Raw genomic sequence first — 144179 nt, 5'->3', positions numbered from 1 at the left:
AGTTTTGAGCCAAAAAACCAGTAAATTTTATTGAAATCAACAAAAATCCGTACATCAACCAACCTGTTCTACTGGGAAGGTTGGATCATACATTTATAAGCATGTTTTACTGATCAACTACCTATAGGATAGTTATAATTGGTTCAAACTCCTTCATTAGCAATATGCAACTTTTAAGCAAAAATTGCTTAGCAACTTTCTATTGCATTTGCAATTTTTATTGAAATTGACTACCTAGGACCTCTAAACTATTTTAGGACCCTTATTAACCTCATCTAAGGTGTTTCCACCTATTACCTAATTACTTAATGCCCTATAGGCCTTGGGGAATGATGGTTTATAGAATTACCAAATGAGCCTCAAGCCTTTACAAATGGGCTTATAATATCATGAAATTATTCCTAACATCCTAAAACCTTATTGTCTTGCTCATAAATCCTTTAGGAAGGTGGTGAAGTGCAGGATCCTTGTGGAATGCCCCATAATGACCTTGAGTACCCTACACCAAAAATGACCATATGAAATATTTTGATATGTTTTAGTACTTTGAAAAGGGTGTCCAGAAATGTAATTATCCTGTCAAGTTCTTTGGATAAAGTTTAAGTTATTTAGACTTTTGTGTTGCTGGAGGGTTACTAATTTGTCAATTAGGTCTCTTAAGACACCTTGGAAGAATTAGGCGTTGGGAGTTGGGTCTATCCAAGTGGATGGTCAAATCCAATTGAATACACATTATATAACTCATAAAAGTATTATTTAACCCTTGGTTAAGACCTTTGCATATTTGGAGTTATTTTCAGTCATATGGAGTTTGTAGGTGTTTTTGGCAACTTGGATAACTTGCTTGCTTGAAGAAGTTTGGAAGTGGAGTCAGTCTTGTGGATCCAAAGGTGTGGAGTTCAATGGGTTAAGCCTTTTGAATGATTGTCCTTTGATAAAAGATTGAGTGGGTTGGGTCATTGTTTTAGTTACACTTGAGGAAGATATAAGGGCATTATTTCAAAGCAAAGGGATAGTTAGTTGTTTCTACATCAAATCATTTGTTGACCACTAACCTCTGCATCACTTAAGGTTCCATATCTACTTATAATTGAACAAACTATATCATTCGCTCTCTACATGAACTGTACTAATTCTTCATTTGTAGGTCACTAAAGAAGAGGTCTAATAAAGTCGAAGCACCAGTGATAAAGGGTGAGACACCAAAATCATCTGTGAAATGGTATTATCAATTCACATCCTCAATGTTTATTAGTGCTTTTTTTTCAAGTACCATTGTGTGTTAATCGTATATAGTTACAAATATAGTAAGAAGGAAAACAAGTCTCGATCTGATGATAATGGGGCAGTAACAGATATAGTTCCCTCTAAGGATAATGTTGTTTAGCCAATGTATAAGTTGAGAGAACCAAAAGACTATTTAGGTCTACTAAAAACAAATGGAACTTTTGATATTTTAGGATAAAAAATGTTTATTGATGGATTTGACAAGAAGAAGTATACAGACAATAAATTTACTCTTCCATAAAATGATTCCTATGTTAACAACTTTTACTGTATTTCTTGATTTTGTTCCATCATTTAATGTGATTGTAATATTGATTTGTAACTAATGGAGGACAAAGCAAAAAGAGTAAACAAGTTGCATCTGTGAACACGCCTACAAATGGAAGTGGAAGAAAATCTAAGGGAGCTAAGGAAGTAAAAACTGTAATAGATCAGGACCAAATAGGGATATCATTAGATATAGGTGCAAGGAGTTCAAATGATGAACCTTTGGTATGTAAACTCCAAAATACAGTTTTTGGCTTTAAACTAAACTTGAATATGCATTTGACTTATTTATCCTGAAAATGCAGAATGCATGGAGATCATGTGCATGCACTGATTAGTAGACTTTGGGAGTCAAGCTTCACTTCAAAAATATATGAAGAGCATGCATAGGTATTAGAAACTTCTCAAATTTCTTAACATACCCATCATCTTTAAAAATAGTTTCTACAAAGACAATACAAGGCATTTCACAAGACATTGTAGTGATCCTTCATAGCACTACCTTCCTAAGTGGCTCATGATGGAGGTTATAATGTTTTAGAATGTTAGCACTAGTTTCAAGTTGATATCAACCCATTTGTAAAGGCTTGAGAATCATTGGTGTTTCTATAAACCTTGAGTCCTTAAGACCTATGGGGCATTTAGTATCTAGGGAAATAGGTAGAAATACCTTCAATAAGGATAATTTAGGTCCTAGGTTCCTTTGTATAAACTAGTCTTTTTAATAGGTTAATAAGTCAATTTAAATGATTTGGTAAAGTTTCATCACTTAGCAATTTAAAAAATTCAAAAGTTACAAAGTTATAAATTTGAATTTTCCAATTATAATGGTCATGGACATTTAGGAGGGAATTAGTTTCTTTATTGTTTTAAGCCAAATTAAACCATCCAACCAATTTGGATTGGTTGGGGTAGTCGATAGGAGTTTATTAAATGTTTCACAAATCCATTGTACGGGCAGAGAATCCATGGTAGGGACTGCTACAGCAAATTGAATAAAAAAAAATTGATTTCTTGCAAAGTTAAAGGGTTTTTTGGTATGATTCAAAGTTCTTATTGATTGGATTGCATTGGAAAATATGTTGATAATTCATATTTCATCTCTTTGAATTCTTGCATGTTCTAAAAACCCTACTACAGTCACTGTTAATCATTTTGGTACAGTTTAGTCTTTGGAAAATCTGATTTTAAGACAGTTTTGTGTAGATTTCACACTATGAATGTCATTATATGAATGTAGCACTCTGATTCTCATAGAATGACATCTTATTGACATACATAATATCAATCTAAAATGTATAGTATCTTACTAATCTTGGAAATGCAAGTTTGATTAATTTATGTGGTGATCACCATAAAGAAGACTAAGAAACTAAGTGAATTTGGAGGATAGGCTGAAGGCTAGGGAGTTTTGGCCAAAAAAGGGCACTATTTTATGATGGAATTTGTATAGACATGTTGTATACAAGGTGTTCCAACCTTTATTTGTTGCAGGAAATGTTGGGAAGCGTGACATTGAGGAAGCCAAAAATTTAAGGGTTTCGAGGGCACAATTTGGGGCTTTGGTACCTAGAAACCTCTTGGAGTCAAATTGACTTTATAGTACTTTGATTTGAACCTATTTATGACACAATACAAAGATTTGGAACCTGGGAGTTAGAATGGTTAGCCCTTCCTTTGTAAATGCATGAGAACTAAGCCTTAAAAATCTAAGAAACAGTGAAAATAGTCATATACCTTCTAAAGAAACCTACCCTATACTTTTGGTATGTTAAGGTACTCCATAAAGGGTACTCAAATATATAATTTTTTTGCCTAGTTTTTTGGAAAAATCTGAAGAAAAATCCTTGTGAGTGTTGTTGTAGGGCTACAAGGCATGCTATTAGGCCTAGTTTGAGGAATATTGAAGTTTGGGTGTTTAAACCATTAAAGAAAGCCTGAAACATGTTCAAGTAACTTGGATTGCATATTTTAGGGCTATCTGATCACATCATAAGACTTTTTGGTGGATAATTTACCATTTCACTTATTGAAGGCACTTTTTGTCACTAGATTCAATTGTGCATTTGGTTGTAGATTGATCCAAAGGGCTTCTAATAAAGGCATACTCTACCTTGCAAGTGGACTCCACTCTACATGCCCAACCCTCAAACCTAGGGTTCTCAACAGACTTAGATCAATTACAACTTCTTAGGGACTCCCCTTCTCCAATAGGCCTAAAAAGGAAAAATCTCCCTAGATGGGTTTAGAACTCAACTTTCCTGATAGAAAAGGTTTCTATGGACCTAATCTCTCAAAAAAACCCAACTTTAAATTTTTCAAACCCCCAACAACTAATTTGCATAATTGTTACCAATATTTTTAATAGGGCTAATCCTAGCTTTCTCGGTCAAACTCCCAGACTTTGCAAAGGGACACACTATCTTTTCACCTATTTAGACACCCTTTAACCACCTCTTAGAGATTCCAAAAGATCAAACTCTGACTCTATTCCAGCACCAACTAACACCCACTTTGAGTCATTGACCTAATTGGTCAAATTAGGCTGGGTTACAAAGGAAGTATGAGTAAATGGGTTCACAAACCTGACTCCACCCCTTGGAACTCTTCTTCACATCCAATTAATCCTCCTACACCCTTCACCTGGGTCAAATCAATCAATTTGGAAGCCTGAACCTTCTTTCTTCTTCAAATCTAGACTAGACATATAGCAATGTTCAGTCTAGGGCTTGCTGGTAAAAATAGGTAACCTACACCTACAATTCTAAATCTTTGCCATCTTGAAGTACCCTCTCCTAACCTGCATTCCCTAAAGTGGCATTGAAATCCCATGGTGGAATTGCAAGTTAGGAGGCCATCTTGAAGAAACCCTCAAATTTAGGGTAAATCTAACCAACCTCTAAAAAAATTGATGTAACTTTTGTTGTAGATAAGATAAAGACTTCAAACCAAATTCAATGGAACACTAACTCAATCCTCTATCCAACCATACCAAACTTTCACTCCTAGCAATCCATATAGGCCGTACAAAATTGAAACAACAGAGAAAAAGGTAGAAATTTTGAGTTATATTCGATGTTTGTTGCTCATTGGTCAAGCTGATCACATATAAGTACATATATCTTGTATGGTTGGATAGCTTTGTGAATCTTCTTCCTGTTGCACTTGGAATGAGGTTCTAATTCACTCTACAACTCAAGATATTCCCATTTTACTAACTATTGTCCCCATTTTGTGCCATTACCTAGGGTTTCATCTATTTTCCCTCATACCTGGAGATTTCACCATGGGTAATTAACGACCCTTGGTGGAATCCAAGTTAGGACAGTGTTTTTCATGTTTCTTTTGGTTTTAGGTCAAAAGAATGAGGCTGGAGAGAAAAACTTGATGCCTTAAGCATGCAAGATTCATGTGCATGCTAGAAATTCGTACCAACATCTTCCATAACTGGCTACAGAGAAGGTTTTTGTAGGAGTTGATAAAATCCAACTCCATAGTCACCAAGAACACCTGCAGTGCAAATAGCTTGCCGAAGAGAAACCTAAGAAGCAAGAGCATGAAGGAAACAAAGCAAGAGAAAATATTTCACAATAGGAAAATGAAATTGCTATGTGAATGGATGAATTTACAATGAGAGAGAGATCGCTTATAAAGGCCTCAAGGAAGCTTGTAGAACAAGTTGGAAGGAGGCAGAAGATAAGGTTGACAACTAAGCGCTCTTCCACAAAAAAGTGGAACATGCTAGAAGGGAACAAACTCTCGTGTTGTCAACAACTAACCACTACAACTATTAAATACTAAATATTAAATAAATGCATTAACCTAAGTAAGCTTAAGTAATAGAATAAATAATTAATTATTAATTATTTACTCTAACATTTTTGAGGCTTGAAAATTGGTGTGTGATCATCTTACATGATCCCCCTCATGTTCCAATTTCTACATTGAATTTTTGCTCAAGGAGTAGGGTACTTTCTTTGTTAATGGATGCCTAATTGCCTACAGTCCTAAGTGAGCCTTAAAAAACTCAGTTGTTGCATACTTCTCTTGAGATCCCAAGGCTTTGGTATGTTGTATAAAACCCAAAAGGGTATCCAAATCAGTGATTCTTTTCTTTGGATTGTGAGGAGATGTTTGTGATTTTCCATGTTCAAGGCTACAAGCCTAGTCTTGAGTTTGTAAAGCAACTAGCCAATGAACATTGCATAGTTTGAATCTAATGTTGGATTCATGTTAGTTTGGACCTAAATAGACCCTTTCCATAGTTGGAAGTCACCCCTAGTCCTTATTTGTATTCGTGGGGTTTTGTGTTAAATAAGCCTTGTGATGCCCTTAAGAGCAACTAGTGATTAGTTGTCTTTGTGATAGGTTTTCCTTGTGATTGGGGATTCCTAGGAGTGGTTGGGTTGTGATAACCATACCATATTATCAAGCACTTGTGATAGGTGTTTTGGGGTTGATTGGATTAACAACGACACTCATTGTTCCTTAACCTTCAATGAAGAGGATCTAGGAACCTTGTCCATTCTCACTACCCATTACATTGCATCAAAGTGGTATCAGAGCCATGTCTCTTACTAAAAAGGAAGAAATACCTTTAAGGAGGAGAATTCTAAGGCTGTAGACCTTGATCCATTTGTGATGATGTAAAAAGAGAAAAAATACATAAAAATGTTGTCCTCTTGCATTTTTCTACACATTTTTCCATAAAATCAAAAAATAAATTGAAGATTATGATACCCATTTTGCTCCTCTATAACATATCAAAAGATGAGGTATGGTTGTTTTAGACCAAGTCTCTGCTATTACACTATGGGCCACTTTTTAGGCATAAAAATGAGCAATATAGGTCATTTTTCAAGGAAAAAAAGATTTTTATGTTTCTTAGAAGGTTATAAAGGTCCTTAGGGTCATTAGGTTAAGTTTTAGGTGTCTAGGAGTTAAGATGTCAAAAATTGCAAAAAATTGCAAAAGTTGTCAAAGCAAAATTGCAAAAATGCTGACAACTTTGCAGGAGTTTGGGAATTGGTGAAGGGCTAAGCATTTTGAAATAAGCTATTTTACTATTTTCGAACCTTTTCCAAGTCATAAAATTGGAATCAAGTGAAAAATGTAAAAATTACACTTTTTGTGCAAAGTTGCATTGTTGAAAGTTGTAAAAGTTGTTTAAATTTGTAACTTAGTGGAAAAAGGGTCGTGGTATTGAACTGTATGTTTCGTTAGCTCTAGGTCACTGGGAAAACCCTATCCCCAACCTCATCTCATCTCGTTTAGTGCTCGAACATTCTCGAGCACGCCAAACCGGAACACTCCTAAGGGTCACTAAATGCCATAGGGTTGTGATCTTTGACAAGGCATATCTCAGAGCTCGTGCAAGGTATGGATGCATTTCTAGTTCATATAGGACTCTATTGTAGAGATCTACAGTAAATTCTCTCTGTTTTTGGATATCATACTCCATTTTGATTTTGCGATGCCATCTCAGGTGATGTTGAAACTTGTAGTGTTAGCTAGTACAAAGTTGTCAACTGCCAAATCTCTCTCATCTTTCGTTGTGGGATCTAACTATCTACTCCGTTAGCTCTGGGTGGTCGGGTAAACCCTATCCCCAACCTCATCCCTTCTCATTTAGTGCTCAAACACTCGGGCATGCCTAACCAAAATGTCCCTAAGGGTCGCTAAATGCCATAGGGCTGGGATCTTTGATAGGGCATATCTTGGAGCTTGTGCGAGGTATGGATGTGATTCCAATTCCTATAGGACTGTGTTGTGGAGACCTATAATAATATTTTTTCTCTTTTTAGAGATCATACTTTGTTTTGATTTTGCAATGCCATCTTGGGTGATGTTGAAACTTGTAGTGTTGGCCAGTACAAAGTTGCCAACTGCCAAATCTCTCTCACCTTTCGTCGTGGGATCAAATTGTCTACTCCGTTAGCTCTGGGTGGTTGGGTAAACCCTATCCCCAACCTTGTCCTATCTTGTTCATCTCTCGAACATTCTCGGGCATGCCGAACTTGAACATCCCTAAGGGTCACTAAATTCCATAGAGCTGGGATCTTTGACGGGGCATATCTTGAAGCTCATGTAAGGTATGGATGCAATTCTAGTTCCTATAGGACTATGTTATGGAGACCTACAATAACCTCTCCCACTTTTTAGAGATCATACTCTGTTTTGATTTTGCGACACCATCTCGAGTGATGCTGAAACTTGTAGTGTTGGCTAGTACAAAGTTGCGAACTGCCAAATCTCTCTCACCATTTGTCGTGGGATCAAATTGTCTACTCTATTAGCTCCAAGTGGCTAGGTAAACCCTATCCCCAACCTTCTCCCATCCCATTCAACGCTTGAACATTCTCGAGCACATCAAACAAGAATGTCCCTAAGGGTCACTAAATGCCATAGAGTTGTGATCTTTGACAGGGCATATCTCAGAGCTCGTGTGAGGTATGGATGTGATTCTAGTTCCTATATAACTGTGTTGTAGAGACCTACACTAACCACTCTCACTTTTTGGATATATTACTTTGTTTTGATTTTGTGATGCCATCTTAGGTGATGCTAAAACTTGTAGTGTTGGCTAGTACAAAGTTGTCAACTACCAAATATCTCTCACCTTTCCTCTTGGGATCAAACTGTTTGTTCTGTTAGCTTTGGGTGGCTAGTTAAACACTAGCCCCAACCTCTTCCCAAAATGTCCCTAACAAAGATAATGACACATTAAAGGGCTTACAAGAGTTCATAAGTTTCTATTTATCTCCCCCACATTGAAAATATCATGGAGAAAAAATGGTGTGATGTGTACAAGGAAAGATTATAAAGGGCTCATAACTTTTCCTCCTCGTCATAACTCACGATCTTAAGGGTTTATTAGAGGTAGGCTTAATATGGCACATATTATAATGTGCCACAGGTTTATAAGATTTTGTCAAAACAATCAAAAGAATCATAGAGATCACTATTTTTCATCATTATGAGGGTTTACGAAGGAATAATCAATGCATCACTATTTTGCATCACTATATAGACAATGTTAATGATAATCAATGCATAAGGTAAGGGCATTACAAAGGAATCAGATCAAAGGAAAATATTCAAGGCAACAATAGTGAGTGTGATGAACAACTTTTTAAACCTTTGTAGTAGTTAGATCTTTGCTCCATTAATGTTTCATTAAATCTTGAGAATCCTATTACGTACACCCTATTTTTCAAAGTGCTAAGATCAACATAAGTGTAGCATTAAAAATATTCATCCAATTTTGGGGTGGAAGTTGGGGAATTTTGTGGGAGCATGTTTGTCCAATTCTCATTAAAAAAATGTGATGTCGTCTTTTCCACTCACATTAGGGCTAAAGGTGGGTTGTATTTAGCATAAGTGAAACACCAAGATAGTCTAGATTCAAAGAACTAGGAACTAGTTGCATCATAATTGTCTCAACATGATGCCATAAAAGTATTCCTCTTCAAAGTTCTTCTCGTCCTTAATTGCAACAAGTCTGAGTCCAAAAGTTACTATGGGATGGATCATATTGTTGTTTTTGGGATAATATTTTGATATGCCCAAACATAATGAATGAATGATAATAGCTCTTTGCATTTAGATAGGGAATTAGAAGTTAAATTTCTTTGTCTTGCCTTTAAGTAGTTCAAAATTGATTTCATTCGTTTCTATTGATTTTGTAGCACATTTGAATTGTGGTTAACTTTTTCAAAGGTAATTCTTACCATTTGGAAACACATATAAATACTTTACAATTCTTTAAAAAATGATTAAAAACTTTGGATGACTAGGTACTATATAAATTTTATATATTAGTTTGTTAACAACAAGGAATTATTTTCTTTAATGTTTCATCCTAAGAAGTTGTTTTAGAAATCACATATTGTTGAATTGATTGCTTTATTATTTGTTTCAATGGCAATAATGTACAAAAAGTTAGTATCAATACTAAATAGAATAAAACTAAAACAAATACTTGTGTGTAATTTTAATCATTTTATAATCATATGAAAGTGTTACTTATATATATCTGGTTGGTCAAATTCATTTGGACTGGTTAATGGATTCATGTCGAGCTTCCAATTGTTGACTGATAGCCATTAAATGAGACCAAGCTAGTTAAAAGTTTGTTGGAGATACTTTTGGAGGACTTTATGACATTATTGACACTCCCATCCCCAACTCATAAATAAGGAAAAATATGGAAAAGATGACATGATCTTGGGTTGAAGTAAAATCTCAAGAAGTGATGCACTTAATGAGCCATAAGAAACCTACATGTACATTACCCAACTTATAATGAATGGTTGGATATAAAGGCTCCATATGCTGGCCCAAAAATGGAAGCCAAGGATGTAATCGTGCATGTATTGGCATAGTCTCCCTGCGAGGATCCCAAGTATTTACTATTGTTATTAATTTGGGCATCACTATATGATCCAGAATGTTATGAAGTATTGAATCATGTAGTAACTTCTCCTATGTCTCTAGAAAATGTAGCATAGGTTCAGGGTCCCTTGGCTCCCAGGAATTTGTAGCAGCTATTCTCAATACTATAAGATTAACTTCAATGAAGAGTTGAGTGTAAGGAGTTGAAGAAGCAAGTTCTGCTTCTGTGTAAATGCCAAAATTACGAGCCTCGTTCCCTTGCATAAGCATTTTCCACAATGACATTACCTCTAAACCATGAAAAGGATGTTGAAGTGGTTCCCAACCTTGAAACACTCTTATACACAATGCCAGAGCTAAACATTATGCATAATAGAGAACATCTTATCTAGTACAGTACAAGATTGAGTAATTCTATGGTGCAAGAGCACCCCATCAAACCAAGGAGTCATAAGGTCTTATCCCATCAAAATGAATAGTTTTAAGGTCTTCTAGGCCTTTTCAAACTTTTTTTTAGCATGTTTGGTTGTTTTTAGGCTTTCTTGCATTCAAACCCTATTGTGTGAAACCTTGAACAACTTTGGTATTTCTATAAACCAATTGATTCATGAGGTCATAGGGGTCTAGTAGTCTCCTAGGGTCTTGTTAGAAGTCATAGGAGGTGTTAGGATCTTTAGAAGTCTTTATAAAGTCATAAAAAGCAAAATAAGTTGCATAACTAGGGTAATAATGCAACATTTATGCAATAATATGGATTTTTGTTTGTAATGGCTCCCTCCAATGGTCACAACCTTTGAAAATCAGTTGGGCTAGTTGGAGGAAGGTCTTCATAAGCCCTTATAGGTGGGTGGAAGACATAGATTGTACTTTTTCTTTGAAATCAATAAAGAAACCATCATTTTTCCTGCAAAAAGACTTCTTTTTTCGTGCATTGTACAGACTATACGGATCAGGGGGCCTGGAGAGTTAATTTTTATTGAATTTTACAAAGTCACCTTTCTAATGAGCCTACTCTAAGCCCTTGATTCGCTAGGAGGTTGGAGATATAAGGTTTTTTGTGAAAGTTGCTTTCAAACCCTAACCACCTAGGGTTTCGAAAAAGAATGTTGATTTCTCCCATTTCCACCATTGGAAAATTCTAATTTTTTGTGGAATGGGAGGTTGTCAAATGTACATTAACATTTTGGTGGTTTCTAGGCTAGAGTAGATGGTGGTTGTATGGAATTTGCACAAATGAGTTGGCATTACCATGTGACAACTCTGTTGCATTATGGAATTTGCTAATTTGCATGCCTCAGGGTTTGAACCAGTAAGTGAAACTTTGGAATCTGCCTTCCCTTGTCCTAAACTAATTGTTGGATGCATTGGTTTGGTCTTTCTCACTAGATTTTTGGTACTTCCTTTGTTAAGGTGACCTAATTGAGGCAATTAAGCCTATATAATAGTCCAGTTTTGGAAGGCTTGTAAATGGCTTCAGCACTTTCCCTTTTGGGGATATAAAAAACTCAATAAAGGGTACTTGGAATGCTAATTAGTTCCTGAGGTCTTTTGGAAGATATGGTACTTGTCGCCTAATTTGTCTTTGGAAGGGCTAATAGCTTAGATGTTGCATTACGAGGACAGAGTTATGAAATTTGTGTTTGGGTTGTTGTTTGGCCATGGTTCCTTGGTTTTAGTGTTGGGATGAACCCCTTAACATGCTGATCAACCTTATTTGTGAGAATCCATCATTCATGGGTGTGAAGCCAAGTTTGCTAGTGTAAAGTTGTATGGATTAATGATGATCCCTTAGTGTTATTATTGTGTCAAGGTGTAGAAGTTTGGGTGTATAATTTGTCTTGTTGGATTGACATCAGCATTGTGCTTATTGTTCCCTAACCTTTGCATCATTCTACCTATAAAATTATATCTTCTATAAGGTACAACATTAACCAATTGTGCATATAAGGAAATATATGCATTGGAATACATGTGAGTGCCCATTACAATTGGTATTCTATGATGGCAGATCTAACATATGGAATTAATGAAACCTTGAGAATCCTATTAGGCTCTGCATCATAACTAAACCTTGGAATTAATGTAATGTATTGTTTTCAGTTTCAGATTTGTTATATGTTTGTAATAATAATTTATGATAAATGTTTAGATGCATAACATAGAAGGCATGCTTTAAACATGAACAAGAAGATCATAAATCAATATGACAATGTCATAGATTGCAAATGACAAATTTTTGGCTTTAACACTAATAAAGTTTATTGCTGATCAATATTGTATCAAAAATTCAAACTGATTAGGTATTGAATTAAGCTTGATAAACAAATGATAGAGAAGGAAAACTTTTAACATGAACAAGATCATAAATCATATGATGGTGACATATTGGAAATGATAAACTTATGCTTAAACAGTGATAAATTTTATTGTTAATCAATATTCTATCAAAGTTTCAAATTGATTAGGTATTGAATTTTATGTCATACATGAACATATCTAATTTAATGTCACACACAAACATATCTAATTTAATGTCATACATGACCAAACATATAATATAAAATGATAACCAATAATGTCATGTACATTAGCAAACACATAATATAATATGATAACCAATAATGTCATACATGAACAAACATATCATATATTAACCAATAATGTCATAAGTCTAATAATGACATGCATCAAATAAATGTCATACATCAACTATAAAATGTCATATATACATTAAATGTATATTGAATATGTCCACTGACATAAAATCCAACATTTATGTCTGTTGATGCCTATACATGTACATGTCTATCAACTATATCTTCTCCTTCCTATGAGGGGAAGGAAACAAATCTCTAGAGGCCTTTGGTCGTCATGTGGAGGGAAATGGTGGCGGTGATGGGGTCCTCCTCACATGCTCGCTTGTCCTCTTGTTGAGGCTTTTCTCTAACTCGAGCCGATACAAACAAAGTAGATAGGAATCAATAATTATTATACATTGAAATAAAATATATGTACACACAAAATTAATTATTTTCTTATTTCCATCATATAGTCACTCTGCAAGTACACCTCAAAGGCTCGTGGACGATCAGGTGTGACAAGACCCTACAACAATCGAATCAATATAATCACTTATAAATAACATTAGAAAATTTGATACAAACTATTATAAACAACTAAAACCAAGAAAATTCCTTCATACCTCAGTCAATGGCTGTGAACTAGCCATAACTACAACCACTCCACGATCGACAGATTGTCGGAGATGAGGAGGAGTCTCCTATGTCAAGATTTGCATGTCATACAATACACATTAAATGTAACATGAAACATGAAACAAATATAATAAAATGAATTAAATTAACTTGAAACAAATGTACCTCTACAAAGCTCGTGTTGCATCTAGGCTCGGAGTCTGTAGTGAATATCAACAATCCTGCAGAGAACTGATGCACATGCATAATTTTTTTTGTCAATCCTTCATTTGATTACTTAATAAATATATGTATTCATTTAAATGATTAAATCAATACATACCTCTGGACTCATCAAGGGGACGAAAAATGGGGCTGGGGATCGCTACTAGGCCCACCAACACTTTGACCCTGAATTTTGAACAATGTCAATACATGCTAATTAATTAGTCATTCACTATACATATGAAATGTGATCAAATTAGTTTATTATAATTGTAATTTACCTATGTTTCAATGCCAAATGTCTCATTCAGGAACTGATCAATCACTAGTCCATCATCCGCACCATCTTCAACATGATTGCCAAATGTGTATAAGGATCTGCATGATGTGCACATGTGACCCGCAACATGCAGAAGGCTCCTCCTCAACTAATGGACTCATGCAATGAATGAGGGTCTGTGTTAAAGCTCTAATAATCCCTAGAGCATTGGCCTCTACATGTTCCTTCACAACTAAAGGAATAGTCACATGCTCACCTTGTGGCTTGACCACAGGTGCCCTAACTACATTAGGGTCACGACGTGCCCTTGGCCTCTCAAATGATGACCCTCCACCTCTACCCTAAGAGTCTAATATATCAAAATAATTGGGGATCTCCCCAAGGACAAACTCACAATACAATTTCCTTAAGAAATACATGGGGACCTTATGATTATTGCAAGGAAGGGCATCAAAAACCCTCCACCATCTATCCCAAAAATTATTTCTAATAGCATCGTGTATGCACCAATGGATCGGGAATCGTTTAGTACCCTCTCTAATAGTATTTTGTTCACCAAGTTTTCTAAATAATGCACATATTCTACCTTTTGGTATATCTTTTTTTTAAACCTCTTGATATGATAATTTTTTTGCATAATATCTTTTTTGTTCTTCCCTCTTAACCTACCAAACATCTAGCTGACCACTAATAGAAGCTATGTGGGTCTTAATGGATTCGAGGGACGATGTGAATTGAGCTCTCATTAGATTGGTTTGTCCACATTGTTTCAACCAACCAATGAGTCCTTCTAATTTAGTTTTGCCTTTTTCTATTTCATTTATTATATTTTCTTGTGTGCCAGGAGGAGTTCTTGCAATTGATTCAGGCTACGAAATTTGTTGTTCTTCTTGTGGAGGGTTTTGGTTTTGATTTTCTTGAGGGTTTTTGTTTTAATGTTGTTGAGGGTTTTGACCTTCTTGGGGATTTGTTAGTTCATTATTGACATTTCGTGATAAGAAATCAATTGAAATCTAAATAAATAAATAAATTTAAAGAAAAATTGTAAAAAAACTTACAAAACAATATAAAAAACATATCAAACAATGCAAAAATAAATTTAGATAACATACGACATGCTCGTGATCTTGAACTTCGATGGTGAGGAGGCATATTGGCAAGGTGGATGGTGAAAAACTTGATTTGTTGCAATTTGCATATGCGCTACAGCGAGGAGAAGTAGGAAAAATGAGTGAAAATGAATGGGTTGCGGGTATGCAGCCCATTTATGATATTTTTTCTTTTTACAAAGCACGTATGTGCTATGGCTCAGGTTACCTAAGCCATAGTGCGTGCGTGCTATAACGCATATGCGCTATTGAAAATTGAAAAAAAAAAAAAAAAAAAAAAAACAATGTGTCACCTTTTTGGCACCACAACTCAAAGTGGTGCACTTACCCAAAAGTAAGACTAGAAAAGGTTGGCCAACACAAAATTGGCTTTGGTGGCTATATGAATCTTCAGTCTCAACTTGTAAGTAGTAGCAATGGAATTTCATATAATTATTTTTATATAATGTTGCAAACAATTTTGTTTAATCATTTGAACCATACATACAAAACTGACGATATTAAGCAAAAAATACAGGGCACAGAATTCAATGTAGAGCTGACAGATGAAGATAAAAAAATTCTTTGAAGGAAGGCTATAAAGTCATGGTTGCATGGCTACACCAAGAATCTGAAAGCCATACCCAAGAATTTGGTGCACCAAATGAGACACAGATAAATTGGTCAAATGAAAAGTAAATCAAATTGAATAGTTGAGAAATTTCTTTTTTGGTGTAAATTTTGAACATAAATTGACTACATAACAATGCAAATAACATTTCACTATAGCCTTCATATCCTATCATACAACCTGCACGTGATGAAGGCCATGATGTGCATCATAGTGTTGGAGGTATTAATTTGCTATTGGAAATTAATTACACAATTATGAATGCAATTTAACATCTTCAATTGCAATTTGACGTGTAACCTTTTTTTGAATATTTTAAAGCATGTTGAACATCATGGTGAAGGAGTGGAGCATGTTCCAACTGTTCAACATGTTGATGTGGCAGTGAATCAAAATGTTAATGTACATGATATGGCATTGTCAGGTAAGAAAAATGTGTGTTATGTTGTACTAGTTAATTAAATACTTGTAAAAGTTAAAAAAGAAAAGAAAAAGAGTATGCCAATTTAATCCATTTACTTGTTCTTGTAACAAAGCCCCCTTTAGTGCAGCAACCTCTTGCTCCTCAAAATAGGAGGCATCATAATTTGACATTGTGTGTGCCACAAGAGGAGGAAAATGAGGCAGATATTGATGCTCCTATCAACCTTTACCTTAAGAGAGCTAATAAAAACAAAAAGAAGATTTTTTTTTTTTTAAATGCTCTTTGATAAACCTTGTTTGATAAACTTTGTTGGATAATGAAAGAATGTTGTTTTAAGTGATTATCTATGAATGTTGTGTATTACTATTAATTTTTATTTCATGTTAATGAATATTGTTATGTATTAATGAAGTTTTGATTAGTATTGTGTATTAATGAATTTTATATCATATTAATGAATGTTATGTGACTATATTGATTGAATCTTATAGTTCACAAATGGATGAATGAATGAATGAAGTATGTAATTAGATGATAATGGGTAATTTAGTTTGATGTTAGGGAGAGGGGGGATAAGGCCAGATGAGCTTCCACCTTCATGTGGTTGGCCTTGTTAAGTAGAGAATATTAAAGTATTCTCGAAACCAAGTAAAACTCAAACTAACATACCAAGGATATCTTCCTAACTAGCTAATAGTTTCTTTTCTTTGAGATAGAGTTTCGAGTCCATTCCTTTATCAGTCACAACCCTTTTAGGCTCCTGAATTTCCTAATCTATTCTTTCTTTTTCTTCAAAACTATTACTAAAGTAGAAATTTATTGTTGATCATCTTTAGCTTAGTTACCAAGCAATATAATATATTTTGATCTCGATACCTCTGCTTCCTTCAATTACTGTTCTATTGTATTCATTAGTTTTACATCCCTCGCCCACATTTTTTCATACTTGAAAGCACATTGTTTTGGGAGTGAATCCTCAATGATATTTAGCTAAACTACAAAGCAATTTGAACTAGAATGAGAGAGGATATGGGTTGAGACAGTATATTGAAATCAATTGTTATTGAGATTCTTTGGTGATTCTCCACTATTTTTCTCTAGGATTCATTATAGCATTGAATTCACCAGGTCTATAATATAAATCTACTCGTCACATATAAAGTGTGACACAACTGATGGTTCTAAGTCATTATTAGGGAAAATAATGTAATGTTGCTATAACTTGATTCAAAATGTCACACTCCATGCATATGCTATAAATATTAGATGGTTCAGAATAAGTGGTTACACCCAAAACTTATAGCAAGTGTGAGTTAACAAAGACTAACTACTGTAAAACTGTCCTCATCAAATTCACATTACTTAGACTACGCATACTAACATCCTTGAGGTCTGATAATATATGTCAATAACTTTGTGGATTTAACTACGTGAACAATTTAAGTATCAAAATTTTGCATCATTGATGTAACAACAAGGCTTGCTTCCTTACTTCCTAGTTCCTTCTAAGTGCTTACTAGATCAATTCTATGAACTTCATGGTAATTCTTGGCTCACCAACTTAGGATCAATCCAAGATCCTTTTCTTTCACCTTGCTACACCAATAGGAACAAGAAAAACACAAAAAATTGTTCCTCATATGTGCACTTCCCACTATGAAGTTGTTCGCTAGCTCTTGCTTCACTAGGCACTGATGAAGTCTAGGCTTTGCTTGAGGGTTTTGAGGCTTCCAAATTCATCATTAGGACCACATAAACATGTTTGGACCATCACATAAACCTTGCACAAATTTTCTTCCAACTTTATGGCCAATCTTACATATTATTGTTGGTATTCTTTCTCAAACAGGGCTAGAACAAGGTCATCTTTCTTTCCAAGCTATTCCTTGGTCTTTGAAGACTTTTCCAAGCTTTATAAGATGTAAGTTGACAGGTCCAACCAAAGTACCAATCACCATGAAGAGATCTTGTAAGAAAAATCAACCAAGATGAATAATGTTGTTGTTATACCAAAAAAATGAGAGTTACAAAAGAGAATTTTGAGCATTTCCACAATAAAAATCTTAAGTATCCCATAAACCAAAATGAGATATGGATACTCTTTACCAATAAAATAAATATTTAAGTGATTTCAATATTTCAAACCCTTTACATAGCCCAAATCAATTAGGCCCAATTTCATGAGGGTTTCTAAGCAATTTAGCCCGATTTGGAATAAAACAAGCACAACTTGTTTCCAAGGTCACTCCAACTCTTCAAATTACACAAGGAGAAATATTAAATGATTCCCTAATGATTTAAATCATTTTTGTGAGGAAAATAATCACTCAAACCCCTTCTTGCTTCTATTTACCAGTACAAAATCACAAGTCAAGGCTAGATTTCTTGACTAGGGCTTGCACAAATAATTGTTTGCCACCATTACCCAGAGCTCTAATTTTGGTATTCTATATTAAATTTAATGAACACTCTTTCCCCATACTTTCATGAATTTTCAACCGTGAGAAAGAGAGTTTCAATCCATTTTTACAAAACTGGTTGTTATAAACAAGAAAACTAGTAAAGAACCAAAAATCAATGTATAGCAGTAATAAAACTCAAAATTGATGACTTGAAAACCCAGGAAGAACTGAAATAAATGTAACTAACTATTATAATCAATAAAAACTCCAACTCAGTCCATTTACACAGTGAAATTGCTCTATTTCTAACAGGTTGCAATTACATTTCAATGCCAAATCAGTGCCAAAAATCTTCTAACCCTTGAAATTGATCAACAATGGACTTATATACGTGTTACCAGCCCTTTTTTCCATTTAAAACCTATTAACTAACTCCCATAGAAAATTTTCACATTGAGCAAGAAAAGTTGCAAAATTGCAACTTTGCAACTTTTTTCAACTTTTTAGCAATTTTTGCAAAATCTTGCAATTCCAATAAGTTGGGATCACCAAACTTGGTCAAGGGAATGACTAGGTTGATTGAGACATTAAAAAAAAAAATTGACCCTTGGTCAACCCTTCTACCCATGTTGGTCAACCAAACCCCTGTTTTGCAACTTGGAGCCATACTAGCAACTTAGAAGCAAGATTTAACTTGACAACCTATCTATCCTCACCCAAGGACCTAATAGGTCCTATTATTCATCTAGTGATGTGGCTAGGATCAATACAAGCCAAAAATGTAATAAAGAAACCCCAGACCCAAACTAGCTTGTCTAGGTGCTCCAACGACTCTTGCAACAATCATGTTCTATGATCTATCATCACATGCATACAAAGATTATGGAGTATCTTTGTTCCTCTTTTTATACTTTTATGGCCATATATAGTTTGTTTTTAGGATCAAATAGCCTTTTGTTTTTAGAAATGTTTGTTAGGCATAAAATATGTTATATATTGCGTTGGATAATTATCTCTCGAATGTTGTAATCTATTGGTGATTTATTCTTGATTCTTTCTCATATGTTAATTATTTTTTCAGCAACAGCTTGGAAAAAACACTCAATATTCATGTGCACAATATTATTCAAAACCAACACAAGGTTATATTCCATCACATCAAACACAACAACAACAATCGAGGAAGGTTTATGTTTGATCATTATTAAGAGCTAAGAAGTTGTCTACTCTATTGAGTAGCATCTAATCTAGGGACAAGAATCACGTGTGGATCTCTCTTTGTTGTTTTGTAGTATTCTCAAAGTGCTGAGTATTACCAACAACAACCTCCACAACAAGAAATGGTATGCCAATGCATCAAACCTATTGATTTGGTTTCACTATATTTTCATTTGTGCCATGTATGTGTACCACTTAATAGTAGTTTCTCTATATGTCCAACTATGTGATGTTTGTGTATTAATAATTAGTATATGAAAACATCCTGAAAAAAGAAAAAAAATGTACCTTCTTGTTCTCAAGAATGATTATAATTTTTAACAATGAGTGTTCTTTGGTAATAGGTATTGGCAGTTAAGGTTTGACCATTCTTTCACTTATCATGTTATTATAGAAACTTATAGATCTTGTGGTGTTGCTATGATATTTAACTCAAAAGGTTCCAATCACTCTTAATATGACTGACCTAGTAGGCATTACCTTGACTTATTAGACAACCTTCCATATGTGTCATTTCTACTTGAAATATTCAATCTAAAACCTTTTCTCTTCATTTTTTGTTATCCATATTAGCCTTGGATTTTACTGTCATTTCATCATGCGAAAGGTTAATATCTATAGATAATTATGGAGATGAAATATTTATTGTATGAATGTAATTTTCCTTTATAATGCTCTATAATCACCTAAAAAACATAGTGTATAGAATTTAAAACCAAATCTTAGTTCTTTTATTCAAATAAGATTAGATGTGTGTTGAAATGCATGGTTGACCTTGTTCAACATGCTTTGCTTTCCTGTATAATGCTCATATTCATATTTAATGTGGTCGTGTTGGCATCCTTGTTATCCATGACTTGATAATTAACAAAAATTGGGGTCTCATAATTGTTTCATCCATGCATTTTATTATATAACTGGGATGGCTAGATATAAAGCTTTTGCTAATGCCTACCATCCAAGAAAAGGTGCTTTTGTATGTAGCATTTTGTAATTGTCCTCTATTGACAAACAAGCTCAAAACAAAGCCTCAGTCCTTGTTGGTTGCCATTGCTAAGTTCACAATGTATCCCTTGTTAAAGCTATTTAGCTATTACGTTTTCTCATAGGAATAATTGGCAACTCTAGTGTCATCTCACTTTAAATCAATTGAAATCCTTTCTTCAAAGTGACAAATATTACATATGGTGTCATCAACATACTAAAAGCATACGTTTCATTTATTGATATGGCTTCATATTTGACCATAGTCCTAAAATCCATGATTTTAATTATTGCAGGGGCTTCCCAGCTTCTCATCAAGCTTTCCAGAAAAAATATCTTAATGAGGGCTCTTGACATTTGATGATTAATTTTGGTATCCTGCTGTAAAAAGTTGTAGTTCTTGGGTGTTTAAATTAAATTTCTAGGGAATGAGTTATGAATCCAATTTGATTAAGTTGATTTGTAAACTTACTAGATTCTTGGCATGAATCAATGTAAATTAGAGATGAGTTTGACATAAATTAGTGAGGAAGTCTAGCATGGCTTTTTCAAAATTCAATTTAAAGTTATATTAGTAATTTCAAAGACTTGGAACTTCTAGATGAGAAGGTGCATATCTAATATACAAAATTGGAAATGAAAGTACAAGAAGTTGTCTCGAAAAACTAGGGCATAACAAGCCAAATATGAACAAATGTATAAACCATAAAATTGTGTCCTGTAACTCTTATGCACAAAAAAGATATGATGTGTTAAGTGAGACATGATAACAAGACTCGACAATCAAGGATACAATTTGATGTTGAAAAGTATGACCGAGAAAAACTATAAAGGGATTAGAGAGATTTTTAGATTTGAAACAAAATTACGAAGAAAAAATTATCTACAGAGGGATTAGTGGTAGAGGCATAGAGAATCTAGTATGAGAGAGATGCTAAGAAAAAATTATCTATTAGAGCCAGATATTGTTAATGAAAATGAAGTGTACATCAAAAATGTCATGAAGGAGACACCATCATATTTGACAATATAGCACTGAAATCTTAGTTAAGTAGAGCACTTGCCAAGTCAACATCAGAAGTGAACTGAAATATAAAGATCAAACAACTGTACACCCAACAATCTCAAAGAAGAAGACAAGCCTCTAGACAGTTCATTAAATAATTGATAGATTGGCTTCCATTAACAAAGAAGAAGACATACCTCTAGACAGTTCATCAAATATTGTTTATTAATAATTTGTGATATTAACAAAAACTAGGGTATCCCTGTGAGCACAAGAAAAGCACCATACAAGGTATTTATTCCTATAATGAATTTAAACCGCATACTTTGTTTATAAGTATGCAAATTTTTTATTTCCATTTATGTTGTAAGATTGTATCTATTTATGTATTCTAGATGTGAAGATGTTAAATTGGTCTCTTTCACAATTTGGGATGATACTTGATGTTGATAATGTTGAATCAAATGAAACTTAGTGCTTATGATTCTAAAAATTGGGGATTTAGCTACACTACCATCCATCTTTTGCATGTTGTTAAATGAAAGAATCTCTTGTTGATGCATTTGGTTTGGTTTTGAAAAACTGGTTATATAGCTACACTTACATTATTCAATATTGAATCAAATGAAATTAGTGAGAATGCACTAATACATTTGGTCTAAATCATCCTAGTCTACACTTTTTAAAGAACTAATTAATCTTGGAATATTTGAACGTGGCTTTTCATTCATGGCAAAAGTCTGCAATAGGTAATTTATCAAAAGATGGAAACCAAATTTTAATACCATTCCATCATTCTAAAATGGTACCATTCCATCATTCTAAAATGGGCCAATCTAGCTTTTTAATATCTTGCAAAAGAGGTGCAATCAAATGGAGAACAAATTGTTAGTGGTCACCACCTGAGGTATAGAAATATAATTGTATAACATGTCATAACTTGTATAATTCTAATGAGAAAGTTGTAAACTTTGAACCTTGCAGGCACTCAATTTTTATCCAATATTAATAGCGAACTATTGTTGATTTGATTTGTGTATTAGACCTTCATTTATACATCTTTGAACCTGATTAAGGTAAGGGAAAAAAAGAAGATTTTGGGGTTGTAGCTAAGATCAATTAAGGATTATATGGATATCCTATTACATGATCATATGATGGGCATGAACAAACCTAGGCCTACTTATTATTTATGATCATAGTATAGTCTATTAGTCTGCCTTGCATTGTATACATTACCATAGTCATAATTATATCAAATATTTTTAAGTAGCATAACTCCATATTTAGCTAAAGCTCATGATGAGTATTCCATACATAAAAATCTCCTTTCATAAAAATTATCACCAAGAAAGTCACATGTTCTACTTCTACTACTGTTGCATATTGCCCATCATCCAAAGCACAAACATCTCAAGGCTACTTGTAAGCATCTTGCATCATGTTGACCTTTCGATTTAATAGTTAAGTGTAATATTATTTTCTAGGCATTGATACTAATAGTCATGACTCACAGGTAGGGATAAGTATTAAGGTTGTAAAATAAAAGTGATAAAAGACAAGTGAAGCACTGTTGTAGCAAACTTTCCAACCTCCTTTGGTCAGTTTCAATGGCCATTACTATTATAGTAGACTTTCCATGCATCTAGATTCTATATGAAAACCTTCACCTTGAACTTCATCTTTCCCACAAAAATAAAACTATCATGTCAAGGCATTTGGTGTTGTTGTGTTTTACATAAAGAGCTCATGTATTGATTTGGTTGGAAAAGAAACTTTATAATGCTAATTGTATCAACATGTCTAATCTGGTGTTGGGCATATCTTGGTATAATGATATTTATGCATCAAACCTAAAAATGAGAATTTCTACATAGGAAAAAAATCATGATAGACCTTGTAATAATAGAAATTATATACTTCCAAATATATCAAAAATTGTAAAAGCTTATTAAACTTTTAGTCCCTTCTTAACTTGCCCATTACAGGGTTATCATATGAGGTGGGCAAGGGAAGCTTCTGGTGCAAGTAATGGAGGCATAGGCCCCTTGATATGGAGAATGCCCTTGCACTTTCTAGGGCCAATCTCAAAAGGTGCCTCTTCTTGTGCCCATCTATGGTCACTGCTATGTCCCTTCTTCTATAGTACACCCACTTTCGTTGTTTGGATTTTTCTCTTACGCTTGATGAGATAATCTTTACTTGATTGCCATATTTATGTTTATTATTAGTTCTTTGATAATAAAGGGGGTTTGAAATTGCTTCTCTATAAAATAAAGTTGAACTTCTATCTCTGCGAGTAGCAATCCTCCTTTATTGACTCTTAGAGGATTTAGTTCAATAAATTTTCCATGTAATAATGATGATTTAAAATAGATAATAAGATATGAGATATGATCTTGAATGTGTAATCATCCTTCATTTAGTCTTTATACATTTACAACCTCAATACTCTTATTCAATCCTGCCAATGAGTAGATTGTCTTCCTATATATACTAATGATTATCCCTGGTAATTGTATCATGTGTTTTGATATGTAAAATCCCTGATCATTGGTTGCATCCTCTAAATTGTTGATTTATCTCATTCTTTTTTCCCATTGTGGAATATTTCCCTCTTTGATGATCATCAAGTTTTATTATATTTTAATAGTCCCATATTTCTTCCACACCATATTTGACAATAACTAGTACTATATCTGTATAGGGTTTTGTTAAAAATAAAATATCTTCCTTTGTTATCATATTGCTGCAAACTGTATCTTATTCTAGATGACCTTGGTTTGAGTCTTCGCAGTACATCTAATCTGATTCATATGACTGGTTGACTTCTTTTTTATATATGTCATCTCTATTGTTCGGTAATACTCGTTAGTAGTTGAAGGAGGTGGATAGAGTGGATCAAAGACAAACATGAATGCAATGATAAACATTCAAATCAATAAGCAAAACACAAAGACATCAAGTTGTGCTACAACACTTCATACTCATTAACATATCTGAAATCTATTACAAATCCATAGAATGCTACAAGTCCTTAGAATGCTACAGCATTCCATCCACTCATGATTCACAATGAGAAACCCAAAATGGGCTCTACTGATCCACCATGATCAGATAAACATCTGATACTCAAATCTTTACATAATACCTCTATTTATAGAGGTCTGAGAACTCTCTAGAATATCAAACACATGTATTGCATGACATATAATATTAATATATATCAATTAATATATGCAACTACTGATAGTTGAAGACTAATTCTGAAATGACCTTGGGTGGATGTATGCGGCTGTTTGTCTGCTTTTAATGTGGACGGTGCTGAGTGTGGGTTGGACAGTGGACGGTTAACCAACCATAAGGTTGCCGACAGTTGATAGAAATTAATCCCTCCAACACTCCCCCTTAATTTCTGTCACTAATGCTACTGCATTTATATTGTTTTCCCTCATCATAATCACTTTGGGTTTTACGGCTTACCCCTAACCAATGCAATTCTGAAGTGGTTTCAAGCTCACCACGAACTTCTCAAACATTACACATATGGTTTCAAGATCACCATAAACTTTGCATTCAAATGATTTACAAACCAAGCATTCATTGGTTTTACTGACCATGAATCATCACTACAGGGAAACTATCATCACTTTGGGCCTTTTTTTTTTTGTATTTGCATCAAACTAAATATTGAGTCCATATAAAAAGAAATCCATCTACCAAGATACATGGGTGCCCAATCGCTGTACTCGCCAGTTCTATAGGAATCTTTTTCAAATACATGGTTCATCAATATGTCAAACCAAAAAACCTTTAGGGTGTCGGGCACAACCGATAATGCACCCCATACATTCACATAGCCCATTAAAAAATCATCACTAATTCAATTTTAATCACTTAGTTGGGGGATATCAATGCAACCAACTTCTGTTACATGACAACTATCAAGAACATCGTATCTTTCATAATTAGACAGACAAATTTTCACTTTCAATCTCAACACTTTTATCCAATCAGCACACACACAGACCTTAGAATTACTTTGAATCATGACAACTAGCTCACTACCAATCCAACCTACTTTCACTTACTACAACCACAACTAAGTTCAATAACTATTCTATAACATCAAACACACGTACTTAAACACAAAGACATAATAAACATTTCCATGATCAATATCTTCCATGCCTTGTGTATGCATTCTCTGGCACTCCCGCTTGCACAGAGATGCTCCACATGCTTCTAATTTATGACTTTGGCTTCCTTCTTTTTGTGACTTCTCTGTTTCTCATAGCAATCTCTTGATTTGTTCTTCCCTTTCTTCTTATAGAAGATAACTTCAAATGCCATTGCCTGTTGGGCTACGATGTCACAACCTTAATGACAAATATTCAATGGCTGAAACTTTTCATTTGCCAAAAAACACTTCAAGATCATCGACCTCTCCATGATCTCCAAGATCATCTCCCATTAGCTCTGATACCACTTGAAGGAGGTGGATAGAGTGGATCAAAGACAAACATGAATGCAATGATAAACATTCAAATCAATAAGCAAAACACAAAGACATCAAGTTGTGCTACAACACTTCATACTCATTAACATATCTGAAATCTATTACAAATCCATAGAATGCTACAGCATTCCATCCACTCATGATTCACAATGAGAAACCCAAAATGGGCTCTACTGATCCACCATGATCAGATAAACATCTGATACTCAAATCTTTACATAATACCTCTATTTATAGAGGTCTGAGAACTCTCTAGAATATCAAACACATGTATTGCATGACATATAATATTAATATATATCAATTAATATATGCAACTACTGATAGTTGAAGACTAATTCTGAAATGACCTTGGGTGGATGTATGCGACTGTTTGTCTGCTTTTAATGTGGACGGTGCTGAGTGTGGGTTGGACAGTGGACGGTTAACCAACCATAAGGTTGCCGACAGTTGATAGAAATTAATCCCTCCAACACTCCCCCTTAATTTCTGTCACTAATGCTACTGCATTTATATTGTTTTCCCTCATCATAATCACTTTGGGTTTTACGGCTTACCCCTAACCAATGCAATTCTGAAGTGGTTTCAAGCTCACCACGAACTTCTCAAACATTACACAAATGGTTTCAAGATCACCATAAACTTTGCATTCAAATGATTTACAAACCAAGCATTCATTGGTTTTACTAACCATGAATCATCACTACAGGGAAACTATCATCACTTTGGGCCTTTTTTTTTTTGTATTTGCATCAAACTAAATATTGAGTCCATATAAAAAGAAATCCATCTACCAAGATACATGGGTGCCCAATCGCTGTACTCGCCAGTTCTATAGGAATCTTTTTCAAATACATGGTTCATCAATATGTCAAACCAAAAAACCTTTAGGGTGTCGGACACAACCGATAATGCACCCCATACATTCACATAGCCCATTAAAAAATCATCACTAATTCAATTTTAATCACTTAGTTGGGGGATATCAATGCAACCAACTTCTGTTACATGACAACTATCAAGAACATCGTATCTTTCATAATTAGACAGACAAATTTTCACTTTCAATCTCAACACTTTTATCCAATCAGCACACACACAGACCTTAGAATTACTTTGAATCATGACAACTAGCTCACCACCAATCCAACCTACTTTCACTTACTACAACCACAACTAAGTTCAATAACTATTCTATAACATCAAACACACGTACTTAAACACAAAGACATAATAAACATTTCCATGATCAATATCTTCCATGCCTTGTGTATGCATTCTCTGGCACTCCCGCTTGCACAGAGATGCTCCACATGCTTCTAATTTATGACTTTGGCTTCCTTCTTTTCGTGACTTCTCTGTTTCTCATAGCAATCTCTTGATTTGTTCTTCCCTTTCTTCTTATAGAAGATAACTTCAAATGCCATTGCCTGTTGGGCTACGATGTCACAACCTTAATGACAAATATTCAATGGCTGAAACTTTTCATTTGCCAAAAAACACTTCAAGATCATCGACCTCTCCATGATCTCCAAGATCATCTCCCATTAGCTCTGATACCACTTGAAGGAGGTGGATAGAGTGGATCAAAGACAAACATGAATGCAATGATAAACATTCAAATCAATAAGCAAAACACAAAGACATCAAGTTGTGCTACAACACTTCATACTCATTAACATATCTGAAATCTATTACAAATCCATAGAATGCTACAGCATTCCATCCACTCATGATTCACAATGAGAAACCCAAAATGGGCTCTACTGATCCACCATGATCAGATAAACATCTGATACTCAAATCTTTACATAATACCTCTATTTATAGAGGTCTGAGAACTCTCTAGAATATCAAACACATGTATTGCATGACATATAATATTAATATATATCAATTAATATATGCAACTACTGATAGTTGAAGACTAATTCTGAAATGACCTTGGGTGGATGTATGCGGCTGTTTGTCTGCTTTTAATGTGGACGGTGCTGAGTGTGGGTTGGACAGTGGACGGTTAACCAACCATAAGGTTGCCGACAGTTGATAGAAATTAATCCCTCCAACAGTAGTCCCACCGATCTCCCCATACTCTCATTGTAGTATTCAATTTGGATATCTGATGTTCATGAATTATGGTGTCATGCTGAATGGGCCTCTAATTCATATTTGCTACAAGTTATATCGTCAACTATCAAATGGCTATGATTACCTCTAAGATATATATATGTGTGTGTGTGTCTTCGCTATGTGTATGTAGTACTATTTTTTTTTTTTGAAGTCTATTCCCTTGCAATATTTCAGACACAACTCCTCAACGATAATGGTAATGTTAACGTGTTTGGAAACTATGACGAACGACATGTGCTTTCTAACAATGCGTTCTTTGAATCAGTTATGGATCTCTCTCCATAACTCTTAATTCACTGCTTAGAGTCTTTTCTTGAATTAATCTTAGTGTGTGATGTTTAAGTCGTTTGAATGATCCACATTAGCAAACTGGTTACATTGGATGGATATGGGCGATGTCTTACTCGATAGTGCTATAGACTTTGTAATATGGCCCCGATTCCTTGCTTCCCACTATATTCTTTATATTTTATTTGTTTTATTTTTTTCTCTGCCTTCCTCTGTAAATATATCAAGTGCTTTTCTTGTTGGGCTTCCCCGTCTGCTAAATAACTTTATCTGGTTCGGTCTGCTCATTTCTTCTAACGTTGGAACTGATAGATGGCTCAGATATGTAAGTGCTTCCGTTCCCCTCCTTGAAACTTTCTCACTGATGTAATCTATCACTGACTAGGAGTGTAGATTATAAGGTGGTCACTGGAAGTTTTGGTCGCCTATCTCCTCCATACGACATGACTCAGATTTCCATTGTCTTTGACTTGCTGGAGTTGACGCTGCTTACCCTGTTCCTCATGTATTTAATCTCTGATCACTGCTTCTCGCCATAGTATATATATCCAAAAATGATCGAATGGTCATGCCCTTTCTGAAGCTATTACTTACATTTGATATTATTGTTTATTTATTCATTTATATTATTATTATTATGTCTAATGTATATTTTAGACAATTCATAATAGTTTTATTATTAAATATATATAACTAAATATAGCTATTTGATATTCATGTTATAGTTGTAATAATTGAATATTACTTTTATTATAATTATTTATCTTAAAAGTTAGTTTGCTTTCCATTAACATATCACTTTCATATATATATTATTATAATTAATATTTTGTATTAAATAGTTATATATAATAATTATTATATTTCAGATAAACACATTTTTTATGATATATTTTATAATATTTATCATAGTAATATTATCATTATATAATTTAGATTATATTATAGTGATAATATTGATTTAGTACATTATATATTTATTTATTACTATTTTATATCTTTCATCATTATTATGTTATAATTTATTTTATATTTATTCTTAAGATATTCTATGATTAAATATTAAATAATATTTAAAAAATGGGGACATTATATGGAGAATGCCCTTGCACTTTCTAGGGCCAATTTCAAAGGGTGCCTCTTCTTGTGCCCATCTATGCTCACTGCTATGTTTCTTCTTCTCCCAATCTTGTTGGTAATGTAGTGTTTTTTGTCTATAAGAATGAAGTCTTGTGTTGTGGATTTGATCTAGGATCTCTTGGGCTATGAAGTGTGAGATCTGGTGTTGTGTATTTATCTTCACACCAATAGATTGTAAGGAAACTTGGCAATAAAGAATATAATCGTTTCCACATAATCCATAATAGATCTAAAATAAATACGGAATTAAAATCCACATGCAAGAGAATAGATAACATACCCAAAAATTGTGACATAAGATATACCCTGGGAAACTCTCATTAAGGGAAAAACCTAGCCTCCAAAAGCATCCATCACCATGTATTATTCATCAAAAAATACCATTGCCATACAACCATGGAAGCCTTCATGGCCATAGCCACAACCGAGCAAACTATGTGAACAAGCATCAATCCACACATCCCATGCCATGCTTCCAACCTTCACAAATGCTCCCTTGGTTAACCTGTCAAGCCTTGTCCCGCTCGACTCTTGCCTTTTTCACTCTTACTCTCTACAACAACTATCCTTGTGGTTGCTTATATAGTAGCAAGTCCCACAAAACCACTAAGTGGTATTACATAAACCATGTGCTACCTAACTCACTGACCCCACATTTAATATTGGACATTTAATTCTTTTTCTCAATATTAAATAATTACATGAAATATTATCATAATGTTATAATACAACTCATCAAGAATATTCCATGGGAATCTTTACATGTTGCACGTCCATCTAGGTACAACATTACATAATAAAATAAAATAATAAAATATAACAATATTATGCAATGTGTGCAATACCCATTATCTCAACAATCTCCCACTTGTTGTATACATTGCATAGGGTCAATCTATAGCCACATAAATGAACAAAGGAACAATCCCTCCTAGCACATCCACCATCATGGATCAAAATACACCAAGTGCTCCATCCTGGTACCTGCAACAAAATCAAAGTATTCAGCATCTCAAATATGAATGATCTCACCTTCTATTATGCCACTGCCACTGGACATACGTAGAAGCCATGCAAAGAGAAAGCCACCCAACTTGTCGCATTAGAAGATCATAAAATCCTGTACCAACTGAAATTCTAAGCACAAATAACCTGATCCAAAGGTAATCACATGTATCCATAGTTGTCAAAATATCCATAGCTGAAATAGCACCCACAGCAAGTGCTAAACCCATCCAACTATCCATACTTCAAAAGTATAACAAGTGAATCTCATATCACCGACATATCCAATCTGTAACCTGCAATCACAAGCCTCAAGAGCAATACTTGCCACATATATACCAAGAAGCTCCCACTGCAAAAGATAATGTCAAATCTATAACCAATCCCCTTACAACATCTCAAAGAAGTGAATCCATTTAGTGTCAAGGACATCTACAATACATAAACTAATATCCTGCAAGAACAACTCTTGTAACAAGTCTCCAATGTTCTCCCAAGTTCTCCACAACCAACAGAGGAAAGAGATAAAGGAATAACCATGTCATCTCTCACATGACATACATGAGCACAAACTAGTGATTACAATCTCTAACCAATCTCAAATCCAATGTAGTCTAAATTGAACATCCATGAAGATAACCAAGACTGGAGAAACCATGCAAATCATAACCTGTATCATGTCCTTCTATACACACCTCTAGATGTAAACTGTGCAAGTATGATCTCCTCCATAAAACCCCAACAAGAAGCTTTAACAACACCCAAACCATACCATATAACTAATCATGGATGTAAGCCTCTCACAAGAAGATCAAACTCAATAAACTATTCCTAAACCAAGGAATAACCATTCCCAAACTAAGGAAAATGCCCAATATAAAACCATCTCCCAAACTAAACCAGCATAACAACATATGCACATGGAGATAACCAATGCTTAACCATCTCTCAAATGAACCCTCCAGAACTAACTCATGTACCATAGCTCAAGATCCATATCCATGAAAGACAAGCATAAATATAATGCACCTGAGAAAAACAATGGGCTATACCTCTCAAGTAGCAAACTGCTGAGTAGACCAAGAGTGGGGAATGAGAATGCTCATCAAGATACCCAAGTCTCCAACCAAGATTCATCTAAGAACAATCTCCTCTCAAGTCCATATCAGGTGACTACCCCTCGGACTTCCTGCTGAAACCATCAACTGTCCCAACAAATACTTCTCTAATCCAAGAGAAATCAACATCACCATTGTCTCTAAGTATCCATGAGCACCTATAACCAATCAATCCATGCCAACTCCAAATGCAACATAACAATATCATGAAGTATCCAGCTTATGATTAGTGTACTCAATACCAAGAAACTAAATCAAGATCAATGTCAAAGTTCCAACCATGGCGTCAGGAACATAAACATGACAACATGATCCAACCATCTCATCTAAAGAGATAACATGCTCCATATGAACATACTATAACATGTCACAACTCTAAACGCGTATCAAGAGTATACCATGACATAATAATGAAACCATCCTTATACCAAGGATAACATGTCAAATAAAAACATAAACCACACATTTGTCAAGAACCCTGTGAGTCCTCAAGATGCAACCATCTCCATACACCATGAAGAAAACCATCTCCACATACCATGAAAAACCATCTCCACGCACCATGAAGATAACCAAGAACTCCATGAGTCCTCAAGATCTAACCATCTTCACACACCATGAAGATAATAAGTGCACCATGTAAATGTCAAAGACGCTTCTGCAACAATAGGATCTAAGACAAACCTCCAACATCTGCAAACACTCAATAAATATATCAATGCCAACAACTCCCACTCAAATGTGGTACCAAATCACCTATGGAATCATAAAATCCATCTCCTATATGAAGATCCAAACTAAATCAGGAACTAATCCTGCACTGTCACCCTATCGTTGTCACAAGCTCCCACTAAACTGTGTATCCAAGCTAGCCATGACATAATGATGAAAAACCATCCTCTAACCATGAGAATCAACCATGGCATCAAACCATCAAATAACTCAAAGTGCACATCATGAGCTCCTAAAAAGAAACCAAATAACCATGATCCTCTACCAAGAAAATATACCATCATAACTGAATCAGAAATCCAAGCTAATGAATATCAAGGATGTACCTATATATCCAATCATGTCATGCCAAAATCTATGACACTATGATCACATCCATGAACCAAGCATTTGGCTCTCAATATGTCTAAGCTGTCAGCATAAAATAGTCAACCACAATCCTCCACCGTGACTATACTTGGTAACAACATCTCATCCCTTCTACATGAAGAAAAAATCATAAAATCATGTGACTTAGGGCATAGACAACCCAAATCCAAGCCACCAATCTGAATATGCATCAATAATGAAAGATCAATGGGCAAAGACAACCCATAACCAAGCTATAAATGCAACCTGTAAGTATAGACCGCTTACAACACTGCACAACTTGTAGATCCAACAAGTCATCATACATATCCAAACCAAACACTGATATCCATATCATCATGAGGCCAAACTGAAATATGAATTGAGTATACAATGACATCAAATCTTAAATCTCCAATGCCATAAACTCACAATGTTACCATAGTCAAAATATACCATAAACTATTCAGATAAATATATCAACAAATAAATCATGCCAAATCTACACCAAATTTGAACCAATGTGTAGAGCTCTCCAAGAGCTTTCCATTGACTACTCGAAGCCTAAAATCTGACTCCGTATGCTCAAGTTATGCCTTAATCCGTGCTCAAAATAAATAACATCTGACTGTAGGGCTCTTAAAACTTGACAAAATATCCAAATCATAGAACCAAACCTATACCATGTTGTAGTGCTCTGAATTAACTTTCCAACGCCTGTAAGAACTCTGAAATCCGATATTCTGAGAGAAAGTTATGGCCGTTTTACTAAGACAGTCTTTTTACCATTTTTACTACGATTTTTCATTTTTTTATTTTTTTATGTGACGAAAATTTCGACGGGATTAAATTTGACGGCCATCATGGGTTGAAATCAAAAAAACCCTTTCATTTCCTTTGAACATGGCCAAACTAGGGCATATTATATATCAAAATTTATGGAAATATCGACTCAGATCGAATGGTGAGGTCTGTTTTTACCCAAGAGGTCATTTCTGCAAGTTCCCCCCCAAAACTCTCATTTAAATGAAACATCCAAAAAATTCTTTTGTCCAACAATTTCACATGCCCAAATATTTTAACATCCCATCATAACAGCAAACCCAAAACCCTCAGATCTGCAATAAATCATTCATATATCTTGCCATTTTCTTTTATCCTCTCATGCATTCCCATGGATTCAATCTAGGGTTACAATAATAAAACCATAGCTCTGATACCACTTGTAAGAAAAATTGGCAATAAAGAATATAACCATTTCCACATAACCCATAATAGATCTGAAATAAATACGAAATTAAAATCCACATGCAAGAGAATAGACAACATACCCAAAAATTGTGACACAAGATATACCCTGGGAAACCCTCATTGAGGGAAAAACCCAGCCTCCAAAAGCATCCATCACCATGTATTATTCATCAAAAAATACCATTTCCATACAACCATGGAAGCCTTCATGGCCATAGCCACAACTAAGAAAACTATGTGAACAAGCATGAATCCACACATCCCATGCCATGCTTCCAACATTCACAAATGCTCCCTTGGCTAACCTATCAAGCCTTGTCCCGCTTGACTCTTGCCTTTTTCACTCTTACTCTCTACAACAACTACCCTTGTGGTTGCTTATATAGTAGCAAGTTTCACAAAACCACTAAGTGGTATTACATAAACCATGTGCTACCTAACTCACTGACCCCACATTTAATATTGGACAGTTAATTCTTTTTCCCAATATTAAATAATTACATGAAATATTATCATAATGTTACAATACAACTCATCAAGAATATTCCATGAGAATCTTTACATGTTGCACGTCCATCTAGGTACAACATTACATAATAAAATAAAATAATAAAATATAACAATATTATGCAATGTGTGCAACACCCATTATCTCAACATAGATGTTATCCTTGTATCTATTTTTAACTATCTTTGGAGAAAGATAATAACATGATCTGGTGAAACCAGTTGCAACTTTAGGACTATGTATGTTTCATTTCTGTAGTAAAAGGTGTGGATCTTTTAATCTATCCATTAATCATTACTCTATCAGATGTTGTTGCACCATCAATTTATCTGAAGATGCCTTCATTAATATTGCTTGTCCTAAAGTTGCCAAAGTTACCATCAACTATGAACAATAAATTACTAACTAGTCAAGTTACCTTTTTCTCTTCTTTACAACAATGTAATTTGATATATGTTGTGAAATGTTCTCTCTGTTGTGTAGGGTATGAGTGTTCCTAGGTTCATTGCTGTCGACTTTAGTATTACTATCTTTCACTTCTTGACAAATTGTAATCATTGAATATTCATTTTGTAGAGTGCATTTCACTTAGCTCTCTTCTTATGGGCATGGGTAAGAAATAAAAATCATTATCTAAATATCCTTGTGTATCTACTTTTAGTTGATTTTAAAGCTAGGATTTGTATAATTTTTCCCATCTTATCAACACACTTACATTTATTTGTTATGATTGATGTAGTATGAATATGGTCTAAAATTCTACTTCCATGATCGGATGGTGGACATTGTAATCAGAATAATTTGCAAGTAAGTTTACTTGATGTGTTAAATTTTCCCAAATAGTCAAATATGATGGTTTGGCAGTGCCCTAAAATGGAAAAAATTGAAATGTGAGCTGTAAATGGTGACATGTCAAGTTAAGGGGAGATCAACATGAGATTTGAGTGAGTTGTTGTTAGATGTAAAAGTAGTTGTTCCTCTACATGCAGAGTGGGACTACCAAAAACTGGTCCGACTCCATCACCCATTTGAGCTTCAACCCCATTAAATAATACACTCAAAATTTGCTCTATACTAAACACAGGTTTCTCCACCTGTCTTGCATGCATGTGAAATGTGGAAACACAAAATCATGAGCAATTGATGGGATCCTGTAAACCCATATATGTAAAATAAACATAAAGTGCAGTGATAACAATCTTAACATTGTTTGATAATACAGTTTGCAAATCAACATAAAAATAATTGTATTGTGTGGTCTTTAAAAAAATTACTAATAAAATATATTTTTGCATGATCTAGGTGCTTTATGGCTTCTTTTGATTAGGTTTAGTAATAATAGATTAAGATGCAAGTGCTCATGATATTAAATGTTATAGTCAATAGGTCATTTGACTATTTGTGCTCCCTTGTTGTTGCTTAAGATGTGCTAAGAATCTCCATTGATATTTAACTAGCTTTTGGCAGTCTTCTTGTTCATTAGAATAGGTAATTTTTTTTCTGAGTTCCCTTGCTGCTTAAGATGTGCTAAGAAGCTCCATTGATATAGAAAATCAAGATAAAAATTAAAATACCTACACTATTTGCATAACTGTAATGAGGAATGATCAATTTGTTTCTATCTTGGGACTTTTGCACTTATTGGAATCTAAATGTAGAGCATGCGGCTTTTTGCAGAGAATGGGAAGAGACATATACCAACTTCTCTTGCAGGCAAACAATGAAGCACTTCCAAAAGGATTAACAATCCTCGAAGCATTTTCACATGCGCTTTATTTGCCAGGTTTTTGTTCTTTGATACCTTAATTTGCTTCTATCTTGAAACCTCTATTGTATTTATTTTAAACACATAACCAATCATCACTCATTTTGAACCATCAATCAGAGGGTATGCCAAATCCCACCCCCTTTAGAATAGTAGGGGCTCAGTTGGGCCCTATGATTTGCTGGGGTTCTAACCATAACTTTGTAGGGGTCTAGCCTTGGTCGCCATAGAATTGTAGGGGTGAACCCTTCCTATTGCCCCCTGTAGTTCATGTTGGTGGATATCCATTCTGGTGTAGTGGTGCATGCATGCAAAGGACAAATCTATGATAGGGTGGGGGGGCCCTACCATTCTATAGGCGAGTGGTGCATCTGCCTACAAAATGGTAGGGCAGAGGCCCCTACTATTCTAAATAAAGGTGGACCAATTTATTTACATCCATTTGCATGCATCGTTTGCTGTATTTTAAAAAAAAAAAAATCAGATTGGTCAAAATTACAACCAATCTTAGCTGGCATTTTCAACCAATATTGGTCAAAATTTTGACCAATTCTTTGGTCATAAGTATGAAATCCTTGTCGTTGTTGTGTCCATTTCAACCAAAGATTGGTCAAAATTTTGACCAATCTTGGCTAGCATTTCGACCAATATTGGTCCAAACTTTGACCAATTATTTGGTCGTGATGGCATCCTTGTCATTGTTGTGTCCATTTCAACCAAAGATTGGTCAAAATTTTGACCAATCTTGACTGACATTTCGATGAATATTGGTAACAATTTTGACCAATTCTTTGGTTGTGAGTATGACATCCTTGTCGTCATGGTGTCCATTTCGACCAAGATTGGTTGAAATTTCGACTAGTGGCCACCTATAATGGCCATACGAAATGTGGTCCATTTGAAATTTTTACATATTCGAGGTTTCGTCTAATTTTCAATGAAAAAATTTGCGATGTATCACTTAGTCGCAACTTCAACCAACATGGGTCAAAATTTTGACCAAGTTTCATCAAAAAATGGGTCAAAATTTACTAGTGCCATCTAATAAATACAAGTAAAGAAGAGGGTTCATTTACAGACTGGGAAGCTGAAATGAAGAAAACTTGGAGCAATCTTATTAAAGCCCTAATGACATACACAAAAGAAAACAAACAAGCAAGAGAAAATTGTAGATGCGAATCATCTCCAATAGGATGGTCAAAATTAAATTTTGACGAAGCTTCTAGAGGAAATGCAGGAAAGGTAGGGTTATGATGTATTGTACACTCAGATAATGGAACATGGTTAGCTAAATGCGCTAAAACATTAGGAATACTCTTGAATAATATAGCAGAACTTGAGGGACTAATGGAAGGATTAAACATATGCATAGACCTCGATATAAAAAAGGTAATAATTGAAGGAGACTCTCAAATAATCTTAAATGCACTAATAAGAAAGCGTAGTACACCCAACTAGATACTCAACTCAAAACTCGAATATGCATTAAATTTAATAGATAAATTTTATGACATCAAACTTCAACATATATTCTATGAAGGAAATAAAGAGGCAGATATACTTGTAAGCATAGGTGCAAATGGTGAAGATATATACATTAAAGCAAAGTAAAGCAACTCATGGATTTAGTCTTAAAAAATGAAGAATGTATTTTTTTTTTGGGTTAAATATGCAACCAATAGATAGAATAAAAAAATAAGAAGGTTAAAGATCAATCAAAATAGTTAAAACAAACAAAAAAGAATCAAAACTCTAAAGGAATAGGAAAAAGTAATATTATAAAATTAGTAAAATAGAAAATCATAACCAACCTTGATAGATAATAGATACTAGATTAGCAAATTGACTAAACTAAAGTAGGAATAATAACAAATAAAATGCTTAAATCATCAATCTAGAAAAATTTAACTAAATAACAAAAAATAAAGTTAAAAATCAAGACAAAAAATTATAAAGAGCAAATATTAACAAATTAGTTAAGCACTAAAGGACAAGTGTTTTGCAAAGAAATATTGATAACAAAAGCAAGTAAAATCCTTCATACTCTCAAGGAAAATTTCAATGTATTACGCCTAAAAACTAATAGGAAGATCAAGATGTTTTTAAGATAAAGAAAGTAATAGATCATCAAAAGAGGCAAAAAAAGGAAAATAAGTCAAATAAGGAAATAAACACAATTTGATTGTGTGGTTAATGGATAAACATGAAAAGGAAGGGATGTCTTTTAAGAAATAGATAAAATAGATATAAGCAAAGGAATGTAAGGAGGGGTATGCCCCTCCAAAAGCCTCTATAAAAAGGATAAAGACAAATGTAAGTTATTTTATATTGCCATGGGTAAGATGCAGGATACAATATCAAGAAAACTAACTTGAAAAGTGGATAAACAATGTAAACTCAGAAATTAACTGAAAAAGGGGACATATCCTCAAATAGTCTAGGACATTGGGGTATGCCCTTTTTAATTTTGTAATTTGTATAAGATGTTAGGTTTTGGGCAAGATTGGATGTTTTTTCTCCATTCTTTCATACCAGTGCTCATTTTAACGAAAAATTTGTAAATTTTTATTTTTAATAATATAATATATAAGACTTTTACTGATAAAAATAAATAATTATATTTGAACAAAAATATTAAGTCTATGGATATAACATTTAATTGTTTTCTAGTCCCAATTGATTTATCCAAATTAACATTCCCACTTTAAGCGATAGGATTCCGAACTGCGATTTACTCTCCCCATTGTTCAACTATTATCTTTCCCCAAAAGAGACATGAACCCGATCTTTACAGGATATATGTTCTCTCTTCGAGGAGGCCTAAATTTATTTTATCAGGATTTCTTTGAATTTATATTCCCTCCTTATCGTCCATACAAAAATCCAAAGGAATGTAGGGTTATTAAAAGACATCATAATTCACAAAGACACACTAATGCAATGCTTTTATAAACCTTATCGGATGTCCAGGGTTTTAGACCATTACTGCAACTTCCAGAGTCTTGGGAGACTACTCGTGTAGCTGAAAGCTCCTGCATACACTTCTGGTACTCAAATGTTCTTACCATCTATATGTTTCGGAATAAGTGTACATTGCTTAAAGCTGAAATTGGATGAGTGGATGAACGTGTAACTTGTTGGTATCTATTTTTCATGTTTCCTGTTTAAAGAACAATTGCTTTTGCATGGTGTATCCATTGTGCGGGGTGTTCTAAATATACTAATCTTGAACTGAATTTTTTGTTTGATTACATAAGTCTCGATATTTATGGACCATTGCTGTTAGCTAGCATAAGATAATATGCTTGGAATTCTACTCTATGCGCTTTCAAATGATAATTTAGCTCATAAAATTAGGATGAGAGATAGATGTAATTTTATGGGTAGTACGCTGACAGCTGTTAAAGTTAGCTGCATAAAGTTAACAGTTTTGGGCCCTATTCTGAAGAGGTATATTCATCAGGTGAACTATTCAGTTTAGGGAGTCTCAATTTAGATTTAAGCTTTTTATTATCCTAGATACTTGGTATTTGTTTACTGGGTGCAGAAACATGGCAATGCTCTTTTAGGAGTTCTGATCTCGAAGAAAGAAAGCAAAACGAGGATAGGATGAGAAAATTTTAGACCAGAAAATAATAAGAGAATGGGGAATCGATAAACAAAGAAGTATGCAATTTTTTAATACAGAGGGATGAACCTCCGTCTTATTGTCACACTTTCTTTTGAAAATCATACACATTAAATACCATTGCATCTCTCATGGACTGCGGGAGCCCCCAACCCTTGAATCAGGCTTCAAAAAATTTAAAAGGTCAGGGCGTTTATGTACAGTTAGAGGACTTGCTCCACTATTCTCTCACAAATAAAATTAATTTAGTTCTAAATGTCCTCTCGGAGACATAATTTCTCCTCGGTGCTTTCATCAAAATGATTACGATCGGTTAGGAGTTCGCGTATAATGTGCCTCATTTTCTCTTATCAAACCTTGGGTATGTGCGTTGCTCATGTGACTCCAAACAATTTGCGAGTCTTTGAATGCATGTTTTCATTGCAAAGCATTTTTTTGTTTGTTTTGTACTGTTTTGTTTCGGAATCTGTATCAATCTTGGTCTAGAATTTAATTTGAAACAGATTTCTGTCAAAATTACGCAGGGTACATCATACAATGAATGAAACCACAGGAACTGTGTTTTTAATTTGTTTGTCTATGTTACAGGTTTTATACAGATTTTATGAACCAATCATGTTACATAACCGACAAATAAAAACAACATTTGCAGAAAGGACTGAAGAATTTATATTTATGTTCACAAACAGCCAACTGAGATCCTTTGTGCATAACAAGTATAACCAACAATGATAGCTAAATAATTTGGGACCTCAGGAACCATTTCCTGATTTTCAAAATATTTTGGCATCCTGAAAACTTTTAGAAACTACTAACAAGGGGCTTGGAACCAGCAGTTTCTAGTTGTTTGTTTTTTATGCTGGAACTCAGGTTTGCAGAAACTTCAAGTTTGTAAAAGCTTCTGATACCCTTTCCAAGAGTTCTTTGAAATTTCGACCATTTCCAATACTTGTACCTGACAATTCTCTGTTTTTTGTGGTTTCCTTAAGAAATCTTTCCTAAAAACTACCTTTTTTCCCTTGGCCTAGCCACCCCACCATTGATATCTACATCCTCAAAGTTTGCAGCTGCTTGCTTTTAATCGTTTGTGCAAGTTAAGGTATAGGAATGCCATTTTTCAATGCCCGTAAGTTGGGTTCAATATTTTTAAAGTACTAGTATAGTTTCAAATTATTTGGAAATCCATTTTACATACTATTTCTCATATTTGCTTACTCCAATTAATCATGATTTTCCGATAATTTGTGATTTAGTTGTCTCCCATTTTTTGAGGTCATCATCCCCACTCAAGGGAGATGTTAAGGAGGATAAACTGCAACCTTAAAAGTTAATAAATTTACTAAATGGGGTATTTGCAGGAATAATTAAGGAGACTATCTGTTGCACTGAGGCTTGGACATTCTATCTAACAAATCTATCTGAATCCTTTGACTTCAACAATTGGGCACAGTTTGGTTCTGGCTATGCATGAAAGAATTATAACTGAGACTGACATGCAAATGCTGGCCTCATTTTTAGTTTGGGAGCTTTCTACTTCCCTGGGATAATTGACATTTTAGAATTCTTAAAAGTTATATGTAGACTTATTGACTCGTTCTCAAATTGCAGGATTGTTGTTAAGCCCAGGGAGTATAATAAAGCAGTAAATAACTGCACAAAACTGACTTCACATACTTACAATAGGATTGTTGATCAGTCATCTTGGCATGGGTTGGATGACTAGGATACAGAAGACCTGTGGAATGTTTCTAAAATAAGTTAAAGTTTTGTTAATTGTATGGGTGGGAGAGGGGAAATTACCTTTTTGAGGAAATAAACTCACCTCCCACACCTTGGATGCTAGTAAAGAAACTTAAATGTATTCTAATTTTTAAATACACTTGGGAATTGGGATCTTCTGATGGATAATTAAAAGCCTATTCGTAGATGGTGATAAAATTCACAATGTCTCAAACTTTGCTGACACGAAGTTAGAAAATGCAGTGCAGTTATGTAATTGCCTGTTGTGGGTTGCAGCAAATGTCATCGATTATTTTGAATCACAGAAATTGTCTTTTTTGGACAAGTTTTTTTCCTTTCAGAGTTGCCAAATCCAGTCCTCTATCCACCATTTTTGGTTTTCTTGTCCTCTTGGAAGACCCTCGCCCATCATTAAAGAGATGAAGCAGTGGATCTTGAATAACTGTCATCATTGTGTGCTGTGGGTTGCAGGAAATGACATTGATTATTTTGAATTACTGAAAATTGTTTTTTTTTGGACAGGTTTCAATTCTTCCGGAGTTGCCAAATCCTGTCCTCTATCCACCACTTTTGGTTTTCTTCTCCTCTTGGAAGACCCTCTCCTGCCATCAACCTGGAGCAAGCTTGTATTTGTTCAAATTTCTTTCTCTAAAGGACTACAGGGGATGACTTGCTGCTCCTAAATTTTCTTGTGCATATAGGATACTGCTTTCTTTGATTCCCTGTTAGCAAGCTTCAATGCCTAGTTTGTCTTTAATGTGGAGCTTTATTCTCGCCTGGGATCCCTCAGTCTAGCATCAAACATTTGCTTATCTGTCTAACGTACTGCATCCTTCATTAATCTTTACCTTTGGCCTAGCAAGTGTTGAAATTTAATCTGTACCAAGGGTCACCACTCTTGGTTCAATTTAATTAATTACAATAATTATCATATATTGTTATATGATATATAACTATATTATAATAATTATATCACAATACTATTATAATATACTTTAAATATTCAATAATAATATAATTAATATAACAATTATTATAATAATAAATATAATTATTGTATTAGGCAAGAGCCTACAACACAATGGTAAATTGTGAGCTTGCCATTGGGGAGGTCTTGGGTTTGAATCTACTTGAGATTAACACATAATAATAATTGATCTTAACAATAATAATGAATGAATAATAAATAATCTAGGCTTCAGCCGATTACATATCAAAAGAAAAAAATATAATTATTATATTATAATAATATTTGTGTATTAATTAATTAATGTCTCAAATAATAGTTTGCACTACTTGAGACATCATTGTGAATTGGATATGTGAGCTTCATGAAGCTATTCTTCAACACTTTCTCTTAGCTAGGGAGGCTTTCATATTAGGTTGAATCATAATGAACATATCATTATGGTTCACCATAACATTACAATGGATTTTATGATCTCGTATATCACCTCATGTGATATTGAACATTATGTTCTTGGATATCACCTCATGTCACATTGAACATTATGTTCTTGGATATCATCCCATGTGATATTGACCATTAGATATCTATCATTATGTTATGTTCCTCATTTTATATCTATTGTTATGGCATGTTCTTTGGATACCACCTTATGTGATATTGAACATTAAATATCTGTTATGTTCTTTGAATACCACTTTATGTGATATTGAACATTAGATATATGGCATTATGTTAAGTGATATTGAACAATAGATGTTTACCATTACGTTAAGTTCCTTGGATTCTACCTTAACTGATATTGAACAATAGATATCTACTATTATGTTATGTTCTTTGGATACCACTTGAAGTGATTTTGAACATTTATGTCATGTTCTTCGGATACCACCTCAAGTGATTTTGAACATTTATGTCATGTTCTTTGGATACCACCTCATGTGATATTGAACATTAGACATCTAACATAATGGATTTCAATAAATCTTCATTGTGAGATCATCACCTCACAATGAGGATTACAGTGTACAAGTGTCTTGTCATTGTGAGACCATCACCTCACAAAGATATTCATATCACAAGTAAAAGGAAATTATCTTGGATTCACTCACGTGGTGTTGTCATGGCATCATACACATGACACATACTGTGAACCCTCTGGTGGCGATAAGGGCTTATATCTCAAGTCTTTCTCAAAGAGAGATGTATTACAATGAATTGTACCTTGGACTTCTCTCTCAAGCAGAAGAACTCATTATAGTACATCTCAAGGAATCACTGATATTGAGATTCCCTTTCAGCCAGGGCTTTGTGTGTCTTGAAAATGCACAAACTTCACTTGTGTCATGCCCAAAAACAGGGGCAAAAACACAACATTTTTAAAAAAAAAGTTAATAAACCCATGTTTAGCACATACTAAATTGAATATGTTATGGAAGGTTAAAATGGGATTGAAGTGAGTTTTGGTTGTAATTCATAATGATGCAGAGTCAACATCTCAACCCTATTGCACCATGATGGAACCTTAGGTTTTAGTGCTACAAGAACACTTAGTTCGGGTTACATAATTCGGTTTGACTAAACCATAGTTAAGATGTGACAACATATTTGGGAAAAACATTAGGGTTTCCTAGTTCTCGGGTTAAAGTTGAATTAAATATGTTTAGTTGAGTAAGTTAGATTCATATAATCTCATAAATTATATTTGTTTATTATGTCATCTGTTATTCATTTAGTGTGTCAGTTCAATCCCTTAGGTGAATAAGTTTAGCATCCTCAATAGTTTATCTAACACCTTAATACTTGATTTCGTTAAAAATCATACTTTAATTTAATTAATTAACTCGTTATTATTCATTGTTTAATTATTTTCGACATTCATTTCATTCTTAAACCAAATTTGCATAATCACATTCGTCAAAACGTTAAAACTTTCCTTTAAATAACCTTTCTCATTTCTGCACACATATTTAGTCATCACTAATTGCATAATTAAGGTATTAACATATTCATAATTCTGAATCATTTACTGAAATACATCATCATAATGCATGCCTACACATTAAACCTAAGTTGCCGGTTCGGATTCTGGTACAAATGCGTGTTCGAGTTTCGGGTTCGAAATTCGTCCAAATATTTTTTGGGTTGAGTTTGGATTCGATTTGGGTTCGTCCATACCAATACATATCTTTTAAAATATATATTTGTGTCTGTGTATCCACGAAAAAGTAAGTTCATAAACCACTTTGCTAATGGTAAAGCAACATAGGAAAATGCACCATCATATCTATGTTGCAATATAATAGGATACTAATTGCATCATATAGCCATACATACTGATGGAAAACTAAATTTTTTCAAAATTTAAGGTTTCCATTTGTGAAATAGTGATGGAGATCCAAAATGGAAATTGTCATTGTGGTTATTACATTAAGTGCAGAAATTTTATTACATAGTTTGAAGCACATTTGAGCAAGCAGATAGCTTACAGGAAATAAGGAGGGAAGTCCTAGAAAAACATTTTCAAACCAAATCATTCTCATAAGCGCATATTACTCTATTTATTCATTGTCTCTGGACGAATTTCGTTGATGCTCCTAAAGTCTATTCTCCACTGTTCATGGCTTATATAAAGTACTTGCATTATCAACTTCATTATCAGCAGCTACAGGCTTTTTTTTCTGTTGGTTCAGAAGCAATGATTGCAGATGTGGATGTTAGCAATAGATTTTATGTGGATGTTAGCAATAGATTTTGTGTATTATTATAAGGTCATAATGGACCTATTCAAGCAACAAAAAATTAATCCTGAAGGAAAATACACCTCACGTACACTTGACTTTGGCTAATACCATATGTCTGAACATTCAGAATACATAGAGAAGTAACCAGCAAAATTCAAAAATGGTTAAGCAAGGGAATGATCTATGTTCAAAGTAAGCAGTTTTTGTGATTAAACTGCCTTGGGTTTGGCTAAACTACAGTTGGGATTGGAAAAGAAACCCCAATGCACTTGGAAGGACTGAAAGTTGTTCAACGTGTGTATGGTATTTGTTATAATCAAAGGAGTTAAATCTGTACAATAAATATTAGTCTGGGAGTTGTAGCAGTGGTGGTCACATAAAGTCAAATGCAGCCATGATGGACTTTAACAATTTAGATAGCAATTATACCAAAGACTGGTAACCTATGACAATTCATATTCCTAAAAAATTTTTTATAACCAAGTTACATATATATGCACTTTGATATATTTTATTCTTTCATTGGTGAAGGAATGAAATTTTGAACTAAGCTGGTGGATGTTGGATCATTGAGTATAAATTTTTTGTATGTGATTTTGGAATTGAAATGCATTGGATGGATCATCCGTAAGGAGCGTCTTTGTGCATTTTTTTAAATTTTCGGCACAATTTGTAAGCGTATCAATTTTATTTACATGGGAGTTTTAAATTGTTATTAAGTTGTGTCCTTTATAAATATTTTTATTTATTTTCTATAAACGTTTTAAAATTTCCATGAGTGGAGTAGGTCATTATTACATTTAAAATTTGATAAACATAGATATTGTGAAATATTTTAATTGCTTTCATATTTATGTCTAGTTTGTCTCCGCAAGAGTTAAAGTGCATCCTAGTCTAGTATAAAATTGCGTTCATATAATTGACCCGTCACGTTTGAATTGTTAAAATTGTTTATGGTTTAAATGCATTGAATTTTATAAAGTTGTATGTTTCAACTTATAATATTGACTCTGATTGCCCATTTAATTAAGCGCTGGTCTTTATATTGCTCTTGATTTATAATCCATATGCTGGCAACTGTGTCATTTCTTTCCGTTGAGGAATTAATATATTCATTTGTTGTGTTCATTCTTTATTTAAAACATTATCACATTTATTACTCTTAATTCGTAATTTGCAATCTTAAAGCATTCTATAATTCTTCTTGTTTTGAAAAGCTTTTGTTGCATTTGCATTCTAATTTATCTGTTACAAGCGTCTTGGATCTAAGTGTTTCGTCCAGGATAAGGTATACCCGCTTTGGTTTTGTAGAGCTAGAAGTGCAGGGGATTTGGATCGCATCGATTAGCCCCGTCAAGTTGGCCTTAACCGGTTGGATATCCCAGCATCGAGTTGGCAAGACTCATAGGATTCCAACCTGCGGTTTTGAGAACCAACAGATTGGCGACTCTACTGGGGAACATTGCAAAACAAATCCTAAGACTTTTTGATTGTAGACTAGTAAGAGTTAGATTCTATTTAATTTGTTAAAACATTTTGATATATTTGAAATTCTAAATTGATAAGTTTTTTACAGTGCATTTGATTTCCTTGAAGATTTAAATCTCATGTAATTATTTTACAAATTCTAATCCAACTTATGAGGGTTTGATCTTGTAGAAGCATTCTATATTTTTCTTTAAGCTTTTTTTGTAGATTCAATCTTTGGTGATTTATACTCTGCTTGAAGGAAGAACTCAGATTTTTGAAGACAATTTATTTCCTCTATTTGGAGGTGGCGACTCTATTCTATTTTGATTGGTACTTTAACAAAGAAGTGCTTGAATCATCAGTGACTCTACTGAGGGAGAGGACTCAAAAGAAATGGTAGATGGTCTTTCAAATATATCGATCATTTGAAAGAAAGCCTTTTGTTCCAGATGGCATCAGGCCATTGGATTTCAGCAATTTTGATTATGAACCTAGCAAGTTATCTCCAAAGCTTTCACAATTGGTACCAAAGTTCCATGGAGAATGGGATGAATTGGCAATTTGACATTTGGATGCATTCTATACATTTATAGAGGATTATGAGATTTATGCGGAAGATCAAGTAATGAAATTATTTGCCAGGACTTTTAAGGACAATGCAAGACAGGCATATGAATCATTACCCATACAATGCATCTCATCTTGGAAACAATTTGAACAATGGTTCATATATGAATTTCATGATACAAGCGAGGAAGATGCCATGTGTTATGAACAAGACGAAAATCAAAGCTGCAACATGGAAGAGGATCCTGACATGTCTCCACTTGATGCCTTTTTCAATTTGGAAAGGTATGAGGGTGAGACTTCAGCACATTTGTTTTTGAGGGCGATGAATATTTATCATGAGATTCCATCAAACCTCAAGCCTCCTTACAAGGAATTTCTAAACAAAATTGTTAAGTTGAGAATCTCGCTAAAGGACCTTGATGTGAAGCTTCTTCCTCAGATATGGGATGAAGCTATTAAAGATGAAGAAAAGGATGGAAAACTAAAGCAAGAACATAATGATGTTTCAGATTTAAATGTAGAAGAAACCGAAGAAGAATCCAATCATGATGAGACTGGTAAGGAATTAGGCTATGGAGAATTTGGAAATAATGAAGAGGATTCTTTGAGTGTGGATGAGATTTCAACCTTGTTAGACATGGAATATTAGAAGTATATTAAAAAGGGTGGTTAAGTTTTTCTTCCCATACACAAGGAGAAACAAAAAATGTGTCCTATGAAACAATTAATGAACAAGAAAATTCATTCATCTTATCAAATCCATATTACTTTAACAAGAAGGAAGCCAACGAACTAGAATATGCATTTAGTTCTCAAGAGGATGACATATTTGTTGAAGATGTGCATTGTGGTCTAAGTATAGAAAGAGATCTATTTAGATACAATTTCAAAGAATTTTCAGATCTTGTGTATGATGGAATAGTAGAAGGAGATTTTGAAAACAGTGTGAACATGAAAAGAATGAAAATGCATTCAAAAAGGACTTCCATATCATTTTAGACACCCTATACAGTGAAACAATAGAGAATCCGGACATAGTATTTTGTGCAAGTGAAGTAGAACAACATGAGAAAATGTCAAATGAAGGATCTCGCGGAGATATGCATGAGCATTCTATGTTCAGTCCATTGTTTGAAGAAGATTTTTTATATCAAATATATCAGCATTATGAAAACATGCTTAAGGATGATTCTGAAAATAATGAAAATCATAGCATAAGTGGAGAAATATATTTATAGAAAGAACCATTTTTCAATCCATTTTATGATCATTCTTTGCATTTAAAATGTGAAGATGAGATGGAATCAAATGTACATAATGAGGAGGATGTGTTGGAAGTTAGTCCTGAAATTTTTTCAAATATCTCAATTGATCAGATTTTTGATAAAAGAGAAGTAATAGTTGCTGATTGTGAGCAGTCTTCAAAGCCTTTTTGTTATGAGGAACAACATCTAGTGTATGGAGATCAAGCAAGTTGTGCAGGAAAAATTAATTTGGATGCTTGTATGACTGATCAAGAGCACGACTCGAGGGATTTTTTGTATATTGAGCAACACAGCGTACATGTGGATCTCTCAAAGGTTAAACAAGAGTCATATGCCAAGGATTGCATTCATGAAGAAGAGATAGTAAGTATATCTCATGAGGATGATGTATTTGATATAGGTATGAAGTATGAGCAACCTACTGAAGTAAGTATTCCTCAAGACTTTATGGTAATATTTATTGAGAATATGTTAAGCGAAATGTTTTTAAGTTTTCATTATAATTCATTTAAAGATTTTACTTCTCTATGCACTGATCAAATCAATAAAGCAAGAAATCAGATGTTAGGATTAAATGACACTGAAATTTATTTCTTTTCAAGTGATCTTGTTGATAAAGCAATGGTAAGATTTAAGTCAAGACAAGTGATGAATGAAATGCGCATGTTATGTAATGATTGTTTTCTAACACTTGTTAATGGATTAGATTTTATTAAGGAACAATATAATACCATATTCAGCAGGTTCAAAGTGTTACACAATCAGAATTGGGTGTTCGATAGAGGAAAGAAGTATTGTTCATTTTTTGGGGGGCCTAGGACCACCCAATTTCACCGTGCACCATGTTAAGCATGGATGTTCAGTCTGCTCTACCAGAGATAGCTGAAATCTCATCATACTCACAAAGAGCATGTGTCCCCAACAAGAACCACTGATGGAACACTAAATTTTTTCAAAATTTAAGGTTTCCATTTGTGAAATAGTGGTGGAGATCCAAAATGGAAATTGTCATTGTGGTTATTACATTAAGTGCAGAAATTTTAATACATAGTTTGAAGCACATTTGAGCAAGCAGATAGCTTACAGGAAATAAGGAGGGAAGTCCTAGAAAAACATTTTCAAACCAAATCATTCTCATAAGCGCATACTACTCTATTTATTCATTGTCTTTGGATGAATTTCGTTGATGCTCCTAAAGTCTATTCTCCACTGTTCATGGCTTATATGAAGTACTTACATTATTAACTTCATTATCAGCGGCTACAGGCTTTTCTTTTGCTGGTTCAGAAGCAGTGATTGCAGATGTGGATGTTAGAAATAGATTTTGTGTATTATTATAAGGTCATAATGGACCTATTCAAGCAACAAAAAATTAATCCTGAAGGGAAATAAACCTCACTTACACTTGACTTTGGCTAATACTATATGTCTGAACATTCAGAATACATAGAGAAGTAACCAGCAAAATTCAAAAATGGCTAAGCAAGGGAATGATGAATATTCAAAGTAAGCATTTTTTGTGATTAAACTGCCTTGGGTTTGACTAAACTACAGTTGGGATTGGAAAAGAAACCCCAATGCACTTGGAAGGACTGAAAGTTGTTCAACGTGTGTATGGTATTTGTTATAATCAAAGGATTTAAATCTGTACAATAAATATTATTCTAGGAGTTGTAGCAGTGGTGGCCACATAAAGTCAAATACGGCCATGATGGACTTTAACAATTTAGATAGCAATTATACCAAATACTGGTAACCTACGACAATTCATATTCCTAAATGTTTTTTTTATAACCAAGTTACGTATATATGCACTTTGATATATTTTATTTTTTCATTGGTGAAGGAATGAAATTTTGAACTAAGCTGGTGGATGTTGGATCATTGAGTAGAAATTTTTTGTATGTGATTCTGGAATTGAAATGCATTGGATGGATCATCCGTAAGGAGCGTCTTTGTGCAATTTTTATTTTCGGCACACTCTGTAAGCTTATCTCTTTTATTTGCATTGGAGTTTTAAATTATTATTAAGTTGTGTCCTTTATAAATATTTTTATTTATTTTCTATAAACATTTTAAAATTTGGATAAGTGGACTGGGTCATTATTGCATTTTAAATTTGATAAACATAGATATTGTGAAATATTTTAATTGTTTACATATTTATGTCTTGTTTGCCTCCGCAGGAGTTAAAGTGCATTTGAGACTAGTTTAAAATTGTGTTCATATAATTGACCCGTCGCGTTTGAATTGTTAAAATTGTTTATGGTTTAAATGCATTGAATTTTATAAAGTTGTACATTTCAACTTATAATATTGACTCTGATGGCCCATTTAATTAAGCATTGGTCTTTATATTGCTCTTGATTTATAATCCATATGTCGGTAACTGTTTCATTTCTTTCTGTTGAGGAATTAATATATTCATTTGTTGTGTTCATTCTTTATTTAAAACATTTGCAATCTTAAAGCTTTCTATAATTCTTGCCGTTTTGAAAAGCTTTTGTTGCATTTGCATTCTAATTTATTTGCTATAAGCATCTTGGATCTAAGTGTTTTGTCCAGGATAAGGTATACCGCCCTTGGTTTTGCAAAGCCAGAAGTGCAAGGGATTTAGATCGCATCGATCAGTCCCGTCAAGTTGGCCTTAACCGGTTGGATATCCCAGCATTGAGTTGGTAAGACTCGTAGGATTCCAACCTGCGGTTTTAAGAACCAACACATACAACATCATACACTTGCTTGGTCGCATGCATGGGACATATTTCCATATCAAGGGACTTTTTGAGAATGAAAGGAATCATCAAAAGATATGTGTAGTTATCTGATTTTTTTTGTATTGTTTAGAGGATTTCTAACCAAGCTAGATCAAAAGTTGAGATTCAGATTTGGAGCCCTGAATTTGAAGAATATATCATAGTTTTCTAAAGAAATTCCTTTATAATCATCAATTTGGACTTCACCAATTGTCAATTTGTATTTCCTCTATAAGCAAGTTTTTATTTTCACTCACAAATGCATAAATGACATATAAACCATATTTTTTGGCCTTTTTAGTAGTCACTTTTAGGATTGGGAGGATTGAATAAACCAAATTAGGCAAAAAAACCCTTCACAAAAGTAAAAACAATTTGCTTTGAGACCAAATTCAGCTCGGGTTCAGCTGTTGGGCAGCAAACTCTTCAAAATTCGCTCTGAATTCTGCCCACATTCCTCTAACATATTTTGCAGCGAATCTATGGCTCTCTAGGAGTATTTTGCAAGAATTTGACAAAGACCAGACTTTTGACAAAATTGAACCAGACTTTGAGGGTTGCTGGAGAGAATTTGGTAACTTATCATTAAACATCAAATACCATGATTAAGCATTTTTAAAGTAAAGCATCACACGACATAAATAATATAGATAATGTCTAATACATCAAATAATGTCTCAACATAACAAGTCATAATGTGTCAAAATAAAAAGCATTAGATGTGATATGATGGATCAGGGCAAGGCCTTACATCCTCCCCCATTTGGCATAAACTTCCACTTGGAGCTTATCAAAAAGGTATGGGTACTGAGATCTCATTTGTGTTGCATCTTCCCATGAAGCTATGATCTCATCATAACAATCCCACTGGACCTTAACTTGGTCTAGCTCTCAGCCTCAAAGAGCTAGGGTCTGTTAGGCAATAATATAGAGGGGCTCTAGTGCTAGCTGCCCGTCCGACTCCACCTGCAAAGCATCCCAATGTATAATGTGAGACTCATCACATATATATATATATATATATATATATATATATATATATATATATATATATCCTCTAAGTACAGAAACATAGAAGACATTGTGGATGCGTGACAGGTTAGGTGGCAAAGCTAAATGGTAGGCAACTAACTCTATCCTCTCCAAGATTTCAAAAGGTCCAACGAACTAAGGTGCCAACTTAGAGCCCTTTTCGAATCGAATCGGACTCTTGTGCAGTCGCACTCTCAAGAAGACTCTGTCTCTGACTATATACTCTCGATCAATCCTCTTAAGCATCAACATACTTCTTTTGCCTATCTTGGGTCTCGCTAAGACACTGTCTAATCAAAGTCACCTGTTGCTCCATCTCTCTGACTAACTGAGGGCCAATAGACACTCTATCTTCCTTCGTGTCCCAACTCAAAGGTGTTCTACATGGTCTACCATACAAGGTTTGATAAGGTGGCATACCTATAGAGGAATGGTGCCCATTGTTATAGGCGAACTCGACAAGATGCAAGTATTTTGACCTGATGGTCCATCACGTACATGCGCAATTTATCCTCTAATACCTGATTCACTCTCTTGGTCTGAGGATGGTATGCTATACTATAATTGAGCCTAGTGTCCAATGCTGCCTGTAGCTCTCTCCAGAAGGATGATGTGAACAGTGAGTCTCTATTTGAGATGATTTTACGAGGAATACCATGAAGTTTGACAATGTCTCGAAAAAACACTTGAGCTATATCTCGTGCTGTGAAAGTAGTACGCACAAGTGAGAAGTGGGCAACCTTGGTCAATGTGTCAACCGTCACCAAAATGGCATCATGGCGGCGAGAAGATATGGGAAGACCAACAATAAAATCCATAGAAATGGTATCCCACTTCCACTTTGGAATCTCATGAGGCTGAAGAAGTCCACTAGGATGACGGTGCTTTGCCTTCACCCTTTGGCACTCAAGGCATCTCGCAACAATGCTAGCAATTTGCACTCTCATGCTTGGCCAATGATATAATTGTCTCAGATCTGCATGTAGCTTCTTAACATTGGGGTGCGCTGCATAAGGTGCTTTATGAGCCTCAAGTACAATGAGTTCGCGCAAACCCCCAATGGAAGGTACATATATATGTCCTCTATGATGCAAAAGTCCATTGGAATCCAATGAATACTTTGAATACTTCCCTTTTAAGGGTTTCTGAGATTGCACCAATTGGCAAACCTTTGCATAAAGCTCATCTTCTGGCAAATGATGTAGGATCCGCTCTCTCAAATCGGTGCAAGTAGTCACAGATGAAAGTTCATAGCGCCTTCTATTTAAGGCATATGCAGCCACATTCTCCTTTCCCTTGATGTAATGAACATCAAAATCGTACTCACAAAGGGACTCCATCCACCTTCGTTGCCTAGCATTAAGGTTTGGTTGTGTAAATATGTATTGCAAGCTCTAATTATCGGAATGAAGCTTGAATCTATGACCTAGAAGCAAGTGTTGCCACCTCACTAAAGCATGTACCACTGCTGCAAGCTATTGGTTGTGAGTAGGGTAATTAAGCTCACAAGTCTTCAACTTCTTAGACTCGTAGGAAATAGGTCGTCCATCCTGCATAAGGATTGCCCCTATGCCATCCAAAGATGCATTGGTGCACATCACAAAATCTGCAGAAGTATCTGATACTGCAAGGATTAGTGCACTCGTGAGGGCTCTCTTGATCTCTTGGAAAGCTCTCTCACACAGCTCTCTCACACTTCTCTGTCCACTCATATTTCTTCCCCTTTCTCCGAAGAGATGTGATCGGGTGTGCCAATTTAGAGAATATCGCAATAAAGCGTCGGTAATATCCTGGTAATCCCATAAAACTCCTCACCTCAGTGACACTGGTGGGTGCTGGCCAATCCATGATGGCCCTAATCTTCGATGGATCTACTGAGACCCCATCACTTGATATAACATGACCCAAATAATGTATCTCAGGTCTGAAGAATGCACACTTTGACAAGCTGCCATACAATTGGTTTTCTCTCAACTTCTGCAACACTTGTCTCAGGTGCTCCTCATGCTCCTCATCACGAGAATATATCAAAATATTATCTAGGAATACAACTACAAACTTATCCAAAAAGGTACAAAATACTCCATTCATGAGGCTCATGAATACAGCTGGAGCATTCGTGAGACCAAATGGTACCACAGTGAACTTGTAGTGACCATACCTCGTACAGAATGCAGTCTTGTGGATATCACTCTCCACAATCCTCAACTGATGATAACTCGACTTCAAATCTATCTTCGAGAATACTTGGGCACCCTATAATTGATCGAAGAGATCATCAATCTTGGAAAGTGGGCATTGGTTCTTAATGGTCACTTTATTTAATTGTCGATAGTCAATGCACAACCTAAGTAATCCATCATTCTTCACAAAGATCATTGGTGCACCCCAAGGTGACACACTAGGTCAAATATGCCCTTTCTCTATGAGTTCCTCCAACTAGGTCTTTAGCTCACCAAGCTCATGGGTAGTCATCCTATATGGTCCTCTCGATATTGACTTGACACTTGGCACAAGATCTATGTGAAAATCCATTGCTCTAGGTGGACGCATACTAAGGAGCTTTGAAGGAAATACATTTGCAAACTCCTGTAGAATAGGAAAGTCATCGAGGGATGACTCTCCCTCCAAATCCTCCTCTTTGTCACTAATGGTGATAGCAAACAATTGACATCCCTTTTGCATGCACCGTCCAAGCTGCATAGCGGAAATCATACGCAGAGATACGGGTCTCTGCTCTTTGGAGATCACCCTAGGAATCCCATGCTCATCCATACACACTACCCTCTTCTATTGACAATCCATCTTGGTGCTGTGGACATAAAGCCAATCCATGCCAAGGACAACATCATATGATCCTAGAGGGATAATGTGTAGATCAAACATTGTGGACATGTCTTCAATCCGAATTTGACAATTTTGGACCATGGAACTAACTGACGCCCTGACTCTTGAGGCTAACTCTACCTCCTAAATGACATCTTGTCTAACTGCCACTAGCCCATAATGCTCCATTATAAATGGAGATATAAAGGACTCAGTAGCTTTGGAATCAAATTAAATAGCAACCATACTACCTCGTATTATACCTGTGGCCTCGATAACTATGGCCTGATACTCAACTTGGTGGTTATCAACCGCTGCAAACACTCTGTGGGATCTACCCATATGTCGAACTATAGGCTCTGAGGTAGCCCCTCTTTGACCACCGAATGACTGTCCTTACGAACACTCTCTAGTTAGGCGACCCATGCCATCACAAGTGTAGCACGGTCCACGAGTATAAACCTGTACACCCTGTGATCTGGACTGCTGTGGACCTCCAGTCTTACTAGATTCATTGTAACCACCCCTAGAGGACTGCTGAGTCCTTGCTGGCTATGACTGTGGGGCTTGAGTCCTTTGATCTTGTTTAGGACCTTGTGACTGCCACTATTTGGGCTAAGAGCCGTGATATCCTTGTGATGGTTTTTGCCTAGAGTCCTGTTGTGCTTTCTGCTGCTGGAACTGTTGGCCCTTAGAGGACCCTACTGAGTTGTTCTGATTCCCTTTCCAAGGGGGTCTTTGCTGTCCTGACTGCTCGGTAGGGTTTCAGTTTTGAGACTGATCCCAAGACTCCTGTCTACGTCGAGTATCTCAGCAACTAGTGCTATCTCAACTACCTGTCTGAAAGTAGTAGGGAATGCCAAGTAGAGTGCACCTTGAAGAGAGAAACTAAGGCTCATAATGAAACGATAGATCCGTAGTTTCTCGTGCTTCATGTATTCAACATAAGGAAGGAGCTCGAGAAACCGACTCTCATATTAGGCTACTATGAGGTCCCTTTGCTGTAGAGAATGAAATTCCTCTATCTGGTTCTGTTTAAAATGCTCGGAAAGATACCTCTCACAGAATTTGGCCAAAAATGTCTCCCATGTGAGGGTGTCAATCCTCACTCCTATGGACTCTTCTTGTTGCCACCAGTTGGAGGCATTCTCCCATAGTAGATGGATTGCAAGTCGTGCCTTCAGATTACTCCAATAAGGGTGTAATCCAAAGCACTGCTGTAGACTCTGCAACCAAGCCTTCGCTATTGCTCCGTCTGTGGAACCCAAAAACAATGGTGGCTGGAGTCATATCAACTCCTTGATCTCATCTCCTACACAATTAGGAGGTCTATCGGGTGGTGACTCTGAGTGTGCACCGACTCACCCTCATGATCGCCCTGTCCCTCCACTGCCTCGGTGGAGGACTCCTACTCTTCTCTCTATCATTTGCCTTGCCTCCTCCGAGGACTTGTGCTTCCCCTTTGGCAATCTGCTACTCAAGCTGTACTATGGGTGGTAGCCTCTACTAGACTACTCCAATCAGGGTTTGGAGGGCATCCAAAATATCCTTATTAGGGTTTCGTGGTGGTGGCGGATGTGGAGGTGGTGGTCCATCCCCTTGTTTTGCTCCAACACGTGCAGCTCTACGATCTCTGCCTTGTAGACATTTTGTGTAACGAGAGGTATCCTTCACAACAGTTTAAAGTTTGAATAATTTGAAACGTAATGGTTTTAGGTTCCTATTGTTGAAATTGAGGCTCTGATACCAAAATGTCGTGCCCAAAAATTGGGGCAAAAACACAACCACAATTTTTTTTAAAAGTTAATAAACACATGTTTAGCACATACTAAATTGAATATGTTACGGAAGGTTAAAATGGGAATGAAGTGAGTTTCGGTTGTAATTCATAATGATGTAGAGTTGACATCTCAACCCTACTGCACCATGACGAAACCTTAGGTTTTAGTGTTACAAGAACACTTAGTTTGAGTTACATAATTCGGTTTGACTAAACCATAGTTAAGATGTGACATCATATTTGGGTCAAACATTAGGGTTCCCTAGTTCTCGGGTTAAAGTTGAATTAAATATGTTTAGTTGAGTAAGGTAGATTCATATAATCTCATAAGTTACATTTGGTTATCATGTCATCTATTACTCATTTAGTATGTCAGTTCAATCCCCTAGGTGAATTAGTTTAGCATCCTCAATAGTTTATTTAACACCTTAATACTTGATTTCATTTAAAAATCATACTTTAATCTAATTAATTAACTCATTATTATTCATCGTTTAATTATTTTTGACATTCATTCCATTCTTAAACCAAATTAGCATAATCACATTTATCAAAACATTAAAACTTTCATTTAAATAACCTTTCTCATTTTTGCACACATATTTAATCATCACTAATTACATAATTAAGGTATTAACATATTCATAATTTTGAATCATTTATATCATCACTAATTACATAATTGAGATATTAAGATATTCATAATTTTGAATCATTTATTATTCAAATACATCATCATAATGCATGCCTACATATTAAACATCAAATACCATGATTAAGCATTTTTAAAGCAAAGCATCACACGGTGTAAATAATATAGATAATGTCCAGTCCATCAAATGATGTCTCAACATAACGAGTCATAATGTGTCAAAATAAAATGTATCAGATGTGATATGATGGATTGGGGCAAGGCCTCACAACTCGGGTAAGTAGCTTGGTGAGAATATCAACCGTTTGGTCCTCAACGTTTAGGCATTTCAAATTGATAGCATTCCTTGCACCATATCTCTATTATAGTGATATGTGCTTTGTTTGGTCATGAACGTAGGGTTGGAGTTTGCATCACTCTTGGTGAATTCCAAACTCGCCGAGCATCCATCTAAGAGTATAATGAAGTAGGTGTCTGCATAAAGGTCTTCCAGCCATGGGATTCCATCCCATAACTTATAGTCCTTTGATGACTAGAGAAACTGTTGTGAAGTTTTCACACCATCGCCCCAAAATTTTTGGGGACCCCCTTTTTTCTAATTGCCTTGGCAAATTTTTGGATTGTCCAACAATTTTGAGTTTTGAAAATTTTGAGCCTTGGACATCTTCAGGGCCAGTGGGGAGAAGGTTAGATTTATTTTCAGCTGGTTTCAACTTGATTTTCTAGAGCCACCAATTTCATCCTTGAGCCGAACAAATTTTAAAGAGCAACACTTGGTAGGATAAAATTGTAAATTTTGTACTTAGACATTTTTCTTTTGAAAATTTGGATATAATTGTATAAATTTGGATAATTTTCAAAAAATGAATTTTTTGTTAAATTTGGTTGTTTGGAAAATCTTAATTATTTTTTTTGTGAAGAAAATTAATTTTTGTGATGGTGAAATAAAATTGCAAAATTGATTTTTGGCTTTAGAAGAAATTTTATTTTATTTTTGTCAAAAAAAAAAAAAAAAAAAAAATTTATTGGCATAGCAAAATCGATTTGGGTAAGAAATTGCAAAAAATTGATTTTAATAGATTAAAATTGTCTTGAAAACTATTTGCCTTTAATGAAATTGGTAATTTAATATTGAAAAATGGCTTTTGGTTAGCCAAAATCCCATTTTAATGACGTATTAATTACTAAATCCTCATTAAATGGAAATATTTAACATCTCCAAGGCACCATTTAATTTCTTTTTGCAATTTAGAACTAATTGGCAATTTTAAAAGTTAATTTTCATCATGGCAAAATTAATTTTGGTTAAGTATTTAATTGTGGGCCATAATTTTGCATTAATTATTTGTTTTTCTTTCTCCCAGGGTCCAAGAAGAAAGTTGGGTATAAGAGGAGGCCTCTCTCCCATTTCTTCCTCACTTCTCACTTCTCCTTCTCAAGGCGTTGGTGATTTTGCGAGAGCAGATCTGCACTTTTCTTGCTTGGCAAATTTTGAGGAGGGCGAAATTTGTGGGAGCCGAAATTTGTGGAGGCCGAATTTTGTGGGAGCCGAAATTTGTGGGAGCCAAAATTTGTGGGAGATAAAATTCTTATTTTTGCAAGTGGCTGCGATTTTTGCCCTAGGTTGGGAAATTTTATTTGGAGGTGAATTGCATGATAAATTTTTAATTTGCAAAGGGATTTGAACTTCTTGAAAGTCATATCCAAGGTTCCGAAAAGTCGCTGTAAGTTTATTGGTTAAGGTGAATTTTCATCATCTAGAGTTGCAAGGAGTGCTTAAGCTGACATCCATCTTTCATTCTAGTCCAAGGATTGCTCCGCTTGGTTCTCCTTGCCTTTTGGTCCACCACTCTACCATCCCGTAATAGGGCGACGAGCATGGAGGATGATAGTGCAAGTAAGAATCCCAAGCGGGCGAACACTAAGAAAGACAAAGAGGATATGATGCCCAAAACTTCCTTCTTCTCAAAAATGAAGTGAATAACCGACACCAATATTTGTACAGTGGACATGATATGGATGAGGGATAGACTGAAGGAAGGACAATCCCCCTTGGCAAAGAAGATGTCAACGAGACAGATTTTGGATCGAAGTTGGATGAGTTGGGAAAGGTTGCTATCAAGAAAAAGCATTTGGGCACCTTTTCCTCTCTCAATGCTTTTATTGGATTTGAGAAAGAATATGAGAAAGATCACGAAAGGACACTACAAGCAGCAAGTGGCATGGTGAAGTCAGCGGAACTTAGGGCAAAGCACACACCCTGTCCTCCTATGGGAGAAGTTAATGAAAGGCTAGCTAAGTTCATTGCCTTAGCTAAGAAAATGAAAGAAAAGGGAAGATTTATGTTAGAGGATCATTTGATGTAAGCCCAAGTGGCAATTTCCCTTTCTTCTAGAATAGGATAAGTGTCTATTTCTGATTGGCCACCATTTTGGTGCCTTCTCATTGGTTGCCACTTTTTGCACTTTTTTCATTGGTCCATTGATGAGGTGGCAGCTTCTCATTGGCTGATGGGGTGGCAACCCTAATTAGGGTTTTGAGGATCCAATCTGGATCGTTGATCTTGTTTTGATCTCCACTATCCGTTGTATTTTTGGCCCCTATAAAAGGCCATTTGCTCTCATTTGTAAAGTGTTGGAGAAATTTTTGCGAAGATAATACCAAAATGCTCTCTTTTTCATTGTTGCGATTGGCATGTTGATCAAGAACATTGGGTGTTATTGCATGTTTTCTACTTCCACTTAGTTAGATTTCCTTTCAAGTTGTTAAAGTTGGTTTCATTTCAAATTGCTAAGTAGGAGTGAAGTAGATGGATAGCTGTATGGTAGCATTGGTAAATGTTTGATAGGGATCAATGCTAGACCACTAGCATCCTAGCGGCTGGTAGGGAAGCTTTGTGTGGTAAGCTAGTTTATTATTCTTTTGAATCATTGCACCTGTGGAAGTGAGGCCGCTGGTCTGCTCTCATTAGGTTCGATCCCCGTCCATTTGCTAACCTTTCATTCATAGGTAGGAGTAGAATAGTGAGTAGTTGGGTAGTCGAAGCTTAGAGAAGTAAGTTAAGTGATAGAACTCATCCATTCACCTTCCACAACCATCGCTTTCCCATCAACATCATCATTGGCAGACACATCCTCCATCACCACCATCATCAACATTATCTGCCTCCCCACATTTCACAAACCGAGTCACCATCACCTTCATTCCACCAAAGTCCAAGTCATCCGCAAATGAATAGCGTAAGGCCGCCTACGTGATTACTAGCGAATCACATCGATAAAACTGAGCGAGTATCCAACAGTGTAAGGAACATTGGAGCTATTGCTTATGTCTTCATGAGTAATAACTTTTCAAGAGAGGAGTTGCATGTTTGATATCCCATATTGAATATTCAAATCCTAATATGTTATGTAAGTGATACAAAACTCGCATCAACAGAAACCTTCTTGACATGGTCCATTCCCTTTGAACCAATATGATCAAGATCCTCGACAGTCAATTGAAACAAATCCTCTAGTTGGTCCCTTTGTTACGGAAGGATACCTTGTTGATAGTCTCAAACACGGATGATATCTTCCTCAAAGAAACTCTCATCATCTGACATGATTCACATACGATTGAAGGTGCTAGATCCAAGACCTCCTTGGACCTACTGTCATAAGATCAAGTCCTGTTCCAAATAGTTATATGACCATCTTGAGATTTGAACAAAATTCCTTTGTTGTTCACTCCCTCTTGTTGGGAGAGCCGTCTTGTCTTGAACTGCATAAATGCCTTGGCATCATTCCTAATGCACCATTCTTCTTTTCCTGCAAGAATATCATCAGGGACCAAGGAAAAGATCAAGAGCATCATAAGGCAAATGACTCTTATAATATATACGGGGATGTGAATAAGAGACTTACTAAAAATTAAAACATGGTACTCAAGAGAGAATGCTTATCTCACTATTCTAGAGCAAACACTCATCAACATCCTTCCTGCTGTAAGTCCTTTCTACATGTATGTGAGTCCAATTTGTAGTCTCTTCTAGTATCTCAACTCAATGCTATGCAAAAGGTAGTTGATATTTGTAATGATATGAAATCCACACCACTTCACTTCGCTTTCGATGACTCCAGCACTGTACATTTTTCTTGTCTTACACACCCACCACGACCTGAGTTTCTTTTGTAGCACATTCTAGTGTTAAATCAAGTTACCAGATGGGGTGACACAAAAACACATCTTGTCTAATGTGGCAGAGAAGTCAACAATTTCCACAGTGGCAGCACAAGTCTTCTATCTGTAGTTCTCTCAATACACAGTGCTTCCCAATCATTCCAAAATATAGCTTCTACTGGAGATCTTCAGACTCAATCACTTTTCAAAGCGATATGACATAGGTAAAGCCAGAATGTCCAATTTTCTGATACTGCACTATTCATGCACTGTTGCCAACAAATATACCAATATAGGTCAACCCCTCTACAGAAGCTCACAACATATGAAACAACACTTTTAGGGCTCGTTTGGTTGCTGGAATAGTAATTGGGAATTGGAATTTGTTATTTTGGTATTTGTTATTCTATACTTGTCTGGTTGACAAACTAAAATTGGAATTGCAGTTTAAATTGAAATTTGATTTTTTTTCCCTACTCGATAATTTCAAGCTTGGGAACAAGACTTTATGTCCCTGTAATATGTATCCTTGAAATAAGGCTGTCTCTCACAATGAGTTCTGCCAATCAACTTGAGTGATTGTGAGAAATACCTGCTGGCATATATCCGGAATTATTTCCTATCTTTAAGTGAACATTTGACAATCTTGAACATCTAAAATTTTCATATTCTTCCATGCGATTCTTTTTGGTAATGTTTTCAATCCACATTTGTAGATTCTAAACCTTTCCAGATGCATTCATTTTTCAATAGATTGTCAATAAAAAGTTAATTTCTGCATCAGAACAGGGTCAAGTATGTTAAACTGCTCAAAGTATATAGAGAAGATGGTAACTCTCTCAACCATGGGCTTCCTATATGTAATTCTTCCAGATTTTTCAGCCGTTGTAGACTATAAGGCAATTGCTTGAGCTCATTCCTGAAATACGATAAATTGGACCTTGGCGCAGATCAACCTGAGCGGGAAGTTGTTTGCAAAATTTCGTTAATGATTTGATGGAAAACCTGCGCAATTTAGCAGATTTGAAAATTTGATCAAATTTGTGAAAGTCAAAATGGGAATTGGAATTGCAATTCCAATAACAACTATTTTGACAGAATTGCAAATTCTAATTTTGGGGCCAAAATGGGAATACAAATTTCAATTCTTAATTCCGATTTGGCACACCAAACTGAGAATTAAAACAAATTCCAATTCCTTACTCCCATTCCAGTTGAATTTTCGCAAACAAACAGGCCCTTGGTGAGTATTCCCATTGACCTACTGCATTCCAATACTCTAGTTATCACCTTTCATGCTTTCTTTTGTAGTATGATTATGACTTTCTCCTAAAGCAACATTTATGCTTATTATTGCAACAATTTCATCATCAACACCCATTTTATTTCAATATTCCAAGTTCCACCATTTCACATATTTCGGATGAACAGAATATATATACATTTGTAAATTGGTTCAACCAAAATTTGGTTGCAACGCACTGTAGCTGCAAAACTGCAAACTGCCGCAACCAGTTGAGTAAAACAATCCTTGTTTTATCATTATTATTTTCTGTCAATCTTATTGTCAGTGACTCAGCTCTTGTTCGATGATTTAAAACTTTGATATTAGCATTGCAATATGCATCAAACTAGATTACATTTATTATAACCCTGATGCTCTTTTATACAGATGAAAAAACAAGTATAATAAATGTGGAATAACTACCATGTGTATAGATCAATCTAGGCAATAAATAGAGTTTGACATTCTTGGAGAGTATCCTTGTCTTGTTCCTCTCTGTGATTCTTGTAAAAACATGTAACATTTCCATTTGACGTGTTTTTCACTGCAATCTAAAACATTATGATTTATTATATTGAAGGAATCCAAAACCCTGACCTAGCCTAAGAATAGTAATTACTGCCATGTCAAGAGGTCTTTCAAGCATATATTAATTCTTTTCCAGCTGCTAACAATAGAAGAATGATATTTTTTCCACTATCTTTTGTAATTAATTGTTACATATGCAGAATCTAATGAGGGCTGCAATGTGTGAGTGCTGAGATTAGATGTGGCTCCAGATGTATATCTTTGCAGGTTGTAGTATGCCCAATTCATATATGTATAATCCACTCTCAAATTCTTTCCTCGTGACGATCATAATGTTATTGATGACACTTAATGCCATGCATATAAATCTGACTGCTCGATGTAAATTTGTAGAGTATGGATGCTGATGGAGCCTTAATTTTTTGCAGAAATCAGAGCCTCCATTTGAGCATTCTTCTGCATCTTTTGTTCTATAATCTATTTTATACATATATTCACATATGTGTATTAAGGGCAGAACTTGATGACCTTCTCATGTAACAATGAAATAATGCTACAAGTCAATGTCTTCGCAGACCTGTTTTCTTCAAAAATGATATGAAGGTGAAGTAATTATACTATACTTAGAATTGGGTTGCATGAGCAATATGTCTGGAAATTTGAAGATTGAGATGTACAACTGGATTGAAAATCAATGTTTCCATTCACTGTCATATCAGAATTGAGCATGAATGTTACCTCCTTTATTACTACCATACAAATCAGAATGCAAGGAAATTATTGGTATCCCTCGCTTCACACTGCATTATCAATTCCTAAAGACATGAAGACTTCTCAATACCTTCCCAAATCACAGATTGACATACAAATTATTTCTGAGCAATGCTGTGGCTGCAGATTATAATCTGAAACCTTAGAAAATGAAATGGGCAGAAACAGAAATGTTTACCTTTCTCCTATCCTAAGCTCAGACAGAAGTACACATTCAGCTCTCTACACAACTATGACAAAACATCAGAAATCTCAACATTTGGAACCCAAGGATATATTGTTCCCCTTTAGAAAGATGTTGGCATATAATGCTTCCTGGCTGTAGTTCTGATGAATATAGAACCTACAGGAGTTGGCTTTGTGCCAAGGATTTGAATTTTATGAAGACCAAGGTGTGAAGTGTACCAAACCTTATGTTGACGGTGTAATGACTCCATTGAGAAATGGAGAAGAAAGGAATTATGAACAGCTTTGAACATCTGAAAGTATCGTCCTCAGCAAACAAAGAATTTATATGTTGCGCATGTGTAAAGATATCCTACTGTGTGGAGAACCGGCAGACATAGGGCTTAAGCCATGTCAAGAAGATGTGAAAAATTGCCATCATATCAAAAGATGGAAACAAGTGACACAATGAACCAGAAATCGCATCTAGATAATTATCAAAGAGAATGGAGCATATATGATGTTCCGATATGAAGGTGTTGACAGTGTTGAAGACAAATAATAGGCTAAGTCTTGTATGAAATGACAAACATAGAAGGTGGCAAATTTTTAACGTCAACCTTTCCGGCAAGTAAGAAGTCACATGGAGTGCACAGCATAATATGCTAAAGGCAAAGAATGACATCATTAATTCATAAAATAGGACAACAGCTTGATAAACGGCAACTATAAATCCCCTACTCGATATCCAGGAAGGGAAAAATGTAATCATGGCAATCATGTATCATATATCAAGGTTTGAAAGACTGCAAGATTGAATGATTTTAAAATCCTGCAATTACGATGCCTTTTGGAGATTATCTGAAACGTAGAACCAATGAACCAATGCTTCTGTGTGATGTTTAGTGAGCAGAATTCTTTTGAAGAATCGTTCATCCAATACCTGATGAAAGACAAAATGAATAGCTGGAGAAGTGGTGTCAGGAGCAGCTTTGTATGAAATGTTATGCCTAGTGCCCAATGCTGGATTGGCGGTCTGAGATTCCACATCAGTCATGTTAAAACAGACTATATGCTGGAGCACAACATCTGAGAGTTAGAGTTGGGTGTTGATGCAACACCGACATAATGCAATCGGGTATAGTCATTTAAAATCAAAGGAGACACAATTAAATTGTTTGTAGTGCAGTTAAAATTATATTTACCAAGAGGTGCAATTAATATTATTTAACATTAAAACAAGATGATTGATAAATAAAAGGATATGACTCTTTATTTTTGAAGAGTCAGATACTTAATGATATAAGGATATAAATAGAAGAATTTATGAATAAAAAAGAAGCAGCAAGACATATTGGAAAAAGCAGAAGTAAAAGAGATATTTACACTTGTAAGGAGGAATAAGGAGCAAAATATGACTTTGTAATATAAAATTCAAATATAATATTTTAATGATAAATAAAAAGTCTTTTGTTTGTATTTGAGGCGTGGTGATTTTAACTACAGTTGATTTATCCTTTATAATCATTTTAAAATTCTGTAAGCAATTATAAATGTTAGATAAGTGGATTGGGTCATTTATGACATTTTAAACTCGATCGTTATAGATATAGTGAAATATTGAATTGTTTCTATACTTATATCCAGTTTGTCTCCCTGAGTTAAAGTTCAATTTGGACTAGTTTAAAAATTTGTGTATATATACTTGATCCGTCGTGTCTTGATTATTAAATTGTTTATAGTTCAAGTGCATGGAACTTTATAAAGTTGTACGTGATAATCTTCATTGTAGTTGACTCTGTTGCCCAAATGAGTAGAAGCACTGGTCTTTTTATTATTGAAGTCGTAAAATCTATAGCTTCCTTCTTACAAGCATCAAATCCATTATTGACAAATTTTACACAAAACATTCATTCAGTTCAAACATTCAAGATTCAATTTCATTAAGTTCAAGGATTTTCCCAACCAAAGAACTCACCAAAGCTTAAATTTGTTAATTCTGTAACTTTGATCTCATACTGATCTGATTGTACAGATTGTACAGTTCTAATAAAGCATGAAGTTCCTTTAGAGGGATTGGCCTCCTATTTATTCTAACCTAATCGGCGTCTATTAAGATATAATGTGCTTATGCATAGTGTTAGTATCTTTACTAACTAATATTTTTCCTTTTAGAACGCTGATCTTGGAAAAGATATTTACTAATTATATTGGGCTGACTTGGGAGGAGTAATGTCCTTTCTAAGGACATGCCTCTTGAGTGCAATATAAAGATGAGGTAAGGAGGAGGTTAGAGGACACACAAGATACAATTAAGTTTGCTCCTCTACATTATTGCCTTGTACAATTTATTGCAAAGATAAGAACATTACAGAATAGTAATTATACTATTGAAAAACTTCATATAAAGGTCTGTACATTCAAGACCATCTTCAGCAATATAAGGTACTATCTTAGTTTGATTTATAACAAAATTTGCAAAAACTTTACATGGTATCAGAGCGTTGGTAATCAAACCTAGGCTCTGCAAATTGACAATCAGACTTTAAATATCTAGTAAACTCCTATCTTCAGTGGTAAGCACAATTAGACCCGAGGGTAGGTTTGATGGAAAAGAACACTTCGTTGCTTGGAAATTCAGAATTATGATGATTCTTGAAAACAATGATGTGAAACAATTTGTTGATAAAACATCCAAGTAACCTGATGTTGAACCTAATAAAACTATCTGCAGTAAAGGAAACAGGAAAGCCATGCAAATCATATTAGATGGAGTGAAAAATGAAATATTGCATATGAGGTTAACAATGCAACTAGAACCCTTGCACTAAAAAGACAACTGAATCATATATAGATAAAGAAGGGAGAATCTATGAATTCTTACTTCCTAAGGGTGGCTAGTCTAAGAGATGAACTTGCAAGTATAGGGACCATAATTGAAGACAAAGAGCTAACACTTATGGCTATAGATGGGTTACCGGATTCATGGGAAACATTCTCACAAGGAGTAAGTGGTAGAGACAATCTTTCTAACTTCAATAGATTTAAAGTAGATTGTCTTCAAGAAGAATCTAGGAAACTTAAGAAAGGGGGAGGAAAATTGAAAACTGAAGAGGAAGAACTTCTTGTTCTCAACACAAATTCCTATAAAGGTAAGAAGAAGCATTTCAAGAAGAAGAAGGGTAATCAAAGAAATGACAAATCTAAGAAAGATCTATCCAAAATAAAATGCTTCAAATGTGAAAAATTTGGACACTATAGATCTAAATGCCTTGAGAATACAAAGTAGTAAGTAAACTGTACAAACATTACTAGGAAAGAAGAAAACTATGATCTTGAGAATCGTGTATTGTATTCTCTACACTATCAAATGAAGTATTAAGCAAAGTATGGGTAATTGATAGTGGATCATCTCAACATGTAACAGGATACAAAGAAGTATTAGACTCTATATTAGAGGAAGTTGATGGTGAAGTTACCATCAGTGATAATTCCTCTCATTCAGTCAAAGGAATTGGGAATTGCACTTTGAAATTGAAGTTGGGTAGTTCTCTACATCTCAAAGGAGTACTCTATGTACTAGGAATAAAAAGGAATCTAATCTCCGTTACAACACTTGAAGATGATGGACATAATGTTGCATTCATGGACGGTAAAGTTATGACTTGGTCTAAGAACTCTTCATTTAAGAAATCAAAGTCGATGGGTCAAAGAAAGGGATACTTATATGAATTAAATACAGAACCTCGTCAACCTATTTAAGCCTTAATTCATGGAGCTGTTGATATAAATGAAATATGGCATCAAAGGTTAGGACATCTAAATTTTAAAACTTTATCAACTATGGAGAAGATGGTTACTGGTTTACCTAAGTTGAATAAAGATCATTCAAGCATATGCAAAGGATGCGCTTTGGATAAGAACACTAAAAGTCCATGTCATGATAGCACCAGAAAAACTAACAATGTTTTGGAATTAGTCCACTCAGATTTATGTGGACATATGTCTGTTCCTTCTCTTGGAGGATTCTGGTACTATATACTTTTTATAGATGATTTCTCTAGAACTTGGATTTACTTCTTAAAATATAAAGAATCAGAAAAAATCCTTACGAGATTTAAAGAATTCAAAACCTTAATTGAAAATTTATCAGGCCACAAAATTAAAACTCTTAGGACTGATAATGCAAGGGAATATACTTCAGATTTGTTTAAAGAGTTTTGTAAAGAAGCAAGAATTAAGAGGCAGTATACTGTTCCTTATAACCCACAACAAAACAGGGTAGCAAAAAGAAAGAATAGAACAATTATAGAAGCAACAAGAGCTATGATATTTGATTAAAATTTAGAATATTATTTTTGGACAAAAGCCTCTTGTACTGTTGTCTATATTCAAAACAAAAGTCCTCACTCTCACCTTAGAGATAAAACTCTGGAAGAAGTCTTTACTAAGGTTAAACCTAATATGTCATCTTAGGATATTTGGGTGCCCAGTATATATACATGTTCCAAAAGAAAAAAGAACTAAGTTAGAACCCTCCGAGAGGAAAGGTATTTTTGTCGGGTATAGTGAAACATCTAAAGCATATAGGATTTTCATACCTGGTTAGAAAAACATTGAACTTTGTAGGGATGTAATATTTGAAGAAGATTTAGTATTCAAAAGAGCCCTAAGTTCTGAAGATCCCTCTCTCTTACCTAGTTTTGAAGAAAATCATGAATCTGAGTTTTAGAGGGAGAACATTGAAGAAATTGAAGATGAAATTCAAAATGTTAATCTTGAGGAAACTCAAAATCTAAAGAAAAGACTGCTTTGGGCCATTAAGACTGTAAAGGAAGCACAAGATTTTGCTGCACCATCTGAACCTTCAGAGAAAGCAAAAGGGCCAAAAGATTTTCTAGTTATGCAACAAACATGAGTGATTTATCTAAATCAGAACCAACCAATGTTTCAAATGCTATTAAACATACAACTTGGAAGGATGCTATGACAGAAGAATACCAATCCATTATTAAGAATGATGATGTTTGGGAAATTATTCCAAGGCCTGAAGGAAAATCTATTGTTTCTTTTAAATGGATATTTAAAATCAAACACATTGTTGATGATAGCATTGAAAAATATAAAATCAAATTCATAGCTAGGGGATTCTCTTAGAAAGAGGGAATTGATTATGAAGAAACCTTTGCTCTAGTTGCAAGAGCAGTCCTAACTATTGCAGCATCGAAGGGATGGAAAGTACATTCAAATGGATGTAAAAACAACATTTCTGAATGGAAAGATTACAAAAGAGGTACATTTCGAACAACTTGAAGGATTTGAAACTCATAACCCTAAAGTCTTTGTTTGCAGGCTCAAGAAAGCTCTTTATGGGCTTAAACAGGGTCCAAGGGCATGGTATGAAAGAATTGATAAGTATCTCTCCAACTTAGGATTCTCCAAGAATAAAGCTGATCCAAATCTCTATTATAAAAAGGATAAAGATGATATGATAATTTTGATACGATATGTTGATGATTTACTAATAACAGGTGATGATCATCTTATAGATCAATGCAAGAAAGATCTAATCAAAGAATTTGAAATGAAAGATTTAGGACTCCATTACTTCCTAGGACTAGAAGTATGAAAATTTTTTGATAGCATCCTACTTAATCAAGGAAAGTATACATTAGACATCTTGAAGAGATTTGGAATGTGGAACTGCAGGCCTATGTCTTCTCCAATGGATACTAATCTACATAAACTTAAGCAAGCAGTAGCAGAATCACTCTCTACAGATTCTACTCTTTACAGACAAATGATTGGGTCTCTTATGTACTTGGTAAATACAAGACTTGATATTTGCTATGCTGTTAATGCTTTAAGTCAATTTATGTGTAAGCCAAACGAGATTCACCGAGTTGTAGTCAAACACATTATGAGATACTTACAGGGCACTCTTAACGTTGGGCTCAAGTATGAGAAAGTTGACTTGGACCTAATTGGGTACACAGACTCAGATTGGGCTGGAAGTGTTGTTGATAGGGAAAACATTTCAGGATGCTGTTTAAATTTAGGCTCAGCGATGATATCTTGGATATGTAGAAAGCAGACATCAGTGGCACAGAGTTCCACATAAGTTGAATACATTGCCGCAACAATAGCCTCTCGGGAGGCAGTCTGGCTGAGAAAGTTACTTGTGGGATTATTTGGTCAACCCATGAATCCTACTATTATTCATTGTGATAATTAGAGTTCCATCAAGCTTTCTGTGAATCCAGTTTTTCATGACACGTCCAAGCATATTGAAATTCTTTACCATTATGTAAGAGATATGGTAGACAGGAATATTGTAAAATTAGAATACATTTGCATTGCAGATCAGACTTTAGATATTCTTACCAAACCTCTCTCTCTCTCTCTCCCGTGAAGATAGAGCACTTCAAGAAAAGACTTGGTATGGTTGAATTGTAATACATTTGTATTCTTTAATTAATAATAATTTTGAATTAAAATTTATATTGTCAGGGTATTGATTGTTATGGGCTTCACCATTTGTATTCATTATCTAAGAGGTGACGGTCTCTGAGATAATGAACACTTGTATAAAAGACATTATGAGAGATGGCGATCTCTTAGATAATGTGCTAAATGGTAGAGATCTATTGTCCGATCTAGATGAGTTCAAGATCACATTGTGATGTAGACATTTCTATGCCTACGAGTCACAACTTGGATAAAGGAAGAATTTAATCATTCTTCGGAGTTTACCCTGTGAACTGGTAGATCTTAAATCAGGATTATATTGTGATATGGGTCTGCTAGTACCTATGAGTCACAACTTGGATAAAGGAAGAATTTAATCATTCTCTAGACTTTATCCTTTATATTGCATTCCATGCAATACTGTTATCACAAGTATAAGTGATAATTCATATCACAGGCATAGTAATATGACATAGTATCATTTGTTCAATGATATCGCATGCTTAGAAATTCAGATAGATATAGAGTTTCAATCTATGCTTGTTCATCTTAATTGATGATGCTAGATATGTTATCTCTCGGTATGATTATCAAGTTAAGAGGGAATGTTAATTTTGTAACTTCGATTTCATACTAATCTGATTGTACAGATCTTACAATTCTAAAGCATGAAGTTCCTTTAGAAGGATTGGCCTCCTATTTAATCTAACTTAATCGGCATCTGTTTTGGAAGATATAATTTGCTTATGCATAGTGTGTGTTAGTATCTTTAGTAACTAATATATTTCCTTTTAGAATGCCGATCTTGGAAAAGATATTTACTAATTATATTGGGCCGACTTGGGGGGAGACGTCCTTTCTAAGGACATGACTCTCAATTGCAATATAAAGATGAGGTAAGGATGAGGTTAGAGGACACACAAGATACAATCAAGTCTTCTCCTCTACATTATTGTCTTGTACGATTTATTATAGAGATAAGAACATTTCAGAATAGTAATTATACTATTGAAAAACTTCATATAAAGGTCTGTACATTTAAAACCATCTTCAGCAATATAAGGTATTATCTTAGTCTGATTTATGGCAGAATTTGCAGAAACTTTACAAAATTTCCTCTAGATAAGCCTTGAAACATGCAGTCATTGTTTAAGGTGAAGGTCTACTTGCTCGGGTGTAGCGGAACCTAAAGTGTAGGGGAATCAAGAAGCATTCATGTTCATTGGCCATAATTGATTGTGGAATCCTGTTGGAGAATTGACAAGCTTTTGGATTTCCAATCTGTGGTTTAGGGAACCAACAGATGAGATGCACAGATTGTAGTGTATCCATGAACTAGCAATCACAATCATCCACTACCTTGGGTATGTTCGCTTACTCATAGGCTCAATATGGTTTTGGATGTTTGTGATTGATGGGGACAAATACAGTAGATACCCGGCCACTAAAGCCCAATCCCATCACTAGTCAATACAAAATCTTCCTTAGGAAATGTGACCCCGCTGTCAACTTTTTGGCTCAATTAAATATTTACATTATCAAGCCTCCCATCTAAATGCATATATGACGTCCAACATCTTGATAGTAAAATATTATTGGTCTGAATGCTTCACATGGAAATATTAACTAATAAAATCCTTTCGCTCGACAAGTATGAAGCTCCACAAAAATATCTTCAGATTTTATACTCCATGATAATATTAAAAAACCTAAATGTTTGCCAAATAAACTTGGGGCCCATTGTAACAGTGGGCGTCAATGGTTGCTGAAAGTGGTGAGAGGGGATTGAAAGTTTTTCATACAAAGCCATTTTATTACGTGGAGGAGCTCAAGATCCGCCTTTCTTCTATCCTGTTGAATTTAGATATTTCTTGTAAGTGCAATTGATATTTCTTATTGAATCATACTTCAGAGGATATCGAAAGATAACATCTAAGTTGATGGACATATGTTGATATCCTTAAATATGCCATTCGAAGAATATCATATTGAGATGATATCTCTCTATATGCTTGAGAGCATAATGTGTGCTATAACAATCCTCCCTAGCTAAGAGGGAGTGTTAATGTTGCATCTTCAGTTGGATTGAATGGACCTAGAGATAATCCTTCTATGGTCATTGGTTAATCATCAATTAGTCAAACTCTCCTATATCTACTTATATATATATATATATATATATATATATATATATATATATATATATATATATATATAATGTATAAATATATTTCACATATAATTATGTTTATATATATTGTTAACATATTGTCTAATGATGATTAACTTATAATTTACCATTTTGAGACATGTATTTTCATGAGACATGTCTCCTCTTCTCATATTTATATAACTTCCAAATCTGCATTTGGAACACACAAAAATAAATGGTAGTATTAATTACAGCTGCAGAAAATGATCCTATAAAATTCAACATTGTGCACCCGCATTGCACTGTGGTGTGGTAGCTCCTGAAAATAGGGTTCGGTTACCACACTGTACTCGCTGGTTTGGTGTGTGGGGAAAAGACAGAGTGTCTTAGTTACGTGTGCTTGTCCTGCTTTGGTACGTCTAGCCATGCTGGTTCCCTTTTCACTCCTGCATCGATTCTCCACTTGTGTTGTGTGAGATAAATTGATGAACTGCTCGCTCGTTTCCTCAATTCCAACTTAATCTTTGTCATGTCTCTTCTATTAAGTCCTCAGTATTTCTCACTCGCAAATGGTGAGGCAAACCGTGTTCTCCGTCGGTTAATGCACCTCCCGTAGCACCATGGTCACCCTCTGTGACACCATCATGGTCCCCTTGGACGAGTTGCTTGAGCCTTTTCCTTTGTTCAACTTGTTGCGTGAGGATTAAAGCATGATGTGCGACGTGTATAACATCATTTTGCACTTTTCTATTTTTATCCTTATTTAATTGGTTTGGCATCAATTCAAAACATCACAAATAACAAAGAACAATTTTTATTTATTTATAATCTCCGTACATCATGGGTCATCTATGCGACCATTACAGAGTTACAAGTGCTCTTTTCCTTCAACATTCGTTGGGTCTCATCTCGTTCCTCTTCTTCTCGACGGTTATGTTCGGCAAAGTTTCTTAGGGTTTGTTGTCGACGTTGCTCCCACTTGGTTTTGTCCCTTCGCCGACAATCGAGGAAACTGGTGCTGAAGCCAATTTGCTGCTGGACTCACGTTCAAGGTGTCTCAAATGGTGTCCTTAGGAACTTCTACGCATATGACTTCTCTCTGGACGAATGTTTCAATCGTTGCTTGAAACAATATTTGAAAGTTTTCAGTGAGCACGTGCTCGCCTTCAAACAACTTGGTAACTACATCTTCATTACTTCCGATAGTCTTCGGTACTGGTATTCCCATTTATTCTGTTTATGCCATTTGCTGCGCTGCTCTTTCTATCTGCTCTTTCTATATTCAAGTGGGCAACGATGCCAAATGTTTACTGCTTAGGGTAAACTGGATTAACACATGCTATAGTAACAAGACATAAGACATAACGAGAAGATACATGGAATGCTTCAGGAACCAGATATATATTTCATTAATGCTTCAGTGCTTCAAGTACATCATACGCCAATACCCAAGATAGATAGCAATGACTAATATTGAATGAATCCTCTCTCCCAACAGAGTGTACATAAAGATCCCGAAGGGGTGTGCCCCAACCATCACGTTATAACAGAATGCCTTCAGTTACTAACACTCTTAACACATGTTTTACTAATCCTGTTGGCATAACACACTTTTTCCGACAACAGGCTGCAATAACGCCAAGGACAGCTTCAAACAGGGAAATAGACCCTCCAATCTGCTCAGAATTGTTGGAAGCACTATAGACATTAGAGTCCCACCTTAAATGACCTGAAACATTCCTGGATAACCTTCAAACATGAGTGCAGTAGCTAGCTGGGTGAAGTTTTATGAACAGGGGCAGCAAGCTTTGCATTTCAAACACTTTTTTCCACTCCATAATGCTTTCACCTTATTACATCCAGATGCCTCAGAAAAAGAGATTCGCAGCCCTTAAAGCTCACCCTAGAACCGCTTGACACAGTATCCAATGCACCCCACACTTGTGCAGGCTGGTAGGAGGGTGATTTGTCTTTGAAAAATTAGATTCAATTCCAGTCTCAATGAAAATACCCGGTAATGGTCCCGTATCCAGGACAAGAAGATTTATCTGATACCCAAAAACAGATATCAAGTATCTTGGCTTCTATCTATCATCATATGGTTCAACCTGTAGCTGAAAGTGTATGGCCAGAGCCAGAAACTCCATCAGAACTCCCATAAATTTTGCAAACTCACTCAGAAACACTATAAAATTGTAAATCCACATATCACAAACTATTCCAAAAACCCAGATCAAACAAGCATAAATCTCCATTTTTGAAACCCAAAATCATCAAAACTTATGTAAAGCTAGTCTATCTCTCGAATTAAAGTACTGGACCAGCTGGGTGGATCTTTCACCCCCGAAACTAGAATTTGCAGAGGGTTTTTGTCCTCAACAGTTCTAGGAAGATCTCCAAAGCTCATTCTAACAGCACCTTTGTACATGTGCAAACTTAGAATGCAGAAATGAAAGCCCAAACTCCAATATATAGAGCTTGGACGGAAAATTTAGGACATTTCAAATATTTGAATATTTTATCCTTCGAAAAGGCCCCCATGAAACCTTTTAAGAATAACATTTGTCCCTCACAGCCTAGGTGTCCAACTTGAGGACATAAATTTACTAAAAAGAGCACCTGACTAAAAATAGTACTACTGTTGAAAACCACTCAATTGGAAATCTTAGCTCTCCACAAAATAATGATGCCCCTTCGTCACTCTGAATATCCTACAGGAATTTGAGAATTGGCTAACAGAAAGGAAAGCTGAGTACGTGCAAGAAGGGGACATTATGCTCATGGCCACCACCTTAAGTCCAACACAGAGCAGACATTAGAACACCAGTGAATAGTCATTGACAACATTAAAGATGATTAGGAAGAGAACATGTTCAAGGACAATTCAGTAAGATGAACTTTATTACTTTATGTCATTACCGTGATAGTGAGTGTTGAATGATCTCAAATGCTACAAAATAAAATTTGTATAGGACCTCTGTAATGACCTCTTGAAAGGCATCTATATGATAGATTTTGGTTAGTTCAGAAGTTCAGAAAGCGTAGACCCTAATTATAGCTTCAGATCTTAAATGGGGACAGTGTGGGTCAGCATGGTCAGAAATCAGAAGTTTTTTGTTATATTTCCTAAGTTTTAACTTGGAAGTGTTATTTGCACAAGTTTCTGAAGATTATGCATATGATAATAAGGACATGAAGCAAGCAAGAGCAATGAGGAAGCCGAGATTAGTGAGAACACCACTAAAGGTGATGTAACAGTGCCTTGGATATTTGAGCAACAATTCATGTTATTTTGCTTTGACATGGAGTGGGTAGTGTCCTAAGAGTTGACGTTGCTTGAGGACAAGCAAAATTTGGGATGGGAGGACTATCATTTCGCTTCCGCTTAAGCCTAAATTAATATTACTTTAATAATATAGGTGCTTATGAATACTTCTATAATGATAACTTTAACTATTTTAATAATATTATAATAATCAAGTGCACTTTTTTATGGTCAACCTGGTCGTAATTTTAAAGAACACTGGTAATTTTTGCAATTGTTGGCTGACCTGCTCTTGTTTTTCCTAGGCCTACCCATATGTTTTATAGTTTCATAAACATATATAAATGTGGGTGAATTTGGTGGTGTTGATCATCATTTTTTTGGTAAGCATTTTCCAAGGAACTAGTTTTGGCTTTGACACCTTCAAGACAAACCCCTCCTGGTGTTTTCAGGTTGGGACGAAAACCCTAACGTGTGTCTACCATCACCATCTGCATTCTGAGTTTATCGAACTTGTCACTGACACCTATGTAGGGAATTGGAGTAACGATGAACAGAACATATCTGAATTAGGTGGCCATCATGCCACCCAGTTGACCAAGTGGTTGGTGTTCCAAGTTAATTCACAATCCTTTGTGGAGTGTATCTGAGTGATGAGCATTGGGAGATCCAGTGGAAAGGTTAGAAAAGAGGAAGTGTCTACTTGTCATTCACCCTCACTGGCCACACCTTGAGAACAACAGCAATTATCAATAGTGAGGTGCAAGCCATTGGGACACACTAGTGATGACCTTGGACAATTATAAATTGCAAGCAAACCCCAGGCACAGAAAAGAATCTGGACATAGTAGCAAATGAATCTCTGAAGGATTTCTGTGAACTAGTCAAATGCCAGGCATTAGTAGACTCTTCTGTACCATATCTGACTTGAAGTATCTGTGGATAATTTCCAGGTGCATGATACTTCAACTGAAGTCCTTGTATTATCTAGTGTGGTGATCACCCACAGTAACAGGCACTGATCAAATAGAAGGGTGAATTCTACACCCAAGTTTGAGTTAAACAGTTAGCAGATTAGGTCTCTGGAGAAGTGCCCAGGGCATCCATTCATTTAAAGAGATGATTTCAAAGAGTGAGAATCAGACATTACATTAGTAAGGAAATTAATGCAAACAAGTTTATTTGTAATCTCTGTCTTGATTTATACATAAGACTTCTATTTCTTATTCAATACGTAGCTACGTCATGTCTGTGATTTCTAAATCTTCATTGTGAATCAGAACTGTACGAGATGATTTGTTGCTTGATTGTAAATCAAAATGCTTCACAGCCTGAGCACGTTTCATACATGCCCGGCATCCATAATCAATTGGGTGAATCTATTTCAAGCCTTCAAGGTTAAATTTTTTGGAAGAAGTTTATTGTACAGTGACTGGATGCAAGTCCTTGCATAATTTTAGGTGTCACTTCAAACAATTGCCTTTAATGTGCATATAAACATTTTCTGAATGCTCCCAAATCTAGAAGACATAATCTGTCCAAAATCATGTAAGAGATCATACAATCAGATTGAGACCAAATTCATTGATGGCATTACTTAGGTGGTTTTGAATCTGAATTGCAAGTACATTATGAGTAGCCCTTTATTCAAATTGAATTGGAATGCTCCTTCGAAGATCCTTTTTTTAATCTGCTTCGTCAGTAAAGACAAACATGAATTCTTGGTAGGGAATGATCTTATGTTGTAAATTCCACGTCTTCTAGCTTTTTCAGCCCATTCAACGGATTTTTTTGTTGAGTTTTACTTGTCCAAGAATCAAATGGTTCATCCGTTGAGAAGCCTATCTAGGAATCTCTTTCCAATATCTTCATCTGTAATACTGAAACTAGGTCATCATCTCTGGCTTCCAGACACCAATGATGAGTTTCTGCTCAGTTTCATTTTCTGCATCTGTTCCTGCAATTGTCTCCCTTTGAAATTCAAATTTCCTCTCATGGTTGCCTATAGGAAGAAGAATTGTGGGAGGGCCTACAAACCTACCAATCAATAAAATATTAATAAGCCTTAAATTTCTTGAAAATGCTTCTAAATATTCTTCCTGCTGAGTTTTGCCATCCAATGCATTAAACCCTGGCAAAACTCATTCCATCCTGAATTTCACAGATTTTACTCACATAAATCTTCTATTTGGTATACTCGGTGTTTTCATTCCTTTTAGCTTTATGGTCGATAATTGAGATAGTTATTGTTTACTAACGAACAGTTCATATGTTAGATGTTCATAAGTTTTTATTTATCAAATTTACTGCACAAATTTGGCACTGCATTCAAATTTTGGTCAGAAGTATCAGAAAAAAATGCATTTGACAGTTTTTTGGGCTACTTGCAGCTGGTTTTAAATATGCATTTTTATGGAACTTTAGTTACTAAATTCATAAGCCATAGATGGCCGAATGGCTACTTGAGTGATTTTTTTGCGAATGGGCCAGTTTTGTTAATATGTTGTTGCAGGATAATGGTTTATGCTGGCTACATGAATGCTTGCTTGACTGATTGTAATGATCCTGTATACATTTTTGGTAGGGATACCTCCTATGAGTTGCTTGAACTCCTATTTAATAAATTTGTTCATTTATGCTTTACATCTAATGCATACAATGCATGGCTTAGGCATATGTGTGGCAATGGGATGACTCCCAATTGTTGACGAGGGATGAACTTCAATGCTCTGATATATACCCTATTGTAATTGATATCTGTGTGGTAAGGTGAGAAGTTCTAAAGTAGTATGGATAACCATTTTGTACTAACTAAATAATGACATTGTGCATGTGGCCACCTGCAAGCCATTCCTAAGAGAACAGGATGCCAACAGTCACTGGGTGACACTGCTGACCATGGATGCTAGGTCTTAAATGATAAGGTTTTCATATTCATAAATCTCTTCTTGATGGTGTCTTCAGAGTCATAATGCAAAATTTGTGTGCCACACACACAGGTTTCGAGCAGGGTTGCATTACAAATCAAATCTATTATATTACCTCTTGCCTTGATGTGTTTATGTGCAGAGGAAGCAGTTGGTTATGCATGTGGATATGGTGCCAATTCTACTAGATAGTTAAGTGTAAAGATGATGATTTTCTAATTTAATTTTGAGGGTGTTAGTGAAGAAGAATATACTTTAAAGTATGTGCTTTTGGATTCAACTGTGTGAATTTAGTTAGCCTCAACAATTTGGATCGTACTTGATCCCTTTCTAGAGCTCTCTTTCATCCTGATGATGGATCATTGAGTATGATGTGAAGCATTGTTGCTAACTAGATTGACACTGTTGAATCCAGAAGCAAATACTTTAATCACTATGGAAAGTGGAAATCTAATGTCTACGAAGAAATTACTTTCCATAGAGAGCTCAGAATATGGATCCTTTTGATAAGAAACTTCAATATTTGCTTAAGATGATTTGAATTAGATCTGTTATACATTACAAGCTTGCTGATAAAGCACATAATAAAGGTTGATTTCCTCATCAGTTCCATTTGCAACAACAAATGCTCGATTTATGTATATTGGGCCTTTCTTTCCTCGTGGTTCTCTTAATTGACTTGAAAAGCTTTTGGAGACAATTTATGTAAAGTGTCAAAGAAAAAATTATATGGTGAGTATTTAATAGTCTTTTTTAACAAAAGGGGTTATCATTTAATTGTTTTTGTAATTCAAAGGGATCAGATTCTATCAGAGTTCCATGACTCTCTGTGAGTCATGCTGGTAGTCTGAGTTGCCGAGTCGAGCAGACCTGCTGAGATTTTATGATTCGGCCCGGGTCATGGAATATGATATATATATATATATATATATATATAATTATAAAGGAATAATTTTTTGAAGAGTTCTATCATTTTGCCAAGTCATTGCCAAGTTGTAGCCAAGTCACGAATTGAGCCGGCCTTGCCGAGTTCGATCCAAGTCCGAGTCTGGGTACTATGCATTTACATGGGGTCTAGATAGAGTTGATCTTGTATTTACAAGTGATGTACAGAGCTTGTTTCTTGTCAGTTAAGAAGTAATGTGATCTTTATTTTTTCCACTAGAAATAAATCATAATCATATTTGCAAAATTTTAACAATTGAATTTTCACATTAAACTTGGCATAATTACTGTATCTCATATCATTTTCAATGCCATGATTAATTGAACTTTTCCACAAGTAAGATTATAGTCAACTGGTGAATCTACATGCATACAAACTCCAAAAATAACACCAAAATGGACAAAAGATATGACAGCTATCTAATTATAACTGATGAGTTTGTTCCAATAGACATTGACACAAAAAGAGGTCTTTACTCTGAAGCTAAAATACTTGATCCAGATTTCCCTTTGAGTTTGTATACTTTTTTTTCTTCTTAAAAGTACCACGAGGATCTTGAAAAGGAATAAATAAAGAAATTCGATGAGTTTGTGAGAATGTAGAATAAAAATTATTTTAGAACCAATTGTGATCATATAATTTTTTTGATCTAACGAATTGTTGATTTGTAACATTTCTGAATTTAATAGGTTTTAATTTGGTTGATTTCAGGTGTGCAAATTGACACAGTTATTAAGTGCCTAGTTTATTGAAGACTTAATACTCATGCAAGGAATGAGAATTAGCCAAGTTGGGAGAATTTTTGCTTTGGCTGCTCCTTCAGATTCACCTGGGCATCATGGTGGTCGCAGAAAAAAAACAAAGGAAGAACGCCGGGTCATGATTGTGTCTTTTGTAGAAAAGTATTCCTATTCCAAGCTTGATTTGTTTTAAATTATATTCTCCATTTGTATGAAATCTTGAATGCTTAGGTTTTTAATATGGAGTTTGTGGAAAAAAATTGAGTCTCAAAACATAGAATGCTTGTATGAAATTATGAACGGGTGAGAAGATGTTAATGGTATCCAAGTTTAATAAATGTAGTAAATGAAAAGTGAACATAATGATACGGGAACAGAAATTCAGAGTTATGATTTTGATACTTTTTTGTGGAAGATACTTTGTTCCCTCTCTAGAAAACATATGAATATGCAATCCAAATTTGGAGTTAGATGTTTCTGTCCATTTCCTTTATTTTCTGTTGCCTTTATTATGATAATTTTTGTAAATAATCAGCTCTGATATATTTAGTACACCACCAGAAATGATGTCTGTGATTGAGAATCAATGCACTGAACATGCACAACAACATCCACAGGATTAACTTTCAATGGGAGAGAATAAGGTGGTGCCCAACTCGATTTGATGGCATATCTCCTTACCATCCTTTGTGTTTCTTTGACAGACATTACCTGTGAAATGAATTGATATCCTATTATTACAGTTAGGCTGAGGCATATTGAGCCTACCTTCTATTTTAGCATTATTAACCTTTACACACATGTTAAATATGGTCAATGTGTCTAGACTCATCAAATACAGATTACTATTTTGAATTCTCCTCTTCATGATTTAAGAGTACATCACACATGGCACAAATAATCATTATTAGATCATTATCCTACCATGATGTTTAGTTTCGGATATGAATGACTCAATGGAAAGAACAAAATCAACGCCTTTTGTGGAGGTGAATGTGGCAATGGAAAGTTTTGGTAGCAATAGATTTGACAAATTGAATTGCTATAAGTATGATGGTCCTAAGATCAAAGCAATCCAGTTCCTAAGCAGACTCAATGATGTGCTCCAACTCCAAGAGGAATTTTCTATTTGCACAATGTGTACATTACTGCACTTGCATAACAACCTACTGCGACTTTCTTAAAATGATGTTTCATCACAATCTAATGAACCAGACATGGAACCATCCTCCAGGCTCATAAATACATTACAGTGAAAGAAACCCATAATATCTCCTCAAATAACTGTTTAAATAGAACACCTCGATTAAGTATTAATCAACTCTTACATGGTATTACACGATTAATGACTGAAAATGAACCATGCTATTCTTGTCTGTCATATATAGTTTGATGATATCTACTGAATTAAAGTATTTGCAACCAAATGTGCCATAGCAGTAAAAATCAGAAGATAAACTCACACTGATAGATAAATCTTGTAGGTGCAACACTCTCTTTGTTGTAAGTGCAACTGTCTCTCTTCTATAGCTGTCATTTTTGAAGAAATAGCCAACAACCTCAAAGGACAAAAAGTGACAGCTTGAAGCTAAACAATTATATAGGTCACTTATACTTGTAAAATGAGCCAAAAATTATTGACTTATGGATAAAAAGAAAATACTAATCATTTTAGGGCAAAATTAGGGTGTTGAAATGTTTTCTAAAAAATTAATTTAAAAGACACACACTTTAGGTATGGTGCTCTGTGGTCTTGTTCAGGTTTACCCAGGTCCTCATCAAGCACCCCATGGGCAGGGTGTGGGGGGAGTCATTGGGCGAAACCTAGACTGTGTTGGTCCAGAATTGGGACTAAACGAATTTTCCTAGTATGGGGATCTTTTCAGAAGGACCTGGTAACATAGTTACTTGTTGAACAAAGAATCAGCTGTTCATCGCGACATGCATATTCTGTAACCTTCATTAGTGTCAAACAATGTCTAAAGTTTCTGCAAATTCTATGTGATTAATCTGAGATAAAACCTTCTCCTATGCTTGCTGAAGATGATCTTCCTTGTTACAGACTTGAGAGAAGAGATGTCAATAATATATTTATTATTCTGAAATCTTTTATATCTGCAAGTGTTCAAATAGGGCAGACTTGCTTAAAGGAGCAGACTTTATGTTCTTTGTGTGTCCTTTAACTTCAACCATACCCCATATAAATAAGGTAACCAAAGGGCATGTCCCTTGAAGTGACATGTTCCTATCTAGGTCGGCCCGACATGTTATTCTCATGATCGGGTTCAAGGAGTAACAGTCTTATTTGTTATTCAAACTAAGACAGACTTAGTTAAGTTAGAACTTAAGTACCATAATCCAAGGGAGATGACGATCATGCCTAGAATAGAACTATATATATATAAGAATAGATCTGAATGATCTGTGCAATCAGATCAGTATGAGATCAAGTTACAGATTTGACACAATATCTGTGTATGGCATCCATTGTTGGTACTAATTGTCTTTGTTTCACCTCATTCACTTGAAATCAATATTTTTATATATGTAACATTGACTAGGTTAATCTCAATCATAATGGAGTAGGCATGTCTTTTTACTGTACTTGTTGCAACTTACTTCAAAATTCATATATTTCATTTGTCCATAGTTGTGACGAGGGTACAACTCATGCTTTGGAACTTCTATGTCTATCCTTGTCTCCATAGGCCTGCTAGAATATGCCCCTCCTGCACCTACCTTCTCTCAACTGCAGCCATGCACACAAGCTTGCTCTTTCACTTACAATTTATAGATTTGGGAAGATACTAATATTAATCTACTTGTAACTCTCATTAGATGATCACTTAGTCCAATGCACTATAATAAGCTTGGTAGGAACATCCACATATATATATTTCTTTGGTTCTTCTAAGTTGTAAATTACTGCAGCAAGCAACATTTAGTTGTGGCATTGTTGATCTACTGATTTCTATTGAAGATTCTGTCCATGTTATTATTTAGAAGAACAATGCTTTTTCTTTTCATTGCATTCTTCAGGATACTAAATATTTTACCTTTAAGATGTTTAAATCACTATATTGATCATTTCTTACAAAGAATAGACTATGTAATCATATACTTGTTGTTTATCTGAAATGACATTCCTTCTCTTTAGGTACAAGGCTTCAAATCAAGGAAAATTTCCTCCTGCTACGCTCACACTTAAAGAGGTGGGTGGCAATTTTTATACTGTAAGAGAAATATTGCAGGAACTTAAGCAAGAAAATGTTTCTTGTCACACTCTGGGTACAGATTTGGAAGCTATGGAGACAATGAAACAAACAAGACATTTTATGGAACCTTTATCTGTTCCAGCAGAAAGTTCAAAGGATGGAGCTGTAGGCAATTACCATAGCTTGGAACATAAAGAGGCAAACTATCAAGAGACATTATCAGATACAGAGGAGAAGAAAAATGTCATCCATAATGACGTTCTAGAAACTTGTGTGAATAATAAGACTCAACCAAATGAAGGGAAAAATATTGTTGAAAGTCCACTAGGATCAAATCCTACATCTTTGGTTGTGGATTCACAGCCTTTGGAGGGGTTGACAAAGGGGCAATCTACTTCTAGTGTAATCAATGGAGCTATAAACAGCGATCACCATTTAGAACTAAGCAATGCATTATCAAATACTGAAGAGCAGAAGAATATTCTCCATAATGATGTTTTGGAAATTCATGATCCAAATGGTCAAACACAAGCAAAGCAAGTGATTAATCATGATTTAAGCCCACCGAGAACAAGTGCTGCATCTATTGCCAGGAATCCGGACTGTTTGGTGCAAGGGATTAAGGGAGACATTTCTACTGAAAGCAATGGAGTTAGAGACAGAAGTCACATCGTAGCACTAGATGAGGCAGAATATCTGGAGACTCTGTCACTGTCAGATTCACAGGAGCAGAAATCTATGATCAAGAATGGTGTTGTGAGGACTTCTGGTCGAAATGATCATTCTCAAGAAAAACAAGAGATTAAGATTGTTGAAAGGCCAGAAGGAACGAGTGTTGCATGTGTTGTGGGTGTGCAGCCTCTGCAAGAGATGGTGGAGGGACAATCCATTCCTAGCGTGACAGGAGGATTTATGGATAAGAATCACATCTTGGAGATAAATGAGGTAAAATATCGGGAGGCTTTATCAGATACAGAAGAAAAGAAAAGTATCATCCATAATGATGTGGAAACTTGTGGTCTAAATGATCAGACTCAAGTGAAGCAGGAGATTACAATTCTTGAAGAGTCACCGGGAACAAGGACTGCATCTAATCCACTTGTCACACTAGAATACCATGAAGAAGGTGAGGATCATCTTCATTTGGAGACTTCCAAATCTCTGTCCTTATCATCCGCGTCTCATTCTGCCACATTTGTTACAATGCACCCGAAGAATTTGTCCTTTTCTGCGCATCATGAGGATGACAATGACCTAGATTTAAATTCAACCAATGGAATAGCAGAGGAACCTGCAATTCCAGCTGATAAAATAATCTCTTCTTTGACAAATTCAGTTACTGCTCCGCAACAAGCCACTGAAATTCCAAACAATATCTTGGATAGCAATTACACCTTGGAGATAAATGAGGCAAAATATGAGGAGGCTTTATCAGATACAGAAGAAAAGAAAGATTTCATCCATAATGATATGGGAACTTGTGGTCTAAATGAGCAGGCTAAAGTAAAGCAAGAGATTACAATTATTGAAGAGTCACCAGGAACAAATGCTGTATCTAATCCACTTGTTGCACTAGAATACCATGGAGAAGGCGAGGAACATCTTCATTTGGAGACTTCCCAACCTCTGTCCTTATCATCTGATTCTCATTCTGCAACCTGCGTTACTAACCAATCCAAGGATGTGTTCGTTGCTGTGCATCATGAGGATGACAATGACCTAGTTCTTAATGCAACAAAAGGAATAGCAGAGGAATCTACAATTCCAGCTGATAAACTAATCTCCTCTCTGACAAATTCAGATACTGCTCCCGAAGAAGCCACTGCAATTCTAGACAAAATCTCAGATGACCAAAGATTAACCGCTTTGAACATTTCTTCTGATCAAGTGCTGACTGGAGTTAAGGTGAGCTACTTTCAAATGTTTCAGCCTTCTGTAATTTAAAAAAATCTACAATTCTATTAATAATCATGATGAAACTTTCTAGCATGCATCCTTTTTTCTCATATGTAAATGCTGAAATTGCGACAGATCAGTTACAGGCAAGAAAACAACACTCATAACTTTCCTATGGACATAATATTTTTAGGTAGTGGTACGTAAGACTTACAATATTTATTATTCTTCAAAAGTCTTGAGCTTGATGACACACAGTGCTCAAACACACACTCAGTTATTTTGTTCAGGTCTGTACCTTGGCCACCAGAGATACTAACTTAGATGCTACCATAGTTCACACTGCCCAGTGGATGACCATGCAGTGGTTACCCTTAAGCTGTCCCACAAGTTTAGGAATCCTTTAAACAGCTGGAAGCATCAACCCAACCCTGCAAGTGGTCAAGGGCCAAGAGAATCATCTTTATATACCTGGAAAAGTCTTTTCCCTGCTTGAATGATTACTGGATGAAAGGAAAGGAAGGATGATTTTGAAGTTTCAGACAATCAATTCTGCTGCAAATAGAATCTGGCGTCTCTAGTCTTGTGGACTGGTGCCTTATAGTTGAATATTATAATGTTTCTTTAACGGATCTTAGTCTTTCGTTTATTAGGTAGTTTCTATTTCCGTCTTTAATTCATGATTGTTTCTTTTAGAAAAATCATCGTTGTAAATCTATATAAGAAGCTTTCATCTCCTTTATCTAATACAACTTCAACAATATTGATTTACCATAACATGGTATTAGAAAAGGTTGATGGGATTCCATGAAATTTGGTGATTTTTTAAAGAAAAACTCAAGCTGCTTTTGATCTGGAATTTTTCCTAGAGATTTGTTTTTTCGATTTTTAAAAATATAAATTGTTAGAGGTATTCTATGAAAATGTGGTTTGTCTTTGAATATTTTTGCTTCAAATCACTAGTTTAGTTGAAGGTTTTGATTGTGCAATTTCTTGGTTTGGGCAAAAATCTCTAGTTTTTGAAGGTTGCATGTTTTTTGCACGTGCATTTTGTTACTTATATGTACTTGCATGTCACTTGCATGTGCTTTTTGTGAGTTGCATGTTCTTGCATGTGCTATTTGACCATGCAAAGTCACGTGTTTTGCTGCATCAAGATTTTTTTGATGGGTTATATTTTTCCCTCAAAAAATTTCTGATTTTGTATTGCGTAGGATTCCTTTGTGGGTTTATAATTTTTTTTTCAAAAATTATCTAGTGGGTTTATAAATTTTCCCCAAAAATTATATGCTGGGTTTTATTGTTTTCCTCAAAAATAAAGCTTTGTATTCTTTGATCCGTGTCTCGGATTTTGTTGTTTGGTTTTGATTGATTTTTCACCTCAATAATTGTGTTTGGCTTTTATCAATCTTTCTCCTAAAAAAATCGTGGCTTTTTGTAGTCTGTTTTGGGCCATTATGCTCATTTGCAAAGTTTGGAGAGTTTGTTGATTTTTCCTCAAAATTGTGCTAGCTGTTCTTAGTATTTGTCTCTATCTCTAGGAAAGAGCAACTTCATTATCCAATGTCAAGTTGGAGTTTTGTGATGATTTTTGGTCAAATGTTTCACTGATTCTTGGAGGGTTAGTGGCAAATTTGTGGTAGAGTTAGTGGAAAGCTCTTGTTTGGTTTCGCAAAGCTTTCTGAAGAAAGGGTACCCTTCTTTGTTCTTTTTTGGACGGAGTTTTGCTTCTTAGTTATTTACATTTTGCAAATCTAGTGAGGGTTTTAATAGCAACATAATGTTTTGAAGAATTCGTAACCAAAAGACAACAGTTAGACAATGACCATTAAGGGAGGGTATAAGAATATTGTAATGTTTCTTTAATGATCATCTTAGTCTTTAGTTTATTAGGTAGTTTCTATTTCCGTCTTTAGTTCACGATTATTTCTTTTAGAAACACCGTCTTTGTAAATCTATATAAGGAGCTTTCATCTTCTCTATTTAATACAATTTCAACAACATTGATTTACCATAACACTTTATTTGTTGGGCTACGAAATCTTTCTCATCTAAATATTGCCATTAATTACAATTTATATATTTATCAAATCCGTATGAAAAACTAATTAATTATTCTCATTTAGTCTCGTTGAACTTGCACAGTCCTAGTAATTACAGTTCATAAGCATGCACATGCATGACTATGGGATTTAGCCATCTTCTGCAGGGAAAAATTGTGTAACTATATTTTGGGAAAGAAATCCATGTAAATTAGTTAATGATATTTAGTTTGTTTTGTTAACGTCCATTTTATTAATTTAGTTGGCATTGATCTTTCATACCTATTATTTGGAGGCAGTAATTGTATTTATTTCCAATATAGCTTTGTTTACTCCAAACTCCATAGTGTTAATTCCAAGGGTAATGGAAACTCCAATCGTGGTATGGAGTGCTTAATGTGAAATTTATAAAATAATTTTTTAAAAGGAGATAAAATATTAAATAATGGATTTGATTGTTATACTTTAGCTCCACACTTGGAAAGCTGACGATTGTCTAGACTTTGATGTCCATTACACCATGATAGTGATAGGGAGGTAGGCATGAATATGGCTTATGTCCAAGGTCTTGTGGAAGTCCCATTATATGGCAATGATGGAGGATATAGAGGAATGACAGAAATACCTGTGCATTTCAAAATAATCCTCCGCAGAGCTATATAGAGGACAATAGGCAACCTTATTATAGAGCTGAAAAAGGACATGAAAGAAATAATTGCAAGAGAAATGACGCAAAATGCTACAGTTGTGGGAAAGTAGGTTATTTGGCAACTCTATGTTGGTCAGAGAAGAAGGAAAAGAGTGCTCTTTGCAGAGATGATGCACATGACCTATTTAATTGTTAGAGAGCATAACATTATTTGCAGAATGCTTCATTGCATTCAAGGAATCATTGCTTGCATGGAAATAGAGGAGCGAGAGCAAATAAGAAGAATTCTGTTGCAGGATGTGAGAGGATGCCAATGCACGGACAACTGGTCCTCTGATTCTTCTAATGAAGAATATTTTGGTGAAGAACAACATATGCAGACCCAAAGATGGCATTCATTAATGAGAACAAAGTTATAGTCTTAATGAGCCAAGGAACATGTACTGGAAGAAACAGGCAAAAGATTATTTAAGAAGTCGGCAAGGAGTCCGGACCAGAAGAAGAAGAATATATTTACTTCGAGCTCAATAAGAAACAATATGATAGGTTTGTAGAAAAAACAAAACAACATATCCTACAATAGTAGAATGATGACGTGGGAATTGTATTAGAAGTTAGGGTGTTGAAAAGCTTTGCCTAAGATCTACTGGTCAAGTTGAAACAATTGGAGAAGTATTGGAACAAACAAAAACAAAAACAATTCCATCAAATGATAGAGGGCCAGAACTGGAAGAGTGGACCTTTGCTGATTACCAGACACCTCAATAATGTCATAGTAAAACATGTCATGGTAGAATTGAGTGTGGGTACTAATATTATTCTGGCAAAGACTTAGGAAAGAGTAGGCCACCCCAAGCTGGTCAAAACCCCAATCAACATATGTTTGGAAAATGGACATGGTATGGGAACATTTGGAAGATGGAGAAACATGGAAGTAAACATTTTGCGTCTTAAGAAACTAGTAGACTTTGAAGTGATTGAAAGGAAAGAGCCATTTAATACCTTTGGGGCACTACTAGGCCTCAAATGGTCTCTAACTCTGTCAATTCCAATGTAATTATGGATTCAAGAAAGGAAAGATTTCTTCGGATGACAACAATGTAGTACATATTTCCATAGGAGTAGTAGTGTAGAAGAAAATGCTCAAGAAAGGGGTGGATACGACCCAAGAATCATTTATTCAATCTCTATGTTTCCTTTCATTGAACTAGATAGCGACACCACTAGTACAGATAACGAAGAAGCCTTAGATGCATGGATACAAGATGAGAACAAATTAACTCTGCAAAAAGTTAATGGGTTCCAAAGAGCATTTATGATATACAATTCAAGCGCTCTTTGCAAACTGCTGCAAATAGATCAAAGATACTGCAAAAGCAGATAAATAATACACTAGGACAGACAATTAGATAAATTTACTAGACCACAATCAATTAATAGCTGGAAAACAAAGGCTATACGTAAGGCATAAACCTAATAACATGTTGACAGTAAGCAAGATGAGAATTCATCATAAGGTCCTACCATTCTACCCTCCAAATCTAAATTATTAGGGACTATTGTTTGGGTAAACTTCAAACATTCTAAATGTGGTATTGCAATAGAATATTCTTAACATACCTTTTGATAGTATATCATAAAGTTAAGCAATTTCACCATGACCAGGACAGACAATTACACAAACTTAGTAGACTACAAATAATTAATAGCTGGAAAACAAAGGCTATACATAAGGCATAAGCCTAATAACAACATGTTGACAGTAAGCAAGAGAAAAATTCATCATAAGGTCCTACCATTCTACCCTCCAAATCTAAATTATTAGGGACTATTGTTTGGGTAAAGCTCAAACATTTTAAATATGATATTGGAAAAGAATATTCTAAACATACCTTTAGGTAGTATATCATAAAGTTAAGAAGTTATACAACAGTGTACTATACCAGAAAATGAAGAAAAGAAGATAAGAGATCAGCCATGGTACATAGCCCCTATTGCCATCCCTCTATAGAAGCAAAGGATCATGAAGACACAAATAAAAGAACTAGGGTCAAAGAAAAGGTTGGATAAGCTGATGATGAAATAGCCAGACATAACCAAAATTGTGCAGACAGGGGTATTAGAATAAGATCTCTGCAATATATTGTTTATTATTATTTCATGGTCAATATTGTAAATTTTGTAAAATGTTTTGAAATAGAAATATTGTCTTTGTATCAGAGTGAGTATAAAGTTCTTTTGATTTTTTTTAATGATTTCTTCATTGAAATATTTTACAGTTACTATTTTTCAATAGTTCTTTAGTGAGCGAAGCTTTGTGAAGGTCGTTTTGTCCGAAAGACTTAGAATTTGAGGGTTTGTTGAATTCAATTAAATTCTCAACCTATTTTTTCTTCATTTTCGAAGTATTGTGACTTTCCTTTCTTTAAAGTTTTGCTTTTCTTGAGTTATTTTAAGCCTGCAAGATTTTGTTTTTCTTCTCAAGCTCAATTAGAAGGCTTTCTTTGCCCTATTTTCTTTCAGTGCTCGTGTTTTGTTCGCATTGGAAGCTTGTGGTATGTGTGTTTTTATCTGCCTTTTTCAAGTCTGCAAAGTCTTTTTATGGCTAGGGCTTCTTCTACTGTTGTTGATCTTCTTCTGTAAATCCTACTTTCCATAGTTAAAACGTTTCTTACAAACATTTCTTTCTAAAATGCAATATCTTGGCAAAAAGAGGAGGTTTCATCTTACCTTCAACCTAAGATATTTTTGGCTTCCGTCCTTATATCCTACGCAATTCACATTGTCAAAATACTTCTGTCTTCAAAATCCATGCAAAATTTTGACTTTTCTCCATTTTCCATTGTATCCTCATTCAACTAGGGTTTTTCTCCAAATTGACAACCATTTCTTGCAATTTATGGGGTTTTTGACTATTATTGTGGATATTTTTGCAAAAAACAGATATAGGGGTTGTGATGTTCCAATCTTGGAGAAGACAAACTTCCATTGTATCCTAATTCCATTCCTGTCAAGTAGCTAGAGGGTGTGGTATGGAGAGGGTAAGTATCAAGCACGAAGATGATTGCTGGAAGTCTATACACTGAGCAAAGCGAGCTTTTCGTTTACACCTTCATGGCTGAAAGGTGTGCAAATCATGTCAAGTCTTATGCCTAGTACGTTGATTTAGGTGCATCTTGCCACTTCACTCATCGTCAGGATTGGTTCACAAATTATAAGCCGTTCTCAAATTCGTTTATTTTTGGAGGGGAAGAGTACACCATTTTTGAAAAGGGCAATATATAGATTCAGTGTAGAGGGTGGAAATTGCTTTTCCTCAATGTGTAATATGTTCCAGGAATGAAACTCAACCTTCTCTTAGTCAAATTCAGAGACATTCTCCTTGGCTAGACATGATCTTTAGTTCACATCAGTGCAGTATCATTGCTTGGGAGACTTAGTCTATTATTGTAGTAGGTCTTGAGGATCATGGTCTAGTTAGACTTGTTGACTCTAGTGATTCTTTGGAGCTTGCCATGGCAGACAAGCACTCCTTTTAGTATTCTCTGGCATCACTATCTCTCTTAGCTTGTTTGAGAAGATCTTGTCATTATACTACCAGAAATTCAAACCTAGAGCCGGAGAGTTTGCAGAGTATGTTAGGCTAGGAAGCAACATGGGATTCCATTTTTCGATGGCAACTCCTGGAGAGCTTCTATGTACTACATCTGGTCCATGCTGATATTTGTGGTCCTATGGTTACTCATCCTGTTACTGGGTCCATGTATTTCTTACTTTTTGTTGATGACTTCAATCGTGAAATGTGGGTGTATATCCTTCATAAAAAGTCAGGTGTGTTTGTTTTGTTTCAAATTTTCAAAGCATCTGTAGAAAGAGTCTGGTTAAGATATTGGTACTCTTAAAATTGTGTAATGTTCCCTTTAAGAATATCTTGAGATTATGGGATGAGTACTTGAAATCTTCACACTTTCTGTGAATTACAATGTCTGGTAACTCACATAATTGAAAATGTAAGGACAACACTATGTTGGATAATTAATATTACTACCATTGACTCTCTTGTTTTGACAAAAAAGCTGCGCGCTTAAGTAAATTGCCCATAGATATGGAGTGTAAACTGGCAACAAGTCTGATACAGTTTCTGTTATGTGTGATTCTTCCTTGTAATCAATGTGACAGTCTTTAATCTGTAGTTAACGTGCTTGGAGCTGGTAATAGCCTCTCTATGTCGTCTTCCAATTTGAAGACTTCTGTGTTTATTTCATTTTACTCCCTATTTATTTTTTGATTGCTTGTTATCACCTATATATTCCTCCTCCGTACTTGCTGACCAGTCTACCCTATCATCGTACTCGCTGATTGTATAATCTTAGTATTGGTGTTCGATGCCTTATTCTCCTTGTATCATTAGCCTCTTGAGATTTGATGACTAAAGTATATAACATCTTCTATTCAGAGAGAATCTTTTCTTCCTTTCTATTTGATGATGTGTTTGTTTAATGACTCCCCATCCCTTGAGTGTTCTCTGTAAATAATCCTTAGTTCTTTGTAAATAATCCTTATATAATGTATTAGTATTGAGTCCTTAAATCGTATTCTTTCCCAACTTCCAACATCGTTTTTCCCTTTTGAATCAATGTAGTTCCTTGTACCTTATATATCTTTGATATGAGATGTCCAGTAGGTGCTCCATTGTTTTTATCACTTCTCAAGAGATGTATCTCTTCTTAAACGATGGGCTGTTAACTCTAGGTTAGTCATCCCTCTTTCATAACATATCAAACCCAATGACCATCATTATTTACTTGTTAATTATTTCCTTCGTCATCAACAAGGATATTATTCTTCAACATTCCTTGTCAACTTTAAATCAGTATTGGTAAATATATTAAACAATATATTGGTTAATTTAGTAAATATTGATAGACGTAGACAATCACTGTTGACTAGTCTTTAGAGTGATTTATTCCATCATGGATACTCACATGGATACTACTAGGCTATTAGCTGACTATTGGCTGCCTATGTAATGAGCACCCTAGAAATGCCCAAAAACTGAACCAACTGTTGATAGGAATTTAGTCAAATAATTTGCATCCAACCTTAATTTCTCCTTTATATGTTTAAACCCCTTTATGGCTCCGGAAATAAAATGTTTGTTTGTTGTTATGTCTTTGCATAGATTTGAAACCACATAACACGAACAAGAAGGAATTTATAATAATATGCAAACTGAAGATTGAACTACTGCTGAAATAATATTAATTTTTAAACTAATAAAATTAAATACACAGTAGACGTTTCAACTCACTAATTACTCTAACATTATAACATAATGTTCCAGTAATGACTTCCCATCTTGCTGCTATAGTAGCATGAATAGTGCCGTGCTACAGTGACGTGAATAGTGTCACGCTACAATAACATGAATAGTGCTGCGCTATAGTTCTGCTGTAGTAAAATCTGCCTTCAAACTGTCCAAGACCCTTATAAAATCATCCCTTCAGAATGGCATAAGCATCATACAAGAAGCGGAATGATATGAGCAAACACCTAATCTGCTTGAAGCTGGAAATGCACCCAATCTGCTTGTTAATGAAGCTGATAGCAATGAATTTCAAAGTCCAAACCCCAAGGGAATGACGTCTAGAATGTCACAAGAGAGGATAGATGTCCTCTAATGCCAAGAACAGATTTGCAACTCACACATCAATTTTCTTCTCATATTCAACCTGCCGAATGAAGCCACTAATGCTCCTTTTTATTCTTTCTCCAAGGGTCGATTCAACTCACATGAGCAATTTGGGATAAAAGATGTGCAATATAAAATATATTAAAATAATCACTTATGTCTCTCTTAAGCGCCCCCCTTGATTTGCACACATTCCCATAAAATTTAATATTAAATTAACACTTTAATATTTTACAACTAAATTAAATGTTATTTTAATAACACTTCAAGCATAAAAATATATTAGCTATCAGACTTTGAGCAACATGAGTGATAGCTCATCGGAAAGCTCTTGCCGAGGAGTATCAAATATAATCACCAAAACTAGCCTCCCCTGTGTACTGCTGACTTACTAAAAATAGTATGCCTGAGACTGAGTAAATCAACTCCGTTTTGGCCCAAATTGGAGATGACTAGGCCAAAATGCTCTAAGATCTCTTTAAACCCTTCGTTAGCTCTCGAGACCATGTAGAACTAGGCTAACACACACACTTGGTCGACTGCTAAAGTAGGGACATTACAGTGCTCCCCCCTTGAAATTGCTTGTCCTCAAGCAATCTCAGACCAGCTTGTTGAGTAACCTGCTCACAGTCCCATGTAGCATCCTCCTCTGGCAGGTCTTTCCATCTGACCAAATACTCCTTCACTATCTTGGTTCTGAGTTTCCTCTCTCGAGTGTCCAGAATAGCCTCAGGTGCTAACACGAGCTTCCCCTCCTCATCCAAAGGGGGTAAATCTGTAGAAGGAACTACACTCTAACCAATGGCTTTCTTAAGCCTTGACACATGAAATACATTGTGCACCCGACTGCCCTCTGGAAGCTCAAGCTCATAGGCGACTTCGCCCACTCTGCGAATCACTCTGTATGGACCATAAAATCTAGGCTTCAGCTTATATGCTCTGCTCTTCTTGAGCGATGACTGCCTATATGGCTGTAGCCTCAAATACACCATATCCCCTACCTCGAAATTGCACTCTACCCTATGCTCTCCTTGAGCACTCTCAAGATATCCTGACTATCCTGCAATAGGTCTTTGGCTTTGGGCACTCGACTATTCCCCAAAACTAAATCCATGAAGTTGGGTTCTTCATACCCATACAATGTTATAAATGGAGTCATCCTGATGGTCATGTGATATGCGGTATTGTAACAATACTCCCCCATGTATAACCACTTGTCCTACGCTCTCTGTTGCGCAGTCACATAGTTTCGCAAATAGCCTTCCACTCATTTATTTACTATCTTCATCTGGCCATCTATCTGAGGGTGGTAACTCATACTAGGTGTAAGATTTGTACCGCACAACCTGAACAACTCTTGCCAAAAGGCGCTCATGAACTTGCTATCTTTGTCACTAACAATAAATCTTGGTATTCCATGCAACCTGAAAACCTCTCTAAAGAATAAATCTACCACTTGAGCTGCTGTATAAGTAGAAGGAATAACAAAGAAGTGAGCAAACTTTGTCTATCTGTCTACCACCACATAAATACAATCTCTACCTTGCACTTGTGGTAAACCAGTGATGAAGTCCATAGAAATACTTTCTCATTTCCTGTTCGGAATGGTCAAGGGTTGTAGTAAACCTACAAGAAATGTATGCTCTCCCTTATTCTGCCAACAAACTGCACACTCCTTGACATACCTCTGAACATCATCCTTGAGCCCTTTCCATGAGAACCGCTCTCGGATCTGCCTATAGATCTTGAAGACCCTTGGATGCCCAGCTGTAGGTGCATCATGAAATGCCCTCAGAATCTCCTCTCTAAACTGTGATGTAGGGATCAAATAAACCCTATTGTGAAATCTAATCAACCCATCCAAAACCACATACTTGTCATCCTGAATGGTGCTCGCAACTATCTCAGAAGCCCAATCATCTCCTGCATACTCTGCTGCAATTTGTTCTCTCCAATCTCCTGAAACCTTTGCTAGAGCACATAAGTGAGTCTCCAAGATAAAACATTAGCCACCACATTTTTCTTACCTTTGACAAACTCTATATCAAAGTCATAAGCCTACAATTTAGTAACCCATTTCTGTTGCCAATCATTAAGATCATGCTGGCTCATGAAGAATTTAATACTATTGTGATCAATTTTGATCACAAAACCCCAACCTACCAAATATGATCGGAATTTGGCCAATGCATGCATTATGGCCAACATTTCCCTATCGTAGACAAAATAACTCCTCTCAACTCCTCGGAGCTTTCTACTCTCGAATGCAATGGGGTGTCCCTCTTGTGTCAATACCGCTCCTATCTTGTCTCCTCAAGCATCACATTGAAGCTCAAATGGCTTCATGAAATCAGGTAGAGCTAGAAAAGGACAAGATGAAATCACTTGTTTGAAGTGGTCAAAACATCTCTGTGATGTCTCTTTCCATGTGAGGGCTCCTTTCTTGGTGAGATTTGTCAAAGGTGTGGCAATCTGCGAGAATCCCCTAACGAACCTCCTGTAAAAACCACATAAACCAAACAACCCCTTAAGCTGTGTGAGGTTTGTGGGAGTAGGCCAATCCACAATAGCTCTAATCATTTTAGGATCAACTCGAACACCATTGGCACTAATGATATGCCCAAGGTAAAGGAGCTCAGTCATGCCAAACTCGCATTTTGATTCCTTGGCATACAATGACTCTCTATCCAGAATAGATAACACCCCCTCTAGATGTTGCAAGTGCTCCTCCCAAGTCTTACTGAAGACCAAGATGTCATCAAAGAAGATCAAGACAAATCTATTCAATTGCCCCTTGAACACGTGGTTCATATAACTCTGAAATGTGGTAGGTGCATTGGTTAGTCCAAATGGCATAACCATAAACTCAAAATGGCCATAGTGACATTGGAAGGCTGTCTTCTCGATGTCCTCTGCTCTCATCCTGATCTGGTGGTATCCGTATCGTAAATCGATTTTGGTGAAGAAGCGTGCACCATGCAACTCGTCAATCAACTCATCAATCTTAGAAATGGGCTACCTGTTCTTAATTTTTTTCTTATTCAGTGCCTTATAATCGATGCACATGCACATCGTTCCATCCTTCTTCACTATAACTATTGCTGAAACAAAATGGCTTTTGCTAGACCCAATGTGCCCCATCTCCAATAGCTCCTTAATTGTCTTCTCTATCTCATCTTTGTGTTTCTTAGGATGACAATAGGGGGTAATCATGACTGGTTTGGCTCCCTCCTCGAGCTCAATAACATGCTCTATTCCCCTATTAGGAGGAACCCCATGTAGAATATCGCCAAATACTTTGGCATGCCTGTCAAGTATTTCCTAGATATCTGGTGGATGACTCATTACCTGTGGCTCCTGTGGAGCTGGCATAATAAAACATTCTGCTGTCCATTCTATGTCATTATGCTGAAAAAGTCTTTGCATTCTCCTCAAGGAGACTACTTTACAACTCCCATCTGAAAGTCCTCTGAGTACAACAGTTCTGCCCTCATGATGGAATCTCATCTCCAATTTTGCTAGGTTGAGTGTGAACTCAACTAGCAAGGCCATCCATGTCATGCCGAGGATGACATCATAGTTTCCCATGTCTACTATATAGAACTCATCCTCTAACTCATAGCCATCACCAAACTTGATGTGAAGACTAGATATCTTCCGAGTGCTTAATAATTTGTCACCATTAGCTACCATGACTCTAAACCCAGCATGCTCCCCAATCTGTAAACCTCTCGTGGCTACTAATCATGCATCTATAAAGTTTTGTGTAGCCCCAATGTCAGTGAGAGGGATCACTTTTTGCCCCTGGATAGTACCCCTGACCCTAAATGTAATCGCTTTTTGAGCCCCTGTCAATCGTGCCAACAACCTATCATCCTTAGGAATGATGTTCTCCTCTGGAGTGCTGCTCTCATCCGAATCAGAGTGTTGATCCTCCAACTCTGATTGTGACTCCTCTGCTGAAAAATACTCCATTTGATTTGCCTTAGCCTTGAGAGGGCACTTATAAGTCCTAAGGCTCTCTACAATGAAAACACAACTTCTTCCTCCTCAACTCATTTAGCATGTCACTATCCAACTTCCTATTATCTCCTTTTGGTTGTGTATCCTGGTAAAAAGGTTTTTTGTCCTCATCTTTATCCTTATCCTTCTTCGTATGTGAATCCCTAGGCTGAAATCTGCTCTTAAAAGAAGAAGGTGCTAAGTCACGAGCCTTCTTAGTTGCCTCCTGTAATGTAGCTTGGTCATGCCCCTTGACCCAACCCCTCGAATGATCTGAAAGTCCATCCATAAACAGCACTACTAATCTCCTCTCTGAAATATCTGTAACCAACACAACTAACCTCTGAAATTCACTTATGTATGTCTCAACTAATCCCCATTGCTTGAGCTATGCCAACTCTTTAAATTGTAACTTGGGATCTTTGGATCAAATCTCTCTGTGAGTCTCCCAATGAATTCCTTGTAAGATGTGATCTGATTATGCCCCAAGGTTACCATGCCATGGTGCCACTACTCATGCGCTAGACCATCCAAATGAATAGCCGCATACTTGATAGCCTCCTCAGGCATTGCATTCAGCTGGAAGTATGTATCTACCTTTTGCACACAAGCTCGTGCAGTCATCTTCCAAGGTAAAGAAAGTTTTCCAACTTTCTTTCTCAGCACAAAATTTGATTTCTCCCTCTTGCCCTAGGCAAGTGTCTCATCCTCAAGTCCATATAATCTCTAAGGGAAGTATCCGCCTAAAACTTCAGTCCACTAGCCTCCCAATCTCTCCTGAACTAATCTTGTAACTTGGTAATTTGTGGTTTGTTTACTTGTTGAATCGGATCTCTGGGTGGGAAGGTGGGTAGAAGAGGTCTTGAGCTCGCTATCCGAGTTGGGCTTGCAACATATCTAAAGTTATCAGCCTCATTCCCATTGTTGCCACGTCCATTATTATTACCATTAATGTTATTCTCAGGACCATTGTTGTTGCCTCGGCCTCCATTATTATCATTGCCCCCATTTCCATTGTTTGCATCACTTGGATTAATATTGACACCCATCTGTCTAGCTATAAGCTGCAACATCATATCCATTCGCATATTCTGCTCTTGTTGCATACGCTGCCCCTACTCTAACGTACCCAGTAACTGTTTGAACATTACACCCTCCTAATCTGGACCAACATTCCTACCTCTGCCTAGTCCTGTATTCCTGTCATCTCAGTCACCCATACTGCAGTCTTGTTCAAAGAATATGTCCTCTATGTTTGTATGACTGGATTCTATGTCCACCTGCACGGATGAACTAGATTGCTCGCTTTGTGAGTCTAAATCTTTGTTCTCTTGCTCTGGTATTGCGGAAGTTAATGGTCTTTGTCGCATGCTCAAACATACATTCTAAACTTGCTTTATTTCTGACTTTAGTGTCTTGAAATTTCGTCAAGCACTTTTCCCTCTATCTGACAGCTCCAGATTCCCTGTAAGGCCTCCATAGGATGGTAGGACTTAAAGCTCTGATACCATTATAATGGGCACCCTAGAAATGCCCAAAAATTGAACCAACTACTGATAGGAATTTAGTTAAATAATTTGCACCCAACTCTTAATTTCTCCGTTAAATGTTTAAACCTTTTTATGGCTCCGGAAATAAAATGTTTGTTTTTATGTCTTTGCATAGATTTGAAACTACATAACATGAACAAGAAGGAATTTATAATAATATGCAAACTGCAAATTGAATTCATGTTGAAATAATATTAATTTTCAAACTAATAAAATCAAATACATAGTGGACTTTTCAACTCACTAATTACTTCAACATTATAACATAATGTTCCAGTAATGACTTCTCATCTTGCTTCTACAGTAACATGAATAGTGTCCTGCTCCAGTGACGTGAATAGTGTCATGCTACAGTAACGTGAATAGTGCTGCGCTACAGTTCTGCTATAGTAAAATCTGCCTTCAAATAGTCCAAGACCCTCATAAAATCATCCTTTCAGAATGGCATAAGCATCAGACAAGAAGCGGGAATGATATGAGCAAACACCCAATCCGCCTATAGCTGGAAATGCGCCCAATCTGCCTGTTAATAAAGCTGATAGCAATGAATTCCAAAGGCCAAACCCGAAGGGAATGACGTCTAGAATGTTACAAGAGAGGACAAACGTACTCTAATGCCAAGAATGGATCTGCAACTCACACATCAATCTTCTTCTCATATTCAACTTGCCGAATGAAGCCACTAACGCTCCTTTTTATTCTTTCTCCAAGGGTCGATTCAACTCACATGAGCAATGTGGGATAAAAAAGTGCAATATAAAACATATTAAAATAATCACTTATGTCTCCCTTAGGTGCCTCCTTTGATTTGCACACATTCCCATAAAATTTAATATTAAAGTAACACTTTAATATTTTACAACTAAATTAAATGTTACTTTAATAATACATCAGGCATAAAAATATATTAGCTATCGGACTCCGAACAACACTCGTGATAGCTCATCAGAAAGCTCTTGCCGAGGAGTATCAAATCCAATCACCAAAACTAGCCTCCCTTGTGTACTGCTGACTTACTAAAAATAGTAAGTATGCCTGAGACTGAGTAAATTAAATCCGTTTTGGCCCAAACTGGAGATGACTAGGCTAAAATGCTTTAAGATCCCTTTAAACCCTTCGTTAGCTCTCGAGACCATGTAGAACTATGCTAACACGCACACACTTGGTCGACTGCTAAAGTGGGGACATTACAGCCTAACAGTGTGTGTTCCTGCCATATCTCTATCAAGACTTTAGTTCCAATATAGATCAATTTTTCACGTTAACGCCTTTGTCTAAGCATAGCAAGTTCAAATGAATCAAGTTTGGTAAATAACCCATATTCAACAAATGCTATGTGTACCCTTCAGCAACTAACTATACCATGTTCTTCTTCATGTAGGCAGAAGACATTCCTGGTTGTTGAGAAAGTCGACACATATAATCACTATGTTTTATCTTTTATATTATAATTAAATTTTAAAGATTTATATAATGATATTATATTATAACTATATTATTATTTATTTAGTTATATAATACTGCAATTATACGATTATATTCAATCACATTATACTTATATTATTTAATATTATCATGTTATGGATTAAATTATCCCTTCGTGGAGGGGGTATTACAAATTCACAATGGGGGAGAATTTTGTTCTTCTGTCTACTCTCATTTCTGCGAACATGGCATAAAGCACCAATTAACAACACGCTACACCCCTTAACAAAATGGTGTGGTTGAGTGGAGAATTCACACAATCATCAAAATGGCCCGCTCTATAAGAAACTTTAGGCTGAAGCAGTTATCCATCTTCTCAACCACTCTCTTAGAGTAGTTGTCAAGAAGAAGACTTGGGAAGAGGTTTGGTTGAACTGTAAGCCCAAAATTAGTCATCTCAAAGTTTTTGGCTCCATTGCTTCTATATGGATCCTTGATGCTAAGCATACCAATTTGGAAGCCAAGAGCCTGAAACTCATGCTAACTAACTATAGTGATAATAACAAAGCCTACCAACTTGTTGACATTGAGACATATTGTCTCATCTTTAGTCATGATGTGGCCTTTGATGGGGAACGAGGGCCATGCCTTTGATGGGGAACAAGAGCCATTTTAGCCCTCTCATCTAGTTATGGATTCTAAGAATCAGCCTTCCCAAGCTCAAGAGTTGGGTGTTTGTTTTCCATTAGATCACCTAATGAGAGGGCTTCAACTTTTTCAATTCTTGCACCTTAATTGTTCCTTCTCTTGTGGGATCATTTCATGTCCCCACTACTAGGGTTAGACGGGGACAAGTAATAATTGCAAAAATGATTAGTAAAACCATAACACAACCAAACTATTCTATCTTAATACTGTGTCCTGTATTTATTATATGGATCGTAAGAAGTTATTAAATCTCTCTCTATTTTCTGACCTTAACATTCATAATGAATATTCTCCACCAAGCATGACTTGGGTTGTGTTACGACATTCATACAGAATGCCCTCCACCAAGAATGCTTGGATCATATTATGACATTCATACAGAATGCTCTCCACCAAATGTACTTGGATCGTATAATGACATTCACAATGAATGCCTTCCACCAAGTTATACTTGGGTCTTATTGTGACATTCACAACAAATGCCCTCCACCAAGTTATATTTGGATCATATCATGACATTCACAACAAATGCCTCCACGAAGTTATACTTGGATCATATCATGACATCCACAATGAATGCCCTCCACCAGGTTATACTTGGATTGAGATATAGTATCCCTTTAATCATTTATTCCATAATACATGCTTAAGTAATTCCTTCTAAGACATTAATTGTTGATTCCATTATATGTTAATTATATTTACATAATTCTTGACATTTATATTATTATATAAGAAGGGCATAAACTATATATATATATATATATATATATATATATATATATATATATAAAATTCTTTATTTTATAGAAATATAACATAATGCTCTATTTAATGTAGAAATAAAATAATGAAATTTCACATAGAATAAAATACAGCCATACCTTAAATTTACCTCTTAATGTTCCCCCACATAACTTTATATTTATTCATTTCCAAAGATGGGATTACTTGGCTCTTTTCATATGTAATCTTGACCTTACAATATTCAGTCACTTTTGGGGTGAATAATGGAAAGTGCCTTACACTTTACTTTTTGCCACATGACTGTATATATTGCAGATTTTATTAAATGGTCCCTTCTCTTGTTTCCTACTTCTTGTTGCTTATTGGTTAGAAAATTTATTTGCAGATTTATGGTCTCCATTATAATATTTCAACGCTATTATGGCTGTCATTTTTTCAGCCTTACAAATATTCAATTCTACGCATGGAAAATATCAAATGTTGTTGGTGAATATCTATTTTTGTTTTATTGTTCCCCTTTTTATAGTCCCTCCTTACGTTATTTATTCTCTCCATGATGCATTGTAATACTTGAGACGGATCAATTGCTCATTTGCGTCCCTCTATGATTTGAGGCATATCATTGTTTATATTCATAATACTAATTATTTGAAGTCTTAACTATGATTGTACCATTTCATACTATCTTATAATTAAGATAAGATAAAAATATTACTGTCTAACAAGAGACCACGAAAAGTGTCTGAGGGACTGAAAGTGTACAACCAAGGAGGCTCACGACAACAGGATCACCAGACGGTGTCTGGAAAAAGCAGAGCAAAAGAAAACAAGAAAGTGAAAGAGAAGTAAGAGAAAGAACAAGAATATGAACAAGAACATCACCAAGGCAAGGACTGGGGATCCTTGGTGTAAAGAAGTCCAGAACAGGAGGGTAAGGCCCAGGGCAAACAAGAATCCTAGTGCGTTTCCGAGTGCTCTTGGAGGGGTGCCACTGCCGAATAAGACTGCTGCAAGGTCTCACAGATCTATAAAAAACTATTTTATTTGATGAGAAGGCAAATTATTGTAGCTTGTGGTGGCAGCAATATGTACATATTTGAAGAGCTGGAAACATCAATTTTTATTATCACAAGGCATTGTAATTATCATTGGTTCATGACTGTTTTAAATTTGGAGAAATCATTAATAGAGTGGACACTTCCATATAAAAAACATTGGCATTAATAATTTTTATTTTTGATTGCCAACTTTATAATCATGTTTTACTAATAATCTACTCAAGACTGTTTGGAGTGGTAGTAATAATATTAAATATTGGCATTGAAGGCTATTATTGAATACAAGGCATCTTTTGTTCACAAGCTACATTGACAAGGCATTTCCTTTGACTTTGTTAGTCCAAATGATATTAATTATGGGATGATATCATTGATTCTTAATTTGATTAATATTATTAATTATGAACCAATAATATTATTTTACAATTTTTTAGTCAATTTATATAGATATATGGTTCATGATATATCACCTACACATGTAGCTGCACTAGGCGATTATCCTTAGGATTCATTCGATCTTCTGTTTGATGAAACTGATCTTGTTGTACCTTCTACATCTGATATTTGGCACTTCTCTAGCCTAAAATTGTGGGCTAAGATGATTGGCGATCTTCATGATGATGAACTCATCGAGGGTAGAAGTGCTCAAAAGAAGAGAAAACCTTCTAATTCTATAAATTTTGCTGTATGAGCCTCAAACATACACAAAGGCGAAAGGGATACTGGAGTGGGATCAAGCTATGGACATTGAGCACCACAACTTGCTGAAGAACAATACTTGGGTTATGTCAAATCTTCCTCTATCGAAGAAACCCATTGGACGCAAATGGTTCTGTAAGGTTAAATACAAGGCTGATGCTATTTGAGATAAATGCAAGGCTTGTCTAGTTGTCAAAGGCTTCTCTCAATGTGAAGGAATTGATTACGAGGAGATGTTTGCTCTGCGGTAAAGATGAGCACCATCAAATTAGTCTAGCCATGACAACTCAGTAAGGCTTGAAAGTCCATCAAATGGACATCAAGACTGCTTTCTTGAATGGTGAGATATAAGAAGAGGTCTACATGATGCAGCCTCTTGGATTCAAGGTTGTTAGTAAAGAACACAAAGTACTCAAACTAGTGTAAGCACTCTATGGCCTAAAACAAGCTCCTCATGCATGATACATGAAAATTGATTAGTACCTCACAAATTGGGGTTTTGAGAGGAGTCCTTCAAACTCAAATCTATATGTCAAGACTAATGATGGCGATATCATCCTTTTGGATATATATGTTGACGATTTGATAATCATTGGCAGTTTTAGGGAATTATATAAAATTTATGCCAGGTCTTTTGACACGAATCTTGGGCTTCTGCACAGTTGCCTAGGTGTCGAGGTTTGACAACAATCTCATGCAATCTTTATCTTCTAGTCTAAGGATGCACGGCCTCTGTTAGACAAATTCAGAATGTAGGATTGCGAACTTGTGTTTATACCTATGGAGTTTGGTATGAAGTTATCAACCAAATCTGGTTCTCTAGTTGAGAATGAATCCACATTCAGGTAACTAGTGGGCAGTTTAATTTATCACTGCCACTATTCCTGATTTGAGTTTTTCAACAAAGTTACATATCCTGCTTCATGACGACTCCTAAAAATCATTAGGCTGCAACAAAGTGCATCATATGCTATGTCAAGGGCACATCAGACTTTGGTATCCTCTTTATGGATGAACGAAAGATCCAGACTCATCAAGTACATGAATTTGGTTTGGGGAGGCTTTGTTGATGATAGATTGGTCACTTTTGGAGTTGTCTTCGATTTGGGTATAGATGCTATCACTTGGACTGATAAGAGGCAGGAGGTTGTATCTCTTTCCTCAACAAAAGTTGAATACCGGGGAATAGTCAAAGCAACTTGTGAGGTATTCTGGTTTTAAAGGATGGTTTCAAACATTCAAATGTCTCAAGCAGGGCATTCACCCCTCTTCTACAACAATCAAGTGGTGCTCAAACTCACTAATACTCCAGTCTTCTGTGAGTGGACAAGCATATTGACCTTCATTTTCATTTCATCCGCCAATTGGTTCTAGCTGATTCCGTGGATTTGTAGTATGTTTCTAAAATGGAACAGGCTGCAAATATTCTCACCAAGTTCCTACTTCCATAGAAGTTTGTTAAGTTCAAGGGGTCTCTTTGGTGTAGCAGAGAAATTGACCATTAAGTGAGGGTTTTTAGAATATCTCAGTAGTATCTTGTTTATTATTATTTAATCGTCAATATTGTAAATCTTGTAAATGTTAGAATTTTTTTAATTCTAACGATTATTTCTCAATAGAATCATTGTCTTTGTAAACTATAAATGAACATCTTGCTAATTCATTAACTAATCTAATATTTAAATTTTTACCAATTACTTGCGTAATAGGGGTTAGGGAAGCCACTATTAAAGCCTACTAGCAAACTTGCAAAGAAGAAGCAAAATATATAACCACTTCTTTGAAATCCACCCAGTCCGAACAGAAAACATCTTTTCTTTCTCTGCAATTAGATACAACCTCATCCTCCACATCACCAATGCAATCCATAAAATAATTTTTGGCACATCAAAAGAAGATTTAGCTGATTACCTCACCGCAACTGCGCCTACTCCTACTAGTAGGTTCTTAGGTGGATGTAGGTAGTATATCTCTTGTGGATAAATTTTAATTCGGGACCTACTTCAATAAACAACAATAGAGGAGATTTTGAAGCGACATGTGGATAGCTTAGATCAGCTGGAACACATTGTGAAATACATTTATAATAACTTTCTTTAATTACAAAGGGGCTCCTCTCAACCACTAGCAGTGTGTTGATGCAGATTGTGTTACACTCACCAATATAAAATAAAATACCAAGGGTTCTATTCTTTCTTTAACAAGGAAAACTTAAATGCTAAACAATATGACATTTCAGCCAGATGTTTTGGGGCAAAATCACATTTCAGTTGGATTTCTCTAAAAGGTGGGGCCAAATGCATGTTTGAGCTGGAATTTACAAGCAAGGTGGACGCAAACTCACATTTCAACTGGAATTCTCAAACAAGGCATTTCAGCTGGAATTCTCAAACAAGGTGAGTGCAAATGCATGTTTGAGCTAGAATCTGTTGATTTTCTGCTTTTCTACTATGGATTTTCACTTATTTATTTTGAAAGTCTTCTTTGCACATAGATTTCAATTTTAATTTTTGGAGTTCATCTTCCATTTTTCCATTTTTTGCTTGCCTTACCGTTCAAACTTGGAATTTTTCATCTCTTCCTCACAAAACATTTTTCTCAATATTGAATTTTCACTTTTCCACTTGGCAACTTCACAAATTTTATTTTCAAACATGGACTTTCCAAATCATCATCTCGTCTTGCTCAAGGATTTAGTCCTGAAAATTCTTCAATCCAAATTTCAATCTAGGTTTCTTTTCTTGACTCATCCATTTCTTAAGAGACAGGAAACTAAGAAACCTGAAAAATGTTGCCAATCTAAGGACAACTAGGCTACGCACTAAGCTAGAAAGGGAGAAAAAAGGGAGAGTCTTTATTACAACAGGGAGTGTGTTTATGACACAACTCAATGCAACTCAAAACATTGGCAGATGGGGTCATAAAAGGCAGACAATTGTGAAAGAAAATGTGTCAACAAATCTTGGCCGAAGTGTAGGAAGCAAGAATGAATGGAGAAAGAAAAAGTGTCGCTACCCAGTCCACTTTAGAATCTCACATCAGCACACTAAAGAGTTGAGGCTGATATCAATACCAAATATGAGCTTTGTTTACAATGGCCGACAATGATACCTTCTATCAAGGCTCACATGGATCAACTAGAGTGATATATACTACAAAGGGCCACCATATATGATGCTCTCTAGGATAGATGGCCAATCTTTGGTGCAAATTGAAACATTGCATGTACAGTTCCAACCATAGTTACACGATTCAGACTTGGCTTGAACTTGGCAAGCTGATTTTTGACTTGGACTTGGACTTGGCAAAAATTTGGCCAAGACCCAGAAAATTGAAAAACGCAAGAAATTTTTTTTTTTTTGAGGATTTAAAACTTGTTTCATGCATCCTTTAATTAATAAACCTTAAAGACACAAGAATCTCATTAAGTAGACATAAATATTGTTAAAACTATGTAACTTTGGCTAGTGTTTGGATATAATATATATTGATGCTATCCGTAACAATTCTTGAATATTGACTAAATAATTTTAATCAGTCTGCAAATTTTATCAAACTATTTATAATGAATTTTTTTTTTCTTCTTTTAAATAATTTGAAGCATGCAAGAATGGGCTTGAACAATTTGGTATCTTCAATCTGATAACTGTGATTTAGAAAACAAGATTTGAGCAAAATGTCTAAAGCATGTCCTCCAAAAAAACATGAATTCTGCTGAAGTTAATAATTTACTGATATAAGATATGGAAGGGAGAGTACGAAGAAACCTTTCAGTTGGATGCTAATAAAATATTTAGGCAAGCCACAAAATGGCTAGGAAACAGAAAATAAAGTACATTGTTTATTTAACTGGTTTTATGTTTGATATTTTTTGTAAAATCGATAAAACGGTGTGCAGTTTTATTGGCATCTAAGTTGCCTGTCTTGGTATGGGAAGAAGTACAGGTTTAGGGTTTTGGTATGCCAGTATGACAATATTATATCAATAGCTTGATGTAGGATGTATATTTATACTTACACACCATGTAGGATGTGTATATCAGTATAAATTTAGCATTTAATTCATCAGAATAAACATCTGTTTGACTGTAAAAACTTTAAGAAAGATTTGCAACCAGATTGTAAAAATTGTGACTATTAAATGTTTAATACACACCCTTCTGACTTTTTCTTGCAAGTGGCCATGACTCAGCAAGGACTTTGCAACCTGCAACCTATGATCTAGTGCTTTTGGCTGCTAGCAAACCCAAGAGGTATTCTGCCTGTATGAATTTTGTAATACATATCTTCTGTGTGTTTTGTTCGCCAAGTAAGTTGCATTGATTTATAAACATTGTAACTTGTAGTGATTCAGAAGCACAGTGCAGAGATTCATTGAATTGGTTTTCTCATTTGGGATTACTAGCTCGACCTTGACTGGTCCACTGGCCATATTGGATTTGAACCAAGACTAGAATTGGATTTTCGCAATACACAACCTTATATACACAAAACTGGTAGCTTAGATTGGATGGTAGGCACATAAAATACCCTTTGAACAAGTCAAAACATTTAATTTTTTTAATTTTCTTTTTGCCTTCTCTCTGGTTGACTGCATCAGAGTTTGGGGGTTAGGACTCTACAAGTTTGGTAGACTCGACAACTCTACCCAGACCTATGTTACCCGGGGACGCGTTTCCAGCAAAAATTGACCCCGTCCCCACGTCCCCCCGTCCCGGAAACTCGGAAACTTCCGGAAACCTTTCCCTTGGCTGTCCCATAAAATTAATGTTTCTGTTTTGATAATTTGTTTGGTTTCCACTCTCATGTGAACTCTAAAGTTAAATTGTTTAACACAAACATTATATGTTAAGGTTCTATAATTTATATAAGCATGCATTATCCATGTTTTTATATAAATATTTAAAATTTCCCTGTATATTTTAAATTTTCCCTACTTTTTATATAGCTGTTCCCACTGCCGTCCCCTGCCGTCCCCTGCTCCGAGAAAAAAAAATCCATCCCGGAAACCCGTTTCCCCGTCTCCACGCTCCCCCATCCCGGAAACCTGGGGTAACATAGACCCAGACTCAGTTGAGTCCGAGTCTCAGGCTTTGTAGACTCGACAACTCTACCCAGACTCAGTAGAGTCTGAGTCTCAGGGTTCGCAGACTCAGTCATGTTAGTTTGGCCCTGGACTTGCCGAGTCTAGGCAAAACTGTTCGAGTCTAGTAACTCTGGTTCCAACAGTTTCAAGATCAGTGGGATCAAATAACGCACAAATTTCATCTAGGGATGTAGCAAAGATGTGGCTGGCACACCACTGAAGTATTTCAGGAGGCCCAACCGTGAGTGTGAAATGTCCAAATTCTAACACTCTTCTGGAGACAGTGTGTCTACTCGTGCAGGTTTAGGTGTGGAGTCAACAACTACAATGGGCTAAAATATAATGGGATAACAATTTTACTTTCTTTAAAACAGAAGTGACTTGAGGACAAGCCAACACTTTTAAGGGGGGGATGATGTTGGTAGGAAAGAAGTAAGTGAGCCACAGTCGACATAGAACCTATTGTACTTCACCACAAAGAGCTTGAGATTGGGAAGACATTATCTAGACTATGTAGTATGGATAGAATGGATGGGTAATGTCTCATATCCTAGATATTTGTATAACAAAAGATATATGAACAATGTATGGAAAATTGGAAATGTAAGAGTAAGAAGTATGTATAGAAGATCGAATGGATAATATAATTAATATAAGATATGCAGATATGATGTAATAGGAGATATAAGTATAAGATGAATGTACATGATTGACCTAGATAATATCAGTGCACCAAAATTCCATATATATATATATATATATTATGTAATGTACATTAAACGTTTCATGCTTTGATTTTCTGGGAATTAGTTAACAATCTGTTTGGATTAAATTCTTGTTCCCTTTCTGTAACTGAATCCAGGGTTTAAATACAGCAGAAAGAAATTACTTGGGGCTCAAAACTTCAGTCTGTGTTCCCTATTTTTCCTGCTGACAAGGATCTTGTACATATTTTTCACTATTATATTAGGGCACTATAGTAGCACAACTCTTCGAGACAGGTTAGTGTTCTTGACAGTTAATATATTGGCATGTGCTCCCATCCAACTTTGATTTTCCAAACTTGGTGAATATTGCCAAAATCAGGAATGCACTATGCAGTGTACACAGAACAGAGACCTAAGGTCCTAAGGGCACTGACTATAATTCTCTAAATTTCCTTGCTAAAAAATTTAAGGAAGATAGACAATCTTCCTAGTACAATTGTATCATCCAAAACGATGCCTTCTTATGTGACTATTTGCTAACTTACATTTGACATGTTGTTCTTATTGCAAATAGTTTTGTGACTACTCTTGCTAAACATACCTCAAAATCTGCACTTAGTCTTAGAACACATTGAAAACCAACATTCTGAAACCCTAAACTAGAACTCTGTTGAAGTGTAGTGGTGATTTCTAAACAAAATCAGTCCTATCTAGCTAGGGATCATATTGATTAAATCTGAAACTAGAAATCCAATGAAGCTATCTGTCCTCACAATGCCAGGGAAAAACACACAAGTTCAATCTGATAACTAACAATATGAGAAATGGTCAGCACAATATGAGAAAATGAGACCCCAATTCTCCTTTAATAGCTTTTGGAGGGAAAAGAACAATTTGAATTTATAATATAATTTATTTTTAAGTCAAAGGACCTTTTTGAAATATTAAAATGATTTCCATGTGCAAGTCCCCTTCACTTTTTGTAGGCATACAGTTTTGAGGTGACATAAAGCAACTTTAAGAAAACGTAACATTTAAAGTAAATATTTCAACATTGAACATTAAAAACTTAAAAAGTGTATATTTCGAATGCTCAACCTGAGTTGTGGAAAGTGCTGCCGAGGGTACATGTTGATGTGCATTTTATGACCCACCAATAGTAGAACAAAATACCAAAGCATCTTATCCTCTCTTGATCAAAATCATTTGTGTGCTAAGATTGTGGAAGATCACACAGCATACTCCGATGTTCCTTTCATGTTAGGTCTTGACTGTGGATAAGCTCATTGGTCGATATGATTCCTTGAATATCACAAGGGGCCTTACGTTTATTTCCTCAGACTGATTTCAAATCATAGTAGATGTGGGAGCTATTTTAAATATGTTGCAGTGAAGTACCTATTTGGGATTTTCACAAGATATGCGAAAAGCAAAGGGGAAGTGTTAAAAAATCCTAGTCTAATTCTAAGGGTAATGACAACAACATATGATACTTTGGTGGACAAATTTGTCAACAACTGAGCTTTGCTATGCTAAGCTAGACTACACCTATGTGTGAACTGTTGCAATCTTCAAGGGCTTGTGTAAATGATTTTCAGAATGAACAATGTCGTGAATGGCAAAAGTTAAGCATACATTGATGTGGGGTTGAAGCTAACTTTGCACAATGACTTATGAGGATGAACCAAATGAATTCATCAAAATACTATAATATTTTCCATTGCAATCACAACACTTTATCCAAGCAATCTAATATAAATGAGGGAATTATGAAACCAAGCAAGCACCAAAACGCATTGAATAATCACTGAGCCTCAATGAAAATTCTATTGTCTCAATAGCTCTTTGTAACAATCTCAAAGTTCCACCGCTTTAGAAAAGAGAAGTGAGGCCTTTATATAGGTCCTTGAATACAATGGGTGGCCTGGATTGAAACAATAACCAATGGCCTAGATTTTGCCACCTCAGCCCTAATTAGGGTTGGGAAGAGAAAAGGTATTTACATTAATGAAAGGTGGTCCACACAACCTAATCATGAAGAAACCACCATCTTAGTGGGTAATAAATGCCCACTATTGCATGTTGATCCAAGAGAAGAGTGGGGTGAAATGAATGCTCACTATGCCTGCTCACTATGCAATAAATGCTCTGTCTTTCTTGATCTTGAATAGATTATCCTTGATTCCCTTCCTTGAATGCTATGAATTTTGACTTGGGGATCTTTGACTAGCCTGTGGAGATGACTGGTCATCATGTCAGCAAGCCAGGTGTTGGGCAATATTTTCAGAATGCATAATTTCGCAACTTGGTTCCAACTTTGATTATTTCCTCTGCTATTATCTCCCCTTGATCATTTTCCGCCTTCAATTTATCTACCTAAAACTTCACCTTCTTGAAATAGAATGAACTGTTAAAGTTTTAAAACCAGAATACAATAACTAAACAACAGGTAGATTAAGATACAATCAACACAGTAGATACCCTAGGACAACCCTCCCACTTGAGGGAAAAACCCAGCCACACTTAAAAGATCCTTTATTTGAGAATTTGGAAAATACAATACAAAGCTTCACCGGCTTATATCAGAAAAATGACTTCTTTTGAAGGCTGCTATTGCATAACAATCATATACAAAATACATACTGCTCTATTGGATATGATCTGCCCTTTTATGAATCACACAAATCATGTACCAAACTAGACACCCGATAATTGCACAGGTAGAAATATATACTCTGAGACAATCACCCAAAATTATCTCTGTACTCTAGGAAAATGAAGATCACACACCATCTTTTCTTAGAATGTTTGAAGAAGTAAATCATGTGCATGACTCGGCTGTAACATACAGTCATCCTTCGATAATAATTAACAGATGTTTATACCACCAAACCATATAATTCTAGGAAGTCAAATCCAGACATGATGTCTCATAGACACAGAGATCACAGAAAATACTGGCCTCAATGTCTACTGATTGTAGAACCTTTTTATGCTGGACAATCCAATCTCAGTCTGTTATCTAGCTTTTTGTTATCTGAATCCTTGTGTATGCTTTGTATCTCAACTTGAGTATGTTGTCGAGGCTCATGTAATTGAGGCAACAACATCTTGAAGATGCAACAACTCCCATACATAACTGTGACCATTCGTATTAAAGAAGAATGAAGTGCGTCATCAGCGTAAAGAGTTGTTTGGAATTCCCATGCCGTATAGTGAACACTCAAGTAAAAGATTGACATGAATTGACAACAAGATTTCTTGAGTAAGTTTCCCTTCTTGCCGTAGAACTGATGAATAAGAACCAAGTGGCTTTTATGGCTGTTGGGATGTGAAATGGAAATGTGAAGAAAACTGCCAATTATTCGATGATTCTCCTTATATCCGAGTGAAGATTTTTCTTGGTCGACCAGAGGTTGAATTGATAAAGATACACAGTGGTAAGAATATGAGATGACACATCATATGAAGGGTCATAATAAGGACACAGTAACCATTACCAGATCGTTGACACCTTCAACAATACGATATTCACATGAAGTAAAAAAGAGAAAAATGGTGCCATGTCATCAGGTGCCAAAAATTAGCGATAGTGCGACATCATCTCATGCAACCAATGGATGAGGAAAACCAGAGTAATAAGGATGATATATATCACTTGCACAAACAATGACAAAGAAAGGCACACAAAACAATTTGAGGACTTGACTGCTCCCTGGAAGCTACCATAATATTAACATGACCTACCTTGTTGATGATTCAATCATTCTAAAATTTCTTCATATGGAATTGCCTAATTATGGTCTTTGCACCTCTGGATGAAATTTAAGATCACATTCTTCCTTCTTTATAACCATACTTGAACTGTGATCTTTGAATTACTGAATGCCTCGGATTGTATTTGTTGAAACTTGGATGACTTCAACACTTGAACCAAAACTCTTCGACTTGAATGTCCTCCTTGATCACTTGTATTTAAAACTTGTCCTACCAAAAAAGCAAATAATCGATGTAAGAATCATGCAAGAATTCGACATACAATACAAAAAACTCTTACATAATTCCTTCCTTTGAAAATCTCTTTCCCTTCACTTCCAATTTGGCTCAAAATTACTATTCTCCCAATTTTCTTTCTAACTTTTCCCTCATTGCAAATTCACTTCCTTAGAAAGAAAATACCTCTCTCCAACATTCCTTTGTCTCTATCGCATAGTTCTCTTCAAGACTTCACACTTATTGAACACTCCAAGTTTCATCTATGGGTAATCCTTCAAATAGGTTGGAATTTGACAATCCCAAGAAACTGACTTGTCTTGCATTTTCTAAATTCTGGTCATTTTTTACTTTTTCCACCAAAAAAAAATTTGTTGTCCATTTTGCAATTTTTGATCAATTTGACCATTTATTTGTAACTTTTCTCAAGTCTAATAATTAAATATTAAAGACTAAGTTACCCTGTTTCGTCGTTTTGCCCTTTGGACCAGGCTAGGGTTCGAATCAGTACATCGTTCTGGTCTACTTCAAAAATTCGACTTGGGGCCCCCCTAGTTCGAACTGTTCCCAAACCAAATGGAACCCGGGTGAACTGCTTCTGCACAGATTGAATTTGCAGCGAACTGTGTGAAACTGGGCTCTGTGGACGGCAGAAAAGTGTTTTTTTTTGGCATATTTTATAATACTTTGAGCCACTTGTTAGAGATATAGTGATCAAAACATGAATTCAGTCACTTTTTGTAAGAGGCCTTTGGTGGTTACATGATTCAAAATAATAATTTCAAAAATTCAAACAATAGGAAAATCTAATATTCACAATGTTGTAGCAGTTTAGTTGGAACATTCGTTGTCTTCGCCAGTTGGAAGTGGCTCAAGTCAAAGATTTGTTTGTTTCAATAAGTTGGAAACAGATTTATTCCTTCCAAAGTTCTCTTTTGTCTACTTTTGCAAAGTATTAATAAGCCAAAATAATCACCTCCTTGAAATACATGCATTGTAAAAATGTGTCTATTTAAGTCTACATTGTGTAAATTGTAAAGGCTCATTGCAACTCATTTTCCTACCTCATTCCAAAACCTAGCAAATAAGATGATTAGATACAAGGCCACACAGAAAATATTGTTGACAAACAATCAATTCCAGTTGCATGTATTATTGTTGCTGCTTGTAATTCAGATGACACAAGCAAATAAATAGAAGACACTAGTCAGTTCAAGCTCCAAACCAGTACACTGTTTTTGCTATTTGATTGTTCAACTCACAAGTAGTTACTTCAAATAAGTGAAACCAAAAATAGTAACATGTATTATCCAACTACTGGAAATAAGAATAGTTTAAAGTTTATGCCTATGGTTTTTTTGTTGTTTAAATGACTAAATCATATGATTTTATGATACTATGTGACATTCTAACTTTAAGTTATGCTTCTAGGCTTCATAAATATGTATATATATAATTTATTATAATTTCTACATGTTATTGTACGAACAAAATCCAACCCTTTTCCAGAATTTTGATGAACTTGCGAACCGGTTCTCGAACTTCAAATTTGGAACCTAATTCGAACCGGTAACTTAGATTAGAGATAATCACAAACTTCAATATTTAGTTGATCTCAATTGATTTATTTCCCAGTTTTAACTTGAGTTTTCTCGTGGTTTGACATTCCATTATTCCAACTTGAACTTTGAAATTCATTATTTTGAATTCCTTGACTCGTTTTTGCACTTCCTTCATGGGCTATAATGTAATAACATTGAACCTTTCAACTTATCATTAAAGCATTGGTGCTAGCCAATCTTCCAACATTGCCCATTAGATAAACTTTTACATTCCTCTCAATATTCTTTTTCCTTGACAACATTTCTCCTTAAGTATGAGAGCACCTTCAACAAATAATTCTTGTAATTCTATTCAAGTATACGATATAGCCCCCAAGCGCATTTTGACTTGTCGTTTGATTGTGTATTTCTAACTTCCCTTGCCTAAGAAACATCACATATTGTAGTCACTATTTTTGATCCTCTTCACAAATGTTTCTTTATTTTAGTAAAGTCGTGTCTGCAAATAAGCCCTTGTCATAGATGTCTTCATTTCCACAATTCCTGACTTGGCTTAGAGTAGGTCCCCATGCAGCTGCCAAGCTCATTTTGGCTAGCAGCTGCTGCTCCATTTTTTCGTTATCTATTTGTGGAGCTGGTGGCCCCATGCTTATGAATTTTGGTTGCATATGGTTTGAACAGTTATCTTAAAAACTATTTTAAAATAAAATCATTAATAAAAATGATTTAGAGAAAAAGTTGGAGGCAAATAAAAGGAGGGAAAATAAATCGTGAAACCATGTGTTGTTTTTTTCTAATTAGCAGTGGCTGCTTATTTCCAGCCCCAATTTTTTTCAATGCCTATTTTTTATTTTTTAAGCAGTCGCTCTTGACTAAAATAGGAGAAGATTTTGTTTTATCCTATTCTTGTAATTTAAAATATGCATGGGAACACTTTAGCTTCTTAAAATTAAGTAGAGATTGGAGTCAAGCAGCCTCATGGGGTTAGTATGTGCGACGGGTTAGTATGTGCGACGAGAGCATTTGTGACTTGTTTGTAGACTAACTTCCTTTTAATCTTTCCTTCATGCACTCCAAATTGCACTCAAGCGCATTTTAGGGGCTCTCATGAATGTATTTCTTATTCTGATTTTTGCAATATTCCCCATCAAAGGCATTCCACGCTTGGGCTTGGTTTTGGCATGTAGGCAGATTTTTTTTCGTAAGTTCCTTGTCTTCTTTCTCGGGCATGATTTTGGGTCCCTCAAGGACAAATTTATTCAGGGTCTTTCCTTGACTCAGTCAGATATGCACTGGAGCATATTTTCACCTTCCATTACATGCATTTTATTTCCTCATTTCTTTGTACTCTGTTATAAAATCAACTTCCTGACTAATATTGGCCCGCGTGAGAAGAGCATTCAGAGAATCACACAGATGGTAGACATTTGGCAGCTGCCTTTGGATGTTTTTTTCTTTATTTTTTAAATTTTCTATAATGTTCTTCACAATTTTGGTTGCTTATGTTTTGAACAGTTATCTTAAAAACTATTTTAAAATAAAATCATTAATAAAAATGATTTAGAGAAAAAGTTGGAGGCAAATAAAAGGAGGGAAAATAAATCATGAAGCCATGTGTTGTTTTTTCCTAATTAGCAGTGGCTGCTTATTTCCAGCCCCAATTTTTTTCAATGCCTATTTTTATTTTTTAAGCAGTCGCTGCTTGACTAAAATAGGAGAAGATTTTGTTTTATCCTATTCTTGTAATTTAAAATGTGCATGGGAACACTTTAGCTTCTTAAAATTAAGTAGAGATTGGAGTCAAGCAGCCTCATGGGGTTAGTATGTGCGACGAGAGCATTTGTGACATGTTTGTAGACTAACTTCCTTTTTAATCTTTCCTTCACGCACTCCAAATTGCACTCAAGCGCATTTTAGGGGCTCTCATAAATGTATTTCTTATTCTGTTTTTTGCAATATTCCCCATCAAAGGCATTCCACGCTTGGGCTTGGTTTTGGCATGTAGGCAGATTTTTTTTCATATGTTCCTTGTCTTCTTTCTTGGGCATGATTTTGGGTCCTTCAAGGACAAATTTATTCGGCGTCTTTCCTTGACTCAGTCAGATATGCACTTGAGCATATTTTCACCTTCCATTACATGCATTTTATTTCCTCATTTCTTTGTACTCTGTTATAAAATCAACTTCTTGACTAATATTGACCAATGTGAGGAGAGCATTCAGAGAATCACACAGATGGTAGACATTTGGCAGCTGCCTTTGGATGTTTTTTCCTTTATTTTTAAATTTTTTTATAATGTTCTTCACAATCATCAAATCCTGCTGGAGAGTATTTTATGTCCATTGTGGATCTGTTTTTTATGAAAATTCAATTGCTTTTTCAAACTTGTGCCGGATCATTTCCTTCATGAATTTTCCTTCACTTGTATGAAAATGCACCAGAAATGCCTTTTATAATCTCCTGTGAACATTTCATTATCGAGGTTTCTTCATTCATAAGGATATGCGCTCAGATGTGGATAAGAACTGCTGATGGATTTGTTCTTTAAAAAACTTTCCCTGACTATGGTCATTATGCGCATGGCCGCAAATTGGTGGCCGTAGCATATTTTTATGTTTTGTAATTTTTACTTAACTCCATGAATTTTGTACTTGGGCATATTTTGGACTGTCACAAACTTTTACATGGTTTGACTCACTCTGACAAGTGTTGAAACCCGGTCCGCATATCCTGGGCATCCACAGTGGATTCCAGCAGCTTGTTCTTTCTGTCATTACTTGCAGCAGATTACAAGAAAATCCTTCTTCATTCAACTGTGCTGGGCGTGATCTCTAATTGCTGGTGGATATGCTTTCTTCCGTTTCCTTCTCTGGGTGCGATGCCTCATTCTCAAAGGACCAGCCCTTCGATTTATTCCCTGTATTTCAATTTATTGTCTGGTTTCTTTTATTGTGAACGGCCTTAAGGATTCTGGGTTTCAGTTTAGAAGATTGTCGTGACTTTTGTTTCTGATTCGAATGCCTTGTAGGAATGTTTCTCTGAAATCCCTTGCAGCAAAATGTCTGGATTCCTAGCAATGGGTGCAACATTTTTCTGTGGTGATCTTCCATCACTATTAACCACTTGCTCTACTCGTGTTTGAACATTTGGATTGCAAATTTTTGCAACATTTTTATGGTCAATATTTACCTATTTCTTCATATCTGATAAAGCCTTGCTTTAACATGCAGTGGTGATCACCATTGATGGCTTTATAAATCATACATGCACTCGGGCGCAATTGGGGAGCAGAAACAGATTACTTTGGGCTGCAGATTATGTTTTCTTTGCAGCGATTCCTCCCCTTTCTTTACAATGTGAACCTTGAAAATCTGCTGAACTTCGCTTCTCATGCTTTCCATGAAGCTCTCCTTCATTCATTATTCCCTGACAACCATGCTAAGTGTGTTTTGTCTTTTCTGAATGACTTAAAGTGTTGAGCAATTTGAACTTTCCTTGATGGTTTGTATTTGCTCTCAATGTGTTCTTTGTTTTCACAATTCTTCGATTTTGAAAGTCCTTTGGCTATTAGTAATATGATCCAAGCATCTTTTGTATTCTACCAAATGCAAGGAAATGTGCACTGAACACACAATTAATACACAATAAGGATTGTTCTTCTTTCGAAGCTTCCTCCAGGCTTGTCATTTTTACCAAACTCGTAAATTCTTCCCAGCCTTCGCACATGCTGCTTATGTAAGGAAAAAGTTGCACCTCGTGCCTGCTATGGATTATTCTCAGTGGCTGAGGTTTAGAGGTGTGTTGCGTATTATTTTGCCTTTCAAATTTCCTTAACCAACACCGATATGTATATGAAGAGCCTTCAACTTCTGAGTGTGGTTTCCTAGTCCATGCAGGTTGTCAACTCATTTCTAAGTTGCAATATTTTTGCATCTCTGAATCCATTGGGGTCTTAATGACAGAATTTATTCGAACCCAAATTCCTCGCCCATGGCTCAGAATATTTGAAAATGCGCTGGGTGCTCATCTCCTTTCTTCCGTATCTTACTGTGCATGTAGAGCTGAGCAATGGACTTTTATTTTGTGTACATTCCTTTATTGCTCATATTCAATGGTGGAGAGTGGACACCTTCAATTTTGTAAAAATTTCCAAACATTCTGCCATGGATGCTTCCTTGCAGTGATTCTTTTGTTGTTGCAGATGCTTGCTCATGGTGTGTGAGTTTGAACCTTTCACAAGAATTCCAATCTATTATTTCGATTCTCCATTGATGCCGCTGGGTATGCATAATGTTTTGCCGTGGAAGCCTCCATCTTCGCAGACTTCTTTACCTAACAAGAAGCACGCTTGGGGCAAGCTTTGAGGATTGTGTTGGCGGAGTTTGACAAACTCTTTTATATTGTTATCAGTGGCTCTTCCAGTTACTCAGTCCATGGAATCGATGTTGCAAATTTAGTGATGGGAGAGCTTCAACTTGATGCTCGAAAGTCGAATGCATACTTGGGAATCTTCTGGGTGCATGTCTTACCTTCACATATTTCCTTCATTCATTATGTTTTGTGCTACAAGTGCCCAGGGCCATTCATAGACATTTTGTTTTCCGAAAATATCTGTCCAAATCTTTCTGTGCATGATTGAAGACATTTGGCTGACCATCTTGTTTTTCTTCTCATTTGTTTAATGCCATTGTAATGCGCTCAAGCACATTTCTGCATCCACAGAGGACTTCCCTCCCCAAACACTCTTTCAATATCAATAATTATACATTCAAAGCTCCCTATTTACGAGAGGATGTGGATTGCTGCTCACTGTGACCCTGGTTGAATATTGAATAAGTTTTTATTTATTTTAAGTTGTGTTGTAGTAGTGGCTTCTTTGTGAGGGTCCTTGATTTCATTCCGCAAGAGCTTGCAGATCACTCCTTTATCAAGTGACTTACAGGTTCTGAGGACATTTGGAATTTTTCCATCCACGGACATTTTCATTTTCATGACTGCGTACAAGATCCTTCATTCTTCTGTGTTCTGTGCTGAATTGAAGTGGAAGCCTCCTGCGATGGATTGTCTTTCCCTTGGATAGTGGATATTGTGAATTTTCCTTTAGTACGAGTGATACCTCTCAGCTTGCAAGAATGCACACAAACCTTTGCAAAATGTGCTCCTTCATTTCTCTGAAATTTGCATTTTGGGAGAGTTCTTCATTATTTGAAAACACTTCTTACCATTTGTAATCACTTTGCAGTAGCCCATATACCTACCAGGGAAAATCCCAGATTTCCTTTACTAGTTTGGTTTAGTGTTGGTGACTCGTGGATGACCTCATTGTTTTGGGCCCAAATCATTTCATTCCCCCCCCCCCCCCACCTGAATATTGTCTTTGTAGAGATCCTAATATCTTCCCTTCCTTTTGAATGCATTTAACTTGAATTTTAAATTGCCATAGGTGTAAATCCATATTTCAACTGTTTACAAAGTTCCTTGATCATATTGGATTAAAACCAAAGTTTGTTGCGGAGATTCTACCATATTATTGGTATGTGGGGGATTTTTCTTTGTTACACATTTCTTGATATTATTTCCCTTTCCACTTTCCATGCCCATTTCAGCTATGCGCTGAAGTGTGTTTGGGCAGTTATGTAGGAAACTTTACTTTATTTTATTTTCTTGACAATGTCGAAAACTTGCCCAAGTGCATTTTTTTCGGTAAATTTCTTTCCAACTTTCATTGCTTTGCATAACACTGCCTTTATCAAGGGCCCATGGAGCTTATGTTTTTTGGCTTCAGTGATGGGGTTCTCAAGGGGGTTGGACACTCTATCTCATTTTCTCCTTCACTTCCCTTGTCATCAAATTGCCCATGAGGACCATCCTCTCTAAGTTTACCTGTTCCTGATATGATAAAATGCAGGGCTTCACAAAGACTAGAAACTCTACAGACTCCCATTCAATGGATTTGAGTTCAAAACTCAAAATTAGGATGCATATTACAATTGGAACCTTGAAAGATGAGGGACAGAACTTAGCCCTAGACCCAAGCAATACCATCACTTTTCATTGAAGCTAGAGTTACTGCAAAAGCCAAAACAGAAAAGGCGCAAATGGATAAGAAGATAGGGGTCCCATCCTGGATGGGTGATGTGTGGTTAGGCCACAACAGTCCAGTGTCCAAATCTGATCATGTCATCATGTACTTTAGGCATTGGGATGATGACAGTTGCCAACTAAATGATTTACAAAAAAGTAGACATGCTCTCCAAGAAGTTTGGAGAACACGCCAACAGTCCAAAAATGCTTTTGCAAGTGTCACTGCAATCCATAATGCCAACTAAGCTCAATGCCACATAGATGTCAAGAAAATTGGACCCTGTGTTCTCCAAGATTTTTGGAGTTCCCTTGCCAAAACCAATTAGCCTATGGGAACTCTAGAAATGACCAACAGTCACCATTTTGATTAGGCCTGAGAAGGGGACATTATCAAGTGAGATGAAAATCATAACTTTCTTATGCAGCTGTCATGAGGCTATGCTGACTTTGGTATAATTGAAATATGTGCCTGCAATTTTTATGCCTTGCACCATGGAAGCTTTCCTTAAGTCATGATGTTTGAGCATTTTTGACTCTCTGAATTTTTTCAACTCCATGCATTTATCTAGATTTCTTTCATCTATGCTAGGAAGCAATGCATAGACAATCACTCTTTTTCTTTTCTCTACAGGCAATATCATGTTTTACAAATACCGTGTGCAATATCATAATTCTTGATCTTACCTCTCCTTTACTTCATAATCGGCCTAAAAATTGAATTGACTTTGAAAGATTGCTTTGCTGATGAAATAAGAGAGTTTGACATATAGTATTTAGACATTGTAGTATGATGATGGTGAACACATTTGCTGATTTATCTAGTGGCTTATTTGACTGCACTATATTTTATGATGTACCCTGTCTTGGCTTTTATCCATTCAAAGTTCAACAAAATGTTTGATGCCTCATAAACATGTCTAATTTGTAATCATTCTTTAGAGAGTTAAAACTCCAAAGCTTAGAGCATTTAAGATAGTTAAGGTCTAATTTTTGTAAGAAACAGCTATTTATTTCAAGTGTATTTCATTCCAATCCTACCTTTTAGGAATGCCAACTCTTTCGTATGTTAGAAATGCATAGTTATTGCAAGTTCATAGCATTATAAAGTAATATAACTCCCTATGATGACTGAATAATTTTATAGTTGCACACTGAAGCGGGTAGGAAACTTTTTCTGACATCTCTTATTTTCCCTTTTATTTTTGGTGCATTTATTAAATTAATCATCCATAAATTTGCTATGTAAAATGATAATTTCTGTTCCATTCATAAACGAAATTTTTGGTTCCAGGCATTTTATCAGGTCCTTTTGCATCGATTAGCTTTGTCAGCTCTAGTCATCAAAACCTTGGTGCGTAAGTAGTTTTTTAATCTGGGATTATTGTTTATTTTAAATAAAGTGCACAAACACAATTAGTATCGAATTATTTGTAGCTGCAATGGGTAAAGGATGGAGGGCTTTCCTGGCTGAGTGTGAATCTCTTACTATTCATAATATCCTGTGTTAGACAAGGTATATTTTAGTACAGTAGTTTATAATGGGCTATGAAGTGGCTTGATTAATGAGAAAGCTCATCTAAGTTTACAAGCTTCAAATATAAATAAATTTCAATTTTCTGCAGCTGTTCTGCCAATGATACCTTGCTGGCTGTGCAGATACATGCTGGAGATGCCTCTCAAAAGGGTTCCAGGGAGTCTCAGTCTGAAAACTTGGATAGTTATTCACACTCAAAATACTGCCTAGATCTATCAGATAACAAAGAAACTGCTTCTGTGCTTTCTAGTTTGTCACTCGATGGTACAAGCGCTCAAGATACAATGCAAAGCACACAAAAGACCAGCTCTGATGGAGATTGTGCCAGTAATTCAGCAAAAAAGATAAGGTAATTATGTAACCTACTTATTTGTCTCTATGGATTTTGAAGTGACTGTTGGCCAAATTTCTAAACCTTGGGTTGTCTTCGTTGGCTGCTAGTTCTTACCAAGAGGAAAGTACCAGAGATATAATGCAAATCTCACATGACTTGTCTGATGGAAATCATACTCCTACTTTAGAGAACAATGAAAGGTATGGATTTAGTTTTTTGCTTCCGTAATCTTTGAAACAATTGTTTGCTGAATTTTCTAAATCTTAGGTCTTTCTCATAATCAATATCTGCAGGACATATAAAAACACCAAGAATTTTAAAGATCGAGAGAAGCTGGAAACTAACATGCTCTCAGATTTTGTTAATAATATTTTAAAAGGTATTCTTTATTTATTGAAGAAGTGAAGAAACCTCGTGGTAAATAGTAAATTATTTTGAGGTTGATCGCTGTCACTTTGGGGAAGAATAGTTTGCTTGTCTCATGTCTCCTGTAAGCGCAGATTAGAATGACCATAGGTTGAATCAGCCTGGGTATGTGGCAAGCTATGAATACCTGTGATTGATTTCGAATGTTGCGTGATTGCCAATGCAAAGCTTCATACTTCCTTTCTGGTTTGAATCTACATCTCTGTTGTAGCATTGATTGCATTATGATACTAAAACTGAACAGCATCAAACTGCACAATATATCCAGTTGTATTTGGAACTATGGTCCTGTCTATGATGGCTGTTTCTCAAATTCTATATCTTTTCTGTGGGAAATAAATTCTCGTCAAGAAATCTTTTATGGTACAGTTTCTCTGACAGCTTGTCAATCCAATACTTAGCCTGTTATACACATTAACCATGAACCCAAGCTAGAACATCCCATACATTATCTGACCAATTTCAAGTAGAAAATATTATTGCCAAAGAAAGAACTAAGACAGGAAAAATGAAAGGTTGATCTTCCAAAGACAATATAGAAACAAACAATTTGGAAGATCTTGAATATCAGTAGAAAATAACATATTTTCTTTCAACCTTCTTTGTATATAATAGCAGTCCTCATATATTTGCAATCATAATGTAAGACAAGTCTTAAAATGCATAAGTAAGCAAAGCTGGGGAATTTATTCTTCTGAAATCAAACATTGATAAAAACACTCTTCTGGGCTTTTAATGAGACTTTGATAGGTCATACGTGCTAGTTTAAATGGCATCTTAATTTGTCCTTTATCTGTAAAAGACAAGCAGACAAGCACTGGTCATCATATTAAGAAAAACAGTTTGCAAGTACAACAATTTAGTTTGCAATGATATATATTTACTGAACATGCATTGATATTCTTGATTGTTTAATACGAACAACTAAACTTGCGAGTGCACTCTCCATTGGGATGAAATTGTTGTAATATCTTTGGCAAAGATTCCAAATATCAATTATAAAATTTAATGAGTATATTGCACTCTTTTATTGTCTGTTCTTCAATTAACTTTTAGTAAACACACCTTTATTTGGGCACCATGTTTAGCCCATTGGTAGTTTTTGGACTTTGCTACATATTGGATGTTTGATAGAGGTTTTAGAGAAGGATACGTTGTAGGGGTTATGGTACTCAATTTCCTATACAAAGTAGGCTGGTCATTTCAATGTTAAGCTTATGAGCCTAATATTCTATTGTAATGAATCTATTGCTGGAATGCATTGCTTCACCGGTTTGGATGGTAGGGTTTCTAATAAAAAGGGTTTCCCTCCCACATGTTTACCTGTCTCTTGTTTGTGTGATGGTTTTCTTCTTCTCTCATTCGAGATCATTTTAAAGTGTTGATTTACATGTTATATTGTTGGAATTGTTCTAGATTTAATATCTCATGCCTCTCCTTAAAGGGTGAGTAAAGGAAATGACTATATATTGAAATTTGTCTTATTTATATTTTATGGGCATGCTTAATTTGCACCTATGTCAAGCTTTTTCTTGTAAATGTTTTGGTATTGTAGGTGTATGTTGTATCACTTGTGATTGTTATTGCCAATGGAATACCAAGGTTAGACAAAACATTCAACAAAACAACAAGGCTAACACCTATGAAACGACTTTCAACATGAAACTAAAGACAATACAAAGAAGTGCAAACCTCACTCCTCCAAATAGCTCCAAGTTGAAGAGGATTTGTCCAAGTGATGGAGATGTGTGCTCAAGTATGCTTCAAGCCTTCAATGGATGGGAGATGAAAGTGTGAGATGGCTGTGGATTTGAGCATGGTAAGGGTGTATTTGATGACTTTGTAATTAAGTTATAGAAATCATATGCAGCAACACATACTAATCTGGAAATGATTCTAAAATTGTACCAGCAGAGTTTGATTTATTTTAGAATAGTACTAATACAGATGTACTTCAAACAAGTTTGCCACCAGCTAAAGATGGGAACCAACTACAACCAAACAAGTTTAAATGATAAAGTCCAAGCTATTGCAATAAAACAAATCCATCTGTTGCAAATAAACACCCCAAAATTTCTCACTTGAGCTGCTATAAGGAAACACCAGGTTGAACCAAAGTGGTCGCCTTCCCTAAAAATCCACTGCCTGCAAAGTGTGACTGCAATACTAGAAATTGATCCTTTGCCTTGATCAAATTGTATGCATAAGAACTTTTGAATCTGATTTTGTTGAGGGATACGTCCCAACAAATTTGCTCTCAGCATTAAGGTTTGCATCCAAGATGAGGAATGCTCTTCCGGAGCAATGGCGTCCAAAATAGGTTGACAAAATGATAAAAGATGCTCACTTTTAGGTTACCATCTCCTTATATCCCCTCTCCAAGACAAATCAAACCCTAAAAGAACCCTAAAGTGGATTTTAGTTGAACTTCATAATATAACATTATTTCCCCAATAAAGGCGTCCAAATAGAAGGAAATCATTACTTTATTAATGACAAATAGCTCCAAGCATCAAATAAGTCTTGACAAGTGATAATCAAATAATAGATTTTTTAGTAGAGAACTCCTTATTACTCCAAAATGGCTAAACACTTAGCCTTGTTTAAATTATTAAAATGCTAACTTAGGAGAATATTTAAATATATTAAAATATTTTCCAAGTAATCAAGGAACAACCCAACCTCTAAAATATGAAACTGAGTTTGTCACCTACCTATGATCGATGCCAGACAACCTGGGCCAATTGGCAATCTCACCCTCAAATTCAGGGATACTTCTAAAAAATAGGGAACACACCCAAATCTCCTGAAATTGAGACCAAGGGGCGATCTCATGGAACCTCGACTTTGGAAACATCACCACTTCCTAAAAGGTAGGAATCTCCTCCTACAATCAAGGAACTGCCTCCTAAAATCAAGGAACTGCTCTCAATCGATCTACTACTGCTTGTAATACCAAATCCAAACGCTAAAAACCCTAATCGAGTCCCTGATCACCACTGCCAGCCTATGCGACTCAATAATAGGCTTACTCTCATGTCACTACTAGACAAAACTAAAGAGGGGACATGACACTCCTCCCACAACACTCAACGACAGAACAAAGTCCCTAGTCACCTCTGTCCTCATTCATTGTTGTCCTTCTTCCCTCTAAGGAAGGATCCCTAAACCTTATTCTTGCTCGGGGTAAACCTTGCTCTCTTCTTCATCCTCCCTTTTAGGTTTTGTGCTTGCTCTTTTATCGGCACCGTTTGGTGATATCTTCATGGTTGTAAGCTCCTAGTCCCATAGACCCATGTTGTGGTCTCTTGTTGGACATAAATATTATCTTATCTTAGCTTATCTTGTACATTCAACCCTTAGTGTTGTTAAATTTGAAGGACATTAGATAATTATGCAAGGCTGATTGGAGTGTTTGATTGTAGAGAGAAGGATCTTATAGAAGTTCTTTGCATGAGAATCTCCAAGCTTGGCCTTAGCCAAACTGGAATGGGACAGAAAAGAGGAAAAGTTCATGTTTAGCTAATCTTGATCCCTCATCAATTGATGGAAAATTTTGCAGTGTTGCGATGGGTCTCATCGAAAATGACTTTATTTTGGTGGTGGATATAGAGGTGGACGTGGGTTTTTCGTGGAGCTGCAAATGAGTTTATGCAAAAACCAAAATTCATGATAGCAGAGACGGTGGAATTTGCACCATCATTTCAATTGTTTCTAGAGCTTCACACAAGAAGATCAACGAGAAGCTCCTCTAGCAATAGTCAGAATATTGCTCCTTCAAATTTGATCCCTATTTCTTCCCTTTCCCTTTCCATTGTAAACCTCTTCCATTCTTTTCTTTCTATCATCACAACCTTCTCTTCTTCTTCATCCCATGCCCATCTACACACTACCATTTCACCAAGATGCTCATATTCACGTATCTTCCTAAGCACGTGCTTTCTAGCCCTTGCTATCATGAAAACTTACAAACACACTTATCTCAAATAAAATTTTCAATGAGATAGAAAGTGTAGCAGAAAAGAAACATACTAGGAGCGTGGAAAGATGGCAGAGATGGATTTTGGATGTTTGCTAAGCTTTGTTCAAAATCATGAAAATAAATTAGACTTTGTCCTTCCACTTCCTCTTCTGAATTCTCATTCTCTTTTTCGTACTTTGCTACCTCTCTCCATGCACCGACCACATTCTTTCTCCTTCTCATCACAAAACCACTAGAACTCTATTGATAACAAGCAAGCAAACCTTTATCATTGCCTTTTCTTTAGCAAATACAGAGAAAGTAAACATTGATATGAAAAATGGAAGAAATGTAATTGCATCCAAATACAATAACTGCTTTAGAAGAGAAAAAAATACAAAACAAACTATTTATTAATTGAAACATTTGAAAAATTATAATAAAGTTTTATACTGTACTTACTAGATAATAATATTGGACTCCCTATTTGGTGGGCATAGCCCAAGATTGGATGAACCAAATTAAATATTTGTATCTTCTATTCTAATTATGCGTGCTTTATTCATCTGTCTTATTGATTATATTTGCATTTAATTGCAATTTTCTATCAAAATAATCCCAACACTATGTTGGTCAAACTTCCTAATATAAAGAGGCTGAATATGGGTTACAAGAAGCGATTCTAATGATTCAAATAGTGACTTTATCTTGTAGCTTATTATAATGAAATGCCCATGTGCCTATATCATGTTATTTTATGAATATTGTATTGTCATTTTATTGAAGATAATAAATAGCGAGTGTTTTTGTTCTTGCAATTATTTAACTCTTACAATGTTCTATTTATTTACTTCTTGTGTTGTATGTGTTTGTGTTAGTAATGAGAGCACCATTCATCAAGTGGCATCAAAGTATAGTTTCCTTAGTATGTAGAAAGATCACACCAAACTTGAATTAGTTTCCACCATGCCTATGATTTTTAATCTCAGAGATAAGTACAACTATGCCTCCACAAATAAACAACATTGGAAGAACTTCTAGTGTGATTAAAGAGGGTTTTAGAGCCCTCCAAAGACAAGTGTCAATACTACAGAAGAATCTACATAGAGAAACTAGTATTAGGGAAATAGATGAAAGTGAGGAGGAATTTAAAAGAGGATAGATTGAAGAAGAGAAAGAAATCACTAGATATCCTCATGAAGCTAGGTTTTTTTATGGTTATTTCCAAGATTGGAAAGAGATAAAAAGGTTACCTTTTTAACATTTTATAGAATCTTAATCCAAAATAAGTTGATTGGATAAATTCTATAGAAAAGTATTTTTAGTAAGAAGAAATAGAATATCCTTAGAGTAAAAAGTTTGTAAAAGCCAAGATGAAATATCATGCTAGAATTTGGTGAAAATATATTCAATTGGAGAGAAATAGAAGAGAGAAGTGGAAGATAGTGACTTGGGATTAGATGGTGGAAATTTTGAAGAGATAATTTATTCATGTTTGCTATGAGCTTCATTTTCTAAATAAAATGTAAGGGTTGAATTAAGAAGGAAGACCTATGCATGCATATATTTAATACTTCAATCAAGTCCATATTATAATGGTTTATTCTAAAGAAAACAAGAATAAGGTTACCCATAGCATAAATGGGTTGATGTTGAGTATTCAAGAAGAGTTGATAATGGTAAGAATGTCTACTATTCAATATGCATATGAATATTCTTTGAAGGTGGAAGAAGAATTAAATAAGAATTTTGAGAGCAAGAAAAATGAAAGCGGTTATTGTGGAAAGACTAGTGGATGATCTTATGGAGGTTGATGTGAAGATCAGAAGAAGAATGGTAAGTCGACTAGAAGTCAAAATTATGTAGGGAAAATAATTCATATCACCCTCATAATCAAAATAATAGAGAGAAAGATGGTAAATACTAGGAAGGGGAGGTCTTTGCAAAATGTGTTTCCAATGTGTGGTAGGACATGGAGCTTATATGAGCATCCTCAACACAAAAGGAGAACAAATAGAAGAAAATGTCACAATACATGAGTTATACATGTAGATGAAGATGTGAGTTGTCTTATTTTTAAGAAGTTGAAAGAGGAGATATCCCTATTATCAGAAGATCTCTGCTAAATGTTAAGGAGTCTTAAGTAAAGGAAGATTTAATTTTGTACAAGATGTAAGTGTAATGGTAAAGTATGCAATGCCATTATTCATGATGATTGTAATGATAATAGTTCCATAGTGGAAATGGTACATAAATTAAAGTTAGAAATAAGGAAGCATATGAATCCTTACCAAATTACTTGGTTACAAAAGGATCATAAGGACTTGGTCAATGAAAAATGTTTGGTAAAGTTCAAAGTTAGAAACTATATGATGAGACATTATGTGATGTTATTCCTATGGACACTCATCATTTTTTGTTGGGGATACCATGACAATATTATCATCATGCGGTTGATGATGGATATGCAAATATCTATTCTTTGAGGAAGGATAGAGTTTGACACAAGTCAAGACCATTGAAGTAAACAAAGGAAAATGTATGTAGTGATATAATATTATGTTTAATGGATTTATGGAAGATTCTAGATAATGTGAATTCTTCGATTTTTTGATTAAGGAAAACAGGTTTTGAAGGGTGCCTAAAACCCTTTACATTTCGTAAAATTTTCAATGGAGCTCAAATAAGAGCAGACCAAAGGTGAAACAGGTCAAAAACCAAGTGTGACCAGGGTGGCATCGAATAAAAAATAGTATTCATTAGCCACCAAAACAGGTTTAATTCGGGCACCTGAAACCCCATGGTAACAAAGAGGATAAGATAGTAAGCCCCATACCATGTCAGACAACAAATAACAAATAGGCCATAAGAGCCAAGAGAACAAAAAACGGAACAACCACAACAGGGACTCAAGCTTTCCCTTTGGGGCTCGTTTTCTGAGAGCATAAAGCCATATCAAAAGAGTGGAGGGCTTGCCCTTTTTACTTTTTATAGTGGTCCAACCATCCTCCACCAAACTGGCAGCCTTTTGCCACGCAAAGTCTACAACCCCATAGCCACCTGCCAAAACCCTCGCAACCGAGGAACGAACCAGCAACAGCTTGAAGTGGGGAACCCACAACTTGCGCCGGAGCCCCAAGAGGGGTAGCAGGCGAAACGCTCGAGACAATACCTGCCAGAGGGAGAACTGAGGATGACACCAACATAGGGGCATTCGTGCCATTCGAAACTGCAGGTGAGCTCGTCACCAAAATTTCTTGAGAAGAGTCGCCCTCCCTAGCCGAGGGGGATTTCTGAACCGTGTATTGATCATCTGAAATCCCCTTCCACCAAGAAGGAGACTTCTTTGGCCTTGATTTTTTAGAAGAACATTGAGCAGCAAGGTGGCTGGTCTTGTGACATAGCCCGCAACGGAAGGGGATACCCTCATAATCAAGAGGCTGGATCCAAGAACCAAGCATTATGAGGTTGGATCCTCATAATGTGAATTCTTCGAGTTATTAGTTAATAAAGTGCGCATTTTAGAACAACATATCAAATAAATAACACCACCAACAAAAAAAATAGTAGAATAGCAAAAAAAACAAAATCAAATCAAGAATTGGAAGTAACATTTCCACTAGGCTTTCCTTGACCTCCAAAATTGGAATCACAAAAAAGAAATTCGAAAAGTTGCCTTGAATAAATGTTTCACATGCATAAGATGTTTGTTTGTCCTTGGATGAATCATTCCCTCCTAATAATCCAATGGGATGCATAAGGCCTTACTTAATCATGATGCAATGAATTATTACTTATTCAAAAAATGCTCCATGATTTGTTAATGCTTTGGTTTATTTGATACAATAACTCTGCATTATTAATGGTGTAACTTGCTAATTTATCAACATTTTAATTAGCTTCTCTATAACAGTGTCCATTAAAAAAATGATAAGTGACCAAAAGAGTCTACACTTCTTGGAGAATGTTATGGAATCTCTAGGTTGGAGTGTCTGCAACCTTGTTCTTGATTGCATCAATCAATATCATTGAGTGCCCTTCTATGGTTAGATGTGAAACATTACTTTTGATTGCAAGAAAGAGATCTAGAACTAGAGCTTGGCCCTCCATCTCATTTGGAGTTTTAGGAGAGTTTCTTGGAAGCAACATGGGACATAAAGATCCATTGAAGGCCCTAGTCAGGAATCCCACTTCAAAAGGCCCTGGGTTAACCAAAGCTTCTAAGTCAAAGTTAAGCTTTAGAAAGGTTTGCATTGATTGGTGAACATGTCAAACTGAAAAGGATTGAATTCCTTGCGGCCCATTAGTGGGGGTAAAGTTTGTTTAATTTATCGTGGTATTCACTCGGAAGCAAGAATAGAAAATACACCTCAGGGTCTCACACAAATTTGTAGTGCTCAAACATGTTTGCACAAGTTGCTAGATTTTGCGTCTACTACCTCAGCCCACAGGGTGTCTCATATTTTATCTAAATTATCTTCAAGAGAAAAGTGAAAATATGATATTTTAGTATCACATTAATCTGGTGTAATATGCGTGTAAGGAAATATCATTCTTATTTAATAATCTAATAATTATTTATATAGAGGATTGCACACACACACACACACACACACACACACACACACACAGACACACACACACACACACACACACACACACACACACACACACACACACACACACACACACACACACACACACACGAAACACACACACACACACACACACACACACACACACACGCACGAAACACACACACACACACACACACACACACACACACACACACACACGCACATGCACACGCACGAACACACACACACACACACACACACACACACACACACACACACACACACACACACACACACACACGCACGAAACACATAAATGGAAAGGTCAAAATATAATGAACATGGTCCACATGATGCTAAGTTGCACAAATTGATTAATGATATCACCAAGGTAAAATTGTGTTCTTGATTCTGACATTTTTATGGTTTACAATTATTGAAGATATTGATTTATAAACTAAATATACCTATTTCAAGTGATTTTTTATACGATTCCACTTGTTGCAAGGCATTGGTGAAACTATTGCATTTTTTTTCATTCACATGGTTGAGACAACTCCAATAATTAGATGCAGTACAAAATGCATAATTAGATAACAATTGTGAATTGTTTGGTAGTTTTTGCTTTCAATTTTACATTTGATTGTTAAATTTACAATTTAAAGATAATAAAAGTTATTTTTAGTTTTTTAATTCATTTCAAATTTTAAAATAAAAAAGGTTTGTTTAGTAGTTCGGATGAAAAAGTTAATAATCTTTATAAGTAGGGTGTCTCATATTTTCAAAGTAGGATGTCTCATATTTTTAAATAAGGTGTCTCATATTTTCAAATATCCTTTGAGATAAAACTTTTATTAAATTATCTTCTAGATAAAAGTTAAAATGTGATATTTTTCGTTTTTTAAGGCAAAAGTGGCAAGCCACTATAACATTTATATATAAATCTGATTCAAAATAGGTTAATTGGGAAAGAATTAGTAAGAAAACCCAACATCATCCCTTTTAATTACATCAATATAGTTTCCATAGTTACATTTTTTAGCACCATTAAAAGTGTATCATGAATACACTAAGGAGTATCAACTACCTCCCAAGAGCACACTTTCAATTTACAAAAACTAATTACCATCACATCTAATGCTCAAATTTACAAATTATCGAGCAAAATAAAAATAAAAAATCCAAAACTCATTTCACTGTTCACTCCTCCATATCATCATAGTCACGAAGATCCCTATTTACCTTAGCATTCATGTCCACCTTGTCTTGGTTTCGTCCATAATTTGTGACACCTTGCACACTTGAATTCGTGCATTTTGTAGATGGCTAGCCCCAACCATGAGCACCCTCAGGTTCCCATCCAGAACACACCAACTCTGATAATTTGAAGGACCATCCAGACCTAGCTTGAACTGTGTTAAGCGATGATAGTATTTTTGGTGCAATTAGAGAGTCCCTAACATTCCATTCATCCTTCTGAACAACCTGATAATTCGTTGTCCCCATATTTGGACCTTGATTGTGAAGCATATTGGAAAATCTTTGCAAATCTAAAAGAGCATACCCAACTTTCTTTACTCTTTCTTCTAATTGAAAGCCTAATGCACAAGAAGTGGCCTGCAATGCAACTTTCATTTGGGAAGAGTTGCGCTTGTCAATTGCCTTTTTAAGGGCTTCAAACATAACAAAACATTCATGCTTGTGAAGCAATTGTGAATGCAAAAGTAAACCCCCCACAAGAGCCATTCCACTCCAAAGATCATAATTTTGCATAGTCATAGATAGCTTATTATCATCAATAAAATGAGGCCATATTACCTTGCGAGCCAACGACTGAAGAAGTAGAGGAGATTGCATTAGAGAGGAAGATGGATACCATGTTTGAAGGATACAGGAAATGCGGCACCGAAGAAACCATGAATTCTTCTCCAATTACTTGTCTGATAGCTCTCCGAATTGTAGGGGAATGGATGACAAACATCATATCCAACACTGCATCATCCACATCAGATGGCAACACAATTTCATCAAACCTTGGAGGCATCCGTATGCGATAGTTCTTTGGCAACAATACATGACGTTGCTTCTGACAAACTTCGTAGGAAGCAGAAACATCTGTTGCTTTTGACATTTTCATAACCAATGGGTAAAATGCAGTCTAGAACCAGATAAATAGCCTGGAGAAGTATTCCATGATGAAAGTACTTATTGGCGGATATGGCAAATCCCTATCCGTATGAACCTAAAGTGAAGTGATGCTCTACATTTAATTTCACACTCGAGAAGCCATGTGAATATTGCATAATATATGTCCTTCAAAATGTCTACAACTTTTACTTCCAAATGTAAACATTAGTGCCTAAATATTCCACACGATATACTAGCGATACTCCAATTGATTAATTATTTCAACGTATGCTGTCTATACCAAATCGTGCTCAAATTAATGATGCAAACGATAGCAAGCAGTCTTGTCAACTTCAATTAATCTTTTTAAGATCACCATACTTTCCAATCATAGATAAAGGGTGTATTGATGAAAATAACTATACGTCACAACCCAAATTTGAGAGATAATTTGCTACTCGATTACCTTCCTGAAATGTATGAGAAATGCAAACATCTTGACATTCATCTAGAAACCTCCAGACTTGATTGAAGATATACTTTAATTTCCATAAATATGCTTTTCTATGTATACAAGCATCTATAATAACTGATGAGTCTCCTTCAATATGCAACATTCGATAATTGCCTTGCTTAGCTAGAATGAGGCCAACGAGTAGAGCTTGAACTTTTGCCATGTTATCTATACCAATAGGTAAAGGGGATGTTGTAATAGACACTACTGTTCCATGAGAGTCTCGGATACACACCCCCAAACCAGAACTTCCTGGGTTTCCTCTAGATGCCCTATCGAAATTCAATTTCCAAAATCCCTCAGATGGAGATCTCCAATAAACCTTCATTTGAGACATAGAAGAGGATGTTATGTTATTAGTTTTCCAACCATTGGGAATGATTAGCTGCCTTGAATTCTAAATCACTTTAGAATCTAATGAAGTAACAACAGGATTAAATTTACAATTTCTCACTCGTGTTAGTCACTTCTAATATTGCTCTCTCAATTCCCTCCTGAACTTTGTCTATTGTAGATACCTCTTTTCTGAAAATGCACTTGTTTTTTTCCCACCATATAGCCCACACAATCGATGCCAATATACACTTCCAAAGATTTGCAAATAACAAGTTTGGATAAAGGATTGGCCAAGCTTGAAACAAGTCCCATATATTATTTTGGAGTGGAGTACTATAATTTAACTTATTCATTATGTAACTCCAACATTGACTAGCAAATGGACATGTAAGAAGGAGGTGATCCACTGTTTCTTCACACTCATTACAAAAAATGCAATTAAATGATGGGGCAATGTGCAATATGATCAATCGATCACTAGTCAAGATCCTATGCTTTAATGCAAGCCATGTGAAGCAACCTGCCTTTGGAAGCAGAACATGATTCCAACAAAATGAAAATGCTCTACAAGAAACTTTATCCGTTTCATTTTGTTGCAAGATTTTATATCCCTCTTTTACTGAATAGTGGCCATCCTTAGTTGGATCCCAAATGATCTTATTTGCAGACCTGAATATGAAGACTTGTTTAGAGGCCAAAATTTCTTTGAATTGAGTAATTTCCTGAGACGTCAATGGTAGCTCATCCAGGCTTTTCCAATTCACTTTACTTGAACTTTCACATACATTAGCTACATATCGATTGATTTGTGTACCCCAATGATTTTCTAAAACCATGATGATGTTCTAAGATACCATGATTTTTGATAAAGGAGGTTGGCCATTCCAAGAGTCCCTCCAAAAATTTACCCTACTACCATTATTAACTTCCCAAGTAACATATTTTACTACAATATCTTGTGAAGCCATCATAAAATCCCAAATGACGGAGCCTTTTGGAGGATCCAAGATAGAGATAACTCTTGTAGAATCATTATTGTCCATATATTTTTGTTGCATAATCTTGCACCATGTGGAATGAGGCTTACTGTACATTTGCCAAACTAGTTTGCCACCAAAAGCTTCATTCTTTTAGTTAAATCATGAAATCTTGCCCCTCCAAATGCTTGGATATATGCCATATCTTGAAGGGAAATAAGTGGCATTTTTCTTGAATTATTCATATTACCTATTCAAAGGAAACCCTTAATCATCTTTTGAATTTGATGTAATATTTTAGGAGGGGCTTTTAGGACTACAAGAAAATAATTTAGAATTGCTACTAAAACTGACTTAATCAACAAAATTTTGCTTGCCAATGACAACCATCTAGCTTTCCAAGCAATTATTTTGCTCTGAATACGTTGAAGGATTGAAGACCAATAACTATATTTATTTGACCTCATAAAAAAAGGGATTCCAAAGTATATGGATGTTAGGAAATCCATTGTGAAGCCTAGAATCCAAATTATTTTGTTAGATATCACTTTGTTAGTATTAAAGAAATAAATTTTCAACTTTTGCACATTGATAGCTTGCCCTAACACCTTTGAATAAAGTTGCAACACATGTTTTATTTGTCAAGCCTCCTGAACATTTGACAATCCAAATAGCAATGTATCATCCGAAAATAAGGAGTGATAGATATATTTGTAACATAAATATTTGCGCCATGCCACTTAATTATGCTGATGTTTAATAGTTCTGCTAAATGCTTCAGCCATGATGATGAAAAGTACTGGAGATAGTGGATCTCCCTGCGTAACTCCTTGGGTTGATGAAAAAAGGCTCGTTGGTTTTCCATTTACTAAGACTGAGAACCAAGCACCCGAAATATATGCCTTAATCCATTTACACCATCCTTTAGAAAAATCCATTTTATTTAACACTTAGAAACAAAAACTTCCAACAAACTCTGTCATATGCTTTCATCATATCTAGTTTGATTACAAAATTTGATGATTGGTTTTAATTTATTGAATGAAGAACCTCATGAGCCACTAATGCTCCTTCCATAGTTTCTCTTCCTAGGACAAATCCACCTTGCTTTGATGAAATGATGAATGGGATAAAATGCTATAATCTTAAGTATATAACCTTAGTTATGATCTTATACGTCAAATTACATAAAGAAATTGGCCTAAAGTCTGCAAATGTTTGTTGATCCTTGATCTTTGGGATTATTGAGATATTGTAGTATTGAAATACTTGAGCATACTCTTTCTGTTTCTAGACTCCTCCACAACAGCTAATAGATCCCAGCCAATGATATCCCAACAGCTTTGATAAAACAGAGCAGAAAATCCATCCGGCCCAGGTACTTTATTTGGAGGAAAGAAAAAAACCACCTTATCAATTTCTTGGATGGTGAAAGGTGCCATCAACATGGCATTTTCTTGAGATGATGCCATATTTGGTATGGACTCTAGAATCTCATTGACTTGTGAATTACTAGGAGAAGGCGATATATCAGGTGCAAGAAGATTCTTAAAGAATTTTACTCCTTCATTTCGAATGAGGTTTTCATTTGTGATAAGATTTCATGTAATAGCATCTTTGATTTGAAAAATAATTTTAGAAACTCTCTTTTGTTTGGCTGATGCATGCAAATATTTTGTATTTTTGTCTCCATCTTGGAGCCATAGCTCTCTTGACTTTTGTCTCTAGTAGATTTCCTCTCTACTACACAGTTCCTCCCATTCCTGCTGAAGATTTTTCTATTTTACATAAGTATCTTCATTCATACCATTCTGAATGATACATCTATAAACTTCTTCTAACTGCTGTTTGACTTTTGTTTTTTGTGTAAAGACATTCTTGAACACTTGTTGATTCCATTGTCTAATTTGGGTTTTAACAAATTTTAGTTTCATAGCAAATTGGTGCATCCTAGATCCTTCAACATATGGTGCCCCATTCCACCTTTGCTAAACACAAAGCAAGAATTGTGAGTGACGTAGCCACATTCTTTCAAACTTGAAAGAAGAATGGAAATGAGTAGGAATGCCTTTGTCTGTTTGTGTGATAGTTAATGATATTGGGAAGTGGTCCGAGCCTGGCAGTGAAAGAATATCCAATGTAATATCCATGCTCTTCAATTTCTAGTCTTGTGTTAAAAGAAACCTATCCAAATGAGCAACAATATGTGCAAACCCAAATCTTTTATTTGTCCATGTGAAAGATCCATTTGTCGGATGGATATCCATGAGATTATTGTTATCCACAAAGCAGTTAAAATCTTGTAGTTTTAAGAGGAGGAACAATATCCCTTGTTTTCTCCTCCTAAGACAAAAATGCATTGAAGTCACCTCCAAGAATAACATATTGAGAATCTTGAATCTAGATGAAGTATGTAATATTATCCCACAAACTAGCTTTGTCTTGTGTTGAAGACGGGCCATAAACATTAACCAAGATAAAGGAGATGTCAAAAGTAAAAAAATTCATCATCTGCCAGTTCTTGTGTTGCTGGATGAGCTGTCCATTAATTGTTAGGGAATTCCATAAAATTGTTAGAGCACCAGAGGCTCCAATTCCTCGAACATGTAGGGACTTCCACTTATGCCATTTAGCAATGGTTTTTTCAAATGTATCCTGAGATAACTTGGTCTCCTATAGTATGACTATATCTGCCTGCATAGAATCAACAACTTGTTTGATTCTATGTCTCTTGTCAGAGGCATTAATGTCTTTGGCATCCCATGAATTTATTTTCATTGTGGGCAAGGAGAAAACCTTGTTCTCCTTGTCGATCTTTTGGTAACAACAAATATTTCATCCAAAGTGGTTTGTATTCTAGCTGTTATTTCTGTCCTAGTCTTAGAGCCCTTGGGCTTGCCTCTAGACTTTGGCATTTTGGGGATATGAGTGGCTTGTGATGGGGTTTGCGTTATTGACAGTGCCTACTACTTGTTGACACCTCGACCTTCATTAATGGATTCAAAATCCTTTAATATCTACAAATTCTCAACTTGACAATAGGGAAATTGAGGAAGCAAGCAATCAATTGATTTCTGCACTTGCTGATAAACACAATTCTCCAACCCCAAGGAATCCTCCAAAGATAAAAATACATACACTTCTAAATTATCTTTTCACGCCCATTGAGTGGCATTCATGTGTATAATTGCTTTTTGCACATCCAAAATTGAATCATCAACCTCATCAATAGTCATTTTGTCAACAGGAGGTTGAACACGAACAGGGCTATTCGAATACTGAAATTCTCTAAGCAAATTATCAATCTTAGGAAAATTGTACTCATCATCTATAATACCTTCTTCTCTTGCGATTCCAAAAATGATAGAAGTGACTATCTCTGAGATAATTTAATCTCCTACTTGGCGAGACTTCAATTCTGTAAATGCTAGATTAAAAGCCAAATGCCGAATGGGGGATATAGGTAGTGTAAATCTCCTACTGTGGAGAATGATTGGTTGAATTGAGCATGAAACTGAAATTGTTTGAGAATTAGGTGATGTTGTTAAGAACAATTTTGGGTGAACATACAAAAGCTGGAGAAATGCCATAATCCATCTGAGAATGTGCACAAATTTTGACTTTGTCATTTGATTAGCTATTGCAAAGGACATTAATTTTTGCTTGTCAGCTTGCACAAAGGTAGGCTAAGCTGCATGTTCATATGCTTTGAGTTTTCGAGAACATTGCATTGGATTAGAACAATGATTCGAGCAGATTACCATATCATCAAGATCACTTGTTTGGCAATGGGTATTGAAATGACCAAGTCTATGTTGAAATTTATTGACTATGACTGCATCTTCTATCTTGATTAACTGACACCATTTGGCCCACTAAGATGTGAGAGATATTAAAGTGGGGAAAGGTTTGCTCTTATCAATCAACAAACAAACTCTAACTTCCAATTGTGGGCACTCAAAGGGAATGAGATCATGCTTTAAGAAAATTCCCACCTTGTTAGCTAAAATTTCAGTTATTTGTGGATCACGATATTCAAGCGACAAAAGAGGAAAAGAGATCCAATGAGGAAAAAATTGAATAAATGAATCACGAGGATTCAAATTAGGAACCGAGATCATAGTGTGCAAACTTGAACCTTAATAGAACCAACCTTTCTGCTTGTGAACAACATTCCTTTCTTCCTTAGTCACAAACATGGAAACAAAGAACTTGGATTTTAGGTCGGTGAAGAAAATATCCTTTAATCCAGGCCAAGTGGAAAATACCCAATCCTTAATATCCAAAAATGATAGGGAAGATGAAGAAAACTTACCTACAAGGATCGATTGATGAAGTAGGCCAATCGAATGCTGTAGCAGGTGACATGGAAGACTAACTTGCAATTGATTTGGTACATGTCTATGATTTTGCAATGGATCTGCAGTAACCTGATCTTTCTTATGCCATATCTGTTTTGGAATGAAGGGGGCTCTTGCTGAATCTGAAACAACTGGAATCTCTGGCCCACCATTAGCCTCCTTGTTGTGAGCAGGCAACAAAAATGTCGTGAATTTGTGGTGGCGAACCAAGAGGTGCACCATCACAAATATAAAAAATGAGTTGCTTATGGAGAGGCACATGAAGGGTATTTCCCTGTGTCCTAAGTCTTTTTCCCTTTGAATTGAGGCCCTCTTTTGATTGCCACTTCTGAATCCCGAACTAAATTTTTGAAAAATATTTTCTCCTACCCAATTTTTTTTGAATTTGCAGGCATTTTGTGAAATGATCAGGGTTTTGTTTGGATGATTCACTAGTTTCAAATGTTGATGCAACATTCCAGGGTTTTCTACCTGCAGTTTTCTTGTTGACTTCTACTTGAGGCTTCATTCCAAAGCGAAGATCATGAAATCATGGGTTTAGGAAAAAGAGCTTTATTGGATGGACTATTGCTTTACCCTTAAAGATTGATTTGTAATCTTTGTGTTCTAGTCCATCCTTCGTTAGGTTTCTTGCTACAAAAGAACATTTTTGAAAAGAAAAGCCACGTGGATCAGATCTAGTCAGCTAGACCATTGGCGTGGAAGAGAAAATATGGGTGATGTTATTTTTCCTAGCCGGCTGGACCATTGGCATGGAAGAGAAAATACAGGTGATGTCAATTTGCTCTGGTGTAGGTGAAAACATCTGCTGCTTTCCATTTTCTTAACAGATTTGCTCAAACTTTTTTCTCTGTGTCTGTATTTGATGTCTAGAACCCTGTCGATGCCAATCATTACCTACTATCCCCTTGTCATGACAATACTGTTGAAGTTTTTCTTCCTGCAATTTATGCCGCGGTCGCCTAATATGATAACTAAGCAATTGAGCAGATGCACTTGCACTTGCATTCATTCCCTCATTCATAGTTCACTCCTAAATTTTTCAAGCAAGAGCAGGTACATGACACACAAGTCCTGTAAGGGAAATTAGCCTTATAGCCCTTCTCCATTATGAAGTGGAGTCAAACCTGTGACCTCAAGGAAGTAAACCTCAAGACACAAACCAAATCATCTACGAGTGGCGGCTTAATTTTTGAGGCAAAGTCCATACCTATACCCTAGGCTAGCAGAGCATGTACATGGCACACAAGTCCCATAAGGGAAACTAGCCCTATAGCCCTTCTCCACTACGTAGGGAAGTTGAACCTGTGACCTCAAGGAAGTAAACCTCAAGGCACAAACCAACTCACCTACAAGTGGCGGCTATTAAATTTTTGAGGCAAAGTCCAGACCTATACCCCAAGCCAATAGAGTGGGTACATGGCACACAAGTCCTGTAAGGGAAACTAGTTCTATAGCCCTTCTCCACTATGGAGGGGAGTCAAACCTGTGACCTCAAGGAAGTAAACCTCAAGGCATAGTCTTTTGGAATATTGATTGTATCACTATTAGAAATACTTTAGAATAACTGGGGGGGGATGAATCAATTATTCAAGGTCCATATGTCCTATTCAAACTTTTTTACTAAGTGTAGTGAGCCCATTCAACCATTCATTCATCCAAGCTTTAACTTTTCAATTCAACAAGTTACTGTAAATCAACATGCAAGCATAACACATAAAAGATCAACACATAACACAGTGATTTACATGAAAATCCAATTTGGGAAAAACCACTAGTAACATGCTACTCAATTCTCACTCTTCTGAAGTGATGCCCTATGAAAGGCCTCCCCTATTAAAGGCTTACAACACACTATTAAATGTGACCTTGTTAGAGGATTTATCCACCTTTTTAGAAGTGGGCCTGGTTAGAGGACTTTAGAACATTCACTTGGAATGCCACCCTGTTAAAGGATTTACAAATGACTATTAAACCAACCTAAGTCCATAGGATTTCCATATCTAATACAATTTCTAGAGAGTATTAGAATTTTTTTGACTTGATTACAACATACAACTTAACTTGCAAATCTCAGATCACTTCTCAGCTCATACCATTGCTTGGCTTTTAGTCTCTGCAACCCTTGACAACTTGCCCTCCTTTCAAGCTTAGTCTTCTTGAGTCTCCATGCTCAATGTACTAGTGCAACCATCTCTTCTTGACCACTTGTAGAAGTAGAGCCTCTGTGCTCTTCCTTCTCCTAGATGCCTTCTCCTTGACACCCTTCTAACCACTTTGCAATTTGGCACTTCAGCAGAATCAACATATGCTTCTTGGTCCGTGACTCCTTAAATAAAAGTCTTGGAGTTCCTTTCTTGCTTGATTCTTCCTTCCTTTGATTTCAATTCGTATGGATTAGGTAGGATTCATTGTATTTAACCCATATTTTGTTTCCTCTAGAAACTTCTTGAATAATTCCTTTGAATTCTCCCAAAAATAATTTACATAGAATTATGTGCCACTAGCTCATCATCCTTATCCTCCAATTGGTTCACAAAATTCAAGGTAACAACTATGTCATCTCAGATTTGGAAAATCTTCACCATTTCAAATAATGCAATAGCTCGACACTATTGAAATCTTGATGCTCGACACATACTATGTTACTCAACACCTACTACATTTTTACTTATGCTCGGCACCTGAAGTTCACTTGGCACCAACTAAGATTTTTTGATGCTCGACAATTGATAGTTTGCTCGGCACTTGAACTTCACTCGGCACTTGAAGATCACTCGACACACACTTGATTTTTCTTTTGCTCGACTCTAACTGAAAATTTTCTTAGTTTCAACTAGCTTGCTCAACGCCCACTGATGAACTTAGTTTAAGC

At 35.6% G+C, this 144179-nt stretch overlaps 1 protein-coding gene across 2 annotated transcripts; it reads left to right on the top strand.

Annotated features, from left to right (window-relative positions):
* The first annotated feature begins 38929 nt into the window (after positions 1–38929).
* Positions 38930–124734, top strand: LOC149578094 (DNA binding protein). Of its 2 annotated transcripts, XM_089827484.1 has the most exons (7): positions 38930–39251; positions 81014–81204; positions 84200–86162; positions 123449–123508; positions 123814–124040; positions 124133–124225; positions 124319–124734. In XM_089827484.1, the coding sequence occupies exons 2-7, from the start codon at positions 81068–81070 to the stop codon at positions 124428–124430; spliced, it is 2592 nt and encodes an 863-aa protein (XP_089683610.1). In that variant the 5' UTR covers positions 38930–39251; positions 81014–81067; the 3' UTR covers positions 124431–124734. The 2 variants fall into 2 exon arrangements, with proteins under 2 accessions (XP_089683610.1, XP_089683611.1); XM_089827485.1 differs by lacking the exon at positions 123449–123508 and having other exon boundaries at positions 38931–39251.
* The last annotated feature ends 19445 nt before the right edge of the window (positions 124735–144179 follow it).

The sequence above is a fragment of the Cupressus sempervirens genome, chromosome 1 (genome assembly GCF_028749045.1).
Source record: "Cupressus sempervirens isolate cs-2001-9-10 chromosome 1, ASM2874904v1, whole genome shotgun sequence".
NCBI lineage: Eukaryota > Viridiplantae > Streptophyta > Pinopsida > Cupressales > Cupressaceae > Cupressus > Cupressus sempervirens.
The sequence above is the reverse complement of the archived record's forward strand: the minus strand, read 5'-3'. Positions and strand labels throughout refer to the sequence as shown.

What these genes read in the sequence shown, in the direction of transcription:
- LOC149578094 (XM_089827484.1), top strand. Translation starts at nt 81,068, where the DNA reads ATGCAAGGAATGAGAATTAGCCAAGTTGGGAGAATTTTTGCTTTGGCT. An exon ending in CTCTAGTCATCAAAACCTTG is followed by an intron (nt 123,509 to 123,813) that starts GTGCGTAAGTAG and finishes CTGGCTGTGCAG; the next exon opens with ATACATGCTGGAGATGCCTC. An exon ending in ACTTTAGAGAACAATGAAAG is followed by an intron (nt 124,226 to 124,318) that starts GTATGGATTTAG and finishes CAATATCTGCAG; the next exon opens with GACATATAAAAACACCAAGA.